This window comes from Myxocyprinus asiaticus, chromosome 49 (assembly GCF_019703515.2).
Source record: "Myxocyprinus asiaticus isolate MX2 ecotype Aquarium Trade chromosome 49, UBuf_Myxa_2, whole genome shotgun sequence".
NCBI classification, from domain to species: Eukaryota; Metazoa; Chordata; class Actinopteri; order Cypriniformes; family Catostomidae; genus Myxocyprinus; species Myxocyprinus asiaticus.
The window spans coordinates 2,014,231-2,158,409 of record NC_059392.1 but is presented as its reverse complement, the minus strand read 5'-3'; the positions used below and the strand labels follow the sequence as shown (position 1 = coordinate 2,158,409).

At 39.1% G+C, this 144,179-nt stretch overlaps 4 protein-coding genes and 1 long non-coding RNA gene across 17 annotated transcripts in view; 2 read left to right on the top strand and 3 right to left on the bottom strand.

Moving 5' to 3' along the window:
• The window catches only part of LOC127438511 (tumor necrosis factor alpha-induced protein 8-like protein 1), a 9,646-nt gene extending 1,002 nt beyond the window's left edge, over positions 1 to 8,644 (bottom strand). The window contains exons 1-2 of the mRNA XM_051694152.1: positions 8,413 to 8,644; positions 1 to 1,338 (exon numbers count right to left, since the gene is read on the bottom strand). The exon at positions 1 to 1,338 is cut by the window's left edge and continues 1,002 nt beyond it. Coding sequence (XP_051550112.1) covers positions 773 to 1,333 — 561 coding nt within the window. The 5' untranslated portion in view covers positions 1,334 to 1,338; positions 8,413 to 8,644 and the 3' untranslated portion in view covers positions 1 to 772. The remainder of the gene's footprint in view (positions 1,339 to 8,412) is intronic.
• Positions 8,645 to 12,202: 3,558 nt separating this feature from the next.
• Positions 12,203 to 37,728, top strand: LOC127438505 (ceramide synthase 1-like). Its single transcript, XM_051694144.1, has 7 exons — positions 12,203 to 13,408; positions 28,946 to 29,105; positions 31,843 to 32,023; positions 32,253 to 32,414; positions 33,003 to 33,150; positions 34,457 to 34,581; positions 35,628 to 37,728. Exons 1-7 carry the CDS (start codon positions 13,151 to 13,153, stop codon positions 35,668 to 35,670), a joined length of 1,077 nt encoding a protein of 358 aa, XP_051550104.1. The 5' UTR covers positions 12,203 to 13,150; the 3' UTR covers positions 35,671 to 37,728.
• Positions 37,729 to 37,876: 148 nt separating this feature from the next.
• LOC127438515 (uncharacterized) lies at positions 37,877 to 41,784 on the bottom strand. The gene is made up of 2 exons (XR_007896752.1): positions 39,866 to 41,784; positions 37,877 to 39,777 (listed from the first exon to the last, which is right to left on the bottom strand). It is a non-coding gene; the product is annotated as an uncharacterized LOC127438515 (long non-coding RNA).
• A 28,966-nt stretch (positions 41,785 to 70,750) lies between these two features.
• On the bottom strand, positions 70,751 to 73,893 carry LOC127438315 (sphingosine 1-phosphate receptor 4-like). Its single transcript, XM_051693823.1, has 2 exons — positions 73,757 to 73,893; positions 70,751 to 72,516 (listed from the first exon to the last, which is right to left on the bottom strand). Exon 2 carries the CDS (start codon positions 72,389 to 72,391, stop codon positions 71,219 to 71,221), a length of 1,173 nt encoding a protein of 390 aa, XP_051549783.1. The 5' UTR covers positions 72,392 to 72,516; positions 73,757 to 73,893; the 3' UTR covers positions 70,751 to 71,218.
• Positions 73,894 to 79,623: 5,730 nt separating this feature from the next.
• On the top strand, positions 79,624 to 136,800 carry LOC127438126 (unconventional myosin-IXb-like). Of its 13 annotated transcripts, none has more exons than XR_007896649.1 (43): positions 79,624 to 79,882; positions 92,477 to 93,373; positions 108,795 to 108,889; positions 112,427 to 112,489; positions 112,802 to 112,901; positions 113,269 to 113,369; positions 113,466 to 113,595; positions 113,837 to 113,926; positions 114,019 to 114,135; positions 114,612 to 114,746; positions 114,826 to 114,947; positions 115,032 to 115,173; positions 115,284 to 115,479; positions 116,042 to 116,117; positions 117,330 to 117,422; positions 118,636 to 118,749; positions 119,837 to 119,876; positions 120,385 to 120,501; positions 121,092 to 121,172; positions 121,364 to 121,474; positions 121,765 to 121,884; positions 121,985 to 122,134; positions 122,268 to 122,425; positions 122,834 to 123,817; positions 123,919 to 123,976; positions 125,369 to 125,478; positions 126,679 to 126,785; positions 126,949 to 127,127; positions 127,656 to 127,763; positions 128,315 to 128,485; positions 128,624 to 128,665; positions 128,756 to 128,867; positions 128,946 to 129,019; positions 129,110 to 129,302; positions 129,543 to 129,671; positions 129,751 to 129,856; positions 129,944 to 130,075; positions 130,338 to 130,461; positions 130,647 to 130,694; positions 131,942 to 132,057; positions 132,177 to 132,316; positions 132,402 to 132,463; positions 133,366 to 133,411. XR_007896649.1 is itself a non-coding variant. In XM_051693430.1 (43 exons), the coding sequence occupies exons 2-42, from the start codon at positions 92,537 to 92,539 to the stop codon at positions 132,458 to 132,460; spliced, it is 6,168 nt and encodes a 2,055-aa protein (XP_051549390.1). In that variant the 5' UTR covers positions 79,624 to 79,882; positions 92,477 to 92,536; the 3' UTR covers positions 132,461 to 132,463; positions 133,366 to 133,513. The 13 variants fall into 13 exon arrangements, 12 of the variants coding, with proteins under 12 accessions (XP_051549390.1, XP_051549389.1, XP_051549387.1 ...); XM_051693430.1 differs by having other exon boundaries at positions 132,177 to 132,304; positions 133,366 to 133,513; XM_051693429.1 differs by having other exon boundaries at positions 132,177 to 132,304; positions 133,245 to 133,390.
• Positions 136,801 to 144,179: the final 7,379 nt, after the last annotated feature.

The following is a 144,179-nucleotide window of genomic DNA, read 5'->3' as shown; positions in this document are numbered from 1 at the left end:
CAGTGAAACGTTGTAATGTGCATTATCTTCGTTCCTCTGTAAGGAACTGCATCGTGGTAAAGACCTCCGCCAGTGAGGCAGTATGGAGTGGACAGATGAAAATATGGTGAGCGTAAACTGCTATATGACCAAGTTTAGAAAATCACAAATGGGCGATCCTTCACAATAAGAACATTGTCAACTTCTTGTCTGAAGATGAATCACAACAGACATAACAAGAAGCCTTCGGGTTTCAGATTGAAATGTGTGTACTGACAGGAAGTGATAAAAGCGATGCAGCCAGACTCATTTCCTAAAATTAGAGATGAAAGTTTCATAGACGTCCCCCAGTGCATTTTGTTTTCGCAGTGCTTGAAATATATTTCCTAGTTAAATGTCTCGGCATCAAAGAGGTTTGCAAATGGTCAGCTGAAAGCCTTCCTCTGATGGCTGAACTTGAAGACAATCTGCATTCTCAAATTACCCTCTGACAAGCGCAAGCAAGACTTGCATTGGGTCGTTTAAGTTCACGCTGTAAACAGCCTCCTAACCACCAGCTGACTCGAAAAATATAGGAGCTAAAGAAGGTTGAAGAGAAAGATGTTCCATTAGAAGGACAAACATACATTCGAGATCTTCTAAATTCATTAAACGTCCTATCTTGTCGAGAAGCAAGGTACCAAAAGTATTTCAAGAGTAGCCCTTTGCTCTTTTAACAGAGGGCACAAAAACACAAAGAGAAATGTTCAAATAAACATATCACTTCCTTAAAAAATGAGACAAAAGTTAGTGGTCAAAGATTGTCATCATCCAGCATCTTGTTGACTCCTTCACAGATCTTCTGCAAGTGTGCACGGTAAACTTCCGAAGGTCCATAGAGCGCCGCGAGGAAGTCACAGTCGGAAAAGTGATTGAAAACGTGGTTGATACGACTGTGAGATTTTGCTGTTAGGTGGCGATTGACGACCTGGTGTAGCAGTTCACGACAATCGTTGAGTAGATTGCTCATGACGCGACGGTCAAAAGTGAAATCGATCTGGTAGAAGCTAACGGCCGTCATCGCGAGAGTGTGCACTTTCTTTCGAAATCGTTCGACTAGTGCCAACTCCTCGTTGTTGAACTGGCCGTTTCGGTAGAGGACGCCCAACTTGACCACCATCTTAATGAGGTTCTTAATAATCTTTTGGGCTTCCTTGCGGTTGCGCGTGTACTCTTTGGTCACTCGATACAGCTCGTCTAGTACCTCGCTGCTGGTGTCGTCGATGAAGAGGTTAGCCACCGTCTTGGTTGCCATCTTGCTCATGAGCTTCTTCTGGGCCTGCAGGGCCAGGCTCTTCGTGCTGAAAGAGTCCATGATGTCTACAAATGAGATACAAACAAAAAACAGTCATTGAAAAAAAAAGCTTTTCAGACTGGAAAGACAAAAGAGTGAGCTTAAAACGGAGCAGCGGTTTCGCATTTTCCAAACAAGAGTCATGCATCCAAATTAGGACAACAGATGTTTATCTTGAAGGCTTCGTCTGGATGTGTCCTGTATATAGAAAACACATTTGACTCCCATCTGAAGCCAAAACATAAATGAAACAAGATTATCATTAAAACATGAAGACAGTAATATCTTGACATCCAATAACATCTAGAAATGGCATGTTCCACTAATACGGTCCAAAAATACAGTCTGAAACCTTCAAGACCTTCCGAAAATATTGATCGTCAACCTCGGGAGATATTAAATGATCAGCTTTTTTCCTATACATTTTATTGTATTATTTTTTTTTTACAAGGTACTCCCTCTGCAAGTTGCCTCCCAGCATTTACAGAATCAATGGCCAATTTACAGGTTTTGTATATAAGTAAACAATAGACCAACATTTAAACATGGCATCCAAGCATTTCCTCTCTCACACGGCAAATGCCACACTTTTAGACACTTAAAACAATGGGCTTCCTAAGTCTCTCACAGGCCTGACAGGACAATTTCCCTTTCTTAAAATGACCGCTCCCTCGGGACATGTTCCACTGAACAGAATTGCTTCAATACTGCACGTCTGACTGGTCATTATGGTGAACTGTTGCAAAACTAAACCAGTGAAATCATTAGGAAGTGTTTCTGAGACCAGTGGCTTCTCCAGAACATTGTCTTTTAAACTTGCCATTTGCATTCCTTTGAAACAGCATGTTTGATGTGGCTTTTCCCAGGGAAAATTTTCTCATGACAGTATCCGCAGTTAACAAGACTTCTAACTAGGCCAGATCCTTGGTTGTTTTGAATGGATTACACATCATTTGCCTCACCTTTTATTAATATCTGCCAGCATCAAAGGGAAATCATTTGAGAAAGAGACAAAGTGTGATCAAGATTCAACCATCATGCTCCCCCGGCAGACAATTTTCACATGCATAACAATTCTAGATGCATTGCGCAACAAACAATTCAGTGCTGTCCAAATACTCCCACAAAACAGATGACAAACATCTTATATATTGGCCACTCGAAACTTTGTCTCAGAGGAAATGGATTCCCTGGCTATTTTTGTGGGTTGATATGAATCTAAAAACATTTACCAGCACTTTAAATGCTCAGAAAAATAGAGGATATATTGATACAAATGAAGTCTCATTTCTAACTTCTAAGTTCTCTAGGTTTGCACTACCAGCTGCAGCTGAATACAATGTTTGAATGCTTTCCAAGAAACACTGGGCAGTGACCAGCTCTCAAACGTTATCATTAGTGGTGAGGTTTACAAGGGTGAAAAGAAACAAAACATTAAAGTTAATGTTACAATGGAAGACTGTGCTGTTGTTGTACTCTTTATAACAACCAGTGTGAACCAGTGTGAAATGAACAACAACCGCAGAGGTACACAACAATCCCAGCAACCCTCATAGCATCTGATTCACAATTGGACAAAGAAACTGTAACAAGAAACTGAGGTTTTATGTTTCTCACCATCAAGCAGGAGCCAACACTCACCTTCTTGGAGGTATAGGGTTACATTCTCCATGCTTGAGGACTCAGAAAGCAAAAGATTGTGGAGAACACCAGAGATCATTGGGCTATGACTAAGGACATAAGGTTTCAGACTGTACCAGAGCCTGTCTGTCTGAACTGATTATCTCAGGTGTGAAGAGGAGTGAGTGATTTCACCTGTAGGCCACACCAACCAGGTCAGGGTTTGGCTAGTTTGCTTCAATAGTAAGTCTCTTCTGGTATATGCGACTACAACAACATATTGCGGCAAAAACAACCTTTCTCCACTGACAACCATTAAAAACTAAACTTTTTCACTAGCAAAATGTAAACAACAAAAATGTCATTAGGTAGTGGATGTTTTACCAGGGCCCAATGTTTTGGAGATCTGAAAAAAAGGAAAAAAAGTAGCAAAAATGCACAACAATTACTTTTTTAAATTTGTGTTTTGTGTTCAAAAATGTAATCAGAATAAATGGCATTGGAGCTGAGTCTATGGGGAAAGATGCTTTTTGCACAAAATGGTGAATTTATGGCATCTTCCAGCAGGGGCTAACTGCTTAAAGGCTAGGTTATAATTAGTTTTTCGATGTACAGCTGCATCTAGTGCACGGTCAATCACTCTAGGCTTTCAAAGTATACTATATTGACCGTGACCCCATACGGACATGTGCAATTCATGCACACTAACTGCTCTATGGTACTCTTTAGAACAGCCAACGCCAGGTGCGTGTGCCAATGACACTCAAAGAAGTGAACTGTTCGCATGTCTAGAAAAACTGGGCTGCACACGGACGATTTGCGCGTACTGTGCATATGACGAAATTTGTTTGTTTGAGAACCAATAGCGTGAATTTGGGGCGGGATTATCTGTTTGACTCACCAATAGCAGATGGGAGGATTATTCAGGAAAGCTGTTTGAAGACAATTTTTATTATTGCAATTCTGTTTGGTGGTGCTAGTAGTGCAGAAATTACCCACTTCAACTTTAAGCTAACCAGTCAAACGTTGACCCCCTGATTCAAATATAGAATATTCAGTCATGTGTCTTATGACTCAAGGCTAAAAAAAGACATTTCCGTCCATAAATGGGCTAGTCAAGCAACTGCAATTGAGATAAATGAGGAATGCTAACAGATAGCTCTCTCCAGGTATAATAGACCCCCTTGACGCCCAACCACTCTCCCTTTCGCCCTCCCCAATAATTAGACCTATGCCTCAAGGAAACAAGAAACGAGCTTCAGAGGTTTCCTGCAGCTGGTAAGACCAACAAAAGGGCCAGTGTCCAAACTCAAGGGTGCAGCTAGTGTATTTGGTGAGTTCAATGCATCTGTTTTCAGGGATGTACTCAGGCAAGGTGGAATCACAGTGTGCAACAGCAGCAGTTCTCTCTCATCTGGTTTTGTTCAACAACTCTCTCTCATTTGGTGTGGTTACATAACCAGAGTAGCTCTATATGACATGCTCTTCGTGTCACAGTGCTGCATGGAGTTGACATGCTGGCTCTGTTTCAAAAACAAGCGAGCTGTCTTGCTATCCACTACTTACATGGGCAGCTGCCTTCTAAAGGTTGAAACATTCTCTACGCAAGTACATGAACGCAAATGTGAGCGCTTGGCCACCGCATTGCCTAAGTGCATCCGGTTGAACATGCTTAACGTGCGTTTTTGCATTACTGTGGCATTCTTGCATTATTTATTGCTAAAAATATATTGACTTGAACTTACTTGCCCAGCAATATTCTCTTCAAACTGCGCCGCCATGACAGTAGTTGACTCGAAAGAGAAAATTCACAGTTGAAGGGGACGGTTCACACTTCTCTCGCAATAGCACCCCTTGTGGAAACGTTGAGAATGCAATGCGTACTTGCTTTGCATTATGAATTGTGATCTGACACATTTTGGAACACAAATACGCATGAAATCGAGCTTGCTTAGCTAGAAGCGTCTACATTCACCTACTTGCGTAGAGTATGTTTCGGGCTTAAAGGTGCTGAAAGCGATTTCAGCCATTCTTCTTCCATGAGACAGAGCCATTGGATTAGCCACAAGCTTATTTGAGAGCAGAAACGGTTGTTAAAAACAACAGTAGTAAAATAGCGCCCTCAACTGACAACTGTTTTGAACAACTTGGTTTAAAAATGCATTATGCCTCAATAATTCGCTGCAACTACAATACTATGAAAACGTGCAAAATGATTGAGTGGCAGAAAGCGTCATTGTCCGCGGACACATTTTTGCTTGCTGTTTACAGAGTCCAGAGCTGTTACAGAGACCGGTTAGATATCTCAGGGCACTTATTTCATTAATGTCTTTAAGGGAGTAGTAAAATTTTTTGCATACCTTTTCATTAAAAAAATAGCTTACAGCACCTTTAAGGCAGAATGCTAAATGAAATGGAACCTAATAAGTAACCAATTTGGAAGGCTTTAGGCATCAAAGCGCGTTATACAAACAACGCTCTTTGCGCAAAGTGCCCTCACAACTGATTTCAATAGACTTTGCTGTTAGCATGTTGCCGAGCTAAACGTAATACTTAAAATGCAAATATTGGGTAAAAAAGTTTTTTTAAATTTTTTTTTATATTAGATTTAACTTTATTTATCGATACTTTTGAGATCATCTCAGTGTACATGTAAATGGGATTGCCTTGTCGACGAAGGATATGTTTGATGAAAAATTTGGCCAAAAGAAAGTATCGTCAGAAACAGCGTTCTTACAGGGAGCACACATATAGTACCTTAAAATGCTTACTATGTAGGGAGCTCACTAGGTTTTGGAATAGAGCAGCTCTGTCATTGCCTGCTGTAGGGTGCATGACAATATACAAACCCAATTCCAAAAAAGTTGGGACAGTATGAAAAATGCTAATAAAAACAAAAAGTAGTGATTTGTAAATTATATTCACCCTTTGTTATATTGAAAGCACTACAACTACACATAAGATCTTTTACCTTGTGAGTTTTATTTATTTATTTATTTTTTTATGTACAGTAATTTCAAATCAGATGATTGCAACATGCTCCAAAAAAGTTGAGGCAGGGGCAATTTAAGACTAATAACAATTTGACGAGTTAAAATAACAAGGTGATGTGAAACAGGAGATGTTAAACAGGTGAGGCAATCGTGTCATAGTATATAAGGAGCCTCCAAAAACAGCCTAGACCTTCAAGAGCAAGGATCATTCGAGACTTGTCAATTTACCAATAGATGCTTCAGCAAATAATCCAGCACTTTGAGAACAATGTTCCCCAAAGACAAATTGGAAAGATTTTGGGCATTTCACCCAATACAGTGCACAATATAGTTAAAATATTCAAGGAGTCTGGTCAAATCTCAGTGCGGGGCAAGACCTCAGACGTCACTGTCTTAAAAAACGTAATTCATCTGTAATGGGTATCATGAACAGGGGCTTGGGATAACTTTAGTAAACCTTTGTTAGTCAACACCACTCGCCGCTGCATACACAGATGCAAGTCAAGACTTTACTATGTAAAGGAGAAGCCATACATCAACACTGTCCAGAAGCGCTGCCGACTTCTCTGGGCTCAGTCTCATCTTAGATGGAAAGTAGAACAGTGGAACTGTGTTTTTTGGTCTCATGAGTCCACATTTCAAATAGTTTTTGAAAAACACAGCCGTCACATTATCCGGTCCAAAGAGGAAAAGGACCTTCCAAGCTGTTATCAGCGTCAGGTTCAAAAGCCAGTGTCTGTATGGGCCAGGGGTGTGTCAGCACCCATGGCATGGGTAACTTGCACATCTGTGAGGGCACCATTAATGCAAACAGATATGTACAAATTCTGGAGCAACATATACTGCCATCCAGCACCCAGGAAAGTCCCTGCATTTTCAGCAGAACAACTTCAAAACCACATACTGGCCGAATAAGCAGAGAGTGTGTGTGCTATATTGGCCTGCCTGCAGTCCTAACCATCTCCAATTGAGAATGTGTGGCGCATTATGAAGCACGCCATCTGGCAACGAAGACCCTGTACAATTGTGCACCTGCATAATGGATGAATGGCGGAAACGTCCACTTTTTAAACTTAACAAACTTGTGTCTTCAGTGCCCAAACGCTTAATAAGTGTTATTAGAAGAAATGGTGATGTTTCACAGTGGTAAACACTCGACAGTCCCAACTGTTTTGTAGTGTGTTGCAATCATCTGATTTGAAATGACTGTACATTAAAAAAAACAATGAAATTCACAGGTTAAAACATCATATAATATGTAGTTGTAGTGCTTTCTATATAGCAAAGGGTGAATATAATTTACAAATCACTCCTTTTTGTTTTTTTTAGCATTTTTCATACTGTCCCAACTTTTTTGGAATTGGGGTTGTAATACAATGATACCAAAAGTTCACTCTCTCTCTCTCTCTCTGGCCACAGCGGTGCCATGAATTATTCAGTGGTTCCACAAAATAGTCCTGAGGTTTAATAATGCATGAACCAATTTGGAAATATAGGGGTTTAAGTCGACTAAATGTGTTTTTGTACAAAGGTGATCAAAGACAGGGACGTTCATTATGAAAATCAGCCTCTCCCACAGAATTAGAGTGAGGACTTTCGACTATCTACAGCACACTCATATGCCCCATTGAAGAATATACATGAAAGTATGTAAAGTTTAGTGATAAACCAATATATCTGCCAGGTGGGACTATGTGTTTTCAAACAATGGAAGACATGGACAAGGGTTTTTCTTCAACCACTGTCTCAAGACACAAGAAACTGGAGTCGTCATCAATGCATCAATGAATCTTGATGGTCTTTATACACAAAATTGAATCCAACTATATAAGTCACAACTCTAAAGTACCTATTTCAACAAAGTTTATTTAGAGGGTACATACCTTGAGGATTATTATAAGTTTGATCAAAATGTTTAACTGCATAGAATTAATGCCAGTTGATAGCCATTATGAAGGCCAGACTACGTCTTCAAGAAGTCTGAAGACAAAAAAAGCACTATGACTGCCATGTAACTGAACTTTGCAGTCCAGTATAAAAGGTCATATCCCCCTGTATCTGTCAATGAGTTACCGGCCTGTTACATATAGAGAGTTTCCATAGAATGAATGGCTTTTATCTTAAATATTTGTTTACACTGATTTACATCGTACTCTTTGTGTTTGGTCCACCCATGCAATGGAAGCACATTTCAATGTAGGTTATACTCATTTACAGAATGTCCATATTTATTCCCTGATGTACATGCAAAAGAAGCATAAGTAACAGGAAATTATAGAGACAGCACTTAATATACATGCAATATAGTATGCATGCATAATCAATCAATAATACAATTTCAACCAATACAGTAACTATAGCTATTTGCAGACTTGAAAACAAACTTCATATCCTCTGATAGACATAAAAGGAAGAACAATAAATACTTTTGAAGTGTTCCTGAATGCAAAACATGCAGAATAAATGGTAGTTGGATTACTCACTCACCTCTCCCCTATTTGAACCGGATACTGCCCGTCTAAAGTGTAACTTTGGTTCTTCAAACGTCCATTTAGACGTTATAAACACACTGACAGCCAAAAACCAGCCTATAACTGCATGGATAAGAATTAAATCTCTCTTATAAGGCCAGTTAAATGTGTCCACAACGTATAATTTGTCTCTCAGGCTCTGGTGTAAATAATTCAAGCGTTTTCTTCTCCCTCTTTTCGCGTTTGGTTACGAGTTTGTAACCTGACTCCACCTTTACGAAAAGTTTCAAACTTGAGGGTCAGGAGCGCTCGATGATTGACGTTCTAATTGACCAATCACGCTAGAGACTGGGTTCCCAGCGGACCAATCAGAAAGCAGAGAGGCCCGTATGTTCAGCCCCCTACATGGTTTCCCGTCATTATCCCTGTGAAAATCCAAAGCTGGAAATTTCCCAGAGGAAATTCTGTTCTGAACAATGAAGGGAAACTCTCGTAACTTAACATTTTTGTCATTTCTGTCGACCTTAAAGACGTTTTATTGGGCTGTTGATCTGAATAAGACATAAATACGTTGGCATTTGAATGTTAAATGTTACCTGAGTGCTGTATTTATGTATTATTTGTGTATTGTACGAATACTCAGCTAAATAAAATGGTACAAGAGAGATTTAATGTCCAGTCAAGGTCCTGCCCGGATGTTTTTGACCTGTTTTCCCCGGTCCATTCAGAAACATCCGGTTTCTGTAAATAAACACTAATCGTAAACATCCTCCAGTGACTGAAAACACACCTGCATCCACATATGGAAACAATTTAAAATATGCCATTTATAGTGTAAATAGAAACAATCTAGTATCGTATTACTGTTATTTGTTTTCACAGAGAGCATTCGTTTTGGTAAATGGTAAATGCATTTATTATAGATTACCCATGTGCATACTATTTAGTTTCACAATGTAAGTGAAGGGAAAAGTAGCGTCATGATGCGATGTAAAACACCACGATAGCGCCACCGTGTGGATGAAATCAAAGTGCATGATTAACCAATATAATACAATAGAATGTGGACTATAAACCAAATCACATATTGATGAATCTTTTTTACAAAAGATGAAATTATAACATTTCTTTCAGAATGGCTCCCAGATAGCACACATCTCTTCTTTTCATCTGGAAAGCATCACAATCGAATTAGCATCTGCTAAACATCTTAAAAACATCAGATTTGCAAACATTATATCTCATAAACATCTGAAAGTCATCTGATGAATGTCTTATTGACATCCGAATGGAAATGTCTTATAGACCTATTGCAGAAACAACTTAAAGGTGCAGACAGTCATTTTTTTTTTTTTTTTTTTGTCATTTAACCCACATGCACTGTCCGGTCATTTTTGACCGGAATCAATTTCGTTTCTTCAATAAAACTGGTTTCCTTTATCTGACGGGTACGAGACTTGGAGACTTTTCATCTATTTGATATCTGAACACACACAAAGAAATTGGAGTTGATTCGATCAGTCTAAGTGGTAGAAAAAAACAAATAGTTACACTTGTACTGTTCCCGGTCAAAAGTGACCGGCATAGGAAATGAATGGGAAACACTAAAAATCACAGATTTTTTAAAAATTATTATTTATGATATAAAATCTAAAAAACAGCCACAATGCAGAAAAAACACACAGAGACATGAAGGGGTGACACTACCACACACACACAGACACAACTGAACTGGTCAGACTATAAAGCAGAACAATTTTTTTTAAAATTTGTCAACAACAACAACAAAAACAAAAAGCAAATCAGCCACAATGCATAACACACACACACACACACCCACCCCCACCCCCACACACATTCATCTTGTTACAACCAGGGATAAATTAGGTTATTACTTGTTATTCTACTCATGTCAGGTATGCAAACACTGACAAAATAACCTCAAACAAATAAAAACAAATGTTAAACTTTGACAAAAGTAGTCTTTGATCATGTTTAACTATATATCTAAATGCAGAACTTGTGACAAAATCTAGAAATCATATTCTCTTCAGTCAGGGATGAATAAGTAGCTCTCTGCAGCCATCTTGTGGTTATACATGTAATGTCATCTGTTTTGTGTGTGTGTGTGTGTGTGTGTGTTTAAATTGACAGCAGAGTTTGATTCTTGAGACTTCACCCAAATGCACAACTTTAGTGCTTTTACATTATTTAATTTAGAGTTGTTACATTTCTTTCATAACAATTAAAAGAATTACAAAATTACACATTTGTAATTTTAAAATATATCTATAAAATCATAAGCACTCACATGAGATGAAGACTCTAGTCATATCAGTAACCTTATAAAAGCTGTTTTAATCTACATGGAGAGGGTCCCCCCATGGGGGCTGCCATGTTGGAATCACATGACCAGCCGAATATCACTCACTTATTCTCATTAACCACAATGTTATCGGACACTTTCACCCATGGGTAAAATGAATCATGGCTAACTCTGAATAGTGAATTTCTACAATGACATTGGTAACTTAAAACTATTGTGTTTGAATGATGATGCATCCACACCGCTTGGTGTGGGTGTAAGTCCAAGACGTCACATTCAAAAAATTACTGACTGCACCTTTAAAGAATACGTCTTGCAGATGTAAACACACACACATCAAATAGACGTCTGGGTGATTCACATGTGCTATCAGCACTCAGTGTTAGGGGGTGCTGCTCTCCCTTAGGAAAGTCTTCGGTCGTCCGTTTCAAGTCAATGTATTAAGAAGAAGATTGTGTCAAGATGTGATGTTCATTTTAAACAAATTGTCTGTGCTAATATTTGGTGCATGTAGTATTTGGTAAGAAACCTAATTGCAAGTCCATTGATTAACCAAATACAACTCTTTTAGCACTTTGGCAACTCTTTAATTATTTTACTTATTTTTAGGTGGCTGCCTTTGTTTTTTTTTTTTTTTGATTAAATAATCTATAAGGCTTATTATGAAATATAAAATAAATAAATAATAAAAAAAAAAACTGATGTGATATATTGACTGCATAAAGTGCATTTTAAAAGATTTAGCTTAAATGTTAAATTATATTTTAAATGATTTAAAACAGTATATAACGTAAATCCAACTAATATACACTAAGATCCTCCCACATAATTTTAAGTGGAAAATCAACGCTGCGGCCCATGGTGACGCCACAGGGTAATTATGTTACTGTCACTTTAAACAAGTTCCGCTTCTCTCTCTCTCTCTCTCTCTCTCTCTCTCTCTCTCTCTCTCTCTCTCTCTCTCTCTCTCTCTCTCTCTCTCTCTCTCGAATCTGTATGAAGATAACGGGCCTCTAGACTTAGGAAGTCCGATTCGTTTTCGCGACTCGGTTCGTTCAAACGATTCGTTTCGAGGAACCGCCAAAAAAACAAAACAAAAAAAAACATGCACCGATTCGCGTGGGAAGTCCCAGCGTGGCAACGTGTTCGTTAAAGAAAATAATAAAACATTACTATTTAATCAACATTAGCTATTATGTTGTTTAATATAGTTGCACCTTATTGCAAGTGTATCTTTCATGTTCCTGTTGATGCAGTCACGCTTGTAAACAAACTAACTTAAAGTTTCGATATTGCATTAGCATATCCGATATCGATATTCCGATATCCGATATTGCATTAGCGAGCGTGTTTCCACGGTTTCAACATAGCAATCACTTTCCAAACGAAGCTTTGCGAATCGGTTCGTGCACTGAATCGTTCAAAAGAACCGACTCAAAAGAACGATTCGTTCACGAAACGGACATCACAATCTGCTTTTTGCTCAGTTAACCTTAACTTCACGGCATGGCGCGTCTTTCACTGCCCAGCGGTAGATGTGGATAGGTTTTTAGGTCGTTTTTGTCATTTTATGTTTTATTGTGTGTTGCGGACAGACATGTGCGTCTGTGAATATGATCACATCCTGCTGAGCGCTTTTGTGCGCACGTTCATCTGAGCCTCTTCTTCATTTAGCGCTTTTTTCAATCATTATTTCTATCTGTTTTCTATCCACATGTGGACATATTGAAGGATTATTTGTGGTTTAGACCTCTCGATGTGAGATGAAACCCAGATAAGATGTTATATAAACCGAATAAGGCAAAAGAGAGGACGCGCATTTTGGCACGTGAAGAATAAAGCATATGAGCAATCCCATGCACGGAATATAAAGAGGCAAACAGACACTGGCTATGGATGTTTTCTGCATTATTTATGATATCCTGGTTGCATTTATAATATAGTAACATGCAGATTCATATATTGTGCAATGTATGGATATGTTGTAACCTGAGTTATAGTGAATTGTAATATAGCCTATTATATATATATATATATATATATATATATTCAGATGAGATTCCTTATTTATATTTAAGAAGTTAATAAAATGATGGCAATCCATTAACACCCCCATTTTATTTAATTTTATTATATAGGTATGCTATAATATAGCAAATCTCCTCTTTCCTCCTGACATTGGGGGTTAAGGTTGGCATCTATTTGTTTGACATAATTTCGTAATTAGTATTAGTAGTTTATTAGGGCTACTTTAGAAGACCGAAGAGACAGTCAGGATACTTTAGAGACCATAATCAGCTTAAAGTTTCCAGGTTTACAGCAGCTATAACTGGTTGGCACATTGGCCCTGTGCATTCCCATTGCTTTCTAGCCCCAAAGTTGCTTTTATAGCTGTTATTATAGCTATTATTCTAGTGGTTCTAGAGTAATGGACATGAATAACGATGATGGTTCCTCCAGCGATGGCATGGAGATGGAGATCATGCCTGGCTATACGGAGCTCATCACAAGGGCATATTCCGTCATGTTCAGTGCCTTTAAAGACTGTAAAGACTGTGGACTGGAGCGGTCCAGAAGAACCTTGCTGGATCACGCCGACATCACCTGGATCGAGATCTTCATGTTCGTCATGTGTGCGGTCATGTGGACGCAGATGCGCAGGGGATTGACTGCGTATTTCTTTCAGGTACTTACACTGTAAATTCTCAGTCAATGCATGTACAACTTGTGATAGACCGATAGCCTATATATATATCGGCCAAACGGAGTCATTTGCCGATATTTGGCCATTTTGAGATGAGCCATATTCGATTGCAAATTCTAGTTATTGCAAAAGTTACCATCGAGGTAAATATAACTAGCGATAGACATATGGACCAATGCCATTTAATTGGCCGATTTTTGGCCATTGTGAGGTTATCGGTTTTTGGCCAATAATCATCTTTGCTTGTGATTTCCAATTACAGCAAATGTTACCATCCATGCAATTACAACTAATGATATACTATATCTCAATGCAATTTAATTGGCTGATATTTGGCAGATATTTGGTCGCAGTCAAGACAAACATAACTAGTGATAGACAGACATATATACACTGTATATATCAACTAATGCAATTTAATTGGCTGATATTTGGCCATTTTGAGATTATCGGCATTTGGCCAATAACAGTTTCTTCGTGTGGCTTCTACTTTGTGCAAAAGTCATGGTCAAGACAAATACAACTAGTGATAGACAGATATATATCGACCAACACCATTTAATTGGACGATTTTGGCCATTTTGAGATTATCAGTTTTTGGCCGATAGCCATCTTTGCTTGTGATTTCTAATTACAGCAGACGTTACTGTCAATGCAAATACAACTAATGAAATATATATATATGAACGCAATTTAATTGGCCGATATTTGGATGATATTTGGTCGCAGTCAAGACAAATACAACTAGTGATAGACAGATATACAGTATATCTACCAACACCATTTAATTGGCCGATATTTGGCTGTTGTGAGATTATCAGTTTTCGGCCAATAACCACCTTTGCTTGTGATTTCTAGTTACAGCAAACGTTACCGCTAATGCAAATACAACTAGTGATATATATATATATATATATATATATATATATATATACACACACTGATCAGCCACAACATTAAAACCACCTGCCTAATATTGTGTAGGTCCCCCACGTGTCGCCAAAACAGCACCAACCAGCACCTCAGAATAGCATTCAGAGATGATATTCTTCTCACCACAATTGTACAGAGTGGTTATCTGAGTTACCGTAGACTTTGTCAGTTTGAAGCAGTCTGGTCATTCTCTGTTGACCTCTCTCATCAACAAGTGTTTCAATCCGCAGAACTGCCGCTCACTGGATGATTCTGATGGTTGATGTGAACATTAACTGAAGCTCCTGACCCATATCTGCATGATTTTATTCACTGCACTGCTGCCACATGATTGGCTGATTAGATAATTGCATGGATGATTGTTGGTGCCAGATGGGCTGGTTTGAGTATTTCTGTAATTGCTGATCTGCTGGGATTTTCACACACAACAATCTCTAGAATTTACTCCGAATGGTGCCGAAAACAAAAAACATCCAGTGAGTGGCAGTTCTGTGGACGGAAACACCTTGTTGATGAGAGAGGTCAACGGAGAATGGCCAGACTGGTTCGAATTGACAAAGTCTACGGTAACTCAGATAACCGCTCTGTACAATTGTGGTGAGAAGAATATCATCTCTGAATGCTATTCTGAGATGCGGGTTGGCACTGTTTTGGCAACACAAGGGGGACCTACACAATATTAGGCAGGTGGTTTTAATGTTGTGGCTGATATATGATATATATATATATATATATATATATATATATATATATATATATATATATATATATATATATATATATATATATATCAATGCAATTTAATTGGCCGATATTTGGTTGATATTTGACCGATATTTGGTCACAGTCAAGACAAATGACTAGTGATAGACAGAAAGATATATATACTGTATATATCAACACAAATCAATTGGCTGATATTTGGCCATTTTGAGATTATCGGTTTTGGCCGATTTGGTCTTCATGTGACTTCTACTTACCATATAAGTCATGGTCAAGACAAATACTACAAGCGATAGATAAATAGATAGATAGATATAAATCAACCAGCCTGATTTAATTGGCCGATATGTGGCTATTTTGAGATTATCGGCATTTGGCCGTTTAATACTTTTATTTACTGCAAAAGTCACAGTCAAGACGAATATATCTAGTGATAGACTAATATATATCGGCCGATAAATTGGCCGATAACTGTGTCTGCTTGGTTTTATTAACATGTGTTAGCTACTTAGTGTCTTGAAAATAGACAGTAAACCATTTCTGTTGTCATTTTTAAGCAAATTTGGAGTAAATAGTATGTAAAAATATTTTGTGTACATTGCAATCATTAAATTGTATTGCGCATATGGCAGCATTATATCGGCCATCCTGCTTCCTAGACATCAGTACTGTCATTAGTCATTAAGAAACCCTTATCGCTTGACCACTAAATACAAAAATAATTTTTCTTTGGAAAAGGTACCATGGTAATTCCTGGTACTGCTAATACATTCTACTGAGTAGTTGTTTCATGTTGTTTCTTTACCAGGTTTGAAATAATGAAAAAAATCTGCATGTTGCACTGTCAGGATTAAGACAAGACTGATTAATTAAACACCAGGCTTTTAAAGTATCATTGGCACGCTTAATGAATATTTAAAATCGTTACGAAAGATTGGTCGTTGCATCACACTATTTGTATGTTAAGGGCCATTTGAACATCAAAACTACTGTATTCATACTGTAGCTGTGACACTGTTTCTAAGAACATTTTGGACATCATTTTCACACAAATAGATGTATTGATGCATGAAGTTCACAAGTCATCATGAATGTGTTGCATTTTATGCACTGTTGAGCTCTGGGGTTTTTTCGGTCAGTGTTCATAGGTCCACAAAATTCATGTAGACCTTACCTGAGAAGAAGCAATGTGTCCAAAGAGCTACTTTACATAGCTTTGACTTTGCATTTTAGTTTTTACATATGTTTACACACAAAGGTGCCTATGCAAAGAGGCCTTTGTAACTTTTAGAGATGTTAGCTTCACTGACGTTTTGGTGACTGTGGGACCCCAAGCTGCTTATTTTCAGCCTATGTGTGTGGTGAACGTTGGTTTCACTTCCTGTATTGAAATGTGTGGCACTGAAACGTGCACTTAGAGTGCGAGTTTATAGCTTTTGAGCTTTGCTGCCTCAGCACATGTGGTGTCGTTACCAGGATCAATACCTCCTCCAGTACTTCAGTGATTCATGGGGATTCTACATCCACCGCAGGAAGTTGTTCCAGGCTGCACTATGTTGCGGTTTATTCCCCTTTCAGTAAATTATTTGCTCTCAGCATGCCGGAAGGTGCATGGCAGTTGGCGTGATGATTATATGGAAATATGCGATGTGTCAGGACCTTTGCTGGCTTGTAAACCTTGAGTCAGAGAGAGTAAGGTCTCGGGAATAAGTTACATCGCTGTAGTTTGAGAGTGGCAGCAGTAAAATGCGCATAGGTTTCGAAATGAAGAGATAAGTGACCGTTAGTCACTTATCAATGTCTCAGGAATGAATAACTCATGGCTCTTGGCTAATAATATCCCTCTTGATGAAACAGGAGGTCCCCTTCTACATAACAGACCAGAGTGGGAGAAAAATGTTTTTACTGATTCATCACAATTCTTTTTGATTCTTGTGGTAGTGTACTCCTAAACTTTGAAAATATTCACCCTTAGCAGATAAACGCATTTGAAATTTACAGTCCTTCGATATGTTCCACCAAAACTTTGTGTTTCAGTCCGAAAAGGGCTGCCAACTGTCACGTATTATACGGAATTTTGGCCAAAATTAAGATGCCCCATCCCAAAACACTCGAAGGGGACTTGAACCCCAATATGCTAAAGTATTTGTTGCTAGCTTGCAACAAGATGTAAGGTTCAATAGAGTTATTTGAACAGATCAAATTTAAGTTAGGTTAACTCAGTTCATTTAGGTTTTCACTACACAAAGTTTTTGAGTAGAGCCTACATTTTAACTTCATATATAAGAAACTTGTTTTTATTGTGTGGAACCAATGTCCACAATTGAATTCCCTTACAAAACAATCTAAACTAGCCGCAAACATGCCGCTCGATATTTTCACATGCAAACGTGCTTTATATTGCCGCAAATGTTTGTCAGAAGTTTGCAGCTCTTCACTGGTAGTGGTGAACCTCCGACAAATCTTTGGCAACAATGGACAATTTGTCGCAAGTTTGCCGCAAAGCTCATTTGCATGTGAAAATCGTCAGTGGCGAATTTGTAGCAAGTCTGCGGCAAATTTGCTATGAACTCTAGATTTTTGTAAGGGTTAAACCAACCCAAACATTTTTTTGATGTAGGATAGAGATTTGTTGCGAATTCGCAGAGACTTTCAAATTCTGCTTATTGACAAGCATATGCGGGACAAAACATTCAAATACAGATAAGTGCCATTTTACAACTTAAAAGACAACAGTGAACCAATGTTTTGTGTCATAAACTCTATATTTAATGGGAATAAATGAATCGACTCCTTGAATCAAAATCAAATCGAACTGAATCATGAGGTGTCCAAAGATTCCCATCTCTAATAACACAAAATTAAATGCAACATATAGCTGTTTGATAAAACCCTTGTGGCTTTCTATAATGGTAACTGCATGCAGTAAACAAAGTGCTGCAGGTTTAGTATTCTGTACTTTGAAATGCAACAGAAGATTGTCTTGTCTTGACTTACTCTGCAGTTTTTAGTGTCATGTGGACTATGGCCGGCTTAAAGCACATGAGTGCTATACGTAACACGATCTTTCGGCATGCTTTTTTAAACGAATCTCCATGTTACCTGATAAACAATTTATGAAATCAGCTCTTAGCGCTAATGAAGCCCATTCATTTTTAAAGTTCCCTTTTACTTTCATGTTCTCATATCCGATGGACGAAAGGCATACAGCCATCTGGCGGTCCTGTAAACTGTGTATGAAAGTGTGTGAAAAAATCAAGGTGTTGTATGTGTGCTGGTCAGGCAAACACATGCTGTTTTGGTCTCTGAAGTGACCATGATGGCCAGCAAACGCTTGCTGACATTTCCACTGTAGCCAGTCTAGCATGATTTTACCTTAACATGCTCCAGTATTAAATATTCTTAAGTTTCAATTGGCATTTTATTTGTCCTAGTAACAACACCACTACTACGATGAACTTGTGTCTGAAGATCAGCCAAAATAAATAGGATGTCACACTGTGCATTCTGCATTGTGCAGAGATTAACCTTTGAACCCGGTTTCTTAACAGTGGTTTTTATACACAGAGGTCATCGGTTCTTCAGATAGTGAAGTTCCAGATACGTTTGGATACTACACAAACATCATAACAACAACAGCTTCTGGATTTATCTTTAGTTTGCATAAAGAAATATTGAGGCTTTATGTTAATGATCCCTAATCTGTTGAAAGATTCCCAGATACAAATTTAATACAAATGGAAAAATAATACAGTGCAAATTTATGATAGCAAATGAAACATACAAACTAGACAATATTTACTCAAAAACCACAACAAATATTGACAACAGAAAAATCTTTTGCCAAGTTATCGTCCAATGTCGATCATCGCCCAAATATCAGCCGATCTACAAAATGAATAAAAGGGTGTTTCTTAAACTTTGGACAATTTAATGTCCTAAGCAGAATTAGCTTTTTTTCTGTAATATAAAGGTCACATAAAACTGACTTGGAAACATTTTACCAGGCCTTCATCATTTATTTGTGGTACTTTTTAAATGCCTTTTAGGTATAATTTTAGTGTTAAACCACTTAAACTCTACGGCTCCTGGGCGCTATATCGCAAAATAAGTGTACGCTTAAAACGGTAAAATCCCCGGATACATTAGTCAGGCATATGGGGTATCATTTGAAAGCTTTGAATCTGAACTTGCCATATAATTGAGCTTTTATCAATTATCAATTTTGCATTTGTGTTACATAAAATAACAGAATAAGGGCTGAAAACATCCACGTAGAAAAAAGCGCCACCTAGAGGTCATGTGGTAGAAATATTAATGTGAATATAAAAGTCCTTCACACAGCACTTAAAGTCATATACCAAATGAAAGCTCTCATTCTCAGGAATGTGACTGTACATTTTTATAATTTTTGGGTTTCCCTAGTACCACGGCTCAAAAGATTTTCAAAAGAATCACTAAATGAACTATGATTTCTGTCAGATATCAAATACTAACATATTTCTTTATGCACCGATCAATGCAGCTGTAAGCCCCAAGTAGCTAAAACCTTAGTTTTCTACAAAATTAGCAATTTTTTACTTGTCTGTGAGCTTGCTTGGGTGAATAATCCAATGTTATACCTAATATACAGCATCAAAAGTAACAAAATATGCAGTCCAGCATGAAAATCATGCTAAACAAATAATTGGAAAAATATTTAATCGACTATTGGTTATCAAATGTTTTATATCATTGCAAAGGGGAGAATGTTAGATTTCTAATGACACCTAAATTGAGCGTCTAGTCCACTCAGAGGCCGAGTTATTAAATGAAACAATGGGGGTGGTGCACGAACTGAAAATTAGACTGAATGTCTATGGACGAGCACATCTGTGTGGGCTAAAATGCATTAGAGCGCCACCTACATTTCAGATCGAAATTTTGTGATGGAAGGTGATTTGTTTTTTCTAATTCTTGTTGCCATCTATTGGGAAAAAATAAGACTTTTAAAGGGAGATAGAGTGAACAGAACCAGAATTACATGCTTACAAAGTTAAGACAAATTAAAAAACAAAACAAAACATATACAATATTTATAATGAATAATTGGAGTCTTTATTTTTTATTTAGGGGGTGTTCTGATTTATCGCCACTTTACTTTCTAGAAGTCCACAGTGCTAAAAGTGCACGAAGTTGAAGAAACACCCAAATTTAAATGCCAAACTCTTTAACAGATAGCTGTTGGGTTTGATACATCAAAACATGATGTTGAGTGACTCTTGGAAATGTGCAGTTCTGTATATTGACCCTGAAAGGCAAATTACAATTTACGTCCCCCCAGAGACCTGATGAATTGTACTGTCCAGGTGCCAGTATTGACATATTCCTCATTTGATGTTGTGCTCCCAGTGGACTTTGCATGCCATTATCAGCAGGCATCATCTAACATCTCAACGCTTCCTTCCTCTTTGTGCCGCCCTGTTTCGTCTACGCTGATTTTAGATGGGATACATCATCTTTCAACTGACAGCCATAAACTAACATGTTATTTCAGGAGCAATCAAAGCTTAAGGAAATTTTGGAGATTGTTGGTATAGCTGGACCCAACAGGGAGTTTGTGCGTGTATGAGGCATGGAGAGGGGTGGGGCAACAGGGTGCGAATGGGGACACAATTGGGCTCTGTGGCCTCACCTGGCCCTGTGGAGAGGTTTTTGTTTCTTTTTTGAAACTTGTCCCTCTAAAACTTCAGAAAAAAAGAATTTATTGACTCAATCACTGCTTGAATGTCCTGATCGATTATGCAACATTTTGGCACTCTCTTTATGTGAGTATGTGTTTCTTTTAAAGGGATAGTTCACCCAGAAGTGAACATTTTGTCATATAGGGTGAGTAAATAATGAATTTTTGGGTAAACACTGCTCTTTTGAGATCTTGCAGATTTAAAGAAAGAATGCCAAACAATGATGAAATGACAGTGTGGACAGTATCGTGATGGACGGCCGCTTAAATACGTGGGAAACGTGTTTCTTTGCATTGTTTTTATTCTTCTTTTTTGTCATTAGCTTTTTATTTATTTTACAAAAGCACCTGCTATCCTCGAATGGTTGCTATGGAAACTGCATGTTGAGCAGAAAGGTCCGCTCTTATACAAGACCCCAGAACAAAATGTGTTTCAGATGCGTTTGGGTGTCAAGTTCAGACTTTAGTTCAACGCTCGCATCAGTTTGCCGTCCATGTGCTGGGAGAGCACGGAGAAATTGTTGGCTGTCTCAGTTGGGTTATAGCGTGTGCTTTTCAAAAAAGACTGCATTCCCAGAGGAACAATTTTAAAGATCAGAGGTTGTTCTTTCAAAGCTCAGGAGACTTTTTGGAGATCATTTAAATGTAGTTTTCTCCCAACAGTTTCTTAAAGGAATAGTATGGAGCTCCTTATCAGGGCACTGAGGGAATAGTTTGTGTTCCTTCATATTAAGTTTTGCATTTCCTTGCAATGTCTTGCGTTCCTTTGCAATAGTTCCATTCCTTCACAGTAAGTTTTATGTTTGCTCACAATAAGTTTTGTGTTCCCTAAAAATAAGTTTTGCATTTGCTCGCAATAGTTTGTGTTCCATCAGAATATGTTTTATGTTCCTTCGCAATACGTTTTAAGCTCCCTTCAAATAATTTTGTTCTCTCGCAATAAGTTTTGTGCTGCCTCACAATAGTTTTGCATTCGCTCGCAATAGTTTGCGTTCCCTCAGAATAAGTTTTACGTTCCTTCGCAATACGTTTTAAGCTCCCTTAAATTATTTTGTGTTCGCTCGTAATAAGTTTTGTTCCCTCACAATAGTTTGTGCTCTCTCATGTTCCTTCTCAGTAGTTTTGCGTTCACTCACAATAAGTTTTGCGTTCGCTCGCAATAAGTTTTGTTCTCTCGCAATAGTTTGTGCTCCTCACAATAAGTTTTGCGTTTCATCTCAATAGTTTGCGTTCCCTCACAGTACGTTTTGCGTTCCCTCGGAATACGTTTGCGTTCCCTCCCAATAGTTTTGCGTTCCTTCTAAATAGTTTCCTTTCGCTTGCAATAAGTTTTGCGTTCGCTCATAATAGGTTTTGCGTTCTCTCGCAATAAGTTTTGTGCTGCCTCACAATAGTTTTGCGTTTTCTCACAATAAGTTTTGCGTTCCCTAAAAATACGTTTTGCGTTCTTTCAATGAGTTTTGCATTTGCTCACAATAGTTTGCCTTCCCTCAGAATAAGTTTTACGTTCCTTCGCAATACGTTTTAAGCTCCCTTAAAATAATTTTGTGTTCGCTCGCGATAAGTTTTGTTCTCTCGCAATAGTTTGTGCTCCTCACAATAAATTTTGCGTTCCATCTCAATAGTTTGCGTTCCCTCACAGTAAGTTTTGCGTTCCCTCGGAATACGTTTTGTGTTCCCTCCCAATAGTTTTGCGTTCCTTCTAAATAGTTTCCTTTCGCTCGCAATAAGTTTTGGTTCGCTCATAATAGGTTTTGAGTTCTCTTGCAATAAGTTTTGTGCTGCCTCACAAAAGTTTTGCATTCGCTCGCAATAGTTTGCGTTCCCTCAGAATAAGTTTTATGTTCCTTCGCAATACCTTTTAAGCTCCCTTAAAATAATTTTGTGTTCGCTTGTAATAAGTTTTGTTCCCTCGCAATAGTTTGTGCTCTCTCATGTTCCATCTCAGTAGTTTTGGGTTCACTCACAATAAGTTTTGCATTTGCTCGCAATAAGTTTTGCGTTCGCTCATAATAGGTTTTGCGTTCTTTCGCAATAAGTTTTGTGCTACCTCACAATAGTTTTGTGTTCGCTCGCAATAAGTTTTGTTCCCTCGCAATAGTTTGTGCTCCTCACAATAAGTTTTGCATTCCATCTCAATAGTTTGCGTTCCCTCACAGTAAGTTTTGCGTTCCCTTGGAATACGTTTTGCGTTCCCTCCCAATAGTTTTGCGTTCCTTCTAAATAGTTTCCTTTCGCTCGCAATAAGTTTTGCGTTCGCTCATAATAGGTTTTGCGTTCTTTCGCAATAAGTTTTTTGCTACCTCACAATAGTTTTGCGTTCGCTCGCAATAAGTTTGCGTTTTCTCGCAATAAGTTTTGCGTTCCTCTTAATAACTTTTCTTCCCTCATAATAGTTTTTGTTCTCTCACTATAAGTTTTGTGTTCCCTCACAATAGCTTTATCCATCCCTTATGAAAATTAACCATGGTTTTACTACAATGACCATATTTTAACCATGATATTAACAGTAAAACCATAGTAATAATACACAAAAACTCAATTAAAAATTTAATTAATTGATAATTGAACATTTTAATTAAATTAAAATAAATTATTCTAACAAAAAACACTACAGTTTTACTATAGGAAAAAAAAAAGAAAAAGAAAAAGAAAAATGCCCTTACAAAAATTAACCAGTTTAACTATTCAGCTTAAATATGGTAACTGTAGTAAAACCATTGTACAATTTTGTTGTTAGTGTGGTTTTACTACACACAGCATAGTTGAACTATGGTTACTGCAGTAAAACCATGGTTACATTTCATAAGGGATGAATAAAAGATACTGAGAGGGGACCCAAACTCTGTCAGAAAATAAATTCTCACCCAATGTGTCATGTTAGTTTTAGTCACCATTCACTTTAATTGCATCTTTTTTCCATACAATGAAAATGAATGGTGCCTCCGGCTAACATAATGCCTACAGTATTCTTTTGTGTTACACACAAGAAAGAAAGTCATACAGGAAAAACAGTGATGCAAATGATGACAGAATTGCCATTTTTTGGGAGAACTATCCCTTTAAGAATGCAAATGGATCAGCAGTGTTGTGTCTGGAAGCAATTGCTCAGTCTAGAGGTGGTGACAGAGGAATGGGGGTGGGGCTCTTTGGTGACAGCTGGTCTCTATAAATAACTGCCATGCACGCCACACTGCCCTCTCTGCCAATCAAAGGCAACATTAATACCCAGGACCACAAGAGTGAGGGCACGTGAATCCAATGTATGGCCACCCACCGTGCCAAGTTTCAGCCTGGCCTACTTTTGTCATCTTGGGCCGAAGGGAGAAAATAGATCAGGTGACGGCGGGTGAAGGTGGTGCAGATAAATGATTAAGAAGAACCTTTAATCGCATCTTCAGTTACTTGACGTATGGCTGGTGGTGTCCACACATCATTGCCAAGCAGGACAGATAGTCTGTCATGTGAGAGATAAGGTAAAGGTTTAGTATGTACTGCAGCACATATACATACATAAACATAATACTAACAAAGCACCCAGGTGCACCTAAGATGAGGTGGTACTTAAAGGGATAGTTCACCCAAAAATGTAAAATTCAGTCCTTTACTGTCATGTTGTTTCAAACCTGTATGGCATAATTATGCCTTAAACTTCATCTTGCCAGAGGTTATTGGGTCATGAGTCATGCAAACGAATTGTAGCAGCCCTGATTGTGTGGCGATAAATAAAGCCTCTAGTTTCTTGGTAACAGTATGACTAAAGAGCACTTACACTCAGTAGAATGTGAACCAAGCATCTATTTACGTTGTCTTGACAAAGCCAACAAACTGTTATTTCACAGATTTGGTTTATGTTTTTTTCAAAATCCTTAAACTGATACCAAAGTTTCTAACATTACCTACAGTCTAAAGCTACATCCTCCAAACTTGGTACAGATCTTCATACTGTTCTCATTTAGTGTGTTATGTCTTTTCGTTTATTAACATTTTTATTGAAACAGAATCAACTTAACTCCCATTATATCCCCCTCCCCAATGCCACCCTGCCCCTCAACAAATATCCCTGTGGTCAAAGCCTAAATTACACCATGCACACATATAAGCAAACAAACTAAAGAAAATATTTGAGAACGTAAAAAAATAAAATAAATAAATATATATATATATATATATATATATATATATATATATATATATATATATAAATCAACAAACAAAGAGAAAAGAAAGAATGCCACAAAGAATAGAATTTACAATTAAAACCACAATTCTGTTTCTCTCCACATGGTCCCCACTGAGAGCCCTCCAGAAAGGTCAAGTATTTGTCCCATTTCTTACCATATGTGTCTATTTTGCCAAGCTGTTTTTCAAATGCCACCACCCTGCCCAATTCGGTGAACCATTCTTGAAATGAGGGAACGCCAATTGACTTCCATCCTCTAAGAATGATCTGTCTGCCAATCATTACACTAGTTTGGACCCAGCTTTTAGTATATTTGTCACCTACTTTAATGACTGCCCCATCACCCAGTATACATAATGTGGGGCAGAATGAAATCGGAGAATCTAAAACCTCACAGATAATATTCTAGTCTCTTACTCAGAATTCTTGAATCTTAGTGCAGAACCACAGAGCATGGGCTATGTCTCCATCCTCCAACTGACATCTTCAGCAGGTAGGTGTGTCTTTTTAATACTCTTTTCCAATTCTCTGAATTCCTGTGCTTTGATCTTTTTAATGAATGAGGCATATTGTATGATCCGCCCCCTAAGAACTGCCTTAAGCACCTCAAATGCCACGCCCACAGAGGACCAATTGGTTTCTACATAAGCATTAACTTCTGTCTTTAACATTTGTTGAAATGCTGGGTCCTGTAGAAGGGAGGTATTTAAGCACCATCTATATGATTTCCTTTTCTCTATATGTGGCAACATCTCTAAACACACCAAAGCATGATCTGAAACTAAAAAGTTCCCAATTGAGCAGTCAGTGACAAATGGAATAAGTGACTTAGATATCTAAAAAATATCTATTCTAGAGTAAATCTTATGAACTGATGAAAAAAAGGTGTAGTCCCTCCCAGATGGGTTCAGAAGTCTCCAAATGTCTGTAAGACCCAGATTTTTACACATCTTCTGTAGTGTCAACGTTGCTCTAAAGGGTCTATACACCTTTGCATCACTATGATCAAGGACTGGATCCATTAAAAGATTGAAGTCTCCACCCAAAACCATATCATGAAGGATCCCAGCAGCTTGTAGCTTACCCGCAAGATCGATAAAAAAAGTTCTGATCAGTAGCATTGGGTGCATAAATATTAGCCAAAATCAAATTTTGCCCTTGTATTTCAGCCAAAACAATAATGATTCTTCCAAAATGATCTTTAATCTGTTTGAGACATTTAAATTGTAAATGCTTACTTATCAATGTGATGACTCCCCTGCTCTTACTTGAACCAGCACTGCAAAACACATGTGAACCCTATGCCCTACCAAGTTTTTTAGCTTCCTGTGAAGAAAGGTGCGTTTCTTGAAGGAACACTACAGTATATAAAAATGTTTACACTTGAGATAAGATACAACCTTCCTTCTTTTTATAGGGTGCCTCAACCCATTAACATTCCACGTGGAGAGAAACATTTTACCTACACTATATTGCCAAAAGTATTCGCTCACCCATCCAAATAATTGAATTCAGGTGTTCCAATCACTTCCATGGCCACAGGTATATAAAATGAAGCACCTAGGCATGCAGACTGCTTCTACAAACATTTGTGAAAGAATGGGCCGCTCTCAGGAGCTCAGTGAATTCCAGCGTGGTAATGTGATAGGATGCCACCTGTGCAACAAGTCTAGTCGTGAAATTTCCTCGCTACTAAATATTCCACAGTCAACTGTCAGTGGTATTACAACAAAGTGGAAGCGATTGGGAATGACAGCAACTCAACCACGGAGTGGTAGACCACGTAAAATGACAGAGCGGGGTCAGTGGATGCTGAGGCGCATAGTGCGCAGAGGTCGCCAACTTTCTGCAGAGTCAATCGCTACAGACCTCCAAAGTTCATGTGGCCTTCAGATTAGCTCAAGAACAGTGCGTAGAGAGCTTCATGGAATGGGTTTCCATGGCCGAGCAGCTGCATCCAAGCCATACATCACCAAGTGCAATGCAAAGCGTCGGATGCAGTGGTGTAAAGCACGCCACCACTGGACTCTAGAGCAGTGGAGATGCGTTCTCTGGAGTGACAAATCACGCTTCTCCATCTGGTAATCTGATGGACGAGTCTGGGTTTGGCGGTTGCCAGGAGAACGGTACTTGTCTGACTGCATTGTGCCAACTGTGAAGTTTGGTGGAGGGGGTTTATGGTGTGGGGTTGTTTTTCAGGAGCTGGGCTTGGCCCCTTAGTTCCAGTGAAAGAAACTCTGAATGCTTCAGCATACCAAGAGATTTTGGACAATTCCATGCTCCCAACTTTGTGGGAACAGTTTGGGGATGGCCCCTTCCTGTTCCAACATGACTGTGCACCAGTGCACAAAGCAAGGTCCATAAAGACATGGATGAGCGAGTTTGGTGTGGAAGAACTTGACTGGCCTGCACAGAGTCCTGACCTCAACCCGATAGAGCACCTTTGGGATGAATTAGAGTGAAGACTGCGAGCCAGGCCTTCTCGTCCAACATCAGTGTCTGACCTCACAAATGCGCTTCTGGAAGAATGGTCAAAAATTCCCATAAACACACTCCTAAACCTTGTGGAAAGCCTTCCCAGAAGAGTTGAAGCTGTTATAGCTGCAAAGGGTGGGCCGACATCATATTAAACCCTATGGATTAAGAATGGGATGTCACTTAAGTTCATATGCGTCTAAAGGCAGATGAGCGAATACTTTTGGCAATATAGTGTATATTAAAGTGTGACATATTGACATGCAAAGATAAATTGTGTACCCAAGGGTAAATTATATAGGCCACTATCCAACATTGATTTAACCATAACATCCTTAATAACCCACAGAACAGAAAAAAATGTGCTTCAACCTCGCACAGAACAGTCCCAACTGGTGTCCATTGCTCAGAAATCTGATGGTCCATGCACGCTCACGAGACTTCAAGTTAACAAAGAGAGAGAAAAAAAAGAAAGGAAAAAAAAAAGAGTCAGGCTGGAGCCAGTGGGCAGACAACAGAATAACAAACCCTCTCAGGCTGCAGCAGTAAAATGCACAATGTGTAATCTGTATTGTTGATCGAGTGCAGGCAAAGTTACCCACTCACTCCATTGATTTAATGAAGGCCATAGCTTGTCATGGACATGTAAAAGTCTTACGCCCATCCTTGCCATCAATTCCCAGCTTAGCCGGATAGAGCAGTGCAAAGCTTAACTTCTGTTGGTGCAGTCATTTTTTACACTCTTTGAATCTGTCCCGCTTCGCTTGGGTTGCTCTAGCAAACTCTGGTAAAACCCTGATGTTGTGGTCCTCCCAGAACAACTTGCCTTTATTCCTTGCCACTCGCCGACTGCAAGAATCTTGTCAGGATATATCGGGGTCTGTCACCCGCCCCGGGAAGTTGACCGAGAGCTCTGTGCTCGAGCCGGCGGCTTGTTATGTTGATCAAATTTGGAATAAGCCCTTCCTTTCCCTCGGGGATTCCAACTAAATTAACATTATAACATCTGCTCTGATTATCCATATCCTCTAGTTTTTCTCATACCCGCTCCACAACAGCCTTGGAAGCAGATGGGTTAGCCTGTAGCTCTCTTTCGGCCGACTCCAGAAACTCGACCCGTTTTTCAACATTATCCATTCTTGTGCTCAGGGTGGAAAGTTTCACCTCCATAGATGTGATCGCTTGACGTATTTCTGCGAGGCCATCCATATCGGTCGAGATTTTCGTCAGCACTGCATAAATGTTCGAAATATCCCGACCTACGCCCATAATCCCATAGACGTACATTGACAGAATGTTCAAACGGGCAAAAGGAATTCTCATGTATTCAAACTCCAACAGTCAAAAATTTAAATGTAAACAAACCCACAAAAGGCCTTTAATTGGCTTTCTCGATCTCTGACCGTTGGGCCTGTGAAAGCCAACATCAAACATTTTAGTATTATTTATTTCGATTAATTTTTTACACTCTTGTGTTCCACAGCCTTTTGCACAATGGTGTTGTCTCCAGCCCAATGACATCCCCAAGATGCCGGAGAGCGCGTGGAAGCTGGTCTTCTACACGATGTCGTGGTCATATAGCACCTATCTTCTTTTTTTCTCTAACTATTCATTCTTCCAAAACCCTCCTTCTGTTTTTTACGGTAAGCTTTGTATGTGATACACCACTTATTGAATGTATTTAACAAACATACTGTTTTTGCCTTAGCACCACCACTTAAAATGTCAAAACTAATATATACAGAATACATAATTGAAAAAACTAATATTTTGTATAAAAATAACCTTAAAGGGATAGTTCACCCAAAAATGAAAATGCAATCGTTGTTTACTCACCCCTGAGTTGTTATAACCTTTATGACTTTTTTCTTTACACAGATTTGTTCTCAGTGATGTCATACAATGGCAGTTTATGGTGACCACTTCTTCAAGCTTCAAAAGAACACAAAAGTATAATTCAGAAGTCTAATAAATTATTCATGAGACTCATGATTGTTATGAAAGCATACGATAAGGTTTGGTGAGAAACAAACTGAAATCGAATGTATTATTTAGTGAAAATGTTCACTGACCCTTGATCTCCTGTGCGCGTTCATGATAGGACACGAGAGCAACAGTTCACGCAGCCCTCGCTTGCGACAAGGGGTGTTCAAGTGAAAACTCGTTTTGTTTATCTGAAAACAGGCCCTCCACAGCGATAGCGACAACAGAACACAACACAGCTGCACACAAAACAGAGAACAGAACTTACTAAACATAGGCCCTTTCCCACCTGCAGTCCCTGTACTTTTCCTTTAGTAACTTTCTAGATGAGAACTTGTACGAGGAACGGAACACCTGAACACTTTCCCTGTTGCATTTGCATTCACATATAGTTACCACTGTAGTGACATCATATAGTATCGACCATTTTTCTTCTGACATGGTTGGAACGTGCGATTCAATATCAGCAACACTGAAATCAACAACAACGATGGAGGATGGCAGGATCGGAGTTACACTTTTGTTAGGGCTGTTTTATATGAGCTTTGGCTGCATCCGAAAATGTAGGCAGATGCCTAATCAATTAATGGATTAAACGACAGTGTTTTTGGATGAATGGAACTCTAAAGGAAACTGGTCTCTGAACAGTTTAAAAAGCACCTTATTTCATCCTATCTCCTTATACAGTCCCCTGTAGGCAGCATTTTCCATGCTAGCAGCTAGTTGTTTACAAATGGAGGCTGTGGACTTCTCTCCTTTCTCAATGCTTTGTGTGTCATAGATTTTTGACCAATTACAGGCTACAGCACCTCCCACAGTCTCCCATAGTCCCTATATGCCCCAAAAGTACCTACTCCAGAGTAGGAGCTGAAAAAAACAAAAAAAAAAACGGTTCCGAGGAGCTATAGTTCCTCAGGTGCGAAAGCGACGAAAAGTACTAGTCCCGGAGGAAAGTACCTAAAACGGGAAAGGGCCTCATGTCTGAAGAGTTTGTAGTTGAAGAACTGATGCATTTCTATGCCCAGAAATTATTTGTAATTTTTTTAGTTTTTGGACCGGTGCCAATTCACAGTGGACGGCTTTACCCACGCAATGCTGAAAAAAGAAAACTAGCAATCGATAGAGTGTACCGTTGCTCGTCACTGCTGGTTAGGACAAAAACTCTGATTACCATAGAAATTATACCTTTTATCACGTGTTGTTTGCTGTCAGGTTAGGACATGGTGTGACTGTGGCTGCCTGCAGCCTCCTCATTGTTTGTTTGATTTCGAAGTACTCTGAAAAATAAGGCTGGGCATAGAAATGCATCAATTCTTCGACTACAAGCTCTTGAGACATGTTTAGTAAGTTCTGTTCTCTGTTTTGTGTGCAGCTGTGTTGTTCTGTTGTCACTATCACTGTGGAGGACCTGTTTTTAGATAAACAAAACAAGTTTTCGCTTGAACACCCCAATGTCACGAGGGGGCTGAGTGAACTGCTGCTCTCGTGCCCATCATGAACGCACACAGGAGATCAATGGTCAGTGAACATTTTCATTAATAATACATTCGATTTCAGTTTGTTTCTCACCAAATCTTATTGTATGCTTTCATAACAATCATGAGTCTCATGGAATTATTTATTAGACTTCTGAATTATACTTTTGTGTTCTTTTGAAGCTTGAAGAGGTGGTCACCATAAACTGCCATTGTATGACATCACTGAGAACAAAATGTTTTCACAATTTCTCCCTTTGTGTTAAAAAAAGGAAGTCATATATGGGTATAACAACACAGAGGTGAGTAAACAATGACTGAATTTTCATTTTTGGGTGAACTAATCCTTTAAAATGAAGTCGGTTATTGCACGAACGAATACTCAACCATTGTAGAGAATCTTTTAAAGTTCAGTTTATTAAGAAAAAGAGAACAGTTACAGACAATTGTTGATGTTTAATGACCAAAGATCAGATCAGTTAACATGCAGATAACTTTTATCTATTAAACAGTCTTATCAACATGATAATGAAGTCATTCTGACAGCATCTTCTGTACTGTGTGTTTTACTTTTACTCCAGTAAACTGAAGGTCATTCTCCATCCAGCACTGTAAATGGCTGTGAAGTTCACCTGGGCTTTTCACACTACACTAAACCCTGGGTTAACAATTTATTAACCATTTCAGGCCTCTTTTTACCCTGGGTTATGAAACCCACCGCTATTGCAGGGTAATATTCATGTGCTTTGTTTTAGTGTTGAGTAGCGATGGCAAACTGCATTGATGAAGAGATTCCCTTTAGGTACCTTAAAGGGAATACCCAAGGATTACATTAACACAGGGTTTAGAATGACCATGGATTAACAATTTCAAGTGTAAAATGCCCATATGTCACGTATTTGTGCCATCTCTCTTGGTTTAGACTGGAAGAGCGGGATGCCAGTTCCCACAGATATCGCTATAGCGTACCTGATCCAGGGCAGCTTCTACGGCCATTCCATATACGCCACCGTCTACATGGACGCGTGGAGGAAGGACTCTCTAGTCATGGTGGTGCATCACTTCATCACGCTGGCCCTCATCACATTCTCCTATGCCTTCAGGTCTGTGATTTTTATGCTCCTTGTTAAAAGTGACATTACAATCTGTTGAAATGTGTATTTGCAGTTCCAGTTTCCATAGGTAACAACAATACTTGCAGCTCAAAGTAGCTTGTAGTGACAGCTCAGAGAATAAAAGACAAAAAGAATCAGATATGTCGCTAAAGGCCACAATTCAGCCAGCATTGTGGTGTAGTTGACTTGTGACTGTTTCTGACCGAATCTTTCTCAGATACCACAACATAGGCATCCTAGTCCTTTTTCTTCACGATATCAATGACATTCAACTGGAGTTCACCAAACTCAATGTCTACTTCAAGACCCGGGGCGGGAAAGACTACTTCTTCAATGACGTGCTGTCCAACATGGGCGCCGTTAGCTTTAGCATCACCTGGTGAGTATACTTGTTTTGATTGCGAGACCATATGGTCATATGCGAACTATGACTGCTTTGTGATGCTCTTCTAGCACAGTCAACTACAGGCGCATGTGTGGCAATGCGTGAAGACTGTCCACGTGCAGCCAAGTTTTTCTAGACACCCGGACAGTCCTCGTCTTTGCGTGTTATCTGCTGATGAGCACTACACGTTTGACATAATGACATGTGGAAAACTGAAGTATACTTTTGCCTTTAGGGTTTGGGAAAGGTCTTTCTTTTACAGAAAAACTGGCAAAAATATATTTCCGAACCGTTATAACTGATAAGCACCAGTTATCGCAGATCATTATCAACATTCCAACAAAACCTTATTCATGTTAGCAAGCTAGATAATGCTACCTTGGTGATATATTTAAATCAGCAGCATTTGCGCAATGTGCGCGAGACGTAGCGACGCACGTAAAACTGAAGTATACTTTGGCCTTGCAGGCAACAACAAAGGATGCTTATCAGGAACATATCCTACTTGGGTTAGTCACGTTTTGGCATCTATAATGGGATATAGTACATCCTGTTTGAGCTAGTATATTCTTTTTTCCACAGGTTTTGGTTCCGTTTGTACTGGTTCCCGCTCAAAGTGCTGTGGGCCTCGTGTGTTACCAGCATCAAGTCCGTTCCCCACATCCCTTTCTACTTCTTCTTCAACACACTGCTCTTCATCCTGCTCATCATGAACATCTACTGGTTCTTGGTAAGAATGGCTAGATTTAAACAGACAGGTGGGTTTGGTGAAGTAGCTAAAGCTCAGGCCTGGTAACCAGAAGGTTGCTGGCTCGAGTCCCGCAAGGAGAGCACAATGAACTATCACCATGGTTCCCTCAAGCAAGACAAACAAAGGAGTCCCAGGTTGCTCTAAGGCAGTCTCAATTCTTGTCCTGGAGGATTCCAACATGAACATTTTAAATGTCTCCCATATCTAACTAATTCTACTGATTAGCTCATTAGTAAAGACTTTGATACCTGAGAGGCAGATATTGTCCTAGGAATAAATGTACTTTCAAGTCCCTTTGGAATAAGTTTTCTATGAAAATGACTGCTTGCTTAATAGGGTTGGTAACCAAAAAACCAAAAAATATTAGAATCGAAAGATTTTCATGACTTTCGGTTCCATTAACGGTTCTCAAATGTTTTTTCAAGTTAGGGTTAGGTTAGTTTGGGTTAGGGTTTTCGTCTGATGTGGACACAACAAAGCGTGAAACATACAGCGCAACCAGTGTGGTCCGGTTCTGAAACAAATGACTCTTATCGGTTCTTTTGGATTTACACTGCAAAACATACAGACCTTCCTACCAAAAAATTACTTTTATCATCCATAACTCAATGAACTCACTGAAACTCAAATAATCCATTTCGTCTTGTCTGGCTTGAAATGAACCAAGAATTCATAGTAATAACTGGATGGTTGTTGATATGACAATCTGTTAGTTGTATTTTATAAAAATGCATGAATTACTCCAATATCGTAATTGCAAAAGTCAAGAATCTGTTCTGTTAAAATATGAAATAATCTCATCATTCGGTAACAGGCTGCTGAAAGCATTCTGATTGCTTTTCTTAATTTGAAATATTTCTTTTTCAAAAGTACTAAAAGAATCGTTAGTGGAACCGTAAAGAAACCGATATCGTTGGGAGGAATCGGAATCGTTAAATTCCTTACGTTTCCCATCCCTATTACTATCACTAACCCTAACCTTATTAACCTGAGATTAGTAGTCTCAGATCAGGCATCAGTTGGTATTTAACTTTTGTGTCCAGAGTGTCTTGCAGTACCATTATTTCATGGTCAGTGCACATAAATGTGAGTGCGAGCCTAGAACCTTTCCACTTCATGAGCTTGAATCAAATCCTGGGTTTCTAGCCAAACTCTTTAACCCCTAAGCAACCCCCACAAACCCAATTCAGGTTGTATTTCATAGCTGTTACCTCTCTGAAATGTGTGTCTGTGAATATCAGCCAAAGGAAAAGGGCAGTGATTAGTTCTTTATTCTTTTTTGCAGTTCATCGTGCTGTTTGTGGTGAAGGTCATGACAGGCCAGATGAAGGAGGTAAACGACGTCCGGGAATATGAGGAAGACCAGCAAAAGGAAAGGAAGAACGCTGATGATCAGAACTCTGCTGAAGGGTAGGTGGAGAACTGCATCAGTCTGCAGTTAGCTCAGGTATTTGACACATTGTGGTCAAATCGCAGTTGATTTTGTGCAGAACTGAGAGTTGTAGAGTCATTCTTGCTGGAAAGCCATCATAAAACACTGCTGTAACTTCTCTATCTTCGTTCGAAATATAAGTTTGCTTCAAAAGATGATATGCTACAGTAGCTAACTATGGTGATTCTCACGAAACCTGTCAAGAAAATGTCCTGGTCATATTTAACCTGAAATCAATCAAAAAATATGAAATGAACCCACACTTAGGACCATTACGATTTTTTTGTAGTGAGACATTATTTTCCGGACACTTGAGCACATTTGCCCCTCAGTTTTGATTGTGGAGAAAATTGGACCGGGACATTTTCTTGACAGGTTTCGTGACAGTAACCCACTACTTTGCTGAGAGGACCAACATAGCTGGTGACTAGTTGTTTATTTGGGTTTCCCAACAAGACGACCTCAGTTAACCAGCTTCACTAGTCATACCATGCTGGTTTAGCATTACCAGCTAACTTTAGTCCACCAAGCTAGACTTGCACCAAATGAGCACTTACCAGAATAACCAGTGTGTAACAACATGGGAATTTCACACTAGTCAAAGCTAGTCTTTTCAGCAGGTAAGCTTACTAGACTAGCGGAAAGTAAAAAGATGCAATATTCTACCATTTCGAGTACTATGCTCAATTTGGGCACGTTTCTTTGAAGTGTTAACAGTTGGGTAGTGCTTGTTACAGCTCAAGATCTTCTAACCACATGCATAGACAGCTTTGTACCGCTTGCCTAGCTGCCAGCATCTTAGCCATGAATTCAGCCAACAACATTATCGTAGCTTTATCTGTAACACAATAAGTCCGCCAGGCCGTTTCAACTTGACCTGTGAAACAAGTAGTCCTGTTTCATGTAGATGTGATTAGCATCATGCCATCAGTCCTGTATTTATCTCTCTAACCTTGAAGTGCAGTGATATTCGACCATGTCACATACATCCTGTGATCAGCCTGACTGCTTCTCTTCCTTTCAGGAAACACGTGCAGAATGGAATTGATAAGAAGAAACATCTGTAAGGTCTCAGTAACGCCACCTGCAGGCAGTTAAGGATGGTTACATGGTGCAAGGTGACCTAGTTTGATTCCGACCCAAGAGAACAGTCATGCAGAGAACAAGAGGAAACAAATCGACCATGATCAGTGTTTTGTTTCTATTGCTTGTTTTTTTAAATCACTGTTATTATAATTGTAATCATAGCACTGTGAATGTTATTTGGTGTTCTTTGTCTTATATATTGCTCTGAAAAATGTAGGATAGTTAAATCCCTGCATGGGAAATCTCCCATAAACTGGTAGCTGTGAAACAAGGTTTCTAGCTGGTCCTTAGTTGGTTGACCAGCTAACATGTTCCAAAAACCACCTTGGAACAGCACACCATGTTCCCAAACACAGCTACCATCTTAACCTGGATTTTCCAGCAGGGATTTGGGAAAGTTATCAAGAACTTATGGGTGGTGGATGTGTTTGAAGACAGCAGAACACACAATAACCAGGTTTTGTGGTCTTCATCTGGGACCACAGTTTGTTTGATTAGGATTAGACATTTTTGGATGTTTCGTTGTATTTTTTTTAAATTCCAGGAGTGAAGGTGTTGTAAAGGGAAAGGGTTGGACGTATTCTGTTGTAGTGAGTACTAGTGCATGAATCAGCTGGCTTGTTTTTAAATATGTACTAACTTAGCCTACACAGGTACAGCCGCTCTCCAAACAGCCTGACCTGCGTCAATCAAAAAAACGCTTGTGCTGTATTAGCGTGTTTTGAACGTACGTGACTGAAAGGCGATCGCTTTGATGTTTGGATTACAATATCTGTCTGAAAATACTGCTTGCATTCCTTACGTGGAAAACGAATTGTCTGTTTTGTTTTCCTTTTTTTAACCCCCCACAAGCGTCCGTTCTTGCAATGGTGGCATCCACGCTAGCTACTGATTGGCTATTGCGATTAATATAAATATAGATTCAGAACTCTTAGATCATGGAAACCAATTGAGTTTTTTAACATGGAGATACTTTTTAACGACCTAAAAAAATGAATCCAACCTGAAGTATTTATGCAAATGCTGTATTCAGGAATGCATGACCTCTGAGAAACTTGAAATATGCTGTATGATAAAAAACTTAAAGGCAAAGTAGAACTGATATTATCTGTTGTACGTTATTGATCACTCCACAATAATTGCAATGTATACTTGAAACGCCTACTGTATCAAATGCTTGTGTGCACATCGAGATTTCTGTTTCGAAAGCGTTCAGGTGAAATCGTGCGCAAATGCAGACGAGATCCATCTGCCGTTGTGGTGACGTCTTCCGTTATCAAGGCTAGCTTGTGCTAAGAGTTAGCCGTTTGCGAATTTGGTCATTTTGTCTTGATGTTTTGTTTTGGGGTTTTCGTTTATGCTTTGTTTAGCAATTCAAATTGCTGCTGTTTTTTTTTCTCTTCCAACCGAGAACCTCCTATAAATGCGTTGCTAATTGTTTATACACATTATTATTAATGGTACTGTTGAAAGAGTATAGTCTGGCCATCTTCTGTTGTCTTAGCCGGCTTGGTCAAAACACTGGAATTGCAGTTAAATGCTGTCATGGCTAGATGGTAACCTTTGTTCTGTTAAACTTCGTAAGATTTATACGTTTTGTGTATTTCCGTAGTTCCCAAGACGCACTCATCGCTTATTCCTAAAACCGAACCAAACGAGGGTTACCACCTAGCCATGTAACCACTAAACGCCACACTGTTTTTATTTTCTTGATCAAAAATGTCCTTAAAAAATCCTGGAATTGTTTGCGTTATTTTTTTTTTTATTATTGTACACTTTATATATATATATATATATATATTCGATCAGAATTTAAAGGAATATTCCGGGTTCAAAACAAGTGAAGCTCAGTCGACGGCATTTGTGGCATAATATTGATTTCCACAAAAAGTAATTTCAACTCGTCACTCCTTTTCTTTAAAAAAAACAAAAATTGAGGTTCCAGTGAAACACTTACAGTGAATGGGGGCCAATTTTTGAATGTTAAAATACTCACTTTTTCTTTTGCGTGTTAACATGATTTTAGTGTGATAAAATCACATACTAACTTTTTCTGTGTAAAGTTATAGCCATTTTTACGTAAATTTTACATTTACATGACGATGTAATGTCAACAAACCCTAAAATGACTGTAAAATTGACGATTTAAACAACTTTAACAGAAGAATTAATGTAAGTGCTTTTATAAAATTATACGCTTCACATTTCTGCCTTTAAACCCTCCAAAAATTACCCCATTGACTTCCATTGTAAGTGTCCCACTGTAACCTCGATTTTAGATTTTTTTGAAGAAAACGAGGGACGAGCTAAAACGATTTTTGTGGTCTCAACATTACGTCAAAAATGCTGTTGATTAACTCGACTTGTATTGAAACCGGAATATTCCTTTAAGTGTGAAGAGTGGAAATATGTGTATTGCACTAAAAATATTCCGAGTGTTAATACTTTAGGAACGTGCCAAAAATATTGAACTGCTGGTTATAATATTATAATATAAACAAAAATATTTGAGTTTGAAATATCCAGAGAAATTGTGTGGGGTATGTTGTAATAGATCTGGGGTTATCCCAATGTTATTTAATTAAAATTGCACTGTAATTTCTTATTATTGTTTCTATTGTTCTGTATAAAATATTTAAAAAACAAATGTGGTAGCCGGGGGATTTATACAGACAACTTTTAACATGGGCAAAAGGTTATTTTGACAATTATCTTGGACCATTTATCCTTTCAAATATTTTTTTTGTTTTTTTGCTGTTGATTTCGGTCTGACCACTAGGAGTGTAAAAGGCATTATATCTTTTGTAATGGAACAATTTTAATAATTCCAACTGAATTAGTGAACTGAACCAACTGTGCTGAATCATGTTTTTCCATTCAATAAAACCTGTTCAAATAAAACAACTGCAATATTTACTTATTTCAACAAATGGCTTTATTTGTCTTTTGCCCCAAAATTCAAGTTTGTGTACCTCTGGTTTGTGCAGTTCGAAAAGTTACATTTGGAGAGCAAAAGATTTTAAATCAGTGCAAATTGAAGTGTTATTAGCTTCCATAAATAACAGCACATTTGTACCATACCGCTTTCAGATAAATGGCTAAAGCAGAACTGGACTTCAGATGGAATTAGCATTCGTAAAGAAATCGTTATACGATAGAAATCGAGTTATAAAACATCTGTAGAAGAACTGCACTCAAGAATAGTTCATTCATATTATACAAGAGAGAAAAAAAAATTAGGATAAAAAGAATCTGCAAACAGACCAAAGAAAAACGTTATTCGAATCGTCTCAGAGGCTTTCTAATATCAAGATAAAGTTAAGAAAAACATGAAATGCCATTCTCCATGCGTCACATTATCAACATTTAATACTCGCTTTAAAGAGAATCAGCAGTTCTGGTTTTGCATCAAAATGAGTTGAAACTCGCGTCAACAGACTTATGAACACTTCGACTCAACCCACAGCATGATTTGGCCCACTCTGTAGTAGCTGCCAGTGAAGATACCCAATGCTTTCAGGAAACACTGCTTAAAAGCACAATCCGTAATTGATTTTGGAAGTTAATGATAGCATCGAAAAACCCACTGGACAACCGTAAAGCTCGACACTTAGCCAGTTCTTACATTCAGTGTTCGACTAAGTGACGCCATTTGAACAATTACGCATTGTATTTTTTAAAGGCGTAGTTCACCCAAAAATGTCATCTTTTTTAAGTCGTTCCAAATCTGAATGACATGAGGAATGGTGTAAATGGAGTAAATGGCAGAATTGTCATTTTTGGGTGAACAGCTGCTTTAATGACGCAGGACACAGTGGGAATGAGGAAGTGTTGTGACCGGGAAGACTCGAAAGGATGCAGTGGATGAAACGCTTGGCATGATAATTGACTTTCATTCTCAGAAAAGTAATCAAACAAACACACAAACAAACATTATATAAAGAATCCAAACACACTCTTGGCTCTGCTGTGGGACCCCTGAGACCCCTCATATTGCAGGTGTTAGAAGAGACAGAAGTCATACGTTAGTGTTGTTTGACCCGAGGTGCAGTGACTCTGCACAGGAAACTGTACAGAAGTCCAAAATTCTACAAGGACAAGAGGAATTAAGTCATTTCTAAGCACATCATTTTAAAATTCAATTTAAAGAAAAATCCAAAGAATGTAAGATTTTACCTGTACAGTGTGATACAGCACTCCAAGATAAGATGCGATACATACAGGGAGCAGCAGGTCGAAGATCGCTGGTTTTACCTTGATGTATTTTTAAAAGCAAAATACACCAAAATTATTGAACTGTAAATATTGAAAAGGCTTTTACATAACACGTAACCTGGGATAAGTTTTAAGCCTAGCTTTAACCCTTTTTAATGTGCATTAGACACTTCACATAGACATTCTACAGTTTTAAGCCTTAATGAAGGCCATTAGCCACTACAATAATCAAAGGTCTAATTAATGTCCATTAGCCACTATATATAGGCAAAATTGAATTAACCTTAATAAAGGTCATTTGCCTGTATATATATGTAAATATTCACATTAGATGTAGACCGATAGTGGAACTTGCCGATACCGATAACAAAGGTGGTGGAAAATGCCGATAACTATTAGTTTTTTGTCAAAACAAATAATAATTTTTTCTTTACTATGGCAGGCAAAGACAAAGAGTCCAAAATGACTAAAATCCCAGATGCAGTTTTTTGTTCAACCAAAATCCCAATAAAAACCATAAAAAATTAAGATCTGGTGCATAACACGGGACTTTTAGGTATAAACATGTCTGAAACACACCAGGGACTCTTATTTTAAATGATAGTTGCTTTTTTGAACTATAGGTTATCAGAATGAATCAACACCTATAGTTGCTGATAGTTTTTTCTCTGTGTTTACATTTATGCATTTGGCAGATGCTTTTATCCAAAGTGACTAATAGTGCCCTTATTACAGGGATAGTCCCCCTGGAGCAACCTGGAGTTAAGTGCCTTGCTCAAGGACACAATGGTGGTGGCTGTGGGGATTGAACCAACAACCTTCTGCTTATCAGTTCAGTGCTTTAGTCCACCATGCCACCACCACTCCGTGTAGTGGAGGAACACTCTGTCCAATGAGGGGTCCAATTTGTTAAAGTAATGTTATAAAAAACGAGTGCTCCAAAGTGGTTTTATTGTGGAGCAGACATAAGTTAATCATAAGTGGGATTTGTCTTGATTTTGACTGATATTGTCCACAGAGAAAAAGGTTTGTTTTTATATAATATTGCTGATTATCTACTTTTAATGAATTACTGATCATACAGTATTTAATAGCCTATGTGATAATGTTCACTTTATAGTAGAGGTTAACCGATATAAAACCGATATATCGGTTTTACAGATTAATCGGTGCCAGTAATTTTTTTTCTTGATTCCTCTGTGGCCAAAACCCTTCATCTGGTGAATGTATAAGCTACAAAAAGCTTAATTTGGTGAATGTTTTCATAATTTCATGGTAATTTTCTTGATTTTGACTGATGTTGTCCACAGTTAAAAAAGGAAATGTTTGTTTTTGTTTTTATATAAATACAAAATAACAATCATGACAAACTATTGCTGATTACCTTCTTTTAAAGAATTACTGCTCATACAGTATTTATTAGCCTATATGACATTGTTTGCTTTATAGTAAAGGTTGACCGATATATCGGTTTTACCGATTATTTGGTGCCGATAATTGTTTCATAGAATCTTCTGTGTTTCTCTGTGGCCAAAACTGTTCATCTGGTGAATGTATAGGCAAGAAAAAGCTTATTTTGGTGAATATTCACATAAGAGTATTTTAGCGGAGCCAAATATCACCACTACTGTTTACAGACTAATTACATTTATTTGGACTTAATTCACATTATTAATGCGAATGTTATAAAAGAAGTCACATGACAATTGACAAGAAATTACTGATGATCTACTATTGATGGATGATGATCTACTGTTAATTAATTACTATTCATACAGTATTTATTAGACCATATGACAAAGTTCACTTTATAGTGATTCTATTATAGATGATTGTAAGAGTGCACGTTTTGTTTCTCTTATGTGTTTTTGTGTGAGTGGGATGCACAGATATGTCAAAATAAGATTTAATGATATGATAAAATAAAATACTTTTTAAAACTTTACACAAACTCATGATGATCTAAAGAGGTCTTGTTTTTTTTGTTTTTGTCACATGACAACACAATGGCTACCTACATGGTGGTTACACTGCATAACTTTTCAAATATTAATCATATCTTAAATAAAATTCCTTCCATTTTTCAAGTATTTCAGATTATAATTAGGCTTATTTTATTTATTTTTTTTCTGTCTCCAGATGGTTGCACCACATGATATTTTTTACTTTAAGCTCCAGAAAAAATATCAGAAGGAACATGTTCATCATAGTGTATTTAAGTAGGGCCTAATTGTTTGTGTGAACTGCATTTTTTAATTAATTTAATAGATCTGGACAAAAAATAAATAAATAGCCTAAGGGTCACATCATTGACCCATCTACAACCTTTTAGTTATTCTAAATGTAGACAACTGGTTCACAAATCAACCTTTATGGAGTTTGACCATACAAACTCTCAGTTACCCGCCAATCTAGTGGATCACAATCAACTTTTGTGGGATTTGAACCTGCAGCCTTGGGTTACCAGAGAAGATCTGGGGTTAAAATCTGCAGTCTGTACAGTTGGTCGCTGAAAACTGTTGATTTGTAGGTTCAAACTCCAGTATGGACTTGTAAACAAAGAGTTAGGCCTATTCATGAATGGTTAAAATAGGTTTTGACCACAAAAAAGGTTTGATACATAAACCATAAAGCTACACCAACCCCTAAACATCCTATACAAGCTGGTAACTGAAAGGTTGTAGGTTCAAATGGATTGAGTTATATATGTGCCACAATTCTGCACGTGCAAAATTATATTTTGAGCACACAAAAAATGTTCTGCACGTGCAAGACGATATTTTGAGTGCACAAAAAAAATTCTGCGTGCGCAAAATGAAATTGAGCGCACAAAATTTTATTTTGCACATGCAAGATGATATTTTGAGTGCAAAATCTTTTTTTCTGTACATGCAAGATGAGATTTTGAGCATGCATTTTCTGAATGCGCAAGATGATATTTTAGGGCATTAAGTTATTTTGCACTTGCAAGATGATATTTTGAGTGCAAAAACATTTTCTGCACACGCAAGATGATATTTTGAGTGCACAGAAATTTATTTTGCACACGCTTGAACTCAGTTTTGTAAAGCAATGTATTTTCTAGCAAAGATAAATTCATTTTGAGCAAATGAAAATCAATTTTGCACTTGAATAAAGTTTATTTGAATGTGAATTTGCTCAGAATTCTAAAATTCTTAAAACTCTGCGTGCAAAATACCTTTTTTGCATGCTCAAAATATCATCTTGCGCACGCAGAATTGTGGCACGAGTTTAACTCCATACAAATGCAGCTCAGGTTGGCTCGTGAATGCTACAGTTAGAAATGACATCCAATCTGTCCTGATTGTGATAAACATACCGTTTAAAGCGTTATATCATCAGATAAGTGTGTTTTGATGTAAATAATGTTTTTTAATCTAGTATTTTGACGTTACCGTAGGTTTGTCCCTGCAGATCGTACTGCTGCATGCGGTACACACTGAACTCATGCACCATTTCTGCGCGCGACGAACACATCAGAACCAGAAACAGAACCAAACTCAGCAGAGACCACCAGTTTAGCGTGTTCTCCTCAAAATAAAGCATGAATGACTGACAGGTGCTGCAGGGAGAGTTTCAGTCAGATGATATCAACGGATGTCATTTTACATTTTGTCCTCATTACTTTGCATTAAACATACACTATTAGGCATTTATGTTTTTTTTGTGTGTGTTTTTTTTAATAATATTAATTAATGAGATGTTTTGTCTAATGTTTGTTGTAGTTGGGGTCAGTGTTGGGTGTAAAGTATTACTAAGTAATTAATTACTGTAATTAAATTACTTTTCATTGAGAAAGTAAAGTAAGGGATTACTCTTAATTTTTCAGTAATTTAATTACAGTTACTTCTGATGTAATTGTGTTACATACTGTATAGATTATAGAACAATTCTACATAAAACAATAGTGAATTTAAAATTGAAATTGAATGTCTTAAATTAAAATATATGTTTTATTTATTTATTTATTTATTTATTTTTCTAATTTAACGCCGCCCCTTTAAATTCTTTGGCCAATTCATGAATAATTAATTTGATTTTATATGATTTATTTTGAAAGAATTAAAAGAACAATTTCATGTCTATCCTTGTATTTTTCATCTGGTCGACGGTTGATCAGGGTTTTAGAAAATAATTAGTAATAAGTAATGCAATTACTTTTCAGTAATTAGTACAGTAATCTAATTACACTGTAGAAGATGTAATTAGTAGTTAGTAATTAATTACTTTTTTAGAGTAACTTACCCAACACTTGTTGGGGTCCATCAGAAAAATACAAGGACTTCCTCATTACCAGTATTCAGATTAACAGATCAAATAAATCAAGTTTATTTTCATACACATAATTTTCACATAATTTTATATTTTTCTACACATAATGTTTCATGAATATATTTCAAAGTAGTGACACAAACATAATGCTTACTTAAATGTATTTTATTATTATTATTATTATTATTCAATAATCAATGTATATTCATTATGATTACTATTATTTAACTTTATTATTGAATTCAATTCTAGAATTTATACCATGTTTGACCACTAGATCACAGTCTTTCCCCACATTTGGAGCCTGTGATGACTTTGTCATTTGACACAAATATTTCATTTATTTATTTATTTTGGTATCAAACCTACTGTCCCTGAACCTTAATAATAATCAAATAAGATATTTAGAATATTAGATCCTAATTGTATTAAGCATTTTATAATGATAAACAATGAGGGTAGGTACCTGAGCTTTGCATTAATTGTGTATTTACTCAATTTGCTGGTTAAACACCATGGAAAACCACATTTTATATATATAAAAATGGATCCATCCACTTTATTGAAAAAGTGTTTATTAAGCAGAATAAATGCACACGAATGTTTGCTTTTCTTAAAGGAACAGTTCACCAAAAAAAATTTCATCCTCTCATCCTTTACTCACCCTCATGCCATCAAAAATGTATGACTTCTTTTTTTCTGCTGAACACAAATTAAGATTTTTAGAAGACTATCTCAGCTCTGTAGTTCCTTACAATGCAAGTGAATGGTGATCAGAACTTTGAAGCTCCAAAAAGCAGATAAAGGCAGCATAAAAGTAATCCATCAGACTACAGTGGTTTAATCCATGTCTTCAGAAGTGATTCAATTGGTTTGAAGTGGAAACAGACCAAAATGTAACTTAATTTCCTTGGCGATCATGATTTCAAACACGATTATACTTCTTAGTGCTTGATGCATGCGCAGAGTGTTACACCCTGTCTACAGCTGACACGAGTGGTGGGGCACAACGCGACAATATGCAAATCACCCCCATTATAATCAGTGATGCTGTGCATACTGAATGCGTGAGTCATGCCGTACCACACCGACAGTAAACGGCTGGTTTGCGCTAAACGTGCTGGCACTACTCCTGCCGACAAGACAAATAAATGGTTTAGAACGTAAGTTTCGACGCGTCCAGTGTAGACAGCCTCAAGCCGTTGCGACATGACATTGCTCGTATCCGGTGGTGCTAGGAAGTGTAATCACGCTTGAAATCATGATCGCCAAGGAAACTGAGTTACATTTTGGTCTGTTCCCACTCAAAACCAATTGAATCACTTCAGAAGACATGGAATAAACCACTGTAGTCTGATGGATTACTTTTATGCTGCCTTTATCTGCTTTTTTTGGAACTTCAAAGTTCTGGTCACCATTCACTTGCATTGTATGGACCTACAGAGCTGAGATATTCTTCTAAAAATCCCATTATAGCATTACAAGTAGCCTATTTTTTTATAAAGCATAAGAAGCAGACTATGTATAAAGTCATTTAGGATAGAAAGTGTGGCTGGTGCCAATCAATCTCAAACAGAAAGTGCACTCAAAGTTTTAAGTAGCTTTTAAAATAGCCAGTCCATTTATCTTTTTAGTTTATTTAGTTTATTTTACACATTCTCCTGTATAAACCAAACCTTCCCTCACCTATCAAAAATGGAGGAACGTTTAACCCTTGTGCGACCTTCGGGACATTTTTGTTTTTTTGACCATTTTGGCTGTAATAAAGGTGTGTATTTTGGGGGGAATTTTGATATTTCAACCTCAGTTCCTATAATACATCTATAATACACTGTGTACACAAAATAGTTACAATGAGGACCTTCAGGACAAAAATGTCCCCATTGAAACCCATTAAAACTGCAATATTTGATCCCAGTGCCATTAAAGCATAAAATCATGAATTCTATGATATTATGCTTTCATTCTGGAGCCCTGGCTTCAAAAGTTAAATTTTTAATATTTTCCACCAGATGGCGCCATTTTCCTCATGTTTAGCCTATGGAGCAAATACAAGCTTTTTACCTATTTTCTGTTTGCTGTATTATAGAGCACTGCAGGCCAATTGAATAAATGATGCAGCTAAAATAGTGTGTGTGTTGGTATGGATGTCAGAGTGTGTTTTGTATGTATGTGTGTGTGTATAAACAACAGTGGCATTATGTAAACAAACTGGCATTTAAAGGGTTAAAATCCTGAAAATGAATGAATATTTGGTAGTTATGATCAGGACTGATGTTGGTTAAAAATATTAACTCATTGAAAGTGGAGAGTAATATTAATATATAATATTATTATGCCTGTTTTTTGACACTAACATTTTTGTCCTTGAAGGACCTCTAAGTAACTTTTTGTTATTGACGCACAAGGGTTAATATATAAAAAGACTTGTATGTTATGGCTATAACTTGTTGCTCACTGGGTGGATGTTTGTGTATGTGTCTATACGCCACTGTGGTGAACAGATTGCCTATAAAAATGTGAACATAAACATCAACAGAGCCGTCTAGTGAAACAGACAGTTTGGACTGCACGCTGATGGTCTGGAAAAGCCACACAGACAGAGCTAATGGACGCAGCAGTCCTCACGGAGCCAGCGTTTCCATTAAGTTGCAATAATGCATTCAGGAGAGATGCACTCGACTCATCTCTTCATATCCCGTTTCAATCCAGGCGGGGATCGCACCCTTGATCTGATATTTAGAGTTTGGGCTCCAAATGAATGTGCCACTTTTGTCTCGGAGCATTTTATAACGACATACTTTAGTGCTTCCACAGACCCGTGCACACAGAACATGCCCAACATCCTGTCTTGCATTTCAAATCTGCTTCCTTTTAATCCTTTAACTAGAGAGATGTATGCCATCCATTAGCAGAGCAGATCGATTTCATCACATCCAGAAAGAAGATCGTTATAGTTTTCCCTCCGTCAAACTCAAGCGCTCATGTTTGATGCTCTTGCAACCTGTTGTTGGTTATTGTTGTGGATTTTACATGATGAGTACTTCACCCAAAAATATCCAAAAACATCAAGTATTGAAGTCATCGTGTCCCGTGTTCAAGCCCCAAATTCTAGAGCCCTGTATTAAAGCGCTAAAAATACTCTAGCGTTCTGTTTTCACGTTGTGAAAAGTTGTTAACCCTAAATGAATGTGAATACTGACTGATGCTATCAAGCTCAAAAAGCACTGACATTTTTTTTATTTTGGGGTGTAATAAACGATTAAGTACTTTCTACATTGAATAAGTTAGTTTAAGAGTGAACTTGAAAATATTAAGTAAATACAAAAATTTCTCCCCAATTTGGAATGCCCAATTCCCAATGCGCTCTAAGTCCTCGTGGTGGCGTAGTGACTCGCCTCAATCCAGGTGGCGGAGGACGAATCTCAGTTGCCTCCGCGTCTGAGACCGTCAATACGCGCATCTTATCACGTGACTTGTTGAGCGTGTTACCTTGGAGACTTCACGCTATTCTCCGCAGCGTCCACGCACAACTCACCACACGCCCCATTGAAAGCGAGAACCACATTATAGCGACCACGAGGAGGTTACCCCATGTGACTCTACCCTCCCTAGCAACCGGGCCAATTTGGTTGCTTAGGAGACCTGGCTGGAGTCACTCAGCACACCCTGGATTCGAACTCACGACTCCAGGGGTGATAGTCAGCGTCAATACTCGCTGAGATACCCAGGCCCCTTAGCATGTATTGGATTTAAATAATGAATGAGCTTGCATGGTTTCACTGTTTGCAAGTTTGTTTACACCGTTGTTGTTGATTTTATTGTTACGGTTGGTAACTTTTTGTTTTGTGAAATCTGACGTTAATTATCTACTCATAATTTCCCATTCATGTTCAATAAAATTATCTGTTAATCGTTACCATCGAGTAAAAGTTTCTGAAATTTACTCTCTCACTTTAATCAATATTATGTCATGAAATTAAGTAGATTTTACTTAATTTTATACTATGTGTGCAAAAACTAAATCTTACTCATTTTTTCAGTGCATGACACAAATAACAAAATGTAGTCCATATACAACTTGTGCACTAGAAAGTCATTTTTTTAAAGACATTTTGTGAATATTGTGAAGTGTTGCATGCAATATTATCTTGAAAGTGCTTGAAGGGTTTCAAAATGTTTGGAAAATACAAATGTAGCAAAAGTCTCTCGCTTGTGAGAGTCTGTTATCTGGTTTACGGTTTTGGAATAAATATGAATTTACCACACATAACAACATGAAAACTGCAATTTTGACAATTTTGCATGGAAAAATACTATTATATGATATAATTATGGTTACATATGAACACGTTTCACGAAGAATGTGATGCCTTATTATTTTGTTGCTGTAAGAATGTGGCTAACCAGAACTCTTTTGCAATGTAACAGTTGATATTAATTGCAGCTCTTGTGCGTCACAAAAGTGGCAACATGTTATCTTCTCTTTTAGCTAATGAGGATTAGGCACTCGTCAAGCAGTGTCAATCAAAACACGTTGCAGCCAACACAGTTATGCATCCGTAGGCTTGGCAGTTACTGTAAAACTAACATCTTTAATAACCAGCACTTAAACTCCCACATTGTTATATGGCACTAAAAGAGCAACGCTTTACCTGACATTAAAGTCTCGTATGACCTTTAGAATACCCACTGACAGAAACTTTCCATGCATGCTTTGCGTGCATGCCACACATGTATTATGATGCTTCAAACGAGCTGTTATTTACACTTGTAACAGTTTTATAAACAAGTTATAAACAAGTTTTTTTTTCCTTCAAGCGAACAACGTCACTTTTTAGAAGAAAACAAAGTACTTCTGCAAAATGTTGCAATATTCCACTAAAATAACCTTTTGGGCCAGCCAAAGTGACTTCTTACATTTTATCAGTATATCATATTTCTTAACAGCACAACTGTTGTGGTGAAACCAATGATTTCATTATAGTATGAAAATCGGATATCAGTATAAATATCTAGGTTTCTTCATCTAAATTTCTAATTTCATCTTAATCGTCATGAGAAGAGTAAACAAAGATGTTTTTTGTTATGCTGTTGTTGTTATACATTAATTGATTATATCAGGATGCATATGAGATGTACAGAGAAAGTTCAAGGTAATTATTTGGGTTAAGCTTACTATTGACCTAGTGATTTGTACACTCGATACCTACATTTTTCACAATTATTTTTACGTGGATTATTGTACATATTGTGGCAGTTTCCTGGTGAAATGAACCCTAAAGGCACTACGACAACGATGACATTTATTCACTTTCACACAAATCACGAGTAAAACAGCAAATTATCAGTTCATAAACACTTTCTTTTTACCCTGTTTCTCACACAAAGCTATCTTATGTCATTTAAACACCTTTAACGTGAGAAGTGATTTATTGTAACTTTTTTTTTTTCAATTGTCTCCCCTTTTCTCCCCAATTTGGAATGCCCAATTCCCACTGCGCTCTAAGTCCTCATGGTGGCGTAGTGACTCGCCTCAATCCGGGAGGACAAATCTCAGTTGTGCATCTTATCACGTGGCTTGTTGGGTGCGTTACCGTGGAGACGTAGCACGTGTGGAGGCTCATGCTATTCTCTGCAGCATCCACGGACAACTCACCACGTGCCCCACCGAGAGCGAGAACCACACTATAGTGACCACGAGGAGGTTACCCCATGTGACTATACCCTCCCTAGCAACCGGGCCAATTTGGTTGCTTAGGAGCCCTGGCTGGAGTCACTCAGCACGCCCTGGATTCGAACTCATGACTCCAGGGTTGATAGTCAGCGTCAATACTCACTTAGCAACCATGGCCCCACCGATACATTTTAACTTTTGCATTACATTAGCAATTACATTTACAAGCTTGTTCATGATGAAATTGTGCAGTAGCTCAACTGATAATGCGTCGCACTAGCGATTCAAAGGACCATGTTACGAGTCTTGAAGCGCAAATGATTCAACATGTGAGTCGAAAGTGTCATAAAACCATCACAAAATGGCGCGGTTGATTCAGCAATTGCATTTTTTATCCCACATTTGCTTTTTATTACACTATTGGTTAGGTTTAAGTGTAAGGTTTTGGGTAAAGAGGTAGGTTTTGTTATTTTAAAACTGGACAGAGGATTAAACTTAAAAACCTCATCTGTTTGGAAGAAAATTTAACACGCTTTTAGCGCCACACAGTGGACATTTCAGAACTGCATGTAATGAATCACGTAATATCATTGTCGCAAAAATGTTGCCACAATTATGCAATTTTCATGAGATCAGGCTGCTTTGAGAGGTTTTTAAGAGTTTCTTTCCTTATTAATATGCTTTTTGGAGAGTTTGCATAACTTTTCGAGATATCGTTTTTTTTTTAATCTAGACCCTCTGTCAAAAACAGCATTTTGAAGGAAGCTCATACATATATTGTGCTCCCTGTAGCTCCAGGGCAACAAAGAATGAAATACGAGTAAGTAGTGGCCATGAGTTCTGGACTACCTGAGGATTTGGAGACATCAGGAAGTGTTTGTGCATCGCTGATGTGCCGTCACTGATCCAAACACAAATCTGGAAAGCTCTGTACAGGAAATGAAGAAACCATGTAGCCACTAGTAACGAAACAGAGCCCGGCTTTACAAAAAGAACATTCGGGCTCTAATGGACATATTAGTGAAGTCTGATGAAGGTGATCTCACAAAGGGCAGACTGTTAACAGAGAACATCTGCAGCTAGCTTTTCGAAACTTTTAACAGTTTTTCTGTGAATCCAGTCAGGTGTTTTGGGCCACAAATAACATATCTTCATCCACGTTAAAAATGCAACCCTATGCTTTAAGTGGTAACAAAGCATCTTCCTTGAGCAATGGCTGCAGACAGCGTTAGCTTCTCATCTAGAGCTGCTCTGTTCTCCACTGCATTGTCTCGGCATCTGGTCTTGATGGATTGCCTGTGCGAATGATGGAGAAGCGAGGGAGGAATGATGAACTGGGCCATGTCAAGCCCAGTCCTGCTGGATGGATCTTAGGCGAAGGGGGTTGACTTACACACAACCCATCAGAACCAAGGAGGCCTATAATACTTGGAGAGGACTATTTATTTGCATTCCCATCCATCTCAGTCGTATAAAATAATGAATACTTGCAATGTATACAGTATATTGCTTGCAAGAAAATTGTTTTGTCGGAATACACGACTTCTTTTGAATGTCCAACAATGGAGATAGACGCTTTTTGCAACGGACGTTATGACATCAACTAGCAGGGGTTAAAGGTTGGGGTATTCTTCGTTTTCCCTGTGGCATTTCGTCTCGCAAAGCGGTCGAGCGATAAGCCTAAGTATACTCTTTTAACTGTAAGCCCATACAGTTGTCTTCAACGCATGCACACTATGACTGCTTTGTGATACTCTTGATGGCAGGCGCATACGCCGAGGATGCGCAAGATGCGGACTGTCCGCGTGTCTAGATAAACAGGGCTCAATGAAATCATGCGTCATGCGTACTGTGTGCAAGATGTATATGTATACTTTGGCCTTAACATGCTGTCCAGCCAAACCTTGGTCTCTTTAGCAGAACAGGCAAAACAATGATATCAGATCACTGTCACAGTAATGGCCCGGGTATACTTTGTTTGTCTGCGTTCCTGATTGGATCACGTCTGGTCGACCGCATTGCCTATAAAAGTATACTCTTCTGACTGCAACAGAAAAAGGATGCGGTCACCGCATGCGCAGTACAACTGCTTTGCAATACTCTTAAGTACAGTCAACGGCAGGCACATGCGGTGACAATGCGGACAGACAAGGACTGTCCTCGTCTTGTGGCCACAGGCCTCTCTGAACGGATTACTACACCACCTGTCCTTTTAGCCCCGGATCTGACTTTGATGTGAGCGCATGGGTGGCTGCCAGATGTGGAGGTCCATTTGTGGTCTGAAGTTTCCAGTGTAGGCTGTTCTGTTGGATTTTATGTTAAGAAGATGCACGTTGAAACAGATGTGATCTGAATCATGCTCACTCAACTGATGAATATCACTGTAGCTGTACAAAATTCACATTAATAAAGATGGACGAAGATATGAGTACGAAGATAATGAAGATAACAGTGCAGAGTTGATGGAACTTGGTCGGTTTCCAACGTTTAATGCCTTAATTCCTTAATGATTGGAGTATGAGATTATTATCACCACGAAAATGGACTGCATGTAGCTTCAAAAGGGAACGAGGCTGATTCGTAGGTATTACAGCAGTTATAAACATATCACATTCTATGCTGTACGTCAAATTTGGACACAGTGGTTGATTTCTGGGAATCGGTTTGTTATATTTGGCATCGATTTTACAACTTGACCACATGGTGGAGCCTTGCAAATGTGTGTAGTCCAATAGAAATGGCAGCAAATATTTTAATAAATGATGTCAACTTTTTTGACTGTGTTCCAACCAATTTCAGGTTTATCATCAAGTCAAAACATGCTGTATATCATGAAATCATTGTTATTTTTATTGCACCTTTTCAGGTAAAACAAGAGATCGTTTTTCCCCTTGTTTAGTCTGTTGATGACCTCATGAACAGAGGGATTCTTCTTGGCACACCGGAGTGGGCTGTAATGCTGGGTGTGTGCCACATACCACCAAGGTCTCCATTCGTCTATGTTAAGAAAGTGTGTTTGTGTGTGAACTGGCATTGCATCCTAAAGCCCGCTGCCCACTTGGACCAAAACCAGCTACACTTCTTCACAACGCTGGCACACAGACTGGCAAAACAAACAAACCAAGGGCAGCGAAAGTTCTGTTGCTCCATTTCACTGTAAGCATTATACAGTTGCAGTGAAGATCTGAAAGAAAGTTGAAAAAAATTATCATCTCAGGTTTAGTTGCCACAAAATTGTTAATGGTAATCTAAACATATGGTTTTGATATCTGGATGCAGATCTGAAACGGCCTGTTCATTTACCAAAAGCAACATTCACATCACTGGATGCCATTTCTTTCAGCGGTAGACGTGTTTTCCTCATAGCACTGCGGAAAGATGGGTTTGTTTTATTCTTCGGTTCATGCCAACACTTTCTACATTCAGTTAATTTCGAGTCATCTTGAGATCTTCTGACTTTGAGTTTAAAATAGTTCGAACAACGACTCTTATGCACTCTCAAGAGTTGTGATGTGACGTTTTTTTCCATCTTCCCTTGAAATACATTTGAGAATGAGATACTAATGCAAATAAAACCATTAATTATTACTATAGATGCTCACACTCGCGCGCACACACACACACACACATTATGGGTGAGCTACTCAACTATTCCTTAAAATAAAACAGTCAGAGGCCAAAAAGAGGGGGCAATAATGTGTATGAGAGAAAGAGAGAGAGAGACAGAGAGGAAGAGAGAGAGATAGAGATAGAGAGAGAGAGAGGGAGAGTGAGAGAGAGAGAGAGAGAGAGAGAGAGTGAGATACAGAGACAGAGAGGAAGAAAGAGAGAGAGTGAGAGAGATAGAGAGAGTGAGAGTGAGAGAGAGAGTGAGTGAGAGAGAGAGAGTGAGATACAGAGAGACAGAGAGGAAGAGAGAGAGAGTGAGAGAGATAGAGAGAGTGAGAGTGAGAGAGAGAGAGAGAGAGATAGATACAGAGAGACAGAGAAGAAGAGAGAGAGAGAGAGTGACAGAGATAGAGTGAGAGTGAGAGAGAGAGTGAGTGAGATAGAGAGAGAGAGAGAGAGAGAGAGAGATACAGAGAGAGAGAGAGAGAGAGAGGGAGAGTGAGAGAGATAGAGAGAGAGAGAGAGAGAGAGATACAGAGAGACAGAGAGAGAGAGAGAGAGAGAGAGAGGGAGAGTGAGAGAGAGAGAGAGAGAGAGAGAGAGAGAGAGAGAGAGAGAGAGAGAGAGAGAGAGAGAGAGGGAGAGTGAGAGAGATAGAGAGAGTGAGAGAGAGAGAGAGAGAGAGCACTAAAGCACTAAAAGCTTTTCTCCTCTGGCAAAAGGCTAATGTTATTGCCACGGTGAAGAAATCTCCTGACAAACGCGCTGAGGTGATTCATAAATGGACTGTTCGGATCCTCTGGGATGATAATCAGACGTCTTTTCGTCTCTCTTTCCCTCCATCCCGCTTTCTTTTTCTCTCTGATGATGGATTGACAGCATTCATAAGGTCTGAGCAGTAATTTATCAAGATTAGTGAGAGTTTTATCAGTTAATTTAACAGTTTCTTCCCTCAGTTCTGTCTAACGAGTGCATTCTCAGTCCTACTATGGCCGTTATTTTCATAAATATTAATTAGGTAACGCTAATGTAGCAAGGAGATCTTCAAACGATGAATGGCTCTCTTGTATGAGTTGAGTATTCTGATGTTGCTCATTGGCCTTCCAGTGGTGAAGGCTTGGTTTTAAATATTAAATAGGATTTTTTGACGTTGCTTGGGAATTGTCCAATGGCGATGGCTTGGGTCATGAATATTAAGAGATGAGATGCCTTCAACACAGTAGGATCGGTAAACCGGTGTGCAATGTGCAATGATGACATGATCCCTTGAACGAGGTTCACTTCGCTCCCAACATCCTCACGTGAACTCTGAGATTTACGATCACAAAACATGATTTAATGCGGTGAGGAATCTTTTTTCTCTCATTATATTTATTAATTGGACAAGATGATTTTTTTTTTTGTATCAATTGGCTTTCAATTAATTTGTTGACAGGTTGAAATTATTTGGCATTTGGGATTTTCTCTGTTTTCTGTACTTGTTAGATGTGATTTTTCAGAATCCAAATTGAAGTTGAACTTGGATTATATGGTGGGGGTTTTCATTTTAAGTATATAGATCTACAATAACTTTATCTTATTTTTTTCATCTTATTTTCAACAAGACTCTTTTTCCTGCTGAAATAAAGACAAACATTAACCAGCCTAAGGTGGTTTGTTGGTCCTAACTGGTTTAAGGTGGTTTTCTGGTCTTAACTGGTTTAAGGTGGTTTGCTGGTCTTAACAGGTTTAAGGTGGTTTGCTGGTCTTAACTGGTTTAAGGTGGTTTGCTGGTCAGCCAGTCTAGTGTTCAGCTGGTTAAGCTGCTCAGCCAGTTGGTCTCCCAGTCTGACCAGCTAATAAGTGTCCCAAACCCCTCTAAAACCACCAAAACAAACCAGCCCAACCAGCCTGGCCAGGATGGGAGACCAGCTAACCACCATATCCTTTTTTAAGGTTAATCTGCTGCATTTGTACTTTAAAATTATGCCGTAAAAAGTCCCTCTGGAAAGTTCTGTTGTGGGTGATGAAATACAAACTCACACACGTATAAATTGGCTTTGGGTTTGACATTTTTATTGCTCCAAACATCTTGCGAGATGCCAGGTCTCCTCTAAATCCTTTCATTTTTACTTTCATGCTAGATTAATACGTTTTATATCCCCTCTTTCAAAAATATTGAGCACAATGAATGAATTATGCAATGAAATGTCCTTGACAATTAGTAACTAGGTAACTACAGATCAATGTAGTTACAGGACAAGGACAATAATATTTGATGTAGCGCTCAGCTAAGCTTTGAGAAATATGTTGGTGAAGAAAAATGCTTCCAATTTGAGGCACCTTGTATGTTTGGAATAGAAGCATTTTCCCCATTCAAAAGGTCACAGTCGGCCCATGTCAACACGTATTAGTTTAACATGCGTTGCTGCTGTCAAGGAAGTTTGAGTTAAATGGTGTATTCTCTAGAATAATTACAGTCTATGGCCTACTGTATTAGCAGGCTGGTCAGTGGAGTGGTTTTGGTGAAATGTTTTCAATGTGCGATTTGTGGATGCAATCATGGCAGGGTCTAAATTGGGGCTATGGGGGACATTGCCCCCCGAGAATTTCCTTGTGACCCCAAGAAACTTCTGACGCCCCCCACTCCGGTTGGATGGCGATGCAACCAAGTCCCCCCTTCCCTGGTCAGACAGTGAAACAAGACAACCTACTGCCCATTGTAAAGGTAAAAATGCCCCCCCCCCAAAGATCTCATCCTAGTAATGGTCCTGAATGCAATATTGCATGCAAAAGAAAAAAAAGTTTCAAACAGAGATGCTATAATACATTTTGTAACTTTTCATTGTTTTAAATCTTTCAAAATCCTAAAACCTTCAGTTTATTTCCAGGTTTAAATGTATGTTAAATGTATGTTCCCCAATTTTCTTTTTTCTCTCCATTTTAGTACGTATTCTAGAGATTTGAGTTGTCATTCGTGAAATACATCCAGTCTGATACGGTTGCATGCGCTGGAAACATCTTGACGCAACCCTACAGAAATGTTTTTAGAATCTGACATTTTAACCGCATGTCATTTAGTCTTCACGGCTCTCAAACATGTGGCCAGACGGCCATCATCCAATCAGTCTCAGAGATTTTCTCTCTTCTGACCTTTTCCTGAATGAACCAGTCCGGCCAAGAGCTATGTGGTGCGGTCAGACTTGATCCCCTAGAGAGATGATGTGTCTGGAGCATTGACCATTTTATGTTTTTGCATTTAAAAGTAGTTCAAATTTCCTTTATTCGAATATAGTACTTCATTTCTGTTACTTCACTCTTTATGCTCTTCAAAGTAATATTTCCTGTCAAGCTCAATTAAAAACATTTGTGGCATAAGGTTGATTTCCACAAAAAAAAAAAAAAAAAAAAAAAGCCCAATTTTGAACCGTCCCTCATTTATTTATAAAAGAGCACATACAAGTGAATAGGGCCAGTTCATAAACAGTAAAATACACACTGGACTGGGATATTCATTAAAATTTTTTCCTTAAAATGCTTTGTCGTAACACTTTACAATAAGGTTCTACTAGTTAAAAATAAGCTGGGATAGGCTCCAGCACTACCCGCGACCCTACATAGGACAAGCGGCTTTAGAAGATGGATGGATGGATAGTTAACAATAGTTCATGAATTAGATATTATAAACTATCAATGAACAATAGATTTTTAACAGCTTTATTGATGACAAAGCATACTGTTTTTCTACAAAGCTGATCAAAATTTCTAACATGGACTCCTTCTAGAGCTTTCAAGCTACATCCACCAAAATTGGTACAGACCTTCAGACTGTTCTGGAAAAGTATGCTTTGACTTTTCTAACTTTTTGAACATACGGTTTTCGCACAGCGGACGATAAAAAAATGGAAAAAATCCCATTGATTTAAATTGACGGAATGTTCAAACTGGCCAACGGAATGCTCGTATTAAACTCCAACTGTCAAGAATGTAAATGTAAACAAACCCACAAAAGGTCTTTTACTATGCTTTAAGTTACTCTCTCACCCTCTTTCACTCTCTCTCTTTCTTTCGCCCTCTCTGTATAGGCGTAATATATTTCGTAGAGCTTCTTTTTTAGGTTCCCAGTTTTTGTCATTCTGAAATTTCAAAGGTTTCAAATATTGAACTAGTTTACACATATCCATGACATAAACATCAATAAAAAGTGTATATATTTGGCAATGTAACTGCTCACCATGTCCCTAGTTCATTTTAAATGGTCCTTCAGTTTAAAAAAATGTCTTTTTAAAAAAATACAAATATTCCATGTCATTTTTTTTTCACTAAATGGGGTCATAAAAATACATGCATAATAATTATAAAAGAATGTGCAAAGTGCTGTTTAAAATAGTTTTAGATTGAGGATAGCATGCATGTTACACTGCAGGACGTGTCAACTTCCCGAAATTATTTAATGTGAACTATCCATTCAGCAATAAAAATATACAGTAATAAAATGTGTTCTTCTCTCTCTACAAAATAATATCAGACAGCTCAGCAGACAGGAGGAGCACAATCATGCCATTATGACATCACTACGAGGGTGGCCCTGGAATGTAACCGCTGTGGAAACCACAACTATACATCACATTTTTCTGCTGCACGAAAAATAACGGTCGTCATGACTTTGAAAGTCGGTTTGCCGTCCCTCACTTCTGTTCGGATCCAAACCATGAATGGACTCGAGACGTCTCGGACGTTACAAGACTGTAACAAACTCGTTGTTTGTTCTGCTTTGCCCTGTTTCTGTATTGTTGAGGAAAATTGAGCCCATAAGAGGGAATAGAATAAAAATAAAAATCAAATTAAACCATTAAATTCACCTTGCTCTGCTCATAGGGTTCTGGGAACAAATTTGTCCGATAGCTGTTCGTATTGCTCACTTCTCGAGCCACTCAAAACAAGAGCATTGTTTTATCACTAAACACTTCTAAACGGTGAACTTTGACTAAACTGCTGAATTTTTGCCACCTGTGCAGTATCATCTGTTGTTTAACCACATTTGATTCTTCTTCATGTTTATCAGCTAACCAAGAAAATGTATTCCAAGTTTCAGTAAATTGCATTTTCCAGACTGGCTTTTATAAAGGTATAGTTTTCCTTTAAAAGTTCAACTAAAGGAATAGTTCACCTAAAAATAAAATTCTGTGATAATCAATGTCCTGTTGGAATTACCATCATTACGAGATTCTGATTTGTCAAACCGAGGTGGCATTTTTTATTGTTTTATTGTCATACGGCTTTGGAACAATGTTAGGGTGAATTCATAATGATATAATGCTCTTTAAGGTATCTTAGACTGGGTGGCTCTGAAAACTAAACAGCTTAAGGTGAAACACCACAATGCCACCCTGGTTTCAATGGCTGACAATCTCTGCTTTTCTCCTTAGGGTTAGTGCCACCCCAGGATACAGCTGGACCGCAGCTGTAGCGCTACAACCCTTCCTTTCTGTTGAGGGGAGGGTTCCTGGCACCGTGATTTGGTGGATAAACAGAAATGAAAATCACATTGCCAGGGATTTCCACTCCTGTACAGTTCTTCAGGAGGCCACATCTACGCTGCATTTGCTGGCATATCTCCAGCGGAACCTGACCCAATGTATTTCGGAGATCGTGTAACAATAGACAAAGAACCCAAGAGATTTGTCTTTACTGGACGTCAGGCCATTTGTGTGCATGTAGCTTGACCCAAAATTGACCCTGGTTACTTTCTTAATAGACCTTCCTGGTCTCATTGTACACGCTTCAACAGTGCACATCCTTCCAAGAAAAAAAACAAACTTTTGTCTTCGTTTTTTTTTTTTTCTCTGACGTCACAAATCTCTCTTACATTTCAGCCCCTTCCCTCCAATCTGGTATGTAATGCCTACTTTTCACAAACATCAATTCCCAATGGATACAATTAACTTAATATATCAGATACAAGGGCGTAAATTTGGTGGGGGCGAGGGAGGGTTTGTATTGTGAAGCGGGGCGTGGGGGATCTACAGAATCTACGCCCCTGGTCAGATTACGTGAGATCATATTTTGATTATTTTGTCATCACCAACACGTCCAGGTTTTGTTTGAAATGGTTTGCATTATTAGTCACTATTACGAGTGCGTATACTTTGGTTTTCCGTGTGCCAGTACGTCTCACGCGCAATGCGTGTGATGCACATTTCGTCATTAGCACAGAACGGGACAGTTTGCGTCTTTGCGCGTCATCGGCGCATGCGCCTAGGGTTGACTGAGTATTACAAAACAGTCATAGTGCGCATGCATCGAACACGTCCGTATGCACCAGCGGTCAACTGTGCGAGACGTAACAGCACGCTGAAAAACTAAGCATAGCCTAGCCATGAGCAACTTCCCTAGCAACCACCCAAAACACCATAGCAACCGCATAGGCAACCACCCACAATGTTTTGCATGTGCAAGTACTATTTACATTTTCTTCCATATTTTTCCATTATTATCATTTTAAAATGCTGCTTGCTGCAACAAATTGAGATTCCGTCTTTGTTTATGTAACCTCTCTGGCATTTTGCTCATGTGCGTGCAACTACTTGGTATGTTTTTCAAACTTAATAACACGAACAGTGACTCATCTCTTTGGAAATATCATGTATCCTCAGGAATTGGAAAAGGGCATCTGGCCAGTTTCACAAATGGAGAAGCAAACCTTATTTGACACCCGCAGTGCTTACACTGGAAGGCCTGTTGTCAGATGGTCTGTTATTACCGCTTTAACAAGTGAAATCCATAATAACATTGAATAAAAAAGGGGGCTTTCATATTCAACCAACCTGGCACTATTAGGGGCCGTCTGCGCAATTGTAAAAAAAATTAACTTGTGCTTTGATCCTGAAGGAAACTGCTGCATCACACATTTTTTTGGCCTAACTGCCCGTTGTGGATGTCGCATTCTATGAATGAAGACCTGTAGAACTATGTATAAATATTACAAATACATGCACAGTTAATCCAGATACACTGAAAACATTATTAGAGGTGAAAGTACATTTCTCAGTTGTTTCCAAGTCTTCACTAAATTATTGTTAGTTATGATGCATTAATACATATTTGATGCAGCCAGGTTTTGACTCTGTAATAAAAATTATAATTAACTGTTAACTAACAGTATGCTTATGATTTCTATGCCACCACACCAGAAATAATTTAATTGCTTTTTTTAGCTTATTTTGGGCTTGTTTTTCCAGACCAGGTTGCTTGTTTCTCGTGAGATCTGGCAACACTACAATTGGTATTTCACCCACCCCTTAGCGCAGAGTACTGTCATTTTAAAAAGAACATTATTAACCGTTCTTTTATTTCGTTCTAACCGGTAACCATTTGGAAAGGAGGCTGCAGAACTTTTGAACCGGAACGAAAAAATACAGTTTTCGCTCAGAACGAACCGAAATGAAAAAATTCGTTTTTAGTCGTTTTTGACCATTGCGACACTTCTCGTTATAAGCACCATGTTTTTAAGACACCGTGACAAATTTAAAATAGTTAAACTTGACATGACTCAATGTTTTAAAATACTGGACCAATCAGATAAATATCTTGAATGCATTAAGTTAGTAAATTAGCAGCCATGCATGGAAATGTATGCACCTGAATATGCACCTTGTGTTCAATTCCACTGCAAGAAAATGGGTCATGTGTGAACGCCATCCGCCAAAGCCCATTCACACTGACAGTGTTCAACTGTATCATGTTACGATTAAATTTTAGCTGCTCAATTGCATAAAGTTGGACTTTGAGTTGTCGCATTGTAGTGCTACTTCTCAGTAAACAGGAAGGGCTTCTGCAATCGCTGTTATAGTGAATGCCCCTTAAGACTGAGGTCTGGGTGAAAGAATGAAAAACATAATGGACATTTTTGACATATTGACAGCATAAAAACACTTGATCGTCTTTTTGAATCAATTGAGAACAGTGGAACTAAATGCTGGATAAGAGTCATGAACTTTGGCTAAAGTTACAAAAGAGTCTTTTACTTCACAAATATGATGTTTTTTATTCAAACAGCAGTGAGAATTATTGGTGCAAAGCCGGTATAATTACCCATGATCCATTTGTTTCTTACTAATGCATTGCACACGCTGTTCACACCTCCATTTAAGACCTTTTATAGCCATCTCAAGTTTGTCCATCAATTCATCACTTGCTCAAGGCACAGAGCTTAGCTAATTGGTGAGTACTGATCCCTTAAAATACTGTTCACAGTGGCTAAGTTCAGTGCCTGAAGTGAACTGCTTGATGCTTGCCCACTGTGCGGGTGAAAAAGTTGGGAAGGTGATATCCGCCAGATTGCTCTGGCATCAAAAGGTATCAAAAATTGGACAAAATAGTGTGGTACCAGTAAAGGTGAAACCAATTAGGGCATGCAAGCTTCCTGTTATTTTTGCCAAAGGAGGCAGCTATGGCACAGGTTTGGCTAGCCTCTTAAGGCGCCGTTACGTCTCGCACATGGCCAAGCATTTCAAAGTATACTCTTTAAGCCCTTGGTATACTTCTATTTTGACATGAATGCTCAGCGTCTGTGTACAGTCGAACACAAACCTGTCAAAGTATACTCCATATAACTGTGTGTGCATACACAGGCAGTTGCCGCATGTGCGCTACGACTGCTATGAGACACCGTACTTTCTCTTCAGGAGTTTAGACCCATAAGGATGTCTTTATATTCCTTCAGACTCAAGTTATACAAATGCAGGTATATACAGACCTTCTCGCACACGCTCTCTTGACAACATTTGACTTGTTGTTTTGCATTACATCTTCTTCTAGCACTTCTTCATGACAGCAATGGCTCAAAATGTAAGTGTTGCCACCTTGTGGACCAATTAGTGCAAATAACTCCAGGCGCATGCGCTTTCTGCATGTTAAAAAACAAGCGGCATGAAAAATCGGCCTGAGTGCATTCAGTGCTCGCGCACTCTGCTGATGACGAGATTTGCTTCACGTGTCCTATACGCGGACGCTCAGCATTCACGTCTGATCGAAGTATACTTTGGGCTTTAGACTAGAGCCAATATGGATTGTCTGACAGATGTGCACAACAAATGCATTGCTCGTGTAAACAACTGGGTTGTGCGTGGCTAGTCCACGAGTACTGTGCTGATGCTGAAATCAGTGTCACGGCCACTGTGTACGAGACGTAGTGGCACGTGGAAAACCAAAGAATACTTTGGCCTTTAGACTCGTGGTTAGCATCAGATCTGAATTCCTTTAACTGTAACTTTAAAAGTACATGGTAAACGTGTTAGGCTACCATTCGCTAAACAGTTTCGAACCACAATTTTTATTTTATTTTTTTATTTTTTTTTATCCCCTTTTCTCCCAATTTGGAATGCCTAATTCCCACTACTTAGTAGGTCCTCGTGGTGGCTCGTTGTGCATGACACCGTGGAGACTCACAGCATGTGGAGGCTCATGCTACTCTCCGTGATCCACGCACAACTTACCATGCACCCATTGGCATGGTGTTGACGAAACAATGTTTTTTTAATTAGACAATGGGCCGTGCCCTCTTGTGCCTGCTAAACTGGTATCAGTGTGTAATAGAGTGCTGGCTCAGTTCAGCAGGAACAGAAGTGAGGTCCAAATGGCTCAGATTTACTCTCCTCCAATCAGAACACAACCTGCTTCAACATCCTCCAATCAGCACACAGTGTGCTTTACTCTCCTCCATTCATAACACTGCATGCTTCAACTTCCTCCAATCAGCACACAGTGTGCTTTACTCTCCTCCAATCAATATAAAGTGTGCTTCTCTCCATTTCTCTCCATCAACAACTGTCATCAGTGAATTTAAAACACATTTTCCAAGCGAACAGACCTTGATCATATATGAATGGTTAACCATAAGAACTCAAGGCATGGAGTATGATGAATTATCTGCATAGTGATGACGGCCATATCCATATTGTAAGCATCTCATTGTGTTCTCAACACAAAGCAAGGCCACGGGACTGCAGGATATCAACTTACTACCAAGATCTTGCAGTGTTTCTACTGTAATGTAAATATCGTTTGAAGCATTAATTTTCTTTGGCTTATGTTTAACAGAATTTCTTAACCCCATAAACTCTGGTGCATTTTTTGGCTGCCGCCTGCAATTTTTCACACTCAAATTTAAAAGCTCACCATTCACGCATGCTGTGGAATAATTGCAAAACATTTGTCAAATTTGTTCCAGAAATCCCCCCAAATAATAATAATAAAAAGACTCAAATTATCCATAAATAATATTGTATGTGTTTATAATATTATGATAGACAGATTATTATTTTTTTGTCCTAACTTTGTAAACATTCTGGTTCTGTTCACTCTACCTCACTTTGAAAAGTCTAATTTCATTCCACTAGATGGCAGCAAGTTCTAGGAAAAATATTTTTTTTCTCTATCACATTCCATCATAATATACAGATCTGAAATGTAGGTGGCGCTCTAACGCATTTTAGCCCACACAGATGTGATCGTCAATAGACATTCAGTCTAATTTTCAGTTCATGCACCACCCTCATTATTTCATCAATATCTTGGCATCTGAGTGGACTAGAAGCTCAGTTTTTGCAATGATTTATAATATTTTATCAGTTGTCAAAAACATATTTTCTGATGATTTGTTTTGCATGCTTTTCTTCTGGATGGCATATTCTGTTCTGGAAATCTAATATATAACATTTAAGTATTCACACAAGCAAGCTCACAGACAAGTACTTTTTTTAACATTTTTTAGAAAACTTCCTAAGGTAAAAGCAGATATAAAGTTTTTGGCTACTTGACTCTTACAGCAGCAGATATCGGAGCATAAAAGAGATGTTTGTATTTGATGACCTCCAGAAATCAGATTTCACTTTGTGATTCTTTTGAAAATATTTCGAACTGTGATATTAGGGCAACAAAATAAACTGTACAGTCACAGTCCTGAGAATGAGAGCTTTCATTTGATATATGACTTGTCCATTTAGGTGCTATGTGAAAAACTTTTATTTTTATATAAATATTTCTACCTCTAGGGGGCACTAATTTTCAATGCGAATGATTTGAGGCCATATTTTGTTATTTTAAGTAACATAAATGCAGAAGTGATGATTATCTCTGAAAAGTTCACATTCTAAGCTTTCAAATGATACCTCATACGACTGACTTATGTATACGGAGACTTTAACGTTTTAAGCTAGGGCTGGGCGGTTTTTCAGATTTTTCAGATTAATTCGAATTTGCGCTTTGAAGCGATTTATTTATTTATTTTTAATCGAGATTAAACGCTATAGTTAGACATGCTGTAAATCCACCAAAGGCTGAATACGGAAGAGAAAAATAATTCATAACACGTCTTAATGCCACTCCCGATCTGATCAGCTGCACGTGTGTGGCACGCTCCAAATGAACGTGACAGGGAGACTGATATATAATATGGTAATATTCCCAGTACGGTTGTACACAGTGTGATTGTAGCTCAGCTTCGTCCATCATGCAGGTATACACCGGTTTAAGACCATAACTGGCCTTGGCCTGCGCACGTTGATGAATGGTCTCCTTTCTTTTCTTTTTACCCATAATTAGCGTTAGTTACGTGACAGTTACGGGTGCTTCATTTCAAATCATGGAGAGGTTAAATATGGGAGAATCAAACATCTGCCGGTCCTTTTGCCATGATGATTCATAGGGGTGTGCAGCGAAGCCATTATCTGTATTTGTACCTGTATCTGGTCATAATATTATCTGTATCTGTATTCGGTAATGGGCGGGGCTTAAACCGGAAGTGCATCAAAACTAAATGAAACGCCCACTTTTAAGTGTTACTCTTATATTTATAGTTTCTGTTAATAAAATATGCCTTGTATATGCCTTTTCATAATAATAGCTTAATAATAATAATAATTATTATTATTATTATTGTACAATTATTATTTAAAAATATATATGTTGATATGTTGTGGTTTCTCCGGGTATTTCAGATATTAATATCTGCAAGGAACAGAACTTTCGTTTGTCTGTGCATGTATAGTAACATTATTCTGGAGGCAGGAGGTGTCACGCAAAATGTGAAATGTCAAGCACACATTTTGCAGTGAATAATAAATACAAATTAAAACGTTAAAAGAAATTAAAATAAAATAAATATAGCCTACAAACAGGAGAAAGTCCTGCAAGTCTATCAGGATTTTTTATGATTGGACACCATTATATAGTTAAATAATAATAATAATAATAATAATAATAATAATAATAATAATGTTAAATTTATATAGCGCCTTAGTTCAAGAACACTTAACATTTTCAAATTTAGCGCAGTTTAAACAAGAAGAAGAAGAAAAAAACACGGAGCATGTTTCAGTTTCTTCGTTTTACATAAGGAGGAACCTTCCTAATAGATAAATACTCTATGGAGCATTTTAACTTTTTTTTCAGAATAAATTCTTAACCAGATAATTACCTTAATCGCTGATCTGAATATAAATGTTGTCAACTTTAAGAGATGGATAGACGAGCTCTGACGTGAAATCGCTTCAGGTCAGGAATTCAACATCGCGATCAGGTTTAGGCTATAAATAAATACGTGAGAATCACATGTGGAATCGTGTGATACATTAACATAGACATTTCAAGAAGTGCAATGTGTATATGATGTCGTATCTTAGTTAACGTTACACTTGACAAGCTCCAGACGCACACAATTAACAGGGACCGCAAACGGAGTCGAGACCGCGCACATCCGATCTGAAATCACACCGTGCACATTTTTATTCATAAGGTTTACATTTTAGAAATATTGGCTGCACAGATTCATAAATTAGTTGTCATTTTGGATATGTTTATTTAAAATGTCGCTTTATCTTTGTGATTTTTGGATAATCAGTCATACAAATATTTTTTATATTATTCGAATGAATCCGTTATTTGTTTTGAAGTCATTATTCGTGCCTTTCCGAATAAGGCTTCGGGCACATTCCTAATCCTGATTCAGATAGATCACTAATAATTGCTTTGTTCTGTGATGTGTTTCAAGTGCACTACCTCTATAGCAAACATTTGGCAAGCAATCATTTTGACAAACTTTGCGAGTTGAATTGTAATGATAAATTATTTAATATTGCTGCGCTGCTCAAAGCACTAGATGGCGTGTCTCTATATGCAGAGGTTTATGAATATACACACAAATTGTTTGATATACAATGAGTATTTTCTAGATAAACTTGATCATTTCTAGATATTGGTTTCTAGATAACTTTCCCCTTTTTCACCCAATTCCCAGTGCACTTTTTTAAGTCCTCGTGGTGGCGTAGTGATTCGCCTCAATCCGGGTGGCGGAGGATGAATCCCAGTTGCCTCCGCGTCTGAGACCATCAACCCGCGCATCTTATCATGTGGCTTGTTGAGCGCGTTGCCACTGAGACATAGCGCGTGTGGAGGCTTCACGCCATCCACCGCGGCATCCGCGCTCAACTCACCACGTGCCCCACCGAGAACGAACCACATCATAGCGACCATGAGGAGGTTACCCCATGTGACTCTACCCACCCTAGCAACCGGGCCAATTTGGTTGCTTAGGAGACCTGGCTGGAGTCACTCAGCACTCTCTGGAATTCGAACTAGCGAACTATCGAACTCCAGGGGTGGTAGCCAGGGTCTTTTACCACTGAGCTACCCAGGCCCTGAAAATAACTGTTTCTATGCGGTTGCTAGGGTGCACTGTGTGTTTGCCACAGCGTTGCTATGCAGTTGCAAAGATGTTCTGAGTAGTTTTTAGTGTGTTTCTATGCGGTTGCTAGGGTGCACTGGGTGTTTGCCACAGCGTTGCTATGCAGTTGCAAAGATGTTCTGAGTAGTTTTTAATGTGTTTCTATGTGGTTGCTAGGGTGTGCTGGGTGGTTGCCACAGTGTTGCGATGCAGTTGCTGTGGTGTTCTGAATTTTTTTTGTGTGTGTTGCTATGCGGCTCCTAGTTTATTTTGAAATTGTTTTTAGTGTGTTGCTATGCGGTTGCTAGAGTATTTTGAAATTTTATAAGGGTGTTGCTACGCAGTTGCTAGGGTGTGCTGGGTATTTGCCACAGCGTTGCTATGCAGTTGCAAAGATGTTCTGAGTAGTTTTTAGTGTGTTTCTGTGCGGTTGCTAGGGTGCCCTGGGTGTTTGCCACAGCGTTACTATGCAGTTGCAAAGATGTTCTGAGTAGTTTTTAATGTGTTTCTATGTGGTTGCTAGGGTGTGCTGGGTGGTTGTCACAGCGGTGCTATGCAGTTGCTATGGTGTTCTGAATTTTTTTTTGTGTGTTGTTATGCAGTTGCTAGGGTGCGATGGATGGTTGCCACAATGTTGCTATGCCATTGATAAGGTGTTCTGAATATTTTTTAGCATGTTGCTATGTGGTTGCTAGGGTGTACTGGGTGGTTGTCACAGAGGTGCTATGCAGTTGCTAAAGGTGTTCGGAATAATTTAGTGTTGCTATGCGGCTCCTAGGGTATTTTGAAATTGTTTTTAGTGTGTTGCTATGCGGTTGCTAGGGTATTTTGAAATTTTATAAGGGTGTTGCTACGCAGATGCTAGGGTGTGCTGGGTATTTGCTACAACGTTGCTATGCAGTTGCTAAGGTGTTCTGAACATTATGTTGCATGTTGTTATAGGGTTGCTAGGGTGTTCTCGGTGGTTGCCACAGCGTTGCGATGCAGTTGCTAATGTGTTCTGAACATTTTTAGTGTGTTGTTATAGGGTTGCTAGGGTGCAGTGGGTGGTTGCCACAGCATTACTATGCAGTTGCTATTGTGTTCTAATGTGGTTGCTAGGGCGTTGCTAGGTGGTTGCTTACTGGCTCAAATCAAAAGAATCACAATTTTACCGAACATAATTTATGTTCCACAGATGAAAGAGAGTCATATGGGTTTGGAACAACGTAAGGGTAAGTAAATGATGACAGAATTTACATTTTTGGTTGGTTAACTTTTAATCTCTTTAATGATTTTCTGATGGATTGATTCTATATTGCAGGTATGTTTCTGGCAGAAGCATCAGTATTGTGGCCTGACTTGAACCGTTTTTCTCAGTCCGCAGCATTGACAGCTACTTGGAAAGATTTGTGCTACTCAGAAAAAATTATAGCTCATAAATGCATCAGTGGGAAGGAACTCTGAGGATGAAAGCACAAAGCCTCTTATTTGAGTTTCACAGAAATCTCAGAGGCCTTTTATCACGAGCTTAGAGACTGACTAGATTTCATGACATAGCCTCTTTAAGTTGTTTGCTATTCTTTTGTTGCCTCCACCACCATGTATTCAGTGTGTTTGTGGTCCAGACCAGAACTGTGCACTTAATAATTGGTTTAAGTTGAACAAGACCAGCTGTGCAATAAAGCAGCAAAGCCGTGTGAAGAAACCCACAGAACCGGCCATCCATAGATCCTTCTGGGTCACGATCCAGAGAGTTTTAGAAAAGAATTTCACATTTGTGCAGAATGTCATTTTTTTAAGTGTTTGAAATGTATTCTGTTTTCTTATTCATTCAGATATAATTGAATATATTATAATCATTCAAATAAGATGTTTACAGCACCTGTGTTTTTATTTTCTGTCCTCCAATCAGGATACAGCGGGTTTCAGTATGCTCCGATCACAATTAATTTAGCTAACTCTCCTCCAATCAGAATGCAGCATGATTTTGTGTGCTCCAATCAGCTTACAGTGTGATTTACTGTCCTCTAATCAACGAGCCGAATGTTTTCGCTCCTCCAATCAGCATGCAGACTCCAATGTATATCACTCACTTATACAACGGAATAACCGAGCAAAAAGAGCGCAGAATTAAGTGGATATTTACATTAAATTGAAACTCGACCTGCAAATGCATCCAATGGATTGCCAGCAATGATGGTCTTTATTATGTTCAAGCCATACTTGTGCAGCTGCAAAACACAAAACACAAGGTAAACATTTCCCAAGCAAAAGAGTATCACAACATTAACAGTGCATGTTAATCAGCGCTAAGCAGCACTTAAAGTACCAAAAAATGTCTTTGCATTAGCATGGTTTTTGGATATGTAGGCCACATTGGAGTTACCATATAAATACCATGGTGTACATTAAAGTACCATAGTATTGCTATTTGCTTCCAGTAGAGTGCGCATGTGCATTCTGCGCATTTAAAGACACGCGGTTAGAAAAATCGGGCTGCGCGTTTAGTGCTCGAGCACTCTACTGATGACGACATTTGCGTCACGCGTCCTGTATGCGGATGCTCAGTGTTCGCGTCTGGCCGAAGTATACTTTGGGCTTTAGTTCCATTTTTTAAAAATAAAAAACAGGATGCATGACGCAAATATCGTCATCAGCGGAGTGCTCGAGCACTGAACGCACGCAGCCCGATTTTTCTAACCGTGCGTCTTTAAAAGCGCAGAATGCACGTGCGCCTGAAGTTATTTGTACTAATTACTGGGTCCACAAGGTAGCAAGGCTCACATTTGAGTCGTTTCTGTCACGAAGAAGTGCTAGACGATGTAATCGCCGCTAAACCATGGGAGATGAAGGTAAAAACATCAACAGTGGATGTGCACATCAAGAGCGCGTATTTGGGGAGGTCTGGAGATACCTGCATTTGTATAACTTGAATCTGAAGGAACATAAAGGCATCTTTATGGGTCTAAACTCCTGAAAAGAAATAGTCACAGTAGTCAAGGAGGACGGGCCTGTCTGCACTCAACCGCAATTAGCCCTCTAAATAGAAGACCATAAATCAATGTTACCTTCAAGACGTCATAAAGCCTTAAACTGGACTGTAATCATCTCTGAAATATGGAACAGAAGTGGGTGAGGGCTGTTTCTTACTAACGTTACTGTGAACTGTGAGGTTTAAAACTCCTGTTATGTAACATCATTACAGTTGTAATGTGAACATTTCTCATCGAATGAATGATCTTTATTGACATGGCTTAAATGTTTAGATCAAGAATGTTTTAACTACCACAGCTAAGTCTGGCTGGTTTGGGGGGTGTAATTTGAAAAACACCCATGAATGTGAGTCTTATGGGCCTTTAAGGTATAATGTGAATCTTTGAGGGAATCTACACATTTGGAAACACTTTACTGAAGCTCTGTTTCTGAGTTTGACATTATATAAAACACGTAAATCTTAAACAACTAAGCTAGGTTTGAAATAAAAAGACATGATGACCTTTTTTGAAACATGCTGCATTCTTTCAAGAAGCCTGTATAATGTCTCCCTCTTGTGTGCAATGAATATTCTTGACTCTCAAAGAAATCTTGTAAGACTTTTTATTTCCTCTACAAATATTTTACAAATATTACGCTGAAACAATAAAGAACAATGTGCAAATATAAACATCTCTTTCTATGTTACATATGAAAATAGACTTTTTTCAGTAGTTTAATGACCATATTTATATTTTACATTCTCGTAGAAAACGGCACTTTTTATTTGAACATTCCACAAGTCTGATTGCTTGCTTTCACTTGCTGTACATAATTGCATACTTCAAGCTACATGGATTGATTATTACAGAAATGATTGTTCTTTTGCATGGCTGTACTCTTTATGGTACCCACAAACGTCCTTTCAGCAAGATTTGAATCTCTGCAAAATATATGGGTGTGCATGGAAACTGACATCAGCTGTTGAACGGTTGAAGCCACGCTGAAGCGTTTGAGCCCAAAGGAGGAGTAGGTGAAGTTCCTGTGGCAAATGTGAAAAACACCTGCCCACCGCAGCCTAACCGCTTGACGCAGATAAACAAGAAGTGGTGGAGCTGAGACGTGTTTTCTTGCCGAACTTCAGTTCTGGTGGTGGGCTGGTGCTTAGATTTCGCACCTTGCTAAAGCTGTTACGCAGGCTGCTGTGTCGACTTCCTGAAGTGCTGGAGGTTTCCTTTGACATGAAGGTCTTGGGATCGCAAAGTCCTGCCTTCAAACAGCAACAGCAGAGGAGGCTTGCGATGGCTTTACGCAGTTCCAGACTGCCAAACGAGTAAATTAGTGGGTTCATCGCAGAGTTTAGCACGGCTAGTGCAATGACCCACTCTGGACTGAAGAGAGTGCTACAATTTCGAGAGTAGCAGAAGAAGTCCACCAACAGGAGGATAAACAAGGGGCCCCAACACACCATAAAGACCCCAACGATGGAGATGACAGCCTTTAGGAGCCGCAATGAACGCTTGCGGCTGCGTATGGACATTGTTTCACTGCTACTTCTAACGTGGCAGTAGATTGCAAAATAGAGAGCGCCAATGGTGAGTAGAATGATGAAGAATATGATCAACGCAAATAGGATGTAGCTCTTGGAGTAGAGCGGCAGAAGTGTAGAGCATCTTTTCAAGTCACAAACACAGTTCCAACCCATCAATGGCAAGAAGCCGATAATAAACGCAGTTATCCAGCATATCCCCATTATCATGTAGATACGGTAAGTCTTGGTGGCCGTTTTCTGGTGGACGGGCTTCATCATGGTAGCGTAGCGCTCCACGGCAATCAAGAGCAGGTTGAAGATCGATGCTGCAAGTGCTACGAAGAGTAGTCCCTCTCGGAATAGCCAGAAAACCGGGCTTAGCTTGAAGGTGCGTTCACCTGACAGGCAGATGTTGACGACGTAAGCAGATCCGGTTAGCAAGTCACTGAGAGCGATGTTGGCGATGCAAATGAATATCCAGCGATGGCGTAGACGGACACGAAACAAGACGGCCAGCAGCACCATGAGGTTCTCCAGGATGATAAAGACGCTGAAGAAAAGGAACAGAATCGTGATGCCTTTGGTGCCTCTCTTTGAGGGTATTCGGTGTTGGAGGCGTCTGGTGAAGTTGTAATGCTCCAGAATTATATTGTGGCTACTACTCCAGTTGTAGACATCTGGACAGGACGAGTCAGAGATGGACGAATGAAGGAATTCCATGGTTTTGGGCCTTTGAGCGTGGAGTTGAATCTCACTGGGGTCGACTCTGTCGTATTCAGACTCCAGGCAATCAGACTCCAGCTCCAGGATCGGTCACCTGAAGATCAAGTTCCTCTCAGAATACCCTGGAAAACAGTACATTTATTAAATTGAGTTCATTACTTGAAAACAGCCCTTAAATAAATAAAAACGAGTAAAACATTTTGTGATTTTGTGGAACCAAGTAGAACGTACATATTCCTCAATAAACACTTTTTTCTGGTTCTGTCACACATAGTTCTAACCTTAAGTGTTCTACAGGAGAAAGAAAGTCGTATGAGTTTAAAACAACATGATAGTGAGTACTTCCATCTTGGGTGAACTATCCCCCCTTTAAAATAATAGGTTAACAATTTTGTTGAAACTACTGACACCCTGAACTTTATCTTTAAACCCAACCCTAAGTCTGATAAATCGACTGAAACATCATTTGAGGATCACATCCTACTTGGTAAAATCACTGTCACTCTTAAAGTGATGGCAGAGAAATGTATATTGCTGCCAGGCAGTTTTGGGGTTTCTAACAGGTGTTACATCTAACCGAACCATCTCAGATTTGAAGCGACTTCTACACTTAATTCAGGGACAGTCCCTCTGGTTCTCGCTTGAACATGCAATCTGGTGGTTACCAATACAGATCTTTCATCACTATGTCACACTTAGGGTTGCAAACGTCCTGTATTCTGGGCGAAATTATGCCTATTGTCCCGTATTTAAGCGACGAAACTTTTGAATTCCCCCCCACCCCCAAATGGCTCATATTGAAACGGCAAAATGCTCACGCATCCCATATTCACGTAGCGAGAAGTTGGCAATCCAAGGTACGCTACACTATGGAAATTACACCGAATACATTATTACATTCTTTTAAAATTGTTTACATAAATAAAACATGCACAACTATTTTAGAGGTAAGTGATATCATTTGAACTGGGCATGATTTCAGCTTGCCACGTGCAAGGTGCATTTAAATATCTCCAGTTTCACTACTGTACTTGTGGTTAGTGGGTATTTCAGTATGGCATGTTTAAAGAACCAACATGTGATTGTGTGAAACTATAACCACAATGAATGTAAAATAAATGTAATGTTAAACATGAATGAAAGTAATTAGAAAGTTAATGTTAAAACCCATAACTTTGAAAATAAGTGTAATTTCTTTTTTTTACAAACAATTTGAAAAATAAAATGTGTTTTTGCTTTAAATTGATACTAAATAGTAAATAATGCACATTAATAAATAACATTCACTTTTCAAAAATCATAAAAAAGAACATGCACAACATATTGCATTTATTATGAATTTGTTTAAGGATCTTGACTCACCTGGTAATAGTGATGGTGTAATTGGTATTGAGCTATTGAGCTCTGATGCAGAAAGCATGAGTACAGGCTTTCTGATCATCTATATACCATGCATTAACAAGGAAGGAAGCTTTCTTGCAGATTTGTGACACACCCAATGGAGAAAGCAAAAAAAATCTCAATTTCTACACCTTCTAAAATGCATAATTGTGACATCTTCCCAGAATATGAGCAAATCATGGAATTATCATTGTACTAATCATGTTGTTGCATACAGTATAATTTTGTTATGAACATTGTTGTGATACTTTCAAGATTGGCATTAATTTCAGAATTTTTCTGCATTTGTTATGTCTCTCTTTTGACAATCTGTACAAGAGTTAACATGATCAATTTCACAAATCTGATTACGTTTAATTTGTGACCCAGAAATAGTGGAAAAACTGACACAAATAAAAGTTATGATGTAAAATTAACAAGAAATGCTGCTTCTTGGTCACAAATTAGCACATTTATGACATTGACCAATTTAACTTATTCATACAAATGTTGTTGTTTTTTTGTTGTTGTTTTTTTTAATAAATTTTAGCTACTAAAATTTTCATGCTGATAAATAATTTGTAATAATTTTTTAAGTTATAAAAGAGTGCAAAATTTCAGTATTTATGTTATTAGAAGTGTAACCGGTCCTACTCGACCTGCTCCAAGCGAGATTCGAACCGGTGTCTCTGGCATTGGAGGTGGGTGTGCTAACAGGGAGGCTAAAGGCTACAGCCCCTAGCATCAGTTGCTAGTGTGCCTCTTGAGGTCAGGGGAGTGAGGTTTTCACACTGCACAGCTACTTACCAGCTTGCTACCGTTACACTCACCCCCTAAACCTCACTCCAATCCGGGTCACGGCACCACTGGAACTGGTCCTACTCGACCCGCTCCAAGCGAGATTCGAACCGGTGTCTCTGGCATTGGAGGTGGGTGTGCTAACAGGGAGGCTAAAGGCTACAGCCCCTAGCATCAGTTGCTAGTGTGCCTCTTGAGGTCAGGGGAGTGAGGTTTTCACACTGCACAGCTACTTACCAGCTTGCTACCGTTACACTCACCCCCTAAACCTCACTCCAATCCGGGTCACGGCACCACTGGAACTGGTCCTACTCGACCCGATCCAAGCGAGATTCGAACCGGTGTCTCTGGCATTGTAGGTGGGTGTGCTAACAGGGAGGCTAAAGGCTACAGCCCCTAGCATCAGTTGCTAGTGTGCCTCTTGAGGTCAGGGGAGTGAGGTTTTCACACTGCACAGCTACTTACCAGCTTGCTACCGTTACACTCACCCCCTAAACCTCACTCCAATCTGGGTCACGGCACCACTGGAACTGGTCCTACTCGACCCGCTCCAAGCGAGATTTGAACCGGTGTCTCTGGCATTGTAGGTGGATGTGCTAACAGGGAGGCTTAAGGCTACAGCCCCTAGCATCAGTTGCTAGTGTGCCTGTTGAGGTCAGGGGGGTGAGGTTTTCACACTGCACAGCTACTTACCAGCTTGCTACCGTTAAACTCACCCCCTAAACCTCACTCCAATCCGGGTCACGGCACCACTGGAACTGGTCCTACTCGACCCGCTCCAAGCGAGATTCGAACCGGTGTCTCTGGCATTGGAGGTGGGTGTGCTAACAGGGAGGCTAAAGGCTACAGCCCCTAGCATCAGTTGCTAGTGTGCCTCTTGAGGTCAGGGGAGTGAGGTTTTCACACTGCACAGCTACTTACCAGCTTGCTACCGTTACACTCACCCCCTAAACCTCACTCCAATCCGGGTCACGGCACCACTGGAACTGGTCCTACTCGACCCGATCCAAGCGAGATTCGAACCGGTGTCTCTGGCATTGTAGGTGGGTGTGCTAACAGGGAGGCTAAAGGCTACAGCCCCTAGCATCAGTTGCTAGTGTGCCTCTTGAGGTCAGGGGAGTGAGGTTTTCACACTGCACAGCTACTTACCAGCTTGCTACCGTTACACTCACCCCCTAAACCTCACTCCAATCCGGGTCACGGCACCACTGGAACTGGTCCTACTCGACCCGCTCCAAGCGAGTTTCAAACCGGTGTCTCTGGCATTGGAGGTGGGTGTGCTAACAGGGAGGCTAAAGGCTACAGCCCCTAGCGTCAGTTGCTAGTGTGCCTCTTGAGGTCAGGGGAGTGAGGTTTTCACACTGCACAGCTACTTACCAGCTTGCTACCGTTACACTCACCCCCTAAACCTCACTCCAATCCGGGTCATGGCACCACTGGAACTGGTCCTACTCGACCCGCTCTGAGCAGGATTCGAACTGGGGTCTCTGGCATGAGCTGGCTACCCTTACAGAAGCTGCAACAAAAATTCCCCTTGAAAGAGTATCATCTGAGTTCATTGTGTTTCTTCACCAGTTTGTTGTCGGCACGTGTTGCAAAACCCTTTAAATCTAACTGATGCTGCGCCAATATTCTTACAACAGCTTTGAAATTGGTGTAACCAAATATTTCTCAGAAGCCAGTCAGCAAACAGGAAACCCAGATGACCTAGTAAAAGTGGCCTCCTCCCTTTAATGTTTTCAGTTCACCTCAAACAGCTGGGTGGAAACACACACACACACACACACACACACACAAACATACTGTGAAAACCTTAATTGTCCAAAATAAATAAATAAATAAATAAATAATAATAATAATCACATTTTAAATGGAGAAATTATCCAAATTATCCATAATCCATTATATCCTTCACAAATGTTGCAACCCGATCTCATGAAAATTCATACAAATTTTACGAGTGGGGCGGTCACACTAGGCCTTGAGCATGCAAATTTTTCTTACAACTCAACGGACCAGGATATGAGGTCACACGGGAGGACTTCTGATGTAAGTAAATAACACATCTCAAATAACAAATACAATTATATTAAACATTTTAAAATATATAGTGTACTCACTTTCCTGCAACAATAAAACACGCAGCTTTAAAATATGTATTCTTTGTATTGAGCCAAGAGGTCAGCGTGTGACATTTCGTTCTTCTATTGGTCACTCGTCCTCTCCTCATATGAATTCACGGTTCAGAGTTCACCGACTTTGGTACGCAGCGTCAGACGAAATTTCTTAGCATGAACTTGCGTTTCCGGTCTCCCGTGTTCGAATGTGTTTGAATGGCGAATTGTAGTGTGACTGCCCCTTATTTCGAACGATTTTGTGCGTATGAATTTGTACGATTTCATCACGTGCGAATGCTCGGATGTGTAATGCTGAAGTAAGCGTGAGTTCTGCGTGCGAGGTGTCAAGGTCATGCTACTAATATTATTTCAGAAGCAAGTAATTGTTGCATATTAGATGGAAACGATGTCCAGCGACGCCATTGGCTGTAGTGAAACTTGTACAAATTCATACAAGTGTAGTCGTACGATATCAAACGAATTAGCCACATTTAGAAAAGTCATACGAGTCCTTACGATTTCCCTGTGAGATGTTTTGTCTCACATGTTAATTCAGATTACTGTTGAAACTATTCAGTTTGTGCTTGAACAGTTTTCATGTGTTTTTACTTCTGATTAATCAAGAGTGAAAACTAACTGATCCCTTTTTTTCTATGCATCATTTATTTTGTGTCTTCAACAGAATCCTGCAGAAATGCCATCCATATAGATTCACACAGTTTCTTTATTTGTCTTTTGCACTGAAACATACTGTAAATGTTTGGGTAAGACTTCTGAAACTACCACATCCTGAGGTAAGCAGCAACACCCTTAACATTTGCCAACGCCCTCTCGTGCCTCTCTCGCTCTGAAACAAGTGTTATCAGAGAAAGCCATAAACCATGTCATTATTATCACATTAGCACAAACCGAACCTGTTTGATACATACAGGGCCCCAAAATGTTTTTTGCACACTTAGAAATGTGTGATTGTCATTGCATTATAACAAAAATATCAAATATCACATTCCACTTACAACCACAAAGTGTCACAATATATATCTTTTTTAATTTTGAACAAAATATCTATTAATTTAAAACCTAAAAAGCATTTTTTTGGTTAAATGTTTTGCATGAAAAAGCATTTTAGAAATAAAATTGACTTAATTGCTGTTATCACATTTTATGTAGATAGTCTTGTGTACATGCATCCCTTCCTAATACTGTTTTTTGTCAGAATAAACTGCATTTCATATAATTGAATTAATACTGACATCTATCGGCAGTTTAGTGCAATTACATCTGAGTTTATTCACACAGGCTGTACTGCTGTCATTTGACCACTGGGTTGTGCTGTTTGCTCTCTTTTTACCAGAATGCACTGAACATGCTTCATATTCGCTTCTATTTTTATTGGCTTGACAAAATGTGTGGGTTTGTTTTGCCCAAATGTTTGCAGCTTAACAGTGTTCAGTGTGAGTGCAGAATAAAACATATAAAGTAACATGTGGGTAGAGCAAATGGAGTAAAAAATATTGGGAAATAAAATAAATACATTGTATTAAAATTAAGTTTCAGAATGTTTAAATTAAACTAGAGTAAACTAAGAAAGTGCAGGGATATACGCACATCATTTTTATTTTATTTTATTTTTATCAGAATAAAATTGTTAAATGTTTAACCCTTGTGCATCAATTTAAAAAAGTTACTCAGAGGTTCATAGAGGACAAAAATGTCCGCGTCAAAAAACCGCCATAATCATATTATATATTAATATTATTTTCCACTTTCAATTAGTTAATTTTTTTAACCAACATCAGTCCTGATCATAACTTCCAAATATTCATTCATTTTCAGGATTTTAACCCTTTAAATGCCAGTTTGTTTATATAATGCCACTGTTGTTTTTATGAGAAAAAAAAACTAAACATTTATTATTTTCCACATACTAAATGCTAAGGGGATTTATTTATTATTATTATTATTTATTTATTTGTTTATTTATTTATTTATTTATTTTTTTGACGATCACAGTCTGGGATATGTCAATGATTAGCAATCACATTGATTTTGATGTATTATTATTTTTTGTGCAGTGTCAGATTAAAAAAAAAAAAAAAAAGTCACACTCAGGACCTTAGAGGACAAAAATGTCTGTGTCAAAAAACTGCCATAAAAATATTATATATGAATATTATTTTCCACTTTCACTGACTTAGATTTTTTAGCCAACATCAGTCCTGATCATAACTACCAAATATTCATTCATTTTCAGGATTTTATCCCTTTAAATGTCAGTTTGTTTACATAATGCCACTGTTGTTTTTACACACACACACACTCACACACACACACACACACAAAACACACTCTGACATCCATACCAACACACACACACACACACAATTTTAGCTGCATCATTTATTTAGTTGTCCTGCAGTGCTCTATAGTACAGCAAACAGAAAATAGGTAAAAAGCTTGTATTTGCTCCATAGGCTAAACATGAGAAAAATGGCGCCATCTGGTGGAAAATATTAAACATGTAAATTTTGAAGCCAGGGCTCCAGAATGAAAGCATAATATCATAGAATTCATGATCTTATGCTTTAATGGCACTGGGATCAAATATTGCAGTTTTAATGGGTTTCAATGGGGACATTTTTGTCCTTAAGGTCCTGAGTGTTACTATTTTGTGTACACAGTGTATTATAGATGTATTATAGGAACTGAGGTTGAAATATCAAGATACACACCTCTGGCAACATTTTAACAAAAGAAAAAAAAAATGAAAAAGACAAAAATGTCCCCAAGGTCGCACAAGTGTTAAATGAAATTAGGAAAGTGGACAAAAAGGAATAAATGAAGGAATAACATGGTTGCAGTTCCCATCCCTCCGCCAGGGGTCGGTGTTTCGCACGTGTTTTTTCCGCACTGTGTTTTCGTACAGATCAACCGCACAAAGATCGCTGGTCTTATTCACCATGTCCATGTGTCCTCTCCGGACTCATATCTGTGTGTTATGATTTAAAAGAGTCTCTGGGGTGAAAACTGGAAATATATTTCTCTGGATGAGTTTGAGGAAGAGGAGATCTACTGTATGAAAAGGAGGAGCCGCTTACATAGAAACACCCATTCACACCGCAGACAAGCAACCGACATTTATTAACTTAATAAAGATGGGACTCTTTATTCAAAACAACATACACACATCAAGGTAAGTTTATGTGCTGTTTTAGTTTCACCTACTTGAGTTGTATTCAGCTCGGCGAAGGCGATTTGAAACTTCTGGGGCGGTTGGAAGTGAAAGGGCTATTGTTTCAAAAGATCAAACAACATTTCTGAGCTAAAAACTTTGAATATAATCGCGAAATAATAGCGGTTTACCTAAAGAGTAACTCAGAGTAACTAATAAACTATAGCGAGTCCAATCGCAGCGAAATCTTGCGATAATTCGAATGCTTTTAATGATACATTGCGTTCTGCTACAATGTTACATTTCAATGCATTATTTCCCGCCTTTTGCTGTTCCCCCCATAAATCTTAACTTATACTTTGATATTTGCTTTTGATGTGTGGCCAGTACACAATCTGTGCTCCATGAATTAATTCAATGGATATTATCCCTGTTGGGTTGACAAACCTCCTACTTGTTGCATTGTGCTTCAACTGCATTGGTAGTTGTCTTATTTTTTCACCCACAATTGGACATTTTGGTAATGTTGTCAAATCTATGGTCACAGAAAGCTCAGATGTTCACTTATTACCATTATAGAGTCATAACACAATCCTGTAATTCATTGTGCATGGAAAAACCAATGGGATGTTGGACATCCGTGCTTGGACTTGAGGATTGGTGGCTGCTTTTTCCATATCTGACCAGCTTCAGTCCTCCTACTCTCTGTACTGAACAGCAATGGAAAACCCCATCAGCACCGAGAAGAAAAACATGACAGGAAGTGAGAGAAGACATTTTGGTGTGTCATATGTTTGTGTTAAAGGTATTTCACGTTGGTATTTTTGTTTGTGAACGCAGCACGAAGAAACCCTTCTTGGCTTGAAGAACCTGGATGGAACTGGAGATTATTTGTTATTCTAGAGAAGTTGTTATTCTTTGACTTAACCCACCTCTAAAGTCAACACGAAGTCAAAATTGACTCTACTTTCGTAATACACAATTCCGGTCTCATTTTCCATGATTCATCAGTGCACTAATTTTCAAAGACCGATGTTAGTTTTCATAATTTTCATTAAATCCTAATCGCTTGCTTCGCATCCGAATCGACTATCAGATGGCTGCAGTCTGGAATGAAACGCCCACTTTTCACTATCTAGCCAATTCCCGGTGGATATAATGAAGTCCCTCTCTATTTTTTTTAAATGTCCAGTTTACTTTGAAATGCCGGAAGTAAAATAGGATGTGAACAGCATTTCATGTTGACTCTATTAGTAACACACTGTTCAAAAGACGGGAGGGCCTCGTATTGGGAAACTCTGAGAGTGACTAGGTGACATTAACAGGAAGCTGATTCTTGCTGATGAATGTAGACATAGTCATAGGAGTGTTTTCTAGATGGTTGGCTTGTTCCTTGTCTTGCACCCTGTCTCAGTCTCTATTTAAAAAAAAGTTATTGTGAAGTTGAGAGTGCTGCCCACAAAGCTTTCTTGTTGTTGTTTGTTATATCTAGCACCATATGTGTGTCGGAATACCATTGAAAGAGAGCCAAATATCTCTATTTGTGTATTGTGTTGATCACAAAACTTTTTTGAAGCATCTTTAGGAATCTAAGTATTTTCATATGTGAACTATCCCTTTAAAGGTGCATTAAAATCATCAGAATATTTACAATGATGCTTAGTTTTATATTGCCATCAAAATGATTGTGAATATTCGAAATCACCCAGCCCTACCTGGAATTAGTTTTCAATGTGATTGATAAATTTGAAGCGATTGGTGTTATAGAAACCAAGTTTGTCATCATCGTGTTTTTATGCGAATGGTCCAATTTCAGTGTTGACAAGCAAATGGCAAGAATTCAATCATTTACTCTTTCAAGAGTTTTGCAAAGAAGTCACCTTCCTCTCGAAAATCTGCCAGATTTGCAGATGCTGTTGGAATGCTTCTCCAATTTAGTGAAACATCTACCATGGTACGGTCAGTCATGTGTTTTACTGCGGTAAAGATAGGCCTTTAATCTAGACGTGCTCCAAAGTGGCCTGACAGCAATGCATCAAGGGTGTGCCATGTTTTAATGGTAGGAAAGATAAAAGAAGCTTTCAATCCGACTTCAAGCAACAAACCAAAGTTTGTGGTGCAGATTCTAGATGACGCACGTGGGGTAGGAGAGAACGGAAATTGTTAAAGCCGTTCTCTAACTTTAAGAGAACAGGGCTTTGGTGGTTTTCACCCATCTTGCTGGTAGATTCTGAGCTTCCAATGTTTATAAATAACCATAATTATAGAGCACATAAGAAATTAGTCTGGCCATTTGGAGATCGTTTGATGCTGGTTTCCATAAATCCCAAACAAGGCCAAACAATTTTGCACAAAAGCACAAAAGTCGTTTTCGAGTCGTGAAAATTCAGTTTTAATGTTTTTTCTGTGCATAGTTACCAAGCTTTTGCAATATAAAAACATACACTCGCGGAGCACTTTATTAGAAACACCCGTACACCTAATTCATGCGATTTATCTAATCAGCCAATGCATATAATGTATATCGGTCATCGGCTACCCTGCTGTCTTTATATCCTATTAGCATCAGCCATTGAGAAACCCTAATTGGTCAATCACTAAGGTTTTATGTTATTTTTGGAACTAGACAGCCGTGGTCACTATGAACTGTCTGTATTTGGAATAAGTTGGGTAAAGAGATTTTAAAAGTCTCCCGTTGTGTTCCACAGAAATATAACAGCATGTGGGTTGGATCGAAAAAAATGAGAGTAACGATGGCAAAATTTTCATTCAATTTTGAGCTGCTCCATTCAGCTGTGAAGTTGTTTTAGTGTAGAGTAGACTATTTATTGACTAATCTTTAGTCAGAGCTTTAATGTATGTGCTCATACTGTCCAAGAGATAAATGGGAGGCTCCATTTGAGCTACTGTTTTGAGTAAAGAACAAAAAGCAGAGGTCAACGGGTCGATAATGGCCTGGTTTTAATGTCCACCCACTCACTGTTGGGCTGCCCATTGATCTCATACAGGAAGTGCCCTGTCTGGAGTGGATGGAATGGTATGAGTGCCAGGGATTTCATAAAACACCCCCCTCCATCCAGAGTCGAGCTCATTATCTGTAGCTGCTAACTTCTGCACAGCTGTGAACTTTCTGGATTGTTCAGTGTTGACTTTTGCTTGATTATCGGCACTGTTTGTTTAGTAGTGTGGCAAATATTGCTCCGTTTTCCTCTTCATTTAATATAAATACAATGAGAGATTTTAGCTCAAGAAATAGCCCATTGATTCACACCAGTTTCACGAGAAATGTCCTGAACATATTTTTAACCCCAAAATCAATATTTCATTTTGCTCATTTTGCATTTCAGGCTTACATTTATACCATTAGGATATTTGGTATCAATTGTTTTCATGACAATTTAGCTCATTTTCCCTGAAATACCCATTATTGTAATGCAGAAATATAAAATTCCCATTTCTTTAATATAAAAACATATGATATTGAATTTGTACAGTAATGGTCATACATCATGGTCATGCATTATTTGTGTTGATTTTAATAAGAAAAAATATGTTTTGCATATTGCGAATATTTACCAGTCCAAAACAATGCTGGCTGCTGGGCGAAATGTGCTCGTTAGATTTATATATGTATATATGGTGGTGTTTTTACCAGCTGGGAACAAACGAAGAGCTAATAAAATGTGTAAAGGAGTCAAAACAGCACCAGGAATTCCTCCGTTGCACACACAAATGAAGATATGCTGCAAGGACGGCTGACGGCGGTTCCGACGCCTGTACCGAACTGTAATGGGCAACATAGCTCCTATGATGAGAAGAACAAGGTGTGCTTGAGGTCAGTATTAGGCAAATTACTTCCTGTTTTTGGTCCAGTTAGACGTCTTTGGTTCATGTTGCATTCATATATCAATCGAACCGCACCAGAGTTTGTTTGGAAGTGGACCGAGACCCACTATTCAGGTGGTCTCGGTCCGCTTGTTTGGTGCGCACCAAGGTTCAGATGGCAGCGTTCACACTTTTTCAAATGAACCGCACTAACAGAGCAATCGCACCAGAGTTCACTTTAATCGAACCAAACCTGCCAAGTGTGAACACACCCTAAAATCAACACAAATAATGTATGACCATGATGTATGACCATTACTGCACAAATTCATTATCATATGTTTTTATACTAAAATGGGAATTTTATATTTCTGCATTAATAATGGGTATTGCAGGGGAAGTGAGCTAAATTGTCTTGAAGACAATTGATGACAAATATCCCAATGGTATAAATGTAGGCTTGAAATGCAAAATGAAATATTGATTTTGGGGTTAAAAATATGTTCAGGACATTTCTTGTGAAACTGGTGTGAATCAATGGGCTATTTCTTGAGCTAAAATCCCTCATTGTATTTATATCAAATTAAGAGGAAAACGGAGCAATATTTGCCACACTACTAAACAAACAGTGTCGATAATCAAGCAAAAGTCAACACTGAACAATCCAGAAAGTTCACAGCTGTGCAGAAGTTAGCAGCTACAGATAATGAGCTTGAATCTGTATGGAGGGGGGAGTTTTATGAAGTCCCTGGCACTCAAACCATTCCATCCACATACACTTAGGTTAAAGTCCTTAAAACTCTTTTTATTTCTCCCCTTTTCTCCCTAATTTGGAATACCCAATTCCCAATGCGCTCTAAGTCCTCGTGGTGGCGTAGTAACTCGCCTCAATCTAGGTGCGGAGGACAAATCTCAGTTGCTCCACGTCTGAGACCGTCAATCCGTGCATCTTATCACGTGACTTGTTGAGCGCATTACCGCGGAGACCTAGCGTGTGTGGAGGCTTCACGGTATTCTCCGTGGCATCCACGCACAACTCTCCACGCGCCCCACCGAGAGTGAGAACCACATTATAGCGACCACGAGGAGGTTAATCCAACGCCACTCAACCCTCCCTAGCAACCAGGCCAATTGGTTGCTTAGGAAGCCTGACTGGAGTCACTCAGCACGCCCTGGATTCGAACTTGCGACTCCAGGTGTGGTAGTCAGCGTCTACTTTGTGTATGACACAAGTAATTTTTCCAATAATTGTTTACAGACAGATTGTTTTACTTGTAATTGACTATATCACAATTCCAGTGGATCAGACGTTTACATACATTAAGTTAACTGTACCTTTGAGCAGCTTGGATAATTCCTGAAAATGATGTCAAGCCTTTAGACAATTAGCCTATCAGAAACTAACTGGCAAATTGGAGTCAATTGGAGGTGTACATGTGGATGTATTTTAAGGCCTACCTTCAAACTCAGAGCCTCTTTGCTTGACATCATTGGGAAATCAAAATAAATCAGTCAAGACCTCAGAAAACAAATTGTGGACCTCCACAAGTCTGGTCGCAAATGGGTCTTCCAAATGGACAATGACCCCAAGCATACCTCCAAAGTTGTGGCAAAATGGCTTAAGGACAACAAAGTCAAGGTATTGGAGTGGTCATCACAAAGCCTGACCTCAATCTGATACTGAACTGAAAAAGTGTGTGCGAGCAAGGAGGCCTACAAACCTGACTCGGTTACACCAGTTCTGTCTGGAGGAATGGGACAAAATTCCAGCAACTTATTGTGAGAAGCTTGTGGAAGGATACCCAAAACATTTGACCCAAGTTAAACAATTTAAAGGCAATGCTACCAAATACTAATAAAGTGTATGTAAACTTCTGACCCACTGGGAATGTGATGAAAGAAATAAAAGCTGAAATAAATCATTCTCTCTACTATTATTCTGACATTTCACATTCTTAAAATAAAGTAGTGATCCTAACTGACCTAAAACAGAGAATGTTTTCTACGATTAAGTGTCAGGAATTGTGAAAAACTGAGTTTAAATGTATTTGGCTAAGGTGTATGTAAACTTCTGACTTCAACTGTAAGTCGTCAGGGCGAGGCTGCCGGGTGATGCAACATTCCTTTTGGATATGCCAGCTAATCCTGGAGCTCGTGTAATGACTGAGAGCGCACAACCAACAGAAACAATGACTGGAAAGCACTTAAAAGAGCCACACTCAGTCTAATGGCTAGAGTCGTAATATTTGGAGATTTAGGAGCAGCAGTTAACATTTTCAAGATGTTTCAGAGTGGAATGGATTATATGATGCAGCTTTGGATTCTGTTTGACAAATCTTTAACGACTTTTGCCATTCTAGACTAGGGTATATATGTTTTCCCGTGTGCCGTTTCGTCTCATGCACAGTCAAGCACGCAGTCTTTCAAAGTATACGACCTCGAGTTTGTTCGGACGAGTTTGCCGTTCAGGTGCACGTGCCAATGAAACGCTTAGACGTGGACTGTCCGCTTATCTATAAATAATGGGCTGCATGCAGACAGTCCGTACGTACTGTGCTAATGATGAAAATTGTGTCACGTTTACTGTGTGTGAGGCGTAACGCCATGCAGAAAACCAAAGTAGCTATACTTTGGCTCTAAGGTTTGTCTGGTTTGATACGGCCCCTGCTGGTAGATGCCATAATTACATGCCGACAAAAAGAGCTTTCTCCATTGGCAGCCATTAAAAAGTAGCCAATTAAAGCAGCACATTTTTAAGCAACATATCAATCGCTCATATTTTATATTAATGAAGTAGCTGTTTAGCAGTGACCAGCGTTTTTTTTTAGAGGACTCTTAAAAGTATAAAATGGATAGTTTTCATTGTCTGCTGTCTTTTACATCACAGTTCGGGATAGTCGCTAGTGAAGGTTTGGGACTGTGTGCGTTATCAGTAAATATATTCTATCAGTAAATTTTCATTTGTGGTTGAACTATTCCTTTTGAGTTTCTCCATGGTTTTACGCATGTGATACATGTTCTGCTTAGGAACTGAATGCAGCCTTTGGATCATAATTAGCAATTCCCCATGGACACAACAAGTGACCTTTAGGATTGGAAATGTAATCTTATCCGTTTGACATAATGCCGTTTTGTAGGGCTAGACCGTATATGTGGCTAGTCACTAACTAACTGCACATTTTTCACTTTGAATTGTATACAGAGATGTTAGCCAGGAACGTTTAGGAGGCCCATGTTTTCTCAGAGACTGTTTGCATGCAAATAGCCAAGAGTGTGTGGATGCAAATGCTGCGCCCATTTTGCAGTGATTCGATAAAATTCAAAACAGTCTTGAGATCAGAGCAGGTCACATTGCAACACCATAGTGCAAAGGGACTTTTGTAGTTCTTTCATATAAACTGTTTTAGTGCTGCTTGTTTTTCTGATGAACTTTGTGGAGGAACTTTCTGGATGGTGGAACTAGAGCTGGAGCACATATGTGACTGTTTGAGATCAGGCCGTTGAGATTGACGTCCCACTTTGGAAACTACTGACTGTGTTTTATCGAGTTCAACTCATACTGATGGTGAATTGCTTGACTTACTACCGTCTCTTCAAAAGGGCACCGTATGAACTTCCTTTCATGAAAATTACACTTAATTACTTTCTGGTCTCCTGAAGTCCAGGATGAACAGTGGTTTGGCTATATTTAGCTTTCAGAACTTTAATTCTGAGTATTATCTTGTTGATGTATGTGTAGTTCAGCGTTTATTATTAAGGTCAAAGTATACTTCGGTTTTCCACGTCCCGCTACATCTTGCAAACACTGCGCGTGATGCAGATGTCATCAGCACAGTTTGCGGATTGTCTACGTGCAGCAAAATGCAGAAAAATCGCATAGACTTGCATTGAATTTGGGACCCAAGCCATATCTAGAGACCAGAATATTGTAGAGACTTGGTGGCTTTTTGACTTATTTATTTATTTGTCCAAAACAATTTAATCTGCATTCAAGGTAAACATTTTATCAGTGCGTGTGTTTCCTAGGAATCGATCCAATGGCCTTGGCATTTCTAGCACCACCAGTTAACCTACAGGAGCATTATTTCATCTGTACCCCATTCATATTATTTTAAACACTCCACTCCTATTCTGTCTGATTGAAAAATATCCAGCAAAGGCCTTAAACTAGAAGGAAATATCAACCAGTCTAGAATGACGGCAGTCTGTAGGGAACCTCATTCTTCACGTGGAGGTTTGTCTTTCCCTGCCCATGCATCTGTTAAAAGACTTGCCTCTCAAATGGAGGTGATCTTTAAACAAAAGCCCTATTTCTGTTTCAGCCACACATTACGCTTCAACGGTCTTTTCATTCAAAGCGTCTTCAGCTACATCTGTTCTCCAGAAAGAACCTGTGAGTGATTTACCTCAGGGCCTGTTTTCTTCCCTCCCACGGGAGTTCAGCCGACTACTTGTATCTCTATCTGAAGGAAGTGTTGAAGGAGGCCTCAACGGTGCTGGATTTTTTTTTTTTTTTTTTTTTTTACTGTGAAACGTGAGGAGCTGGTTCCTCTTTAGTGTAGCAGGAATCTCTGAGGAGAATTCACTCCCTTTGCCCTCAGTAAAGGCTAGGATGCCAGAAATGCGTTTGTTTTTGTGCCAGTTGCCGTTGAGGTTCCTTTAAGAAAACTGTTCCTAGTGGTGTCAAAATTGACTGTTTCCTTTGAGTGTGTTGCAGGATTTTCTGTCTTGTCTTTGTAAGGATTAGAGCTGCACGATTAATCGTTAAAAGATACCGATCTCGATTCAGACACCCACGCGATCTCATTTCTAAATGACAACGATTCTGCAATGTACAGTATATTAACGTTCCAGTGGCATGCTATGTTTATTTTTAAATGTTGATAAACTTTATATGACATCTACAAAACACAGCGCTCCTGCACAAGACGCTGAATAAACTAAAACGCAACGGCCAAAGACGTTTGTCCAGCACAGTGCTTTACAATCATGGCTGTACCCTGCAGATTAGCTAGGAGTGTGACATAATCTCTGTTCAGTTGAATAATTTAATAGCCACCGATGCTACAAAAATACCGGCATTACCTAGATCTGACTAAATTCACTTCCTGTGAGCTGTTTGATCACTGCCGGCTGCTTTTAAACGCTCACATATGTGTGTCTGCCCATGCATTGTGTCTTGTGATGAATGCAGCGCTCCTGCACGAGACTCTGCGCTGTTTTTAATCAAAATACCCATCTTTAAGTGATATTAATGTAAACACAGCTGTTAATGAATTACCAGTGTAAACAGACGGGATTAAATCTACACTGTCTTAACAGTATATTAAAGCAAACACCGTTGTTAATGTATAAGCAGACGAAACAAATTCTTCAAAATGTCAGATTTGTACGATTGTCTAAATGTATATAAGCTATATGCTGTCTGTTATAGGCATTCAGGCATTCTTACGGCATCAAATCAGTTTTAATGTAGATCTGTCACAGAGTAAAGAGTGTCAAGTATTTAAGTAGATTTGTTTAACTTTAAATTTATATTATAATTTTTTTAATATTTAATTGCTACTGTTGCTAATAAACTTAAAGCACTGTTTATTCTCTATTTAATTACTGGCTCTTGAATAATTCCTTTACAAGCTTGAAGCAAGTAAGAGACACTGAAGGCCTCATTGTTTTCATTTAAATTGTTAATATTTATATATAAAAAAATGTTTTGTAAAATAAGTGTTTTATTGCATATTTGCATAAAAGTGCAATACCAAGTTAGCATAGAACTGTTAATGAAGCTTTTTTTGCTCGTTTTGCTTTTTACTTTGCATGTGAGAAATAGGGATGTTCCGAAATCTCAGTATCAGCCGATACCGATCGGATACCAGTGTTGTTTTTTTCATAATCAGATTAGAATATCTATACCTCACTAAGTGATGCTAATTATATGTAAAGAAACACAAACCTTTAACTACACATTATATCAATATAAATTATTTCTTATTCAAATTCTGGTAAAATGCTCCTCTGGTGCCGTTCTAAATACATATTATACGTTAACCGAACTATTGAGCATCTACATCTGAGATGTTGTACGTGAGTAGCGCTCAAATACTGCGCACCGCTTTGAAGGCTAAAAATAGCCACGAGTGTGTGTGTAAACAGAGCAGCGGCATTCACTGACACGCTGCACTGCACGTGCATACTATATATTTACTTATTAAACAGCCTTTTGTGATTCACAGAGCTATCGCACGCCTTCGAGTGGCTTTGAATAAAATGCACGAGTCATATGAACTACTTTAACGGTGTTTTTATGGTTCTTTTATGTCATTTTTGGAGCTTGACAGTAACGAACATGACTAACACAGTATCGGATTTGGATTGGGCTTGTCGGACCGATACCTGATCCATTTAAAAACGTCAGAGGTATCGGATCGGTGCATCCCTAGTGAGAAACAGGTTAAATTGTTTTTTTTAAAATTATTATTATTATTATTATGCAGTTTTTTTTTTAACAGAATTTTTTTGTGTGTGTGTGTGCAATAATCACAAGGTGCTGTTTGGTTAAGAATGTATTCGTTGCACCCTCTTGTGGACTTAACGACATTTTAAATGTATATATTTGATTTACAACTATTTCATTTCTGCACAGATTGAAGCAGAGAACATTGTCAGAACCTCTAGTAAATTATATGTTACTTTGTTTAATACCCATATGTCCAGGTTTTGTAAATCACTGAAATAAGCATTTTTCTTCAGAATCGTGATCTTTATTCTAAGTAAAAAAAAAATATGATCCTCAATTTATCCAGAATCGTGCAGCTCTAGTAAGGAGTCAACCTGGCAGGTCTATTCCAGAACAGCTCATAATGGAACATAATGATGATGCTGTTTCTGTGGTCTTGGACTTAATGCATGCCTTGGAATTTTATTGATTTTGGTTATGGTCAACAGCCAAGTTCAGAGGATGACCTACTTCCACCCTTCTGAGAAAACCAGGCTGGAAAAGTTTAAACTGTTCTACTCAACATTTTACAGAAATGTAGATTTACATTTTATAGCAGATTTGGCTAATGTGTTGGTGATTTTTGTATATATATTTATATATATTTGATATACCGGTAGGGATGTCCCTATAATATGGTTTCACTATTAACTGAGATTAAAAATGACACGGTTGATTTACGGTCGACCAAAAAAGTCAAGAATACCGCAATATACATTTTTGCTTATCACCCAGCCCGAGACTTTAGAGAAGAACTATTACTTTATTTTCCTGCAATTCCGTGAATAAAAAAAGTGTCAATGGTATGGAAACCATCTGTTTTTAAACCGAGGTATACCGTGAAACCATTACATAATGGTAACGGAGGCTCTTTTTGTGTTCTACTGAAGAAATAAAGTCATATGGATGAGTAAACAAGGGCAGAATTTCCAATTTTGGTTGAAGAATGTCTTTACTAAACAGGAACTGAAGACTCGTACTATGTGCGTACTGAGATATGCTCTGTGTATGTTCAACCACTGTGTTGTTTGGAAATATTTTTGAAGTTCCCTTGATTCCTCTTTTTTGTTTTCACAGAAAGACCGTAAAACCATGTGACAAGTTTAGCTTGCAGTGCGAGGATGCTGTTGCTATGCTGATATTGACCCTTGTGATGTAGCAGCTGTGGTTGTGTATACTGTATGTATTTATAGAGATGTGCTGTGTATTACTAGCCAGTATGAGGGGACAGCAGCACACTGACTGTATGACAACTTTTTGCCCCTCATATGCAATTTCCACTCGTGATCAGAGTTTATTACAGGGACACGCTTTAGGTAGATGAAATAAATGAGAATCAGACGCCATGGATAGTAAGGTCAGATGGCACGCTGCACTCTTGGAGAAATAAGGGATGGGGCAATCGGTTCATCCAATGAGTTCCAGGAATTGCACATTTACTATGTTTGTATGCATGGTCTGCAGGGTTTCAGTTAAATCCTGGTGCTCTTGTTTTCAAAAGATGAATTAATTAACTGAGACGAATGAGACCTGCAGAGTCTTGTGTTGAAACAGTATGTGTATATGAGTGTTGATGGTACAAAACGTAGAGTGCCTATAAACAATTAAAATTTGTAAAAAAGAATAAAGAATTCTATTGACATTTGAGCTTTGTTCTAACTATTGCATCATCTTATTTTATAAAGAATAATTCTATGTTGGGCTGCAGGAACGTGTTGATTAAATCGATAATTTAAATAGTTTACAACGTGTGTCATTAACAAACATCATCGGTGATACTTTACAGTGGAAAACCTATTTCAATTAAATAAACCCCCCCCACAAATTTTAGGACACAGACCAAGCTGCAGCTGTGAGTTGTCCAGAGCATTGGAAGCAGTTTCTAAATGTAATCAAAGAACATCATAAACATAAGTGTAAATATTTTTCTTAAATGTGCTGTTTAATGCTCTTGAGAGATGTTTATAGCTTATTTGACTGTGAATTTACAACATTAACAGATAGCAAAATCAAAGTAATGCAAGAATTTTCATTTGCAAAACAAACATAAAGCAAGCGATTACTTGACTAAGAAAGTATCGACAACTGATAATCAAAACAGTATGGAATTAATAGTGTAATTTCATTACAATTGGCACTGCTTTTCTTGTACTGTGTTATAAATAATCACAGTATTATTGTATCATGAGCTAGATTTCAATATATAATATCGCCAGTTCCCTGTTGATTTCCACCCCATTTTATCAGAATAGTTATTAGATTGTAGCGCTAATTCCATGCATCATCTTTTCCAGGTGCTAGATGGTGGTTGTAAAGGCTCTACGTAATGCTGAACAGACTTGTCCTGGGTCAGAATGAGTATCAAAGATGGCGATGGGATGACTAGCCAAGATGGAAAGGCCTACGAACTTCAGATATACCCCCGACTCTCTCTGGAGACGGCATCATGTTGCATACTCAAAGTCACCAAGGAGGCCACAGCCGCGAGCGTCATTCAGGATGCGGCAGCAAACCTCGGTCTGGACACCTGCAAATGCTACGTCCTGGCCGAGGTGAAAGAGTGCGGCGGGGAGGAATGGGTCCTGGAATCTACTGACCTTCCAGTGCACCGGGTTCTTCTTTGGCCACGTAAAGCCCAGGAACAGCATTCTCGGAAAGAAGGATTTTACTTTCTCTTGCAGGAACGCAATCGTGATGGTTCCATCCGTTATGTGCACCTGCCTGCTGTGGCAAACGAACAGGATTCCAAGCAACTGGTTGCTCGCGGTTTCCTCCCTCCACAGCAGGAGGACTTTGAAGACCTCTGCAATCTTCCAGACCTCAACGAGGACAGCATCTTGGCGAACCTTCGCAATCGCTTTCAAAAGAAGAAGATATACACATATGCTGGAAGTATTCTTGTTGCCATCAACCCGTTTAAATTTTTACCCATTTATAACCCGAAATACGTCAAAATGTATGAGAACCACCAGTTGGGCAAGCTGGAGCCCCACATTTTTGCCATTGCTGATGTAGCTTACTATGCCATGCTGCGTAAACATATCAACCAGTGTATTGTTATCTCAGGAGAAAGTGGATCGGGCAAAACGCAAAGCACTAACTTCCTTATTCACTGCTTGACGGCTCTGAGCCAAAAGGGCTACGCCAGCGGCGTGGAAAGAACCATCTTAGGTGCTGGACCAGTTCTGGAGGTAAGATCAAATCAAAATCAAATCCCTTTATTGTCACTCAACCATGTACACAAGTGCAACAGTGGGTGAAATTCTTGGATGCAGTTCCAAGCAACATAGCAGTCATGACAGTGATGAGACATATACCAAATTACAATAAACATCAGATTTACACAACACAAATTACATATCTAATATACACATAATTACACACAACACAGTATACAAATAATCATATACAATGTACAGTATACAGTACACTAAATATAGAATACACAGTATACAATAAAAAATAGTATATATAAAATATACAGTAGTTTGTATTGTACTGTATTGACATTCAGGCTGTCGGTTGATAGTCAGTTGCCAGTGTGTTGTTAAGAGAGAATATAATTATGACAGTCCAGTGTGAGATTAATAAAGTCCAGTGCTGATGTATATTGATCGTGGGAGATCAAGAGTTCAAAAGTCTGATTGATTGCTTGGGGGAAGAAGCTGTCATGTAGTCGGCTGGTGCGGGTCCTGATGCTGCGATACCGCCTGCCTGATGGTAGCAGTGAGAACAGCCCATGGCTCGGGTGGCTGGAGTCTCTGATCCTCCAAGCTTTTTTCACACACCGCCTGGTATATATGTCCTGGAGGGAGGGAAGCTCACCTCTGATGATGTGTCTGGCAGTTCGCACCACCCTTTGCAGGGCTTTGCGGTTGTGGGCGTTGCTATTGCCGTACCAGGCGGAGATGCAGCCAGTCAGGATGCTCTCTACAGTGCAGGTGTAGAACCGTGTGAGGATGTGGCGGTTCATTCCAAACTTCCTCAGCCGTCTCAGGAAGAAGAGGCGCTGATGAGCCTTCTTCACAATGGCCTCAGTGTGGACGGACCATGTGAGTTCCTAGGACACCGAGGAACTTGAAGCTGCTGACTCTCTCCACTGGTGCTCCATTGATGGTGATGGGACTGTGTTCCCTGTCTTTTCTCCTGAAGTCCACCACAAGCTCCTTGGTCTTGCTGACGTTGAGGGAGAGGTTGTGCTCCTGATTATTAACACCTTGATGTGAAGTGGTTTAGGCTGCAGTGTTTAGAATTTGGGGTCAGTGCAGATTCATTAAAGGACTTACTGGGACATGGGATATGCAAAGAGATTTCTGTGTCTGACAGAGCTAACCTCCTCAGAGCATTTTACACTGGGCACATGCTGAGCTTGCATAAAAGACTTGAGTTTTGAAGCCTTTTACATGTTGTTTATCAGTATGTTTTAGTGTTTTAATTGGAAGGGTAAAGCAAACGTCAATTGATGCAGTTTGCAGTTGTCAACCTTAGTGACAACAACAATGGCATGTCAGTTGTCAATGCAGGGTTTTACATATAGAGCACCTATGCATTATTTTCTTGCATAGCATCAAACCCTTTGGAGACTTGCTTCTAAAGAATAGCTTTGGAATTGTATGTTCTGTAAATTCACTCTACTTTGAACAATGCCTTGTAACAACCATAATCATAACTTGCCCTCAGGTCTCACAGTCTTAACTGTAAATTGCAGCTTTGTAGATAAGATATTTACAGAGAGCTTTCCCACAAGCCTGTGCTTGACACGCAGGGCCACAACATGCTAAACCTTCATAGCTCATGTTGCAATACCAACTACATCTGCATCTAGAGGTTTTATTTTGGGGGTTCATGTCTGATGCAGCTTTTGGTTGTCACTTGCTTTAAAGTTATCGCTTGTTGCCATAAACCTGTTAAACCGCAGTCTGTTATCTTGCAAAATATCAGCAGACGCCCACATCTTAACCTGATCACAGGGTGGTTATAGCAATGTTTAGATTATATCCCTTGTGCTGCAGAAGCTATCATTACTCTCTAGTACATCTGGTGCACTTGGTGAGTTGGGGCGAGGGGGTACGGTTAGGATGAGAATTGGGGCGAAGGGTTATGTTTAGGATGAGAGTTGGCGAAGGGGTATTGTTAGGATGAGAGTTGGGTCAATGGGGTATGGTTAGGATGAGAGTTGGGCTGAAGGGTTTTGGTTAGAATGGAAGGTAGGGGAAGGGGTATGGTTAGGATGAGATTTGGGGCGAAGGAGTATGGTTAGGATGAGAGTTGGGGCAAAGGAGTATGGTTAGGATGAGAGTTGGGGCAAAGGAGTATGGTTAGGATGAGAGTTGGCGAAGGGGTATTGTTAGGATGAGAGTTGGGGCAAAGGGGTGCGGTTAGGATGGGACTTGGGGCAAAGGGGTGCGGTTAGGATGGGAGTTGGGGCAAAGGGGTGCGGTTAGGATGGGAGTTGAGTAAGGGGTGCGGTTAGGATGGGAGTTGGGGCGAAGGGGTACGGTTAGGATGGGAGTTGGGGCGAAGGGGTACGGTTAGGATGAGAGTTGGCGAAGGGGTGCGGTTAGGATGGGAGTTGGGGCGAAGGGGTGCGGTTAGGATGGGAGTTGGGACGAAGGGGTGCGGTTAGGATGGGGGGAAGGGGTACGTTTATGATGGGAGTTTGGGAGAAGGGGTACGGTTTAGGATAGCAATTGGTGTAGAGGACAGGGTTTTTCCAGCATTTAATATTTTTCGGTGGCAGCCCAAGCTAAATTCCGGGCCGCCAAAACAAAATTAATAATATTCATCTTGTGTTCAGCAGTTTATACGAGCTAAATATGCTTCTCATCTGAGACACATGTTTTTGCAGTGCGACTGAAGCCTTGTTTACATGCATGTGTGCTCAAATTGGCGCGATCATAGTAGAACATGGGGCTGGGCGATATGGCTTCAGAATTTGTATCTCGATATTTTTCAGCAAATTGATGATATTCTATATGTATCTCGATAATTATGTTTTTGCTCTGAAATAGTATAAAAGTGTTGTTTTTTTTAATCAGAGGAACCATCATTTTATCTAAACAGCTATAGAGACTAATGTTTTGGAATTGCTTGAATGCTTAAACCGGCAGTACTTCACAATGCAGGTGAACTACGTTAAAAACATGAGATCATGAGCCCCGCCGCCCCCACACGTGCACACAGATTACAGCGTCGCAGGTTCATTCTGAAGCGCACACAGTCCATGTTTATCTGTCTTTAATCGCAGCCTTTGGCAGTTAAATAATCACATATGATCATATCTCCATTTTGATGTTATTTTGATTAATTATTCAGCCCTGAAGGATCGTGAAATACTACTGTCTACTGATGCACTCTATGAAACTTTATTGCCAAATAAAAGGCTCATTAAAATCATCGTGATATTGTTGAATTTTACATCGTTAGTGAAATCGTCGCGATTATGTCGTGGGTATTCGATGTATCGCCCAGCCTTAGTAGAACACTTTACTGAGTTGGGACTGTGCTTGTGAAAATGTTTGTTTCCTACTCCATAAAAGATATTGTTTTCCTTTCATCAGGCTCCAAATAATTTAAAGAATCTTTAGGAGTATCTAAAGGCAAACACGGCCAGAACATATATTAGACAGCAGGAAAACTTTGTCTATAATTTGTCGATACTTCTTGGAGGTCTAGACTTTAAACTCCTTTATGTACTTGCCCTTATATTTACATTGCAATGCCATAAGCATAGGTAAGACCAAGGATGGCTCCTCATTTTTGTGGTTAGGTCAATGTAGCAATTCTTTCTAAAAAAAAAAAACTAATGATAAAAATAAGTTGTTAATTCAATTTAGTTTAGTCTGATTTCACATAGCACCTTAAAGTAAAAAATTCTCCATTATATTCAAAAGTTTCCATGTACTTAGATGGTGAAAAAGAAACTCATCCAATGAAAACATGTATCGCAATTATGTTATATATTAATACAATGCAATTATGTAATAAACCAACTTCGAGCATATGGATAAACATTAACGTCATTCACCATCGAAAACTGTTTTTTATCCAGGAAAAACTCTGGAGTACTGTTAGGTTGGGAGTTGGGGTGACTGTGGTTTATTTGTCCAGCTCTTTTTTTTTTTATTATTTATTTATTTTATTTGTAGTGATAGACCAGATCTATTAAACGGAATTGGTTAAAAGTACCAAAAAGAATTAGTAATTGATAACTTGTTACTAGTTGACTGGTTAACAGAAAATACTTGGAGTGGAGTGTCAGTTTCAAGATCTACTGATAGCATTATCAAAATGTTGCAAATTTTTTGGCTATCATTAAATAGCATTTTATAAAGTATATGGGACATTGGCCACCCTGCACTATGGATATCGATATCTAATACTTGAAATTTGACTTTGAGTTGGTCCTGTGACAGTGTATGATACACAAAATATATTATTAAGAATGGAAATTCATGTTCTGTCTGTTTTAGGCGTAATTCAGGCTTTTGAAACTGGTTAGCCATTTTCTCCAAGCTAGCAGTCTTGGTATTGCTATTAGTAGGATGTTGCATTGCAGTTTCATGATTAATCTTTCAGCCAAATCTTTTTGCATCCAGCTCACTGCTTCTGACACTCACACCTCTACCAATTTTTACTTCACACCTTTCATGTACACATGATGTAATGAGAAAATTCTCAGCCTTATTTCTTATCTTAAACTCCTTTAAAGGACAAAGTTCGCTGTTAGAGCAAGTAGTAAACAAAACGTCTTGAAAGATGGCAGGTTTTCTTGACGCCTCTCTCTGTGTTTGTGGTTTTTAAAAACTAGAAGTAATTTCCCTGCAGTCAGCAAAGTCATTGTCCCTTGGCCGACGCATTTTCAGGCTTCATCACAAAATATTCATGCTTTGTGTTTGTGGTGAGAGAATCAGTCTGTGAAACTGGTCAATTGAACTTTGAGAGCAGAACTTAAGATTCCATCCAGACGTTTTCAATGATAGTAGTCAGATCTTGTAGAAGTTTCTCTTCCTTATATGGTCTTATGAAGTTAGTTTGTGTCATCTGTCTTCCAAGACTATCAGTTGGTGCTGATTTGTTAAAAAGGGCATTATATTCTGTTTGTTGTTAGTGTCTGGTGTCTTGCATTACAGATAATTGTTCCAGGTCAATGCAAAGTTTCTGCTTCTTGTGCAAGACTTAAATGTACTAGACGGGGCTAGAGGTAATGCTTCACGATATGACACACATTGTGATATATATTAGTCATGATTCAATATCACCAATCTAAATTGTGCCAAATGTGCGAGAGAATATGAATATGCGTAATCAATTCAATCTATCACATTTTTGTTTCCGAGTTTGTGCTTATTTAGACAAGATTAATGAAATGCAGTGGATATTTTCTCTGATTTCTTTCTACCAAAGTGCAAATCGTGGAAACCAGGTGGAACAGTTCATCTGTTGTAAGTCTAGTGAATCCTCCTTTGTCACTTACTGAAGAGCCTCACCCAATAGCAAATAGATTTATTGTCCACGTTTTGCTTTAAACTAGTTGCAGTAAAACCTGGAAAGTGACTCAGAATGTAAACTGTAATTTTATCCTCCTTTCTTTCTAAAGCGTCTCAGGAGCTGCACATGTTATTGTCTTTGTTTCAACTTGTATACGTATTTGATGTAAACAGAACGATACTCGGAATCGATTGTCGTTGACTGACACGTCAGACCGGTTTTCAGTTATTTTCTCTTCTTTTCAACTAAGCAACACATTTTCGTAATCCCCTCCTACAGCTGGATTGCTGGTGTGGAGCAAATGCATATTTGACCTTTGTGTCAACACTGGCTTACTAAATACTAGAAAATGTTCCAGACAGACTATATAAATCAGTATGAATCTACGGTAATGGGTTTTTTTTTTTTTTTTTTTTAAAGTGCTGTTTGACCCATTTGTGTAGTATGTATTTCTTGAAATGCCCTACAGGAGAATAGTTTTGTATCTCTCATGCCAAAAATGGTTTTCCTGGCTGTGGATGTCTGAGTGGCTTTGAAGGCATTACATCATTGGGTATGAGAAAACAAACCCTGCACAACTACTTGGATTTTAGTACTTTTAGTGAGCAATTTGGACCTATTCATAGGAAACTTTTTTTTATAGCAATAAACATCAAATAAACACCTAAATAGGCAACATTTATATTAAAAAACAAAATGAGTAACAGGGTTGCTGGTAACATGGTTGCATATTTAGCCTTAATTAAGCTATCAGTATGGACTAGTTAGTTTGGGATCAGATGTTGGTTTAGTTGGTTATTAAGTCAAATTGATTAACATATTTCCCATAAATTAATGAAAAGTAATATATTTTTTCTTACAATAACTTTGGTTGTAGGGTTGAATGGTAGAGCTTTAGGCCACACTAATACATTTTAGCTTGAAAATGCCGATTTTTCGCTACGTTTTGGCCAGCGAAAACTGAGCTTTTCGAAAACGCTCTCTCAAGTGGATAAATTTGCAATGGCGACTTTGTGTTGTTTTGTGGATGTAAAACAGAGATATCTAAAATAAGGGTGTTAAGGTTTTAATTTCTCACGGTTTAAGGGTCATGGTTTCGGTACGGTTCGGTATTTGCTTTGTTAAAATATATATATATATATATCTATATTACTGCCAAATCCATTTGGTAATCACTTCAACAGGTTTGCCCCTAAATAACAATCATTGTTTTACAACAGTAATCATAGTTTAACCATTGCATTTGTAGTAAAATCATAGTAACCACAATATAAACATGGTTACTGTCATGGTTACAATATATAGTAAAATCATGGTTACTATATGTAACTAAAGTATTACTGTTATAAACCCATGGTTAATTGAATCAAAACCATGATTTCTGCTCCGAAAACCATGGTGACAGCAGTCATGGTTACTACAATATTACTATAGTAAAACCATGGTTCAATTTTGTCAGGGTCCTTAACTAAAAAAAATAATATTTTTCTCTAATTGCTAAATCAACATTTTAGCTTAATACCTGCATTAATACGCTACATGCTTCAACGTAAAGTGCACTTCAAATTCATCTCAACATATATTCAATATTCGGAAGCTGTACATCACTAGAATGCATATGAAAAGGGATTCATTTGTGGAAATCCCACATGAACACCCCAAGCGCTTTAGTTATAGTTTCATGTCTGTCCGAATTAGCACTGAGTGCCTGCTTAAAAATGGAAGGGAGTGTGTGCAGTTTCAGCTCACCTGCGGCTCTTTCCCTGGGTGATGTCGGCGTAAATTATTAATCATGTATCAGAACAGTGATGTCATCAAGTTGACCTACGTGAGACCCAGGTGGAGCGTATCCATTCAGGTGCATTAGCGGAGGTTGTAGCTGTGCCAACGCTGTAACTGTGTCTGTTTGACGCTTTGATTTCTTGACCAAAACTTGTGCTCCAGATGCGTCATTAAACGTGAGGTGAACCGACCGCGGTGCCAATGCTTCCCGAACCATAGGTGGCGAATGGTAAGGTTCGTTTTTTTTACCGAGGACCGTTACACCCCTAATCTAAAAACGATGACGTATTTCGTGTATGTGATCCATTCAACCCAAAACGATCAAGATGGTGGCCCATCTTGATTGTTGTTGTGCCTGCTATGTAATTTGATTGAGTTGTTAAAGATAAATGTTACTTTGTACAACCTTCACATTGCATTCCTTCAAAGGCGACAGGAAGTTTACTCGGAATTATTGTCCGTCCATGGAACGGCGATTTTCCGCATGCGCAGTAAAGGGATTTAACAGTTTTCATGCGTTTCAGTGTGGATGAGCAACTTTTGGGAAAACACTTGAAAATGGCAGTGTGGACGGAGAGCTTTTCGAAAATGAAAACGCCATTTTCATATGTATCCAAATTAACGTAGATGTAGCCTTAAAGTCAATACCGCAGTCTTGGGTATCGCAGTTTTAAAGGAATAATCTGTATTCAATACAAGTTAAGATAAATCAACAGAATTTGTGGCGTAATCTTGATTACCACAAAAATGAGTTTTGACTCATCCCTCCTTTACTTTAAAAAAAATTTAAAAATCGAGGTTACAGTGAGAAACCTACAATGGAAGTGAACGAGCCACAGCTAAATAGTAACTTTTTGGTCATTAAAATTATTTAATTAATTGTACGCTGTGTCTTTAACTACTATGTACTTAAGCATTAAATATGCACTTAAAAATATATTATGCACATAGGTGTTGTTGCATTGTACTGACGTTTATAGTAACTGCATTTAATTACATCTGTAGTTACACTGTTAACCTTACCCCTAACCCTACTCCTAAACCTAGCCATACCTTAACCTCAGTTGCAGCAAATGTGAATCTTGTGAGAACTTTGCAGAACTATATGTAATTACATAATACATGCATTGTATTGTATGTATTTTAATGCTAGTACATAGTAGTTAGAGACACCTAATATAAAGTGTGACCACTTTTCTTAATGTAATATCAGTTTAACAGATTATGAAAAGTATGACACACTTGTATGATTTTAATTGGTGGATACGGTCAAGACCTCTAAGGTTGGACAGGCTAGAATCACAGTTTAAAGGGAAGGCACACACATGCTACTTTTCAAGCTAGATTAATTTTATGTTGGATCAAAATGTATCTAATAGTTCAAAGAATAAGGGATTTGTCACGGGACACCAAAGTGTATATTTTTTTTTTCAATCCTCTATCTTGTTCCGAACTGCTCTGCAAACACCTGCTTTGTTTTTCGTATATCGCTGAGCAACTGCATGTGGCTTTCGGTCACACGTAATGCTCACATATGAACACTCAAAGGTAATTCATCTGCTGCTCACAGACAGGAACTTCCCTCTGACTGATCTGTCCAACAGGAAGCAGAATTTTTTTGCAACAGGAAGTGGTAGCGGTAAAGGCTTCGCTCCCCATTGGCCGATCTGTGCGCAGGGTGCTGATATTCGACATATTGTTCCTCAGGAAGTTCACAGCTGTAATGGCTATTTTATGGCCATTGTTTATCTCTTGGCTTTGTGTTTGCCTTATGTGTTGGATTTTGGGCTATGAGGTAGACCAAGCTATTTTTGGTGGAGCAAGATTATATGACATGCAGAATGTCAAAAATAAGGTTTGCTTCTCAGACATTGCCACCGACGTCCGTTGATTGTGATGGTGAGCCTTATATGTGCATACACAATCCACATTTTCTTGAGAAAATTAAACAATCAAGTTGTTAAGATTTTTATTGTAAGCTAATGAATTGATGCCTGTTTTTGCATGAAGAGCACTTGTTTTTGTTAATACTACTACTGTATCAACAATCTCAATTTGTACTCTTACGCACTGTAACCCGATTATCTAAACAGCAAACAATTAAAGAGTCTTCCCTTTGTGTTATTACTGAAGACATCTCGGTTGAAGAAGTCACGTTGTTCACTTGAGATGCCGAGATTGTCTTGGCCTGGTATTTAGACGTGATTGTTCCAAGGCCAGATATAAAAGAAGCGGCTATATTTAAAAGTCATGTGAATATCTCATAGTGTTATGTGTGAGTAATAGGATTCTACTGGCCTTTTCATTAAACCTCACTCAGAAAAGGGTCTTTGTGTATTTGAGACACTGTATGGATGACTTTGGTTTCATTGGCCGTTAAACCAGTTAAGTGAATGTGTAGTTTAGACGACATTTTATGGATGGAAATAATTTGCAGACTTACCTGTCTTCTATGTTATGTGCAAGTTTTTCAGTTTTAAAATACTTTCTCGTATTCCAGCTTGGGGCTGGGCGATATGGCCAAAAATCTTATCACAATATTCTTTCATATTGTTCGAAATCGATATTTATCACGATATACATTCACATTTACACATTGCACATTTTTGTATTTATTTCAAAGTTGGTGGAAGAAAAGAAGAAAAAATACATTTTAAACAGTCAAAATAGTCTCTACAGAACTGCACTGGGGGTCCAGAGACAGCCAAAGCAGTGGGGTCTGAGGGATCTTTTACCAAAATATTAAAATATTTTAGTGCATTTGAAAATGATCATCTGTTCATTTTGAAGCGTAATGACAGCAGTCCAGTATTTGTTTGAATATTTTTACATTAAAATGAAATATTTTTAAATTTCTTTAGATTCAGATACCCAAGTAAGGGGGCATAGAAGCCCTTGTGACTGTGGAATGATGCTGTATGTTTATTATTATTATTATTAAAGGCTCGTAACATGCTGATTAATAATGCTAAATTTAGAAGGGAAAAACGTTATGGTCTAAAAAGCGCTTTGGAACCATGCTAACTTATGCGGCGCCTCACGTCTACACACGTGGGGGAAAAGAGGCAATGCGTGCGGAGTGGGACAGGGCATAAATTATGTGTGTTTAGTGCTAGAGAAAAATATTCAAAACTACAGCGCAGAAAGATCAGCTGGTGTACACAGCACTGTTGTTTTATCGCGCTTTTCACTAGACTCGTGAAGTCTCGCAGTACGGATGGAATCAATCCGGTGTCCGACGTAGCCTAATCATTAGCAAGGCAGCTAACATTAGCAAGTTCATCCAATCTGACCCTACGTTTCCACTGGCGTTTTTGTGAGCGAAGCTGAGAGAGCATTTTCAATTCATTCCTACGGAAGCTGAGCGCCACGCCCGCAAGGTGGATTGCAGGATTGACAGCGGTGCGGAGCAAGCGCTTTCCTAGCGTTGTGAGCGTATTTCTTCCGCACCAGTGGAAACGCAGCCTGAGAAAGCCGAACTGCTTGCGTTTTTAGCAACACACACTAAATATAGAAAATTCTTCTAAAGCTTATCAACGATATCGTGGATTTTTTTTTATCGCGATTAAATATCGAGATCGTTTTATCTCCCAGCACTATCCAGCTTAACATGCAGAGACAACTAAAAGCGATTGTTAGGTTGAATCCCTTTAAAAGTGTGAACACTTACATTTGTGCTGTTAAAACCAGCCTCATATGGCAACATTCGTTCAACCAATGGCGTGACTTTGGGAAAGAACTATGTTTGGTTGAGCAATGGAAGACAGGGAGTGTTCAAAAATCTTGTTTAAGAGTTGTCAAGAATTTTTGCATTCGTTTGGTGGTGCTAGTGGTGCAGAAATTACGTAATTCACCTCTAAATATTGCAATACCGACAAGCGTTACAATCTAAATTTGTAACATTTAGAGTTAATTCAAAACTTTTCCCTGATAGCGCTCATACTTCACCCGGATGTCTATTTGATTTGTGTGTTTACATCTGGAAGATGTATGTTTTACATTGTTTGCTCATCTGCAATACGTCTATAAGACGTTTTCTCTTGGATAAGGCTACGTCCACATTAATCCAGATACATCTGAAAACGGCATTTTCATTTTCGAAACGCTCTCTGTCCACACTTTTCAGGAGTTTTCCAAAAGTTGTTCGTCTACACTAAAACATATGAAAACGCTTAAATCCCTTTACTGTGCATGCGGAAAATCGCCATTCCATGTACGGACTAAAACGCAATTGTCCTCGTGTTTTGTAGCCGGACAGCAATTCCGAATAAACTTTGCGTCGCCTTTGAAGGAATGCAATGTGAAGGTTGTCCAAAGTAACATTTATCTTTAATAATGCTCTCAAAGTGATAACGCCGCCATCTTGATTGTTTTGGTCGTCACGTGACAACAAATACGTCATAGTTTTCAGATATCACTGTCTTCCCCGTCCACACTACAACACGAAGACGGCATTTTCAAATTTATCCACTGTCTTAGTGGGGACGTAAGGCCAAAACGTAGAGAAAAACATGCGTTTTCAAACTAAAACGTATTAGTGTGGACGTGGCCTAAGACATTCAGCAGATGTCTTTGAGACGTTTATCAGATGTTAATTAGAATACAATGCTTTCTTGATTAAACGCTCTTAAATAGACATCTCGGAAATGTATGTGTGCTGTCTTGATTGAACTTCCCACTGTTCTACTCAGCAGGCCGTTTTCGAATCAGCATTGTTGACTCAGGAGAGTCTTTGAGGCACCGATCTCTTACAACATTAGTCACTCTATGGCATTTAAAACATTGCAGAAATGAAGTTCTGCTTATAAATGGTTTGAAATCTTTCTTAGACCACAGACTGTACCATGAAAGAACGGTTTACATGCTGAAGATGGGCATATAAAGACAATCCCTGAAATTACTGGGATCTGACATTTTTCGAAGACAGTAGTTAGCTAAATGGCAAGTCAGCCATTAACCTTAAATGGATTTTATTGTTGTCAAAGTTTAGTAGCATTTCTATACAGAATTAGAGCTTGTGGTTTGGTCGTAGAAATCTATAGGGAGCTGTCTGCAAAATAACAACAAAAATAAGAACTAATCTAGACAAGTTGATTTAACAAAGTTCCCTCCGTGTCTCTCTCTCTCTCATGTTTTCTCCCCTACCCCTACTTATTTTGTAGGATTTAGCATGTGAACTGTTGCGACATTCAGACAGGGAGATTCTCTACTTGGCCCTCTTTATGCCTAGCAGTCAAACAATTTCCTCATACCCGTTGATTCTCACAACAACCAATCACAAAGGGTTTTAAAAGACAAGTTTGGATCTGAATTGAATTTTGCACATTCTGAATTGTGACTATGCTCTGTAGCTTGTGCATGTCTCACACTGTTGGGCTTACTTGACATGAATAATAAATGTCATAATTAACGCTTATGTCAAAAAAATAAAAATGTATTTCACTTCTCTTTTTTGCTGTGAATCTTATGATTTGAGTTTGTGTTTTGGTGAATTAATGAGGTCATATCCCAGAAACTATTTTAAAGTCAGATAAAAAAAGACACTGAGGGGTGAATTCACTAAACAGTTGCACCTCTTTTACGTATGGTATTTCCTGCGTCTTAACCAATGCAGTCAGTGCTAAAATGGCACTGCATCTTGAGTATTTAACCCTTGTGCTGTGTTTGTTTTGTGCTAACACATTTTGTGTTCCCGGTCAAAAATGACCGGCCCACTAAGATTGTTTATAAATCTCTCATATTGTATATATTATCCCAAGATATTGAATTAGGTCTTTTTATCAACTTTTAGTAATTATGACAGGTTTTGTACTCCTTTTTTGAACATATTTAAAAAAAAATCTATATATTTTTATTGATAGAAGGATTCATTGAACTGAGCTCATACTGGGCTAGTGGGGGGCACTCCCTGCAGGAAGAAAAAAAAAATATATATATATATATATATATATATATATATATATATATATATATATATATATTATTTTTTTTATTTAATTATTTATTTATTATTTTAAAGCTTCTGGACTTTATAATGCATATAGCTGATCCTACCAATTCTTAAATAATGCTTTTTAATTGGCTGACAAATAAGAACTGTTTCGTTCTCATCATTTGCATATTTGTTATCACAAAAATGATATTCAGAGTTGGTAAAACCATAAAATATGAGAGAGTCATGTGTTATATATCGTTGGAAAGGTCTCAATTTGTAGAATGCAATGAGCAAATTTGTTTCACTCAGAGGCCAAACTGCAGTGAGTTTTAGTGTATTAAATTCCCACCGACACACATAAATATAATAAACAGGATTTTTTGGTGATTACTTCCTGAAACATACATATAACATAGACAATAACATATTGTAACTTACAGCAGATTATTCCGATTCAAACGAGCCCAAACACAACATAATAAGATGAGTAGATTTTGAAATATTCCTCAAAGACTGTATATGGAAAGACAATGCACAAAAGGGCGCTCAACACACATTGTGTGTGTGTTTGTTTGTGTGTGTGTGTGTGTGTGTGTGTGTGTGTGTGTGTGGTATGTGCACATGACCGAGGACTTGCAAACACTTATCATATATGTGCTCATCTAAATTATTGGGATACTCCTGAACACTTAATATTTCTAATCCATTCATTTCCAATGGCCGGTCATTTTTGACCGGGAACACAACAAGTGTAACAAAGTGAAATAAAACTAAATCAAATTTAAGAAAATTGTCCAAATTTGTTTGTGTGTTTTCAGATACCATATGTAAAAAAAAAAAAAAAAAAAGTAGAGGAATTTTATTAAAAATGGATTAAGTAAAAAAAAAACAATGGTGAGAAAAAAAACATAAGGGTTAAATTACGCCATTGTCATTATTGTCTGTGCAAACATGCCTCCTTTCTATGTAAATTAGGGTTATTATAGATTGCGCTTCATTCACAAAAAAATGTCTGGTGCAAAAATGACACTTTAATGTCGTTTCAAACCTTACGCTGTTAATTTTTTCTGTGGAACATGAAAAGAGATCCAAACGCGACACGAGAACCAGTAGTTTTTTTTGAGCCGATAACGTTAATCCTGGTGCAGCGTGTTAACATTGATCTTCTTTGATAAACTTTTAATTTCGGTTAGTTCCTGATAAAGGATATTGAATGGCTTTAAAAGACTTTAACTGTTGCGCACGAGTCGTACGAACGACTTTTATGTTTCATTTTTGAAGCTTGACTGACGTGCTCACTATAAACTGTTGTTGTATAGAAGAAAGCTGCATGAGGATTCTTCAAAATGTCTCATTTTGTGGTGGAAGGAAAAAATACCAGCATACAGAACTTTTGTTGAAATTTCATTCTGTGCTTTTCGAAGCGGGTCAAAGGTTCACAGCAGGGAATCTTAATTAGGTTAGCGCCCCTCCCCCTCTCAATCTGCTCCGCTGAAACGACTGGTGTCTGGCACAATGCCTCCCTCTTTACAATGCACAGAGCCGACTTTCCCTATGGCAGGGCTTTTGTTGCCTGAGCTCGACAAACAGTATCCACATTCAGGGTTCGGGGCTGCCCTGTGCCCCCTGGTTGAGGTTGGCATTAGCCTGCGGAGGTTTCCACACCAAAGCCCCATTAATCACAGGGGGTCGGTGTCATGGGCTGAGCCATTTGTATGCAGATGAGCTCTTGCTGCAGATGACTGCTGCTGGAGGTGTGAATCTATAGAGGAGGATGTGCTGATCACACTTGTGTTTTTGTAATATGATTTCACATGTGATAACTGTAATCCCACTCATTCAGGTGTTTTTTCATACATTTAATATGTTGTTTGGTTTCAGTGCACTGGAATTATGTGCATTTAAAACTGCATAAACAATGTTAACCTGCAGACTTTTTTAAATCAATACAAACACAATTTTAATAACCTTATTTTAAATTAATACATTTTAGTAATTTAAATGTAATACTAATATTTGTATGTATAATATATTAACAAGCTAATATATATTTTTACTATGTAAAACAAAATAATAAAACAAAGAGAAAAGGCAATTTATGCATTATTTAAATATGCATAAGCTAATAAGCATATTTAACTATGCAAAAAAATGCATGAACATGCACCTTGCATAAAAGAAACAACAAAACATTATTTATAACTTGTGAAATATATAGAAACAACAGTCTATATATATATATATATATATATATATATATATATATATATATATAGACTGTATATAATTAACTTATTTAATGTAAAAGTTAAAAACTTAATTATTTAATTACTTAACTACATACAATTATTTAATATTATTTATAAATGTTATTTTATGAAATTGGGTATTTTTACTCTTGACAGGCATTTGGCAACGCAAAGACCGCCCACAACAACAACTCCAGCCGTTTCGGAAAGTTCATCCAGGTGAATTATCTGGACAGTGGAGTCGTACGAGGGTGAGTGTATACACATTTTAGTTTCCTTTCATTTATGGTCCAACAAGTGTCACATTTGTACAGATCTTGCAAGTGACCCTTGTCTTTGCTTTGAACATTCATCAGTGTCTGTAGCTCTGCCGCAGTCACTCTGGTAACTGCATACGTCCCACTTCAGTCATATGTATCGTTTCCTCTGACAGACGCTGTATAAACAGAAGTCAGGATGAATACAAGTGATGGATTATATCAATGTAGAACAACATGCATTGTTTTTAAGCTGTGGTTTATAGTATGTCATGGGCAGCTGACTCAGTTTTCAGTCTAAAATCTAAAATCCCCATATTTTGTTTGCAACCACTTTTTTGGCTGCTTTCCTCTCACATGATCAGTGTAATATTTACTTAAGCTTTTAGCAAACGGGTTCCCTCCAAGTTCAGCCCTGACACAGGAAAGAAATATGATAACATTCACACTAAATCATTACATTATAACTTTAAGATTGTGAGTCTCATGAAAACATGTCCAGATCATATTTCACCACAAAAATAAAACTAATGTTATTTGTTCTAGCAGTGTGGCATTATTTTTATAACTGTTAAGTAAATTTTTCCCTAATGCGTCCGGAAGTTTTTTGTAATTCTCTGTGTTCTTTATGGTTATTCTGTGATTATTACTCTAAAATTAAGTTGGTGTTTTTTTTGGAGTTGCATTGTGCCATTATTTTCATGCAAAAATGATCATTAACGTTATGTGAAAATATCTCATCCTGCAATGTGTCTGGACGTTATTTATTTTCAAATATTTTCTTACTGTAAGATTACGATTTTTTTGTGGCAATGTGACAGTTCAGTTCATTTTCCTTAAATTATCATTACCGTAATGTAAAAAATGGTATTACTGTAACCCAGTGGGACGTTTTACTTTTAAGGTTTTTTTTGTTTGTTTTGATATTCTTAACCTCCTGAGACTCCCGCGTGACTGCTGTGTGCATTTTCCATTTCCCTTTTGATTTGTAACTAGTAGCACCTAATAAACAAGAAGAAAAATCCCTAAAGTTTCCCTAAAAATGTATGTCCTCATATGTGGACAGCGGGACTAAGTTGTGACATGTTAAAAAACACCAAGCTATAGAAAGTCATAGAATTTTTTTTCTTCGAATTATGATGTTTCCAGGAGTGTTGGTTATTCATGTTTTGACATTACATCAGACATTAGCATAATTAATTCTAATTCAAAGTAATGTCCAGCATCATCCAATCACTGCTAACCATGTTAAAATAAAATGATACATTATAAATTCTGAATCTAGGGGGCCTGGGTAGCTCAGCGAGTATTGACGCTGACTATCACCCCTGGAGTCACGAGTTTGAATCCAGGGCGTGCTGAGTGACTCAGGTATCCTAAGCAACCAAATAGACCCAGTTGCTAGGGAGGGTAGAGTCACATGGGGTAACCTCCTCGTGGTCATGATTAGTGGTTCTCGCTCTCAATGGGGCATGTGTGAAGTTGTGCGTGGATCGTGGAGAGTAGCATGAGCCTCCACATGCTGTGAGTCTCCACGGTGTCATGCACAACGAGTCACGTGATAAGATGCGCGGATTGACGGTCTCAGAGGCGGAGACAACTGATTATCATTGTCACATGTCTGTCAAACATGTTGAGTGATCCAAACATCATCTGCAGCCTGAAACTGAACTTTTGATCAGATTTTAGGAGTGAATGCACTTAACTGCATAGAGAGCTATAGGATGTTCCCTTGCTCCCTATTTAGTGAATGACTTAACCTCCAGTGTGCTGTCTGTCTGCACTGGTCTCAGAACAGTTTGAAATGCACCTTATTTTCATCCTAACTCCATATAAAGCCTCTGAAAGCAACATTTTTCAGCTTTTGGATGCATCCATTTATTCTCAGTGTGATAATGCACAGTAAATATAGGAATGCATTTACTGATGTTAATGAATAGAACCGTATTGCACAGAGATGATAAAATAAAATATAACAAAATGTATATTAAAATGAAGCGAAATGTGATAATGTTGAAAGTTATTCAAAATAACTAACATGTTTTTTCAACTTATGAGGAAAAAATGTCCCAATATACATGTATGTGGACATTATGTTTATCAGCGCGCTGATGCGTGTAAAATGAACAGATTTTTTTAAAGCGACATTTCAAACAAATCTAGAGATGCTACTCTTTACATGTCACAAGTTTTTGGTTGCAATTAAAAAACTTATGATTGCACTCTTTTTGACTCCGTGCCCGTAGAAGCACTTTACGGAAATCGACGGGATGCTGTCAGTTTATCGGTGTCGGTGCGCTAGCAGTTTATCCCTTAAATGACAGTCTAGAGTGTTGTGAATAGTATTTAGTTGGTTTAAATTAATTTAAATTATGCGTTACGTATAGCAAAGTCAAAATACAACGTCCACGCATGTGGACGGATGCGGGGTCACACGAGGTTAATGGTAATTCTTACTGTAATATTATATTTTTTTTACATTTAAATCAGCGTGAATTAGTGGCACATTAAAGTGCAACATACAGTATACTGCAATAATGTATAAATAGTTTTGCTATTTAAATACAATTTTAAAACAAATGACAATTTATTCGCATTTGCATTACGGCAATAAATCATTTGCTCAATTCTCATGAAAACAATCCCAAAAATCATTAAATGGACACTAGACTCTTGCTAATGGTCTCGATGTTAAGACTTCGATGGTGTCATTTCGTTTTTTTTTTTATTTGTGGATTTTTCCCCTTTTTCTCCCAATTTGGAATGCCCAATTCCCAATGTGCTTTTAAGTTCTCGTGGTTGCGTAGTGACTCGCCTCAATCCGGGTGGCGGAGGACGAATCCCAGTTGCCTCCACGTCTGAGACCATCAAACCGCGCATCTTATCACGCTTGTTGAGCACGTTGCCATGGAGACATAGCACGTGTGGAGGCTTCACGCCATCCACCGCGGCATCTATGCTCAACTCACCATGCACCCCACCGAGAACGAACCACATTATAGCGACCACGAGGTGGTTACCCCATGTGACTCTACCCTCCCTAGCAACCGGGCCAATTTGGTTGCTTAGGAGACCTGGCTGGAGTCACTCAGCACGCCCTGGTATTCGAACTAGCAAGCTAGCGAACTCCAGGGGTGGTAGCCAGCGTCTTTTACCACTGAGATACCCAGGCCCCCATTTCATTATGTTTTCTAAGCTCAGTGCAGGTTATTAGATTTGCTCTTTAAAAGTGTTTAGCTGCTATTTTCAAGTAAAAAAAACCATACTGAAGGGCTGTTTACAAAGCCACTTCAATTGTTGACAATATTCCTGCAATTAGAGTATTGCATCCGATACACAGAGAAACAGCTGCCTAGCATTGCGAGCCACTGCCTTCTTGACGCTCTTTGTCATACTGAGAGTATAGAGAGCATTGTTGAGGCCATCTGTCTCGAATGACCCTTTGATTGACATTTGAGCTCTTTGGAGTTCAGAGTTATGACAAAGAGCTCCCAGTGTCTGACGCTTTCACGCTTCTATCTCATCTTTCAGAGCTGTGGTGGAGAAATATCTCTTGGAGAAGTCTCGCTTGGTAGCCAGAGAGAAGAACGAGAGGTAAACGCTTGAGAAAGTGGCTCAATGAACTTGAAGACTCTGAAAAAGACAAGATTTTAATTAGGCAAAAAAGAACAAAAAAGGATTATCAGTATCTATGTATCTATCAGTACATCTGTTTTACACACATAAACAGTTCTGCATCACTAACTTTACTATTATCAGCTCACTGTATGAGCTATTTAAGCTAATCTGATAGTAGAACTGGAAAAACAGATATGGGCACCTCTGTAATGCACTTAATACAAGCAGCTATACGAGTCAGTTCACATACGCAAACAATAGCCTGACTGGCCTTTCCTTCTCGTGCAGGAACTATCATGTGTTTTATTACCTGCTGGTGGGCGTGTCAGAAGAGGAGCGGAGAGAATTCAAACTCCTGCAGCCTGAACAATACTTCTACCTCAAGCAGGTGAACACCTCAGTCTTCTGAAAGTCCTCGATTGTTCCAGAAATAACGAATACTATTTTCCTTATCATTAGTGGTGCTTTCTAAAGCAGCCATCATAATTTCCTTAGCAACTGAATAGCAACATCCTGTCTCCCACCCACAACATTAGCATTGTAGTGGCAAGTTCTTCAAGGGCAAGCAACACTACAAATGCACTTTGATTTTTGATCACTCGCATTCAGTTCAAGATAAAACGTTTTTAAGAGAAAAAAGTGACGCCAAAAATGTTGATGTAGACATGGCGCTTATTAATATATTTTTGCCATTTCTTAAAAAAGCATGTAAATTGCAATGGTTTTCACATTTTTTTTTTAATCTCTGCTTGCAGCAAAACTTTACAATAGAAGATGCGGACGACTTACGGCACGACTTTGAGCGACTGCAGCAGGCCATGGAGATGGTCGGCTTCCTACCAGCCACCAAGAGACAGTTAGTAGATTTTTTTTGAACAACGTTCCCATGTTATGTTCAAAAGGAGTAAATTAAGTCTCTGAGATGTTACATTTGTTGTTGTGTTTCTTGTAGGATATTCTCTGTCCTGTCAGCCATCTTGTATCTGGGTAACGTGACATACAGTCAGAAGTCAACAGGCAGAGAAGAAGGTCTGGACGTGGGACCTCCAGAGGTTCTTTCCACCCTTTCAGACCTTCTAAAGGTAAATACGGTCATAAGTGGTGGGGGTATGACCAAAATCTTATATCACGCTACGAACATGCTCTGAATAACGTAAATCAGTCCTGCTCACTGATAAACTTGCATATATATCTCCCACGGTTATAGCAAAATCTCTACCAATTGACATATTTCTAATGTTGCACAATGTGGTCCAGGGCTATTGTTCGTGTTTTGATCATATGTTGTGACTTGTGCATCTTACCATCTTTGTTTTCTCTCAGGTTAAAGAGGAGATGTTGGTGGAAGCTCTCACCAAGAGGAAAACGGTGACCGTCAACGACAAACTCATTCTACCCTACAGTCACAGTGAGGTAAGCACATCCGTTTTGATTCGCCGCTCGCTCTACAGGTTTTATCGAAACTTTCAGATTTCTTGTGGCTAACTCGCTGGCTTTTCCTTTAGGCGATCACGGCACGAGACTCCATGGCGAAGTCGCTCTACAGTGCCCTGTTCGACTGGATCGTCCTGCGAATCAATCACGCATTGCTTAATAAGAAAGACATGGAGGAGTCTGTTTCGGTAAGACACGCTTTGCAGCACAGGGTTGAAGAAAAGATTTAGCAGCATGTTGTTTGTTTTTTTGAGCTGTCAACAAAACTATTTTAATATGAAAACTGTACATATGCTGCTCAAATCATGTAGGAATGATCTTCTTTACCAAATGAGCGCACATGAACAACACCACAATGGCGTAATTACCATTGTGAATTTTTATTTTAACTACTCACTTAGAAGGTTAATAGGGCGATAGGCTTGTGCAACAAAACTTCTTTTTAACATTATTCTCTGTAGCAATGCAAAAAAACTCATAGTGTACATAATGTACTTTTCGTTTTGTTGCATTAGCAAAAAAAAAAACAGATTTTTTCGGAAATCGAAAAAGAGAGACCGAATTACGAAATTGGTCAAAATGTCCTTTTTTCCTTCTGATCAAAATTACTTGAAGGATTGTTCAAGGACTTATTATGGTCATGAATTTCTCTGCATTATTTCAGTGTTTGTCTATTGGTGTGCTTGATATCTTCGGCTTCGAAGACTTCGAAACCAACAGCTTTGAGCAGTTCTGCATCAACTATGCTAACGAGCAGCTTCAGTATTACTTTAACCAGCACATCTTTAAACTTGAACAGGTTAGTGGGCTCTTCAAAAATCTTCCTAAACTCTCTTCCTGTGGTCATTTGAATGATTTATGGTCCATTTGATCTGTAGGAGGAGTATCAGCTAGAAGGCATCACCTGGCACAACATCGACTACACCGATAATGTCGGGTGTATTCACCTGGTCAGCAAGAAACCCACTGGACTCCTCTATTTACTTGATGAGGAGAGCAAGTAAGACCACTTTCAGCACAACCTCACTTCATTTACCTTACAGTAAATTTGTCATTTGTGTTTACATATTCTTTTTCTTTGGAGTTTTCCTCACGCCACTGATAAAACCTTGCTGGCGAAGTTCAAACAGCAACATCAACAGAACTCTTACTTTGTGGCTACTCCAGTGATGGAACCAGCCTTCGTTATCCGCCACTTCGCTGGGAAGGTCAAGTACCAGATTAAGGTAACAGCACTCGCACAACAGCGCTAAAATTATTTTTACAGTTTTGTTTTGATGACACATAAATGGCACACTCAGCTTCAAGGGCCAAAATGTTGCTTGTAAACATATAGGACTTCCGTGAGAAGAACACGGATCACATGCGGCCGGATATCGTGGCCTTATTGCGCAGCAGTGACCGAGCATACATCCGGCAGTTGATCGGAATGGATCCTGTGGCGATGTTTCGTTGGGGAATTCTTCGTGCCTCCATCCGCGCCCTGGCCGCCTTCAACGAAGCCGGACGCCGCTGGGCAGCCAAGACTGCGGGTAAGCCATGGAGCGTTTTTTAAGGATCTTTCAAGATTAGCTTGATTAGTCCAAAACTTTGGATTTTTAGGGTCTAATTCTAAATCAGCAGGTGTTATTTATAGCACTCATGTGAGGAAGCTGCCCATTGACGCAAACGGTCATATTTAGAAGTATTTTAAGATGATTAAATTAAGAAGGGATATAAAAACAAGTGAATAACCATTTTTGCCAGAAGTCCTGGGTAGAGTTAAAGCTGGGCAAATCTCTTTATATTTTTCTCTTATTAGTATTTGCGTAAATGTGTAAGTCTCCCCCCCCCCCCGCCCCCAATCAGAGGAACCAACATATCTAAACTGCCATTGTTTGAAAGAGATTCAAAATGGTGAACAAAATGCAAGAAATAATCGATAAAAAAGAATCAGTTCATGTTTTCTACACCGTTTTCTCTAAATAAACCAACTAGTTGCCAACTCTTGCATTGTTTTGCTACTGAAGTTTGTCTTAACGCTGGGTGGATTGTGTCGTAGCATGTCGAAATAAAGCTTTCACCACTGTGTTATCGATGTAAATGTATGTACAGGTGTGGTGAGACCAAATTCCAGAGTACCACTCGGGGAGCTGCAGAGAGCAAATGTGCCCATTGAGAGGATGTACCGGTAAGATCTTAACACAGACTGCTCTAAATAGTGGAGAGAAAGAGAGAAGGAAGTGTTGTGAGGAACTCGATCCTTTGCTGTCCTTTCGTTGCCTTTGTGTAGCAGGTGATCATGTGACCACGCTCTCTCCACAACAGGCACATTGCAGGACGGTTCTTAATGTAATCGCAAACACTCAAGCCAATTATTCTGGCTTGAATTTTTACTAGGGCTGTCAATGTAACACGTTATTTCTGTGCAATCAATTATAAAAAGGGCAATAAAAATGTAACTCATTTACAGTAATCATGACCTGTACGTATATGCCGTAATAATGAATTTTATTAACATTGGAGTGATTTTTTGCTTGAAGTACCACCTAAATGCAAAGCACGTTTTTGCGAATTGCTATCGCAAGCAACGCACCTAGCCAATCCATGCTATACGAACTTGCATTTTTAATGCGTTTTTTACACGCTGGTTGGAGCACGAGAAAAAGTTGAACTACTTTTAACTTGCCACACTGTTTTGAAAACGTAGACAGACTGAGAAACTTGATTGCAAAATGTATGTTCATGTTCAGTGATAGTCTGTTGAATAATTTACTCGTCTTCCACAATAGTGTAATGTCTTCGAATTATGTTCGTTTGGGGTCAGCATGTGTTAATATATTGCAAATAAATTTGGTTAATCATATTATGTAATTCGATTGACATTTTTAATTGATTGACAGCCCTAGTTTTTACACACAACATAATATCACACAACATCTACTGCAGTTTGGTTATTGGACTCTGTTGGTCATGGTTGGCAAAGTTGCGTATTCCTGCAATGTCCCTATGCTTTTCCTCAGGTGTTTGTTAAAGGGATATTTTACCCAAAAACTTAAATTCTGTCATTTACTTGTTTAACTGAATGTTAGCATAAGTCACCATTCACTATAATGTATATTTTCTCCATATAATGGTAAGGCGTGAAGGGTAACTGAGACTGAACATTCTGCCTAACATTTCCTTTTGTCATACGGCAAAACCATGAGGTTGAGTAAATGATAAACAACATTTTAGTTTTTGGGTGAACTATTCCTTTTAAGGGTTTCCCTCAGTTTCTGGTCTGTGATCAGTTTCACCAAAGATGAACAATATGGTCAATGAAGCTGGTCATAGATGAGCATCTGCTGGTGGCGTTCGCCCTCAAGTGACTGTGTGTGTGTGTGGTGTTTATTCTCTACAGCCATGCTCCTATTCTTGATTTCTCCTTTGATCACTCAGAGGAGCGCCCTCTAGAGGCTTTTGAGGACATCTTTGCTAGTTATGAGAGTAAGAAGTAAGTGGACTTGAGCGGAACATTGAGGTCAGGCAGGGAAAGCTTGGCAGCTCGGGGAGGCTGGATTTCTGGTATTCTGAGCAAACTCAAATACCACATTCAAACGTTCACAAAATCCAGAAGCTAGCAGTGGGAGCTATTCTTTCTTTATGCGATCAAAGGGAAAGCCAGAGATGGCATTAACCTGTTTTGGGACCTTTTGAGGTTTATTAAGTCTAAGTGCTTCTGAGTGAGAAGGAGAATATAAAGTGTACTTTAAAGACCCTTTAAAGGTCTTTCCCTTCCTGATTTAAGGAAGCAATATTAGCCTTGCGTACCCAGCCTCCACTGAGAGTCCAACTTGTTTGACCTCCTGTAGTTCTGAACTGGATGGTAAGTGAACCAGTGCATGAATTCAGGCCTTCACAGAGCGACATGTCCACCCCCGTTTAACACGCCGTCAGGTCCAAACCAGAGTAACGCCAGCATGAAGTTACCACTGAGTGCATGTGCACTGCACTCACACAATGACACAAGTGTACAAAGAGCATTTTAATTTGAAGTTTAAACAAATAGTTCACCCAGAAATTACATTTCGGAAAGTCATGTGATTTCAAACATGTAGGACTTCTACAACATAACACAAAAGGAGAACATTTTAATATTGTTTTATTTTCCGTGCTCTTGTCCATCCAATTACAATGAACAGGGACTGAAATTTTCAAGCTTGAAAAAAGGAACAAGGATCATAAAAGTGGTCCATACATCTGTGGCTCCAGAAGTCATTTCGGAAACCGACCAAAATTTCGTCCTGAGTTGAACTAGAGAACCGTGTCAGTCCAATTTGTGAAAAAATCTTTCAGACCTGTTTTTGGAACCGGATCAACCCATAAATTGGACATCGCTAGTTCTGTAAATGAATGGACAGGAGCATGGAAAACAATCTTTCAAATACTTTTTTGTAAAAAAAATAAAAATAAAAAAAGGCGTACAGATTTGGTACGCCATCAAGGTGAGTACATTTTAACAGAATTTCCATTTTTGGGTGAACTATCCTTTTACCCATCCCTTTCTTGTACACACAAGGTGGAGGGTGTTTGCGTTTCCCAAAGTCTAATAACAACATTTTGGTGTTGGGTTCCTGCCCTTTTCCTTCTCCACCCCTCTTACCCCACTTCCTCTGTTTCCCCCCCCTCACTCTCCCAAAATGCACCTCTACTCCGGGCTCAATCAGGGACATGCATGCCCAAATCATCAACTCCATTAAGGACTTGCAGCTGGATGGGGAAGATCCACGCAAGCTGCTGCAGTCCTGGGGTCGCCTGCGGTTCCCGCGCCATGCCCTCCAGTGAGTTTGAATGCCAACTTTCCGCTGGCCCAGAATCGATGTGTCCACCTCACCAACCCTTGATGCCTTGACATCAGTTGGCATCAAAACCAATGCTTGAGGCACTTTACTCAGCTTAGTTCAGAGAATGTTACCTTGGAAAAACATTCCCTGCTCCTGAACTTTTCCCAAATTTGGAGCATTACTTGTCGGCTAGCCATGATTTACTGCATTACCCCAACTGCCCTAACCCTGCTTTAATAAAACCCTTCTAACAAGTATGGCAATTATTTTTAGATGGCTCCCTGTAGCTTCTAGCAGTGCATGTTGAAGGAATGGCGAGTTTATGAGCTGAAAACAATGTGATCTTCATTAACGAGCTAGCTTGGAATGTTATCCACATACTAACATGAGCTGCATGAGCTTAATGGTTCCCGAGACCCACCAGTTTTTAATGTTTTATGAGGTGTGGAAAGCTGCAAAATCATTGCTTATATAGACTACAGACATCAAATCTACTTCAGTTACAAGACACGTCCTCTATAGTTGCCAGACTATATATATATATATATATATATATATATATATATATATATATATATATATATATATATATATATATATATACGTTCCTCCCTCTCTTGATGTTCCCATCTCCTCCGAATCCATTTTCGCCTCTACAGCATCTACACAGTTGAGTTTACACTGCGTCAGACAATGCTGTGAATCAAATCATTTCAAAGAGAATAGTGCGTTCAAGACCGTAAAAAAAACTACAAGAGATAATGAAAGTTACACTCCCGTCATGCAATGTTTACATCGAGAAAAGTTGAACGTTTACTGTAGCACACTCTGACGTAGGCATTCATTGACCAAAAAGTATTTCAGAAATCCAATGCTTTTGGAAATCCAATTGACTCTTTCCACATCATCGAAGCGCAACTTGAGCATTCCCTATTCGTCAAATGCTCTGTCAGAGCTTTCTCTGGTGTAGATGCCCTTACTTACATCCCACCAGCCGATGCATGACTCAATCTACTAACACGCCACATCCCTTCTTTCTTATTTCAACAATCCATCAACACTCTCCCTCCTTTTCTCCCTACAGGAAAAACAAGAGCCCCAAGAACAAGCAGCTCATTCCCAAGGTAAAGCTTGCTGGATTGATCCAACAGGGTAATGAATAGCGCCTATGGAATGTATTTGTCAGAAATTACGTATTACGTAATTATCGAAGATATTTTTCACCTAGTTGGACAGCGAGTTTTAGTATGCATGACACATCAGTGCACGTCATTCCATTGTCTTCATTGTCGTTGACCAAAATGAAATAACTTGCTCATAACTTGACATCACCTTGGTTGCATGCATTCAATTTCATTGTATTGCTGGACAGCACCTTTAACTTTAAGACATTTAACATTTGCACCACAGCTTTTCCCCATTTGTGAAAGTGTAAAGTATAGCCATGATTGTTTATGACTTTCCGTTACATGTGCTGTTCTGAGTAAATGTTTTGAAGACTCTTCGGCTGAAGCTCAGGCTGGAATAAGATTTTCCATGTTGTAATGTATCCAAGGCTTTCAGAAGCCAAGAGAAAGTATTTCTGTGTGTGAGAGACTCATTGTTTCCATTTTTGTGTGCTTTTTGGGGCAGAACTTGTTGGACTCTTGTTCGCTAAAGTTCGTAGTAGGCCTCCTTGACCGCACGACCAAGTCTCTGCTGCATCTACACAAGAAGAAACGTCCTCCCAGCATCAGTGCCCAGTTTCAAGTAAAACCAAAATTTGATTAAGCCTGGCTGTTCATGTCAAGTTTGGCATGACAAACGCTCTGTTCCAAAACCTAGTGAGATGACTATATAGCCAGCGTGTTAATACATCATAGGTGCGCTCTTGACAAAAAGGTTGTTCAAAAAGGTAGCCTACTCGATTATGCTGCTGCTTACCTTGGTTTCACCAAATTCTAAGGCAGTATCCTTCACGTAGACCGCAAGCCCATAATGCATTGCGCCAAGCGTAGTGAAAAAATAAATTAAAACTGTGTTGATTTAAATTGTGTGTTGAGTCTGCTGTGCGTCTATGATGCACAGAGTTGCTCCCAGTGTAGAGCGTTCCAAATCAGGTTCCGTTTCAGTTTGCATGCTGCCTTAGAAGGCAGCCACCTTTGTAGACATCAAGGCAGCTCACTAGGTTTTGGAACAGCTAAAAATTAAGTCAAGAAAATAATTTATTTTTGGATATTTTGAAGCACTAAAGTTCAAATGCTAAGAATATTAAGGACTCAAATGGATGTAGTGGGTAGAAGGCATCATGTGAATCTCTCTGCTGGTCTTAAGTACTATGATCTCTCTTTATCTTGTAGACGTCTCTAAGTAAACTGCTGGAGACACTGGGGAAGGCTGAACCGTTCTTCATCCGATGCCTCCGCTCTAATGCCGAGAAGGTACAAAACTGTGTCCTCATCCTCTTCACACTTTCCTGTCATTAAAATGTTATTTTACCCTAACCCCTTTATCACATGAGAATGTAGAAATTCTTCAACTAGATATTACAGTGAAATAATGTTTTGGAGACGTGTGCTGTTTTAAGTTGTTGTTCAAGACGGATATCTTTCTTTGTGTATTTGAAATTCAGAAGGAAATGTGTTTCGATGAGGCACTCATTGTGCAGCAGCTGCAGTACACAGGCATGTTGGAAACGGTGCGCATCAGGAGGTCAGGCTATGGAGCCAAATACACGTTTCAGGTAACAATTTGTTATGACCTATCCAGAGATTTACTCCACTGGTTGATGTTAATAAACTTATAGCTGGAATGGAATTTGTGATGTGCATCAGTAAGTTCTGGACTTACAATTTATTTTCCTAGCGGACTATAAAGGGACACAAGTCATATCTAAAGACTTGGGGTAGGCTGTTTTGATTTGGGGCAACCCCCTAAACACCACATAGCAACATTGTCACGGCGAGTTTTGAATGGACAAGCACCACTCTGTACCATTTTTATAAATGAAAAAACTCTTTTTACGTATGATAGGAATTTATTGAGCAGTTCCGTGTGTTGCTGCCAAAGAATGCTACATCCCTGGAGGACATTTCATCTCTGTTGCACAAGCTCGGCTTTGACAACACTACCTACCAGATTGGAAAAACCAAGGTCTGATTTCTCTTCTTTTTACCCCCAAAGTCTTTAATTGACTATCTGAAGTTGCCTCTTGACACTTGTTGCTCGTCTGGTTCAAATGTCTTATCTGCAGGTGTATCTGAAAGAACTTGAAAGGCAAAAGCTTCAAGACATCCTGCACAAAGATGTCATGCACAAAATCATTTTCTTGCAACGCTGGTTTCGAGCTAAAATGGAGAGGTGGGATTTCATTAGAATGAGAGAGGCAGCCATCTTGATCCAGGTATATCAGAAACTTTAATGCCTCATGGTTGGGCAACGTTAACGTTTTTTTTTTTTTGCATTTGTGTGACTTGTCTCTATAATGTTAAAGGCATATGTACTTGTGTAAGACATTTGATTGACCTTGTCTACAGCGCTCGTGGCACAGGTACCGCAGGGAGAAGTTGTACCAAGCGGCAGTTCTTATCCAGGCAGCATGGAGAGGTTCCAAACAGAGAGCTGAATATAGAAATGCACAAGCCTCCGTCACAAAGATACAGGCACTTGCAAGAGGCCAATCAGCTCGTAAACGGTAGGCCCTTATCAACATGAAAGCTAATTTGACCCTATATCTTTAATTCATGTTCCTGGTCTGGATAATTCTTACACTGCACATTATTCCAAAGAAACAAATGCTTTGTTATTAGTGTAATTTTTCATCAGAATGTAAAACTTGCTCTCAAAGACTTTTTGGTTGACAACGCCTTTGCCTTGTAGGCTTTTGGTTAAGATTAATAAAACTATTTAGACATTGTTTAAGGACAATAGGGCTGAGCAGGCTAAGCGGTAATGTTTTGTTCTGTTAAAATACATCGTATTAGAGATGTAAAATTGTTTGCAAATGCATTTTCATGTTGCCTTTTAAGGTATAAATGTAAAAAGTTTCTGTTGCAGTTTTTAAGAGCCAACCATCAGTGAGTTTTGAATTTGGTCTTGCTAGGTACCACTTCCTGAAGGAAGATAAGAGGAAGAGGGAGGAAGAGGAAGCTCGACAGAGGAAAGAGGAGGAAGAGGCAGCAATGCGCGCCAAGGAAGCTGAAGAGGAAGCAAGGCGAGCGAAAGAAGCCAAAGAGGAAGCCAGACGACTCAAAGAGGAAGAGGAAACAGCTAGAAGACAGAGAGAAGAGGCTGAGCGGCAAGCTGCAGAGAAGCGAGAAAAGATGGCACTACAACAACCAACAGTACTGGACAAGAAGCCTGAAAATGGGACTTTAGTGCTAGAGCACCAAGATAAGACTCCTGTGGACGTTGAAGTTGAAGATAAGGGCAGAGCCCATGTCCAGGTCTCAAAAGAGCAAAAAGATTTGGAAAAGATTCCTCAAGTTGAGGTTGGCCCTCATCCTGAGATAAAGGAACACCAGAAGCAATATGAGAACGAATCTTCTCCACAACCCAAAGAGGACGTTACACAAGCTAAACAAGCTGGACAGAACCAAACCAGACCACCTTCACTCTCCAAACTTCAAACATCCAGTCAAGAAAAACGCGAGCTAAGGCGGCAGCGTGGCCTAGAGCACAGCCAACGAGAGAGCCAACGGGCGGCTTCGGTGGCAAAAGATGATACTTCCTTCAAGAGCAAAACTCTTGAGAGTCCCGGTAAAGCAGAGGGCAAGTTGAAGGTGCGGGCCGACAGCAAAGAGTTGGATCAATACACGTTTGTCGCTTGGAAAGGGGAGAAGGTGAAGAGGGACACCAGAGATGTCCCACCAGAACATGTTCGGCCCTCAACCTTACCCTTGGATATACCACCTTCTGGACCTGGAAGAAATGGCCACAGTGACACAGCCATCATTGACCAAAGCAAACCTTCTCATGCCAATGAAGAGGCCAATAGGAGGAAAGAACCTTCTAGAAGCAACACTCAGCCTGAGAACCTTATAGCAGGACCACACAGTCTAGAGTACAAAGGCATCAAATCTCTCCAGTATGACTTTCTGTATTATCCTACCATACTTTCTTCTTCTCTGTACTTTCCTTCATAATTCTAATAATTTGTTCCCTTCTGATTTTCCCAACGTTCTCCAGGAATCGAGGAATCTCTATGTCACTAGATGATGTGTCCAGAATAGGTGCAGCATCACAGGTAACTTGAAGGAATACCTTGATTCTCTGCTTTGTAGTCTGGATTGATCCCAGTTGTTGGTTAAAGTAGTTAGTACTAGGCAACAGTCCGTTTAAGTTCCACTGCAAGCTTGCCATGAGGCTAAGTTCTCTCGAAACTGGAACTCAGTGCTAAGTTGCCTTGTTCAGCCAATCTACTGTTCGGGTTACACATATGTGGTGGTTTAGGTTTATAAATGTGATGTTCACTTGAGTTTATGTTTCTTTGGCTGATTCAGGGCAAAGCTCGTCAAAGACGCAGAAGGCTTGCCCTTGCACGTATCTGTTTGCCCATTAAAAATGTTGAAATGGAAGATGCAGATTACACGACATTTCCTTTATCCCCCATGACTCCACAGCAGGTGTTGTATTGCAGCCTGACATTAGATTCCAGGCAGGGAAGCTATGGTGTGTGGGCTGTTGGTGCATTAAACATTTGAAATTATGGAGGGGTTGCAGATATATTGAACTCATCCTCCACCGAGCTGGTGCAACCCTAAGGCCTTTAATCTGTTTGTTATCCTGAATAATCAATCTTGAACCCCGTAAACAAATAATGTCACATGTTCAAGGGATTTTAAAAGCTACAGGATAACACACAGGCTAAAGTCTGATAAGTCAGGTAATTTCAGACAGATTTCCTTAATATGAATTATTTTGGACTTTTCACTTTCCATATTGTTTCTCCTGCAAAAATCCATCTTTAGGTGCTGTAATTTTTAGGGTAACTAACAATCCTTAACCTTCTATATTTACCCAGTTTGGGATAATAAAGGGAAAGCTAATTTCACTGGGTCGTATTCACTTTCTAAATGTTGACTGTACAGGAGGAAGGAATATATGTCTTTGTGCCACTCCTATCTAATCGACTGAAACAGTTGCATTACTGTATACTTGATAAGTAAGTGGTTCTTAGCTGGTGAGTCATGGACCAAAAATGAGTCGCCGGTCTGTTCTGATTGGGTTGTGGACTGAAGAGAAAAAAATGCTAGATGCAGATAATACAATTCAACCACATAATCATGACTAATTAGTATAGCAATACAAATAGGCTTATCACCTTTTAAAGGGATGTTAAAACACTTTCCATCTCTTTTGTTATATTTTTAATTGTCAATCATTGACTGCTGAGAGCAATAAACCTGTATTAATTCGGGAGACATTTAGAAACTAAAATGGTCAATTTCTATATTCATCCCCAGAATTTTTGTTTAGTTTTTAAGTATAAACAATTTTGGTATTGCTTTGGTTTCCACTTAATGTCCGGTGTAAAATCTAAGTCCTGAATCAAAACCAGTTGAGAACCATTGTACTAGACTGTGCTGTACACACTTCAGTATTCAGACATTTGTTGCGTTGATGAATGTTGGTGCAGACACAGTCCCGTAACGAGGTCAGTCCTGATGGAGCAAAGGTCAGCAGCCTGAAGGAGAGCAGCCACGGACAGCACGATGTATTGCCAGTCCAACCATCGACCCCAGAGAGGTACGGTACTACCTACCAATATTAAGGCTTGTTTTATGCCTTAGCCTTATCTGAAGATTGTCTCTCTCTCAAAGAGCTTTTTGACTCATCCAACATTCTGAACCCAAATACAGTACATATTCGTATCTCTAGTAGAAGGCAGTCACACAGGAAATGTAACTCACAGGGCTCATGGGAAAATGCGGCCCCTGGCGTACATCATCAGTGCTCATACATCTGACTACTGATATAGGTTCCTCACTCCCTTATATAGATGCAATGCATCTGCTGTGGGAGAAGAGAGATTCCTGAAATTCCATAGTCTGTGCAAAGTTATGCGCTCAATGAGTGTTTTGATAGAGGCATACCTTGTCTAATAAGACCTCCCATCATGCAGCTCTTCTTTATTGCCATTGGACTCCTATTATTTATATCCAAAACATATTTTACAGTTAATCAGCCTGGCTTCATACGTACAAGTCTGATAAGTGTTCAGTTACTTGTCAAATCTAGACTGGACTACTGTAACGCTCTCATTGCAGGCCTCCCTGCATGCGCAATTAGGCCCCTGCAAATGATCCAGAATGCAGCAGCATGACTGGTCTTCATGAACCAAAGAGAGTGCATGTTACACCACTCCTTGTCTCTCTTCAATGGCTGCCTGTTGATGCATGTATCATATTTAAGGCTCTGATGCTGGCATACAGAACAGTCACTGGGTCTGCTCCAGCATACCTAAAATCATTTCTGCAGAGCTGCGTTCCCACCAGAATCCTGCGGTCGGCTAATGACCAGTGTCTTGATGTACCAACACAGAGGCACCAAAACACTTCCCCAGACTTTCGGTTTCACTGTACCTTGTTGGTGGAATGACCTTCCCAACTCCATCCGTGAAGCAGACTCACTCTCTGTCTTCAAAAAACGGCTAAACAGCTATCTTTTCCATGAGCATATAACCATGTACTCATAAATATAAATATATATATATATATATATATATATATATATATATATATATATATATATATATATATATATATTTGGTGTCTCAAACAGAGGGTTTGAGACACCAAAATTGGCACTAGGGATATTGCGACTGACCCTCGTTAGTCAAATTCTGCAACTTTTTACTGTATGGTTCTAAAGCCTGCCATAGACTCTCAGTCTAAAGAATAATAATGAGAGTTCAATCATTTTTAATGCTACATTTTGGTTCATTAGGACAACAGGGTTCTTCAGAAAGATCCTTAAGAAGCGGCCACATAAAGAAGCTCAAACCCCAGAAGATGGAGACTTCATGCTGGCTTCAGTTTTGGATGAAAGAGAAGGTAGCAGTCCTTCATCCATTATATTCACTTTAGAAATTTACATGACACTTCCAGGTCTGGAAATATAATTCCCTAATATTTCCAGGTTTGTCATGACCGTGGAAACATTGATCATTCATATCAACATAACTTTATTCATTCTTTCTAAAATTCTTTTACACAGCCGTCTCTCAATCATGCTCGCATCATCCTAAGCCTCATGCTGTCCGGCTGGGTCAGACACCCAGCATCATGATCAGTCACTCAGCGCCTCGCGCCTCCGAACAGTGGAACGCCTCATTGAACCGCATCATCACCAATGCCAATGAGCTACGCCACCTCGATGAGTTCCTGGGCAATCAGGTCTGAATGCTGAAGAATAGATATGACTTTTAGTGGTTTATTGAATCATTGAAGAAGAATAAAAACTGTTAAAGAATCCATGAAATCCAAATTGGAGTTTTGTAGCTTTTAGTCCATTTCTATTAGCTTTGAGGTCATCTTTATGCTTGTGTACTTCTAAAAGTTTGCAAAATTAGCTTTCAGCAGATAAACATATTTTATATTTACAGTCTTGCTCTTCTGGGAAAATGGACCCATTTGTCCATCAAATGTCCAAAAGAAAAGCTAATTTGCTTGTACATTATGAAAACCAACATCCACCGACTACCAATAGCAAGTAGCGAATCATGCTTCATGACTGTGACTAAAATAAAGCCTTTTGGCTATTTAAAAATAACCCTAACCTAACCCTGTCAACAAAGGAAAGAAAACGGTGCTCATCAGGTCATTTCTTGGGGTCTTTTAAGATGTGTTAATTGCGTTTAGAATACTTGGAAAATACAACAGGTTCTGGATCCTCTCAGACTCATTCTTTCTCTTGCGTTGTAGGTAAATGACCTGCGCTCACGTGGAAAGCAGCTGTCAGGAACGGAGCACATCTTCATCACTGCGACCATGCAGTTCAGAGAAATCATCAAGGGAATGTATTCAATCTCTGTGAGTAGAGCTTTTATAATCCACATGCTGTAAAACTACTGCTTACAATACTCTCTCACTAGAGTATAGCCCACATACTCAAACACTGTCCTAACCAGGTGCATTGCAACAGGTTTCCAGCATCATGTCATTTTTCTGTCCTCGCTGAACATTAAACAATTTACAATGCAACAAAATAAGAGCCATTTGGAACGAAACGCGACACAACATTTATTATCATGTTCAACAACAAACTCCCACATTTCTTCATTTGTCTGTTTATCATTTGCAAATATTGCGTGCATGATTTGCAACATTAATTAATGTTATTTGCCTAGCAACTGCAAAGCAATGTAAAAAAAACACTCAGTTGCACCTTAGCAACTGCCTTTAGCTCTGTCACCCACAGCACCATAGCCACAGCTCATAATACCTGATCAGCTGCACAGCACTCATTATAGCAACTTTATAGCAAAGCCCTAGCAACCACTCACAGCACCCTAACATTGTGGTCATGAGATTTGCACGGGCGAACTCCACTCACATTTATTTCTTCCCTCACCAACCTACAGAAACCTCAGACTGGTTATAAGGCATTGATGAACTGTTATCAGAAAAAAGTGATAATTTTGGCTGGAGAGAAGCAGAAGGGCGAAGTGCCGCTGGTGGTCAATCTGTTCCAGTCCGTTCTAGATGGATTCATCAGAGCAGAGATCAAGAAAGAAGAGGCCGAACCAACCAAGGTGAAAGTTCACACATCACCTATGAACCTCAGGATTTTCACCATCTGTTTCTATATTTTATTTTGATGAATGTTACTATTGTTGACAACTTCAGTGCTTGCAAACATCATGACTTACCTTGGGTCAAATGTGTTGCAGCCCCCCAAAAGTCGAAAGATGAGACGGAAGAAGGATAAGAGCGTAAGTATTTCTGTTGGTAACATAACCATCCTCTCAGACCAACACTGACTAAGCATTTTGAGGAAATTGAAATATTTTGTCTGGATTTAGTTGGAGAATCCATTGGATCACGTGTTTACACACTACCAAGTGAACATCATGCAGTCGTGCGATCAGTGCACGTCCTATATTTGGGGCATGGAGAAGGCCTACATGTGCAGCTGTGGGTTTGTAATACGTCCCTTATGATTGGCCTCTATTTTGTCTGAGGGCACCATGTGACTCTCTCTTGTTGTTTCAGATTGCAAAATGGTTTGTCATAAGAAGTGCATCTGTAAAATCGTAATAGGCTGTTCAAATTTCTGCACCAAGAAGGTAAGAGTCGAAATTGTTACGGATTGGTGGAAATGTTTAAGAGACTTACTTAATGGTCGTGACCACCAAGGGTTGACCTTTGTGTGCTAGAGTGAAGATGACCCTGGATCACAACACTTCGGAGTGCGAGTGTGTCACCTGGTCAGCGACAGGACCCCCGTGCCATTAGTGCTGGAGATAATGCTGGAACACGTGGAGATGAATGGCCTTTACACGGAGGGCATTTACAGGAAGTCCGGCTCAGCAAACCGCATGAAGGAGCTACATCAGCTACTGGAAGCAGGTGAGGCATTATTGGTGTTTTTGGATCTCAAATGCACGGTTAAAAAAAATGTATGGAGACTGAAGACCACATGTACTAGCTAGACTTTTGACTGTTGGCATAGTCCAATTCTTTCGTCCACTTTGCAGCTTACTGATTACAGTACCATGGCTCTTGGCGGTTCTAGGAGCACCAGCACGTTTATGCCTGTTGGTTTTTGTCAACAGCTCACTTTATCTCATTGCTTAATGGCTTGTGTAGGCCCAGAGAATGTGTGTTTGGAGGATTACCCCATCCATGCGGTCACAGGCCTGGTCAAACAGTGGCTCAGGGAGCTTCCTGAACCTCTCATGACCTTCATGCACTACAATGACTTCCTCCATGCCATAGGTCAGTCCCAATTGCACCATTCCACTGACCTTATACTGCTACAGTTTACACTTTGTAATGCATTTGTTTTCGATTACAGAACTGCCTGAGAAACAAGAGCAATTACACGCCATTTACAAAGTTTTAGAGCAGCTTCCAATGGCAAACTTTAACACCTTGGAGAGACTTGTTTTCCATCTTGTAAGGTATAGACAAGTTCATGCCAATACATAATGCAGCAGAGTACTACAGTGACGCAGCAGCCAGGTGTTAATGCTCAGGTTGTGTTTCAGGGTTGCAAAGGAGGAGAAGAGCAATCGAATGACGCCAAACTCTCTGGCCATCGTTTTTGCCCCCTGTATCCTCCGCTGTCCAGACAGTGCCGACCCCCTCATGAGCATGAAGGATGTTGCCAAAACAACCACGTGAGTCTCTACAGAGGAATTTTCTGTGGCCACGTTCACACTGCAGCCGTTCTTAGGGCTTAATCCTGTTCTGTTCACACAGAGTTCAGTTATTTGACTCTTGTATTTCTCAAACAAACAGATGATAATTTAGGTATATACTGTATGCAGTTATCAGTTCCAAAACATTGCAGTGTGTGCGTGGCCTGTGATAAATAAAATGTAGAATGTGTTGTTAACAAGAATGTAAAGAAAACAGTCTAAAGACAGAATCTTTCTTCAGTTGTGTGGAGATGCTACTTAACGAACAGATCCGGAGATACAACGAGAAAATAGAAGAGATCGAACAGCTGGAATATGCGGAGGCACTGGCAGTCAATCAACTTAAGCTTAAAAGACAAAACACGGTAAACTTCAAAGCCTCGACTTGCCTGCTCTCTAGCAGAAATTGTAATTACTGGTTTGTTTTCAGACATCTGTGAAAAATGTCCATGTTCTTTTTCCCCCAACAATCCTACAGTTCGTAACCACAGGCACCTCAAGAGAGTAACTTTCGCAATGCTGTTTTGCTTCTCGTTTTATGTGTTTGTAGTGCTGGCATTTACCTCTCAGGTTTATCTCTCCTTACAAAGAAGTGTCGGTACGTATGTCACTGTGGTTTTGCAAAGTCCAGTAGTTTGGCATGTTCCTGTAGTGTGCATGCAGTGTAGAACTCGAGCCCCAACTAACTCTCAACTCACTGCATGTGTGTTAGTGTCCTTATAGAGTTGTAGACGCTAACAAGGGTGTCGGTGGATGTTAGCTCTTGGTGTAGATGTGTTCTGGTTTTGGGTGGTTATTGTAGAGGATGGCATGAATTTCAAAACAATGTTAAAAAAAAAAACATGTGCAGAATTATAAGTAAAAGGTGCATTTGTTGTGATGTTATGCGATTTTAATTAAGTTAAAAGAATGTCCAGAATCAGTATGAGGTTTTTTTTTTTAATTATTGGATTTTAAACATCTTTTATAGGTTTTTAGTTGTTTTATGTATTATACTTTGACCTGATTTCGCCATGAAAATGGCCATAGACATCAGCATACAGTTTTGACTGATAACCTTTGTATTTTTAAATGTTTGATTTGTGCAAAGCTTTGAAACTCATGCCATGAAAGCTTCCATACTTAAAATCGAATTTTGTAAACCTGCCAGTCAACATGAGATCAAAATTACCCTATTTACTTTTCTTATTGATTCATTAGTGCATGTTATTCCAAACAAAAAACATTTTGTCTTCGTAATTTTTCATCAAAATGCAAATCTCCACCACTGACATGGCTTTCTTTTTCGGCTAACGTCACCTAGGCCATGCAAGCTATTGGTTAATGTTAACTAATAGCCATTTAGGTATTGTTTTAGAAGTGGGTACCGGAAGAGTTTCAGTCCAATGCACACTGTCAGGTCTGGTATTCTGGTATAGAACGCCTAATTTTCACCATCCAATCAATTCCCAATATATAAAATAAAGTCCCGCTCTCATTGATTATCCTGAAATACGGCACATCAAATTCCAGAAGTAAAACGGGTTGATAATGCTTCTTCATGTTGACATCAAATGTAAATGGGAAAAATGAACATTCATCTAAGTGGTTTATATTCACAAGGAAATTCTCTCTTCCTCAAAACTGTTATGCTAACCTCTATGAAACTTCACTAGCATTGTTCCTCTGCACAAGGCATGTTGTGTCTGATGAAGAATTGCAAGATCCCTCATTTCTTCATATACTTACCAAACGCCAGTGTCCTGCAGTTCTTGTATGAAGGAAGGCATTTAATGATGTAAGGAGAGCTGGTGTTGATACTATGTTCTTGAGATGAGTAAATGTTGGGGTTTGTTTGGACTGTAGGTCCACGAGAAGCCATCTTCCGACCTTTGTGCCGTACCTGAGAACGAAACCCTTGATTCGGACACTGAAGCCGAGCGAAGCCTGGTGGAGCGGATCAAATCCATCAAGCAGGAAAAGTATGTAGCCGTAGCTTCTTGGATATACTGTTCAAAAAACGTTAGAACTGACGAGTAGTCTTCAAACTTAGCACAAATCTGGCCAAGTTTTGCATTGCGACTGTTTTTTAATGTTTCAGAGAAGATCTGGCCTGCAGGCTGCCTGAACTAGAACAGCCCGGTTCCGACCAGGAGAACCTTGACTCGGAAGCGTCAATCAGCTCTGAAAGCCTGTTGGATGAACGAGTGGTCTGTTCGGACACGGAAGGTCAGTATTAAGGTACAGACTCCCTCCGTTTTGGACCTTCTTTTCTCTTTCTTCTGCAGTAGTCACCCATGTGTGGGTCCTGTTGTGTGTGGTGCAGGTCTGGACAAGATGCTCCTGGTGCATTTAAAGAGGGTGGCGGTGCCATCCATTCTGTAGCAGGTTGTTATTCATTTAACCCGTGTGCGTGTTCATGACAGTGCATGAGTTTGCTTAAGTTATGTGCATGGTTGCAGTCAGGGCTCGACATTAACCTTTTCCAGGTCTTTCAGACAAGTAAAGAAGAGGGTATACTTCGTTTCTCCGCATGCCATTCTGTCTTGTGCACGGTTGTGTACTCAGCATTTCAAAGTATACTCTTAAGTAGTCAACAGCAGGCACATGTGCTAAAGGCACAGACTGTCCACGTGTTTAGAACAACTAGGATGCACACAAACCATACGTGTGAACTGTGCTGTTGGAATTTCCATCGCACACTGTGCACAAGATGTACCCACACACGGAAAACCGAAGTATACTTAGGCCTTAAAACTTATTTACTTGTCCAAAAGCTTCAATCACTTGTCCAAAAACGTTTAATTATAGCTTTAATATATTATAAGCAAAATGGAGCAAGGCATTGGGAAAATAAAGTCAACAATATAGTGAACTACAAACTATGCACAACTTGAGCCAAGAATAATGTTCCTTTGCTATATTCTATACTAAAGGGAAGTGGGCACGGTGTGCTTAATTGTCCAATCAAACGTCCTAATTTCACATCTCTTGATTTCTTCTCTGGTTGTCCTGGACAAGTCTTAATGTTGAGCCCTGGTTGCAGTGATGGAAGAAGACTGCATGTTGTCTTCGCTTATGAATGTTAGTTGCATTGTAGACCTCTCGTCTACTCTTGCTCTTTCTGGTTTCCTGCTTTGGGGTTGATTGGTTCTATCTCCTATCATAGGAAAAACAATGGTTGTGTCAAGATTATACAATCAAGCTTGCCTTCCTAAATATGTCATCCTGGCCCAGGGAGGCAGAACAAGGGCTGATGGCCCCTCTCTCCCTTCACTGTCTTCTCCCAGGCTTCAGCTCCTGCGTCGCCACCCCATCATCCCTGGAACGGTCAAACTGCCACCAGGCGTCCTCTGCCACCCGGCTGTACAGTCCCTCCCTCCCCGCAAAGCCAAGTCCCTCACCCTCATCCAACGCCGCGAGCAACCAGGCCGGCGCAAAGACAGCATCCAGTCCCTCTACATCGCAGCGGGAACAGACCTCCTCTTCCCGTCCTCGACTGCAGTCCCAGCTGCCTCCGCCGCATGGGACCTCCAGACCTCCGCCAACGTCTCCCGGCGCTTCTCAGACCCCGACGTTGCTTTCGTAAAAGACAAAGTTTGAGTTTCAAAGCTGCCTGCTCTTGAGAGGACGATTTGATTGGTTGCTGTCCTTGCCATTGGCTGCTTGCTACGGTCAGTGACCGATAAAGAGAATTGTCTCACCTAGCACTTTTCCATTCTAATAATATATTGGGTTTTTTAAGAGACCTTTTTAAGACTGTGTCCTACAGATAGGCGTTGACATGCATCATGTTTTATGCTTGATTTTTTTTTTAAACTTTTTTTAGTGTAAGGAAAAAACAGAACTTTGTACCTTCAGTCGCTTTCACAAACATCAACATAACCTGCATCAGAGGAAAATGCCTTGGTGCACATTTTTGTCTACAGATATATTTATACAAGCAGGCAATTTTAAGGCATAAAAATTTGGTGGACAAGTTTTTGACTACAAAGGAGAGAAAGCTGCACTTGCCACTTTCCTCTTGGACAAAATTCCAGCCCTGACAAGGGGTGTGCCATAACGGACTGGAATTTCCCAGAATAATGCAGTCCTATTTTTGATTTCGCCTGAAGTTTGATGCTTTGGCAAGCAATATGACACTTCAGATCAGTGTGGATGTCTATTGAGAACAGAATTGTGTAGGATTAAATACAATTAGTGGCCAAGCCATTGTGTTTATTACTAATGTCAAGTGTTATGACTGTCGTATGTGATCATGTTTGAAAAGTAAGAAACGAATTGTGGCTGGATGAGTATGGTGTTAATTATTACATTTAGCATCACTAGGACTGTAAGTGTTTGGTAGTATTGCTGTTTTCAAATCCTTAATGATACATTTTTCGTACTAATTATTTTCTTAAAATACAGTTTGTATTGGCCGCAAACCTGTCTGTGTGTCTGTGTGTGTGTGTGTGTGTGTGTTTTCCTATAATTCTTTGGGGTTTCCTTTTTGCTCGAGGTGCCACCAGCCATCATCCACTCATGCTCTGCCTCTTCATGATCCCAAAAATCACAGTCTAATGAATGAACACAGAAATCTCCCCTATGTTGTAGCCTTCATATATATCATGTTTTATTAAGAAACACTTCAATTAGGGGGCCTGGGTAGCCCTGGAGTTCGCTAGTTTGAATCCAGGGCATGCTGAGTGACTCCAGCCAGGTCTCCTAAGCAACCAAATTGGTCCAGTTGCTAGGGAGGGTAGAGTCACATGGGGTAACCTCCTCGTGGTCGCTATAATGTGGTTCATTCTTGGTGGGGCACATGGTGAGTTGAGCGTGGATGCCGCGGAGAATAGCGTGAAGCCACCACACGCACTATGTCTCCGTGGCAATGCACTCAACAAGCCACGTGATAAGATGCGCGGGTTGACGGTCTCAGACGCGGAGGCAACTGAGATTCGTCCTCCGCCACCCAGATTGAGGCGAATCACTACGTGACCACGAGAGCTTAAAAGCACATTGGGAATTGGGCATTCCAAATTGGGTGAAAAAGAGGAACCCCCCCCCCCTTGTAATTTTTAATAGACAGTTCATTTAGGGTTTAGTGTGAAAGTGCAATCTTTTGTGCATGAGTTGGACCAACCATATTGTGGATTTTGCATGTTATTGAAATGGTTTTTGAGAAATGAGCTGTACTTGCATGATTTCAAAATAGCTGCCCGGGGGTTTTACCAAGATGGCCATCGTGAACTGACTGAAGGACTTCATTGACTTGCTTCTAAAGGACTTAACTGAGGTATCCATTTAAGTGGTCAATATTAGTTTTATGTTATTGGCATCGATATTGGATGACATTTATAGGAGGGCTTATTTTTGTATTTAAATTGTATTCTCTGTTTCTTTTGAAATCTGGAAAAGGAAAAAAGTGATCTATCTTTCATACTGTACTGTACATACATGCTGTAATGTTCTGATGCCTATAGCATGTGATACTGAAGAATAGGAAATAGTATACAATACATTAATATCAATCATAATATTGGATATCAACTGTAGCATAATCAGTGTCGCCTATTTCTATATGGGTGCATCCCAAGCCAGAATGGTGCCATATTCAGCCCTCAACTGGGGCTCTATAGTTCTTGTACTATAGATTTTACTATAGTCTCTCTTACTTCACGTGCAATGCAGCGACTAGAAAGGCCCATTCAAACAAAGCAAAGAATTAATCCAAATACACAAATTAGGAAATGTAGAGTCTTTCCCAGCCTTGCTTTCGTACCTTGGCTTCTTACTTGAGCAGCTGTGTTTTTTGTGAATGAGCTTTCTGTTAAGGCAAACACACACACAAAAACCATTAAAGAAAAATAAAGCACCAAAATGTACAACTGTCATTGTTTAGTCATCACCGAACTCACTACTTGACAGCACCTGTCCCCTTTTACTTTTAGACATTTTAAGTGCACTTGCACCTTTTGCAAGTCAGTGTAGCAGGGCTAATGTGCAAAACTATAGCAGAGTATTGTCAAATATTTGACTATTTAAATTCATAAGCAAATGTATGGAGTTGTAGGAGTTATTACTTTTGACAACCAATTGTACACTTTGGAAAAACGTTTGCATCTGGGACAAAACAGATGCACGTTCCTCCATCAGAGCGTTGAAGATTGGGGAGTATAAGAGAGAAATCGCCTTTCTTGTACACCTCAGGTAAAACTGTGGATATGTTCTTGTACGGAAACATGGCCGTAGATAATATGGACATTTCTGGTGTCATTGTGTCTCCAATGTACTGTTAGATGTTTACCTTCGAGTTCAATGCTTTTATGACTGCTTGGCAAGATGACAGAGTCTCCATCAACGCTTTCAGTTGAATTGTGTAGAGAGGTTAGAAAACAAAACAACTTTGTCAACATTATGCTGCTGTGACGTCTTTCAATCTCAAAAGAAATGAAGGAATATATTATTGGAGTGAAATGGTTTTAATAACATCTGGTACAGTAGTCAGTGTTCATATACTCCATTATGAACTTTGCACAACATTTTAAAATGTTGAATTTTAAATGTTTATAATACAATAATTTGTGTTAAAATTGAGGTCGAAAGTCTTTGGATGTTTATTGATTAATCTAATGCAACCGTTTTTATTATTACAGTATATAGTAAAATATTATTCATTGTTAGTTCATGATACCTAATGCATTAACTAATGTTAACAAATAGAACCTTATTGTGAAATGTTACCAGTTTCTTAATGTCGTAATTCACGGATTTGGACAGAAAATGTTCGAACACGACTGTTTGATGTCCATGAACACAGTCCATAATATTCTAAACTAGGAACTGAACTCAAACCTGGAAGTAGAGTGTCATAAATGTTTTGATTTGATGTCTATGCAATATTTTAAGGGGAAAAGGCAGTATAATCAACTAAATAACATTGCAAGCAATACTGTTACTGTTGAGAGTTCAAAAGTCTTGATCTGCACTTGGATCCACAGATTTCACAAGACATGAAATTATTACTAATACATTCATTGTGTCATTTAAATAGGCTTAAATATCCAATTTTGAGAAGTAAGAAAAACCCCCACAGAACGGACAGCTAGCATGTGAGGAGATATGTGCAGAATTTGACAAAAAAGTGTACTGGATTAGAATTACTGTGTGCACCTTTAAATATTGATCTGTTTCTCACCCACACCTATCATATCTCTTCTGAAGACATGGATTTAACCACTGGAGTCTTATGGATTACTTTTATGCTGACTTTGTGCTTTTTGGACCCTGTTGAGTTGCATTGTATGGACCTTCAGAGCTCTACCTTCTAAAAATCATTTGTTGTTCAGCAGAAGAAAGAAAGTCATACACATCTGGGATATCATGAGGGTGAGTAAATGATTTTTGGGTGAACTGAAATGGGACATGTAGATTCTGTTTGTCGTAATTGTAATACAGGCAGAACATGTTTTGTGTAATATTACCACTGACCATAATGCTGAATACAAGTTGCATTATAGGACTATCGGGAATAAACAGATTTGTAAAGAATCTGAAGTTTGGGGGCGTCTTGGTATCTCAGCGAGTATTGACGTTGACTACCACACCTGGAGTCGCGAGTTTGAATCCAGGGTGTGCTGAGTGACTCCAGCCAGGTCTCCTAAGCAACCAAATTGGCCCGGTTGCTAGGGAGGGTAGTGTCACATGGGGTAACCTCCTCGTGGTCGCTATAATGTGGTTCTCGCTCTCGGTGGGGCGCGTGATGAGTTGTGCGTGGATGCTGTGGAGAATAGCGTGAAGCCTCCACACATGCTACGTCTCCACGGTAACGAGCTCAACAAACCACGTGATAAGATGCGCAGATCAGATGCGGATGCAACTGGGATTCGTCCTCCGCCACCCGGATTGAGGCGAGTCACTACGCCACCACGAGGATTTAGAGGGCATTGGGAATTGGGCATTCCAAATTGGGGAGGAAAAAAAATAATAATCTGAAGTTTGTCGCCCAAATACGGAATGATAAAACCCTGTACAAAGTCTTGAACTGCATACAAAGATGTATCACGGTTCATTTCTATCAAAAGTTTTTATTATTAAATTGTATATCTAAAAAAATCAATTCACAAACATTTGGAAAAAAAATGACATCTCATTCTCACTGAAATGCGGTTGTTGGAAGAAGCAAAACGTTTAACTCGATTTCACGTGTCGTTGTGTTGTGAAATGTGTCAGAGCGCAATTCATAACCTAACGCAAATACGCGCTGTATTCTCGGTGTTGCCACAAGGGGCGCTTCAGCGGGTTTTCATTTTTCAATCAACAACTGTCATGGCGGAGCAGCAATCTGAGGAGAGTCTTGCCGAACAAGTTAGATTATACAAACATATTTTTCTGTCGTCTTTTTAGCAAATACAAAAGCAAAAACTGTCGACATGTTGACTCCACCACATCCGGTTTCGTGGCACCTAAAAAACTCTTTCGTCACCTTGTGGTCTGAGGTTTGTAACCGCCAGAACAACGCAAGACCGCACGTGATGTATGTACAACGGGAACATGCGTTGGCCATGCGTTGATGCTCGTGTCTGTGTTTGCATACTTGCGTGAAGTATGTTTGGGCCCTTAATCCCACTGTGCCCACTAGAGGGCACAGAAGATCAGTACTGTATTTATTTACTGAGTACTGATGAACACAGAGTACCAGAATAACAGTTTCTCTGAATTCAGCTCACATTTAAGATTTCAATTCAAGTCTGATTAGGTTGCTCAAAATAATGTCAGATTGTAGTATTAACAATCTGAAGTTAAAAATGAAGCTGAAAACATTAAAGGTTTAAGCAACAATGTTATACAGGGTGAATTCAGGAAATTTTGTGACATTGAGATGACTTTTCCAATTTACCTGAACTAGATATTTTATAAATAATGTTTTAGGGATTTCTAGAATCTTCTACTTATGTATTGTGTTACATGTGCGTGTCACAATCCTCTCACTTTAAAGACACGTCCTCCTTGTTAAAGGTGCACATTTATCTGCTTGTAATGTCAGTTAATATTCACAGAAAGACACAAAACAGACTGATTATTACTGCCGTGGTACAAATATTCAGATCTACACATGATGACGTACATGATGTACAAGAGTTGTACAATTTGTCCTAGCTGGTCATGAGCTGGTCCAAGCTGGTCTTGAGCTGGTCCAAGCTGGTCATGAGCTGGTCCTTAGATGGTCCAAGTTGGTCATGAGCTGGTCCAAGCTGGTCCTTAGATGGTCCAAGGTGGTCATGAGCTGGTCTAAGCTGGTCATGGGCTGATCCAAGCTGTCCTTAGCTGGTCCAAGCTGGTCCTTAGCTGGTCTTGAGCTGGTCCAAGCTGGTCATGAGCTGGTCTTGAGCTGGTCTGAGCTGGTCCTGAGCTGGTCATGAGCTGGTCTTGAGCTGGTCTAAGTTGGTCATGAGCTGGTCCTTAGAATGTCCAAGTTGGTCATGAGCTGGTCCAAGCTGGTCCAAGCTGGTCCTTAGCTGGTTCAAGCTGGTCATGGGCTGATCCAAGCTGGTCCTAAGCTGGTCATGAGCTGGTCCAAGCTGGTCATGAGCTGGTCCTTAGATGGTCCGAGCTGGTCCTTAGATGGTCCAAGCTGGTCCTTAACTGGTCCTTAGCTGGTCCAAGCTGGTCATGGGCTGATCCAAGCTGGTCCTTAGCTGGTCTTGAGCTGGTCCAAGTTGGTCATGAGCTGGTCCAAGCTGGTCATGAGCTGGTCCTTAGATGGTCCAAGCTGGTCATGAGCTGGTCGACCAGCTACCATTTTCCAAAAACCAGCTTGACCACCTTGAGCTGGTATGACAAGCTGGTAGCTGGTCGAAGATGGTCTCCCAGCTTCGATCAGCTAAAGACCAGCTTGGACCAACTCCAGACCAGCTAGAAACCAGCTACCATGTTACAAAACACAGCTACTAGCTTAAGATGGATTTTCCACTAAGGAAAGCTTGCAGTTCAATAATCCCACAACATATAGGATGAGTGCCAAACAGTCAATGTAATATATGCAGTAGGTGATAATGGGACAGATCTCATATTTACAGGAGTAAAAAGATCAAGGTTTAATCATTAATCGGTTCAACTGCAACATCAGTGTTATACAGGGTGAATTCAGGAAATGTTATGACATTGAGATGACCTTTCCAATTTACCTGAACTAGATATTTTATAAATAATGTTTTAGGGATTTCTAGAATCTTCTACTTATGTATTGTGTTACATGTGCGTGTCACAATCCTCTCACTTTAAAGACACGTCCTCCTTGTTAAAGGTGCACATTTATCTGCTTGTAATGTCAGTTAATATTCACAGAAAGACACAAAACAGACTGATTATTACTGCCGTGGTACAAATATTCAGATCTACACATGATGACGTACAAGAGTTGTACAGTTTGTCCGAGATGGTCATGAGCTGGTCCAAGCTGCTCATGAGCTGGTCTAAGTTGGTCATGAGCTGGTCCAAGCTGGTCACGAGCTGGTCCTTAGATGGCCAAGTTGGTCATGAGCTGGTCCAAGCTGGTCCTTAGATGGTCCAAGCTGGTCCTTAGATGGTCCAAGCTGGTCATGAGCTGGTCTTGAGCTGGTCTTGAGCTGGTCATGAGCTGGTCCAAGCTGGTCATGAGCTGGTCCAAGCTGGTCATGAGCTGGTCCAAGTTGGTCATGAGCTGGTCCTTAGATGGTCCAAGTTGGTCATGAGCTGGTCCAAGCTGGTCCTTAGATGGTCATGAGCTGGTCCAAGCTGGTCCAAGGTGGTCATGGGCTGATCCAAGCTGGTCCTTAGCTGGTCCAAGCTGGTCATGGGCTGATCCAAGCTGGTCCTTAGCTGGTCCTTAGCTGGTCTTGAGCTGATCTTGAGCTGGTCCAAGCTGGTCATGAGCTGGACCAAGCTGGTCATGAGCTGGTTCAAGCTGGTCCTTAAATGGTCCAAGCTGGTCTTGAGCTGGTCCAAGCTGGTCATGAGCTGGACCAAGCTGGTCATGAGCTGGTTCAAGCTGGTCCTTAAATGGTCCAAGCTGGTCATGAGCTGGTCGACCAGCTACCATTTTCCAAAAACCAGCTTGACCACCTTGAGCTGGTATGACAAGCTGGTAGCTGGTCGAAGATGGTCTCCCAGCTTTGATCAGCTAAAGACCAGCTTGGACCAACTCCAGACCAGCTAGAAACCAGCTACCATGTTACAAAACACAGCTACTAGCTTAAGATGGATTTTCCACTAAGGAAAGCTTGCAGTTCAATAATCCCACAACATATAGGATGAGTGCCAAACAGTCAATGTAATATATGCAGTAGGTGATAATGGGACAGATCTCATATTTACAGGAGTAAAAAAGATCAAGGTTTAATCATTAATCAGTTCAACTGCAACATCAATGTACAATAAATGTAAACATGTTATTGGAAATCACAACAATCCCCATTCTCTTGTTATGTTGCACAGGCCAACAGCACATAGTTATTGATTTCATAAACAGTTGTGGGATAGACCCTCATAAAAGAAATATGCTTTTATTTGGAATGGAGATTATGTAACTGTGACTACTGCACACTAATGCCGCTGGGCGTCGCTTCAGCTAATAAAGGTGCATTGATCTCGTCTGACTCTTCCCCTCTGTTTTCTGTGGAATCTGCATGAAAACACGAGTGAGAGAAACAATGAGTGTTACATCTACATACAGTGTGGATGTGACACTGAGAACTTTAGCTCATATTTGGCTGATTCTGCTATTATTTTGTTTTTCTGATTTAATATTTACAATTAATTTTTAATGAAACAGCTGAGCTGACAATTAGCTTAATTTCAGAGCATTTAAATCGTTCACAAAGTGATGGGTGATATTAAAACGTCGGTACTCACCAGTGACATTAACCATGAACGTCTTGGAGATCTTATTTTTGCTGTCAGATATCTCTAGTTTATAAAGTCCAGTGTCTGTGGTTGTGGTGTTTTTAATGGTGAGAGATCCAGTTCTGCTGTTCAGCTGCAGTCTGTCTTTGTATTTCCCATCAGATATTGACTGCTCGTTGTTCTTTTTATTCATTCTAGCTATAGATATGAATGGGTTAGTGGCATTACCTAGTTCTCCAACCTTCCACTGTATCAGATCACATGTTTGTATTTCAGTAAGACCAATGTCCAGTTCGACAGAATTCCCTGCCTTCTATTATTTTCACTTCATCTTTTATTGTCTTCATTACATTTGTTTCAGCATCAGACACACCTGAAGAAATAACAGAAACAGTTACTCAGAGTTTTAGGAGTGACATCCACATTTAAATCCCCTATGTTGGCTTCTCAAGACTTCAAACATTGATGCCAAAGTCTAACCCGTTTGGTTTTTTTCCCCTTCACTATTAGTGTGAGGAGGCCTTAAACCAGGTGCATTTTAATCAGCTGCTGAACTCATGACTCAAATTATTTCATTGAAGCACCACCCAAGATTTTTATTTATTTTAACCTATAAATATGAGCTTGCATGTTTATGGCGTTTTTCTAGAATTTTTTTCTAATTACATTTTAATGCCTCCGTTACATTAACACAGCAAATTGATAAATACACATTTACAGTATCTTAACCATTCTTGAGCTCAGTGTGTTTAAAAATAGACGTAATAAAGACCAAATTGAGGTCACGTCATGAGAAACATTTCTTGATATTTAAGACAAATAAGAGGTCTTTCTACTATAAAAACATACTGTAAATAGAACTCAAAACTTAATCCCCAATGCAATAAAAGCATTTATTGAAACCAAGCTGCCAAATCGCCTCGTTCTTCCGCAAGTTTCCTGAGTCACTAGGGGGCCCATTAATTCATTCAGTTCATACGTCAATGCCAACTTTACGTCATCGTCACTTGGCCCCGCCCACTGGTGCTTCAGTTCATAAACAGAGAGAGATCTGGACAAACAAGGCCTAGTGTGGCATAACTATTCACGAACACCAAAGGGGACCCATCTGGACCATTTTGCATTATTTTTGTATATAAACATGCACCAGACGGACGTCTCTGACCGTTATCATAAATCTCGTGCCGCTTTTAAAAGACGCAATGTCAAGTTACAACTCTTGTTTCATTGGACCATGTTTCATTCAGCCGTGTCTTGTTGTTTTAAGCACAAACACATCCTGGACCCGTTCTCACATCCATCTGTGCTATTTTTAATTGTTGGTGTATGTAAACGTTCACTAGATGGACATCTTTGACCATTTTGATGCATTTCCAGCAATGTGATGCTGTATGTGTGTGCATCTATTCACTGTGCTTTGGACTATATACTGTATGTGCAGTTTTTTGGGTTTTTTTTTTGGCTCATATCAGCGTGTATTGCTTGTGAACAGTCAGAATACGATGGGACAGATAAAAACACTTGGACCCGGTCGCAAAATCTCAAGTAAATGGTTTAATTCATGAATATTTCAAATGTCATGACCGTTTGATTGTACATCTTGTTTCATTTCCTCCATCCTCATTTCCTTTCCTAGCATCCTTTCCTTGTTGCCTAAGAGGGTGGAGCTAGGACGCAAGGAAAAGAAGCAAGGATGCACAATTTCAGAAATGTGAAGCACCTCTCCAGGTATTATAAAGCTCCTTGATGGAAGTGCCAGTAAACTACTGGAGATTACAACAACAATTGACTATGTCGACAAGTGCTTGTACGAGGAGGTACCCGCCAGTCGGACAGATTACAAAGACACCTTTATGGGTCATAACTCCTGGAGAGAAATAGCCCAGACACTGGCCAACGATGAAACTTTCTGCTGGTCAGGGAGTAGAGCCAAGCTATCGTAGTGTGCACACGGCAAATGGTTTTTTACGTGAGCACGGTCAAATGGAGTATATTACAAAAAGCTAGGATGTTTACTGTATGCATATGCTGGTGTACATGTTAAAACTCTATAATTGGCTTTACACTGTCTACACAGCACACAATTAGAGTACCACTGTCTTGCTCATGAAAGTTTGGCTGACAATTGTCATACAAATATTTGTAATTGACCATTTAATTGTCTCCTTTGTCTTTGTTACTTGCAATGTAAGATTATTATAAAGTTTGATCATTGATGGACAAAGATTGATCTACTTAC

Coding starts and splice junctions, on each gene's coding strand:
- LOC127438505 (XM_051694144.1), top strand. CDS start 13,151: ATGGACATGAATAACGATGATGGTTCCTCCAGCGATGGCATGGAGATG. Junction 29,106..31,842: donor CCCTCCTTCTGTTTTTTACG/GTAAGCTTTGTA, acceptor CTCTTGGTTTAG/ACTGGAAGAGCGGGATGCCA. Junction 34,582..35,627: donor GATCAGAACTCTGCTGAAGG/GTAGGTGGAGAA, acceptor TCTTCCTTTCAG/GAAACACGTGCAGAATGGAA.
- LOC127438126 (XM_051693422.1), top strand. CDS start 92,537: ATGAGTATCAAAGATGGCGATGGGATGACTAGCCAAGATGGAAAGGCC. Junction 113,927..114,018: donor TACCCTACAGTCACAGTGAG/GTAAGCACATCC, acceptor CTTTTCCTTTAG/GCGATCACGGCACGAGACTC. Junction 120,502..121,091: donor GCATCAGTGCCCAGTTTCAA/GTAAAACCAAAA, acceptor TTTATCTTGTAG/ACGTCTCTAAGTAAACTGCT.
- LOC127438315 (XM_051693823.1), bottom strand. CDS start 72,391: ATGGAATTCCTTCATTCGTCCATCTCTGACTCGTCCTGTCCAGATGTC.